General features: G+C 29.5%; 1 protein-coding gene across 9 annotated transcripts; it reads left to right on the top strand.

Moving 5' to 3' along the window:
- The first annotated feature begins 19,128 nt into the window (after positions 1 to 19,128).
- Positions 19,129 to 118,447, top strand: LOC107445231 (nucleolysin TIAR). Of its 9 annotated transcripts, XM_043039964.2 has the most exons (15): positions 19,151 to 19,456; positions 19,535 to 19,569; positions 19,672 to 19,768; positions 26,592 to 26,687; positions 77,192 to 77,249; positions 98,890 to 98,977; positions 99,069 to 99,144; positions 106,897 to 107,005; positions 107,114 to 107,209; positions 107,297 to 107,381; positions 109,081 to 109,207; positions 109,952 to 110,109; positions 111,144 to 111,227; positions 113,433 to 113,492; positions 118,005 to 118,447. In XM_043039964.2, exons 1-14 carry the CDS (start codon positions 19,394 to 19,396, stop codon positions 113,473 to 113,475), a joined length of 1,215 nt encoding a protein of 404 aa, XP_042895898.1. In that variant the 5' UTR covers positions 19,151 to 19,393; the 3' UTR covers positions 113,476 to 113,492; positions 118,005 to 118,447. The 9 variants fall into 9 exon arrangements, with proteins under 9 accessions (XP_071042539.1, XP_071042541.1, XP_042895898.1 ...); XM_071186438.1 differs by lacking the exon at positions 113,433 to 113,492 and having other exon boundaries at positions 19,129 to 19,456; XM_071186439.1 differs by lacking the exon at positions 111,144 to 111,227 and having other exon boundaries at positions 19,161 to 19,456.
- The last annotated feature ends 21,982 nt before the right edge of the window (positions 118,448 to 140,429 follow it).

The following is a 140,429-nucleotide window of genomic DNA, read 5'->3' as shown; positions in this document are numbered from 1 at the left end:
TGATTAAATATCAATTAATATATATATTGAAATTCATCCTCTGTCAGAAAATCTATATTGTAAAGAATTTCCAAAATAATTCTTTGATGTGTTTCTGAATAAGGTACGCAAATAGAATAATTGATTTCATGATTTAGAAGATTATCTCTCAGATGGCTGATATTAAGTTCGTTTGTAAGACAAGCATGGACACGTAAAGGTTTCCTCAGAACGTTCTCAGAACAAGACTTATTAAAGGAGAGAAACGAAGAAATTCTAATCATTTTCAATATTTAATTAGAAAATTTCTAGAACTGATGCTGGCTTGTTTTGCGCTAAAGGAATTAGGATTATTCAAATTTCTTTAATTATTTCATGCAATATTTCTTAATTTATTATTTTTAAATATATTTCTCAGTGTCATAGTTAATATTAATTACAATGCGTAGGAAATTCAAATCTTAAAACATATTTACTAAATTATTTTTGGAAGAATTAAAGCCGTAAAGTTATAATAATATGATTCGTTTATTTTTAAAAGTAGAAATTTATTCGCGCATTAAATATTATGATTGGTTATGGCTATACCGCAGTGTAATTGTTTACATTGTAATCAATGTGCAATCGCGGTGCAATGTGTAGGAAAGCAAATCTCAAGACATATTAACTCAATTATTTTTTGAAGAATTAACGATGTAAAGTTATAATAGTATAATTAGTTTATTTTCAAACGTCAGACGTTAAATATTATGATTGATTATGTCTATTTCGTGGTGTAATAGTTTATATTAATTGCAATGTGTTAGAAAGAAAATCTCTAGACATAATAACTAAATTATTTTTGCGAGAATTAATGACGTACAGTTATAATAGTATGATTACTTCATTTTTAAAAGTAGTAGTTTAATCAAACGTTAAATATTATGAATGATTGGGGCTCTTGGTTATGGATTATAAACAAATATTGGCATTAAATATTATGATTGACTACGGCTCTTCACACATTAAATAATATGATTGGTTATGGCTATTCCACTGTGTAATAGTTTATATTAACTGCAATGTATAATAAAGCAAAACTTAAGACATTTTGCTTAAGCAATTTAGAATAAATTATTTTTTGAAAAATTAAAGATGTAAATTTATAATTATATGATTAATTGTTTTCTACATGTAAGCATAAATTCACACGTTAAATATTTTTATTGGTTATAGCTATTTCGCAGTGTAATAGTTTATAATAATTGCAATTGCACTGAGTAAGTATGATCAAAACTACCAGAATATGGTATAATTTACCGTGTTTCTGGCTCTATGGAAACACCAAAGTTACCGACGTGCTTTAGTGATGATTTTAGTATGATTAGTAATGAAATATGGTTTCATGAGTGCAAAAAATGTGGTAAATATGGTGAAATTTGATAATTTTATCATGAGACTTCAGAGCAAAGCATAAAAACCCATTTATTCCGTAAAATTTGCTTTTCATTTTTGAATTTTTTTCTAAGTGTGTGGTTATAAGAACTATAATTTTGAAAATCAGAATTTCCGGAAAAACCGTTACCGTATGGAGGGGAAAAAATACCAAATGAATGGTTTAAATGCAGTATATTTTTGTTTCAGTAATCCAAAATTAAGTTTCTTTTTTTTTAAAACCAGAAATGTCATTACTATGCAGTACGGTAATCTTACAAGAGCTATTTCCGCTATGTTGGAAAGACATAAAAATTAAAACGTTTAAACTAAATTATTTATAACAAATTATTTTTTGAAACATTAATAATGTAAAGTTAAAATAATATGACTAGTTTATTTCTTAAAAATAAGCAGTAATTTAGGCATTCAATACATGACTGAATTGGACTATTTAATTCCCTAAATAGTTCTTAAAACAAATGTTTGCAATGAATATAAATAAAAAATCGTTTGTTAAAATGAATATTTGTAAATTCCAAAGGGAATAATAATATACAATTCTGCTTTGGTATTATTTGCTATGCCTAGGAGTTTATGTTAAATTATTTTTAAATAAAAAAAATAGTACTCTTTATTATTATATTTACCCATAAACACTGATCAGTTCAAAGTACATTCTAAACAAATATTTGTAATTTTCAAACAAACAAAATCCTTCTTTACAAATATTTACATTGCCTGAGATTTAGGAGTTGTTAATGATAAATTATTAGCAAATAAAAAAGCTAATAATTCTTTTATTTTTATCTGTCAAAGTTTTTTTATATGATAAGAGAAACCATTGTGTCAAATACCGCGACTATCGTGAAAAACAGAGCTTCTTTCTAAAATATAGAGATATTTGTTTCGTTGAAAAAAAATTTGCATTTTACAAGATTTCTAAAGCAGTTATATTTCCAGAATTTTCTCACTTTTAAAATGCTCCAAGGATTCAAGTTGTAAATTTTTTTTCTTATGCATTTTTATTTTGTTCGATTCGCAACATAATAAAAATTTCCAAATACATTTCTATACGACAGTTTGTTTTTAAGAACTATTGTTTCCAACAATTTTTATGTCTTCCAAACTGAAACACCATCAAACCATTTGTTTTGAAACAATTTCAAAACTAATAGAATAACTTTAATATTTTTATTGATATCAAAATTCTGTATCACCGAATATTCCTTTCGGACTTTTAAAAAAAATATAATCGCACTGTTAGAATTTCCATATTAAAATTACGGTGAAATAACCGGTAGCGGTATGTTCATCCAATTAACCGTACAGTATACGGCAAAAAAATATTTTTTAACCTTTACGGTTTTGAGACTGTTTACAACAAGTGTGGTTTAAAAGATACTATGAATACGAAACTATACAGTTTTTTTTAACCATTTACAACTAGCATGGTTTTAAAACCGCAAAAAATAAATTTTAATTAGATAATGGAGCTAGACTTTTCGTTGGGTAATCGACACTGGAATTGATTGTGGTTTTAAAAAATGAAGCATGGTATGTGGTTTAATTAGTTTAACTGGTTGTTTAACCTATTGTAAGAGAAGGGAAATGCTATACATTTTTGTTAAGAAGCTTCATGGTGCTGCCATCTATACGTGAATGAGAGCATCGTAATCTAAACGTGAGGGTCATAAATTGAGAAGTGCAGGATACTGGAAACTCTTCGCGCGTTGAAGGGAATGGAAGAAATATAGTAGTGTCAACGCTGGAACTTGAACTCCCATTCCATCGGTCATAACATTGGCAGATTAGCCCTCTCGGCTATATTATGTACTCAGCTGCAAGGAACTAAGTGGCTGCAATAGGTGGGCCTAGTAGGCCTAACATAGGGAGAGAAAAATTTTTCCTGGTGCAAGAGAATTTATAACTGATCTTGGATATCATCCAGTGCTATCGGTTTCTCTCTTCAAACTACAGTTATTTTTACATGACATTTTTGGTCTAATTTTTATCGAAATATGCAAGTTTAAAAGCTTTATATATAGCAGGAGGTCTCGTAAATGTTGCGACATACTTTTCGGGAAGTTAGGGCTCATAGGAACATAAAAATAAATTGCATAGGAACCCATGGCCGCCAATATCGTTATGAGGCACTAGATGGGCCTCCGTGTTGTGAACTGTTTCCTCGTGCTCTTCTGAGTGGATCCTAATAGGGTAAGTGTCTCTAATCGCGTATAATGACATTCATCATTCCAAACACCAGATGGTTTGATACAGTTAAGAAAACATTACATGAACAACCGTAAGCTGTCGTAGCGGATAGTTCACCGATGTAAGAAAACTTTTTTAGACTGACTTGGACTGCAACAGGCTGTAGAGCCACAGAAGAAGAAGAAAGCAAATATATTTGAACAAATAAATGATAAAATAGAGAAACCACTTAATTTAATTTAGGTCGCATAATTTTATCATGATTTATATGCTTTTTTATAGAATAGAAAAGAAATTAAAGAATTGAATATATTCAATATATTAACAGTTGCTTGTAATTTTTGACGAATATTTTTCATACTTTTAATTTTCTTTTTACAAAAAGACATCTTAAAAAGGTTATAATATTTCATTTCAAGCATTTAAAAGTTGCCATGAAAACCAATTAAATTTTAATTATTTCATCCAATTTGACCCTGACTCATCTGCCTTCGTATATAATTGAAAACATGATATAAACCCATAAAAATCTAACAGTTGCACGCTTTTTCTTCTTGGTAAATTACTTCACAATTTTTATTTTCCCTTCAACAAAAAAAAGGTGAATTAATTTACTTTATTTCACAATAAGAATTTCATATAAGCAACAAATAAACTCTTTTGAACTGATTAGAGCCTTCAATCTTTATTCAAATGCACAAAAGAATTACGTTTCCGTTTCCTGAGTTAATCCGGAAGTAATATCCGTTCTTACAATGTACAAAAAAGAGGAATTAAGTGCGATAATAAACTCTCTTATTTGCGGAGTTATTAGAAATCGAGTGACGTTGCCATCTGAAGTAACTATACTCCACTGATTTTCTTGTTAAAATAAAAGATAGAATTGATGTTCGTAATGGAGGACAATTTTCTAATAATTGTATAAGGAGGGGAATTCTTACGACATTTTAACAAAACTTAGAAATTCTCTAACTTATTTTATTGTTGAGAAATGAAAAGAATTAACTTGAAATGACTTAAAAAAAATAGTAAACGGAGGAATCCGAAGACTTCACTCTTGCTGGGTAATAAATTTAAATATATATATTGTTAGTAGGGGAAAGTGAGGTCAATTGTAACATTTTTTACTTAACTATTTTTAACTAACGAAAAATCCAATATATTATTAGTATTAATTGACAGACGAGTAAAGTAGACTATCCTCTATACTAGAAAAAAATATAAATACCTTATTTTAAATGTTATTATATTAGTTATTAACAATTTTTGACAGTCGTGCACTTGTTACAATTGTCCCCACTTACGGGGTCAATTGTAACAGTTCATAAATTCAACTAAAACATAGTTAATTATACATATTATCATAGTTGTGATATATTTTTTTATTGATCAAAATAGTAGTGATATTTTAGGAGTAAAAATAATAATGAGCAGAGACCTAAAGGGTTAAACTTTTAACTTTAAGGGGTTAAAAATTTTAATTTATGCTGTGAAAGGTGACAAATAAAATAATGCACATGCAACATAATATAAATGATATAGGAAACTATTGGTGGCTCTTAAAGAGTTAAGTAATGTTTTGTAATCATAAGATTATTTATTTTCAGCTGTTACAATCGTCCCTTTACTTATTGTTACAATCGTCCCCAAGACGCCATTTCAGCTTCATTTAATAAAAACAATGCTAGTTAATTCACAAAACTAATTTTTTTTTAAAAATGTTAATTAAGGTTTCCACTTACATATTCGGTTAATAATTTTTATTTGTTTAAACAAAATTACTTTGTTACAATATAATATTCTAATACCAAAAAAAGTACTTACATGGCGTGAAAATATCTTTTGTGATGTGACTCTTTCAAAAGTTCATAAAAATGGTTGCCAGCAGGGGTGTACATGTAGATTTATTAAATACACCTTGTGCGCCACCTAGGAACCAAATCTAGAACCCGATACTCGAAATGTTTGCTCTGTTACAATCGTACCCTGTTACAATTGACCCCCCTCTCCCCTATTCAAAATACTAATTAGAGTATTAATTAGAATTAATATACTACTGACCATTAGTTATTATTAATTAGTAACCTAATTTCATTAAAATACCTCAATTGATTAAAAAAAACGGAAAAATGTCTTAATTTTGCACGTATTAAATTTATTCAGATCTTTATGAATTTCAAACTTCATGCTAAGTAAATGTCAAAGATACATTGATTAATGACGACGATTAATTGATTCGGAAAATAAGAAACATAAACTAACTATCTCTGAATTATAAAATAAGTAATTTTTTATGTAAAAATTAAAATTTAAAAAAAAAATTCAATGGAATTGTAGCCTAGAATTAAAAAAAAGAAACGATGGAAACGATCAAATAATTGTATAGGGAGGGGAATTATTACAACATTTTTACAAAACTCTGAAGTTTTTCAACGTATTTTACAGTAGAGAAATAAAAGGAATTCAATCGAATAAGTGACTGGAAAAATAGCATCCAAACGAAATTCCAAGACTTTGACTTTGCTCGGTAATAAGTTTCAATATAAATTATTCGTAGGTACTCAAAATATTAATTAGAGTATTAATTAATATATACTTCCAGCCGCTAGTTAAAATTATTAGTTAAATTAACCTATTTTTATCATAGAACTTCAATTGGGTACTGGCACTTCAAGAAGAAAAAGACCACCCATAGTCCCTATACAGGGTTATTCACATATATGGCAGTACTTTTACTTTCGTTACTTGTACCGCCGGTACAAGTAAAAAGTACGTACTTTTACTTGTACTTCGTTACTTTTTAAATTTAGTACTTTTACTTGTACTTTCGTTACTTTTTTAGGNTTTCCTTTGTTTTTATTTATTTATTTTTTTCAGCTGAGCCGTTTTTTTCAGCCTGAGCCAATCATCCATTTCGGAGCAGAAGCTTTTCCAGCAATAATGAGGAGCTGCAAGATTTGGCAACTTATCGCTACAAACGACGTTAACCTCAACTAGGATAATCTGTAAATAAAAGCGTGAATCGATGTACATTGTTTATCGGAATATTTTTTTTATTTTTTATACTTATACAATTTCACTGCAAATTTTATCACCAGTTGAAAGTCTTAAATTAAAAAAAAATTGTGTATGCTACATGCCAATAACAGCAATTTAAAAAAAAAAAGATTTCAAATTAAATTTGACACTACATTTTACCATCTTACCTATTTATTTCTAGTTGAGATTCTCCAACATGATGCTCCATAATGTTGGATAGTTCAGCTCTCATAGTATAGGAGACTTACCCATAACCACACATATCACCTATGACGTCAGCGCTAGCTAATCTTTATCAGCAAAATGGCGTATCAAAGTTGAGCTAAGTTACTCAACATAAGTTTGAATATTAATTAACAATAAGTTATTTAAATGCAGAGCCGCATCCCACATCGAATTGGTTGAAATATAATTATTTTTCGTCTTCTTCTTTTACTTAACTTAGATTTATTATTTGTTTATGTATTTTATTGTAGCTGTGATATATTTTTGTTCTGTGTACCTGGCAACTTTGAAGCATAATTAGTTTGTTTATGTTCCACATGGCTTCGTGTCAAGTCTCTGTGTTAATGTATAGTGAAAGAAATAAAATCTTTGAGAAAGAATCTTTGTGAAAGAATTTAGATTGTATCACTTAAAAGAATTGATACTTGACGGACTTGGATTACTCGAAATAGAATGGAAGGAACATTTGCCAACGTAAACAAATGCCACGCTTCAACAACCAATCAGGGTCGAGATCCATTCACTACGTCACTTGCAGGTATTCCACTGACAAAAAAATATGTCTCAACTTTCATGTATTAAGTTTATGCGGATTTTCACGCGCAAAATTTAAAGTTCAAACTTTAAGTAAACGCCTAAGATTTATTAATTCATAAGCGACAGCGATTAATTGATTCAAGAAATAAAAACATTGACTTGCTATCGCTGAATTATAAAAGAAGTAGTTTTTTTTATGTAAATTAAGAAAAATGTTAGTATAATTACTTTCCAGAATTGAAGATTAAAAAATAAAACTCAACAACAATGAAAAATTAAAAAGATATAAAAAAAATGCAAAAATAAAATCCTGTAAAGAATGTACACAATGATATGATGCGTTAAAACATTCACTATTCTGCTGCAAAGCTTAATAGAAATTTACGGAGATATTCCGCATTATATTTGAAACATACACGGTGAGAAAAATTCTGGTTAAATTACCGTACTGTTTGGTGATGACACTTCTGGTAAAAGAATAAAATAAAAAAATAAAAACTTGCTGTACGATATTTCAACCATTTATTTGGGATTTTTTTTCTCTCGCTCGTATGGTAAAAGTTTACCGAAAATTCTGGTTTTCAAAATTCCAGTTCTGGATCTTCCTCAAGGTCAGTGGCGGATCCAGCGGGGAGGGGATCATGACCCCCCCCCCCCCCAAATGAAAAAAAATTTTTTTTTAATAGTTTACAAAAGAAATAAAATATTTTTAAAATTATTTAAGGGAGCATATACACCTAGGTAGGTCGGAAAAATCGATTTCTTCCTCCATCTAATTATGTTCTTCACTGTTTCAAGAATCATAATTCAAAAGATTAAAACGAAATTCGTCATATTTTCATTGTAAACATTAATAATGTTGATCTGTAATGTTGTAATCTTTCCAAGATTATTAATGCCTATGACATCGATTTGCACCCATCAATCAATTTGTTGTTGAGAATTTTAATAACTCTGCCAGTTAGTGCAGCAACAGCAGAACGCTCCTTTTCAACTCTTCGACGTCTCAAAACTTGGCTTAGAGCAACTCACAATCAAGAACGATTAAATGGACTCGCGTTATTAAACATTCATCGAGAAATTGATTTGTATGTTGAAAAAATCTTCGACAGATTTGCCAAAGTTTCTAAAAATCGCATTACATTTATTATTTAAAGATTTTGAATACTTAAATTATTTATGTATTGTTCTATTGCTCATTTTGAAGAAAATAAATGAGAAAACTAGCATTAAAAACCCCATTTTTTTTTCAAAAGAAATATTTAAAAAAAAAAATTTATAAGAAAAAATTAATTGTGGGGGGGATCTGAGTCTATGACCCCCCCCCCCTCAGGAAAAATTTCCAGATTCGCCCCTGCTGAAGACCAACCACAGTAGAAATAGATTAAAACGGGAAAATAATAACTTACATACTTCAGTTTATTTATTTTCAGCCCTGTGTTTTCGATTAATTTTTTAGAAGAAGAAAAAAAAAATCAATATCATTCAATTTGATTCGAATTCAGTGACATTTATTACTCTTCCAACAGGCGGCACCACCTGTACGATACATGCCACACATTTAGTAATAATTACAAAACAGAAAAGTAAATATAACCGAATAAAAAGTTTTTATCCCATGCTCAAAGGCTGCAGAATTCTAAGGTTTCTTTGATGGTCACTGGAGTTCCGAGAGATTAAATTTTTTAAATCAGTAACGATTTTTGAAACTTGTAATTGCATTTATATCAAAACAATAATATCTTCGATAGTTTGGTTATTTTTATGAAATTATTCAAGTAAAATGTCATTAAAAAAAATAAAAAAAATGGCAAAATTTATAAAAATTTGAATTTGTATTTCTCATCGAACTGTTCAATTCGAAATAAAATTATTGCATTCACGAATAACGAATTATGTTTTGCTGATAATTATTCTCAACGTTTAAATTAGTTCCAACCATCGAATTAATTCTCATCGAACTGTTCAATTCAAAATAAAATTATTACATTCACGAATAACGAATTATGTTTCGCTGATAATTATTCTCAACGTTTAAATTAGTTCCAACCATCGAATTAATTCTCATGGAACTGTTCAATTCAAAATAAAATTATTACATTCACGAATAACGAATTATGTCTCGCTGATAATTATTCTCAACGTTTAAATTAGTTCCAACCATCGAATTAATTCTCATCGAGCTGTTCAATTCAAAATAAAATTATTACATTCACGAATAGCGAATTATGTTTCACTGATAATTATTCTCAACGTTTAAATTAGTTCCAACCATTACCAAAGCGTTTTGGTAAAAATAACTGAGATTTTGGTGTTCCCATTACAGTACAGATACTGGCTCTACTGGTGTTCCCTGTAGAGCCAGAAGTGTGGGTTTAAACCTAATAATAATCCTTTCCAAAAAAGATTTTTTTAAATTTGAAAACCAATTAAACATATAAAATAATTTGTAAATAGAAATACTTTTTCAAATATTTTCATTAATTAATTTGAATCGATTAATCGACATTATTCAACGTAAACCTTACTTAGTGAGTGAAAGAAATTCCAACCATTTACTTAAAAATTATTCAGGGGATCCATTTTGAATTTTGTGCACTGTACACTTACTCAAGCAAAATAATCTTGATTAAATAGTTGGCACAAGTTAAACGAATAACGTCCAAATAATTCTGTCGAATAAGAGGTATACAAAAAAATTTATCATACGGAAGTCTCTACCTTAGTTAGTTTAAATTTTGTTATTTTGTATTATAATTCATGGGCATATTTTTGCTTTATTATTAAGCGTTAACTTACACAAAAAGTTATCTTGCAATTTATTTAAGTTTACATTTACTCTTATTTCGAGGGTCTCATATTAGCTTCAGTTAGTCCTATATGGTTGCCATTAAATGGATTTTTTTTTAACGTTTTATAAGGAAATATTTTAATTTCATTATAAAAATTCTGAAATAGTTCATTGAACGTTAATTATTTTTTAACATTCTAGTTCTGTGTAAACAAATATATGTGTTCAAAATAATATTTTTTTAATCATAGGTAATAAGCAGAACGATAAACATTACCGTGGGGCAAATAAACAGCTAAACAAACATATTCACAATCATCTTTCACGTCATTAATAAAAAAAAATAATATCTTTTTCGAAAGTGCTAAAGTGCTATCAAAATAAAACAGAAATGTCAATGGAAAAAATTTTATTCAATATTTTAATGGTTTTTTTACAATTTACGATAACTTTGACGATTGATATATAAATTGATTCTTTCTATATTTCATTACTCCTAGATATAAATAGATTATTAAAAAAAAATTGACGATAATATGATTTCACCCGTCATAATAACGCTAAAATTACTTTAGGCGACATTAAAAAATAATAATCTCGTTTTCGAAAATGTTATATATTTTCAAAATAATATATAAATATGGAAAAATTTCTATTCAACATAACAACGGTTTACTTTTCAACTAAAGATAACTTTGATGCTAACGATAACTGAAAGATAACTAAATTGATTATTTATATTTTTTATCTGCAAATAATGCTAATTTATTTCAAACGATATTGCAAAAAATAATCTCGTTTCCTAAAGGGTTAGAAATTTTCTACACGTTTTATGATAACGCCGAATTGTAGTCATGCAAATCTCAGACGCACTCATTGAGTAAATAGACTGGAATAATAACGTCTGAAGTTGGAATATTTTTTTTCTTTCTCACAAAAGCTCTATTATCTATTTCTACTTCTAAAGAACTTTCTACGTGCTTCTGAAAACTAACTGCCTTCTGCATGTAACCACTAGCAATTTCAGAGCGACAGTCACGGAAATCTGCACTTGGAAAAAACGTCGAGTACTTTTTTTATGGAAACTGTTCTGGCCTTCGTTACTGTAAGTTCTATTATGGGGCAAAAATTCAAATCTTAGAATTTCGAAAGAAACTGGATTCATTGAAGTATAATACTTTAAAAAATATGTATAAAAAGATATCTACTACTGTACAAAATGTCAAAAAAAAAGTATCAATAACCATATTTATTTGCTATGCAATGTAAACAGCATAGCAATATGAAAGAGAAGTGTTTAGTTTCACAATCATTCAATTCACAAAAAAGGAATAAACAAGACGAAATAAGAATAAAGTAGAAATAAAAAAAGTGTATAAAGTATTGTATGTAAAATTTATTTGAGGAAATTTATTCTACGTATGCCCCGCATAGTATTTGTTTGCAAGTATATTACTTTTTATAGATATCTCATTGAAAAAAATGAAAACCCAACCAATTATATTTTTTACTATAAGTCATGTTTGCACATCTTTATTTTTGCATTTTTAAATACGTGTTCAAGTAAAATGTTTTTCGTGAATTTAACTGGTTTTAAAACATGACATATTAAGTAAGCGTAGTAAATTGTGTAAAAGAAAATAAATAAGTAAGGCTATTTCTATTTCTAAAGAAATTCTAAAGAACTTCCAACGTGCTTTTGAAAACTAACTGCCCTGTGCATGTACAACGAAATCCGAATAAAAAGAGAATAAAAAAAAGAGTATAATGAAATATAATATAGAAAATTTATTTCGGAGAATAATTTAGGAAGTTTATTTTACGTATTTTGTGCTTAGTTTTTATTTGTAAGTGCGAAATTTAAATCTCATTGGAAAAAAAAAAACAAGCAATTATGTTTTTTATTTGCTTGTCTTTTCCTAATGTAAAGGTATGTTTGCATACTTGTATTTAGAGTGTGTCGTCGCACCTAGAAAGTCATGGAAAGTCATGAATTTTGGTCTTGAACAAAATTTGTCATGAAATTTCATGATTTTAACTATTCTTTTTAAAAAATCATAGAAAGTCACGGATTTAGGTCTCCGAAGAATCTAATTTTTTAAATGAAATTCCCCACTCACAATCATATTTTATTAAAATGCAAAATGTTTTTATCGTGTTCTTTAAAAATTACGGTGGTTCTTTCAAAAAAGGAAGAAAAAAAAACATGATTTCTAGAGCGAATTTTAAACTTCTGTGATTTCAGAATTTTGATTATTATTCTTTTTAGTTTATCAGTTTAAAATTCTAGCTGAAGCAAGACAGTCATTGGCGATTTTTTTTAAATTCCGAAATGAGAACAGAAAACTCAGGAGTATTTCTTTTCTTTCCGGTGAACAAGAAAAGTATCCTTAGAATATAATTCTGCAGAAAAAAATAAAAAAAATATTTGTTTTTGTATTTTTTTCAGCTATTTCATTGCTTCAACTCTTTCTTTACTCTGATTTTTAAATTTAAAATCTATAAATATGAAGATGCACAGTATAACAGTTTTTGCCATACCTATCATTTTAATTAATGTTATAATAATGCTTTTTTAAATTTATTGTGATTTTTTGTAGGAGGAAATAGTAACTTCGTTAAATCATGAAAAATTCTTGGAAATAGTCATGAAAAGTCATGGATTTTAAAATATAAAATGTAGCAGATACCTTGTATTTATTTTTGAATTTTTAAGTGTGTGGTCAAGTTCAATGTACTGGTTTTGAAACTAAACGTATCAGTTTAATATCGTAAATTGTGTTACCATTTAACAAAAAAAACAACAACAAAAAAAACGTCGGATACTTTTTTATGGAAATTGCTCTGGCCTTCGTTGCTGTAAATTCTGTTATGGACCCAAAATTTTAGTCTTAGAATTTCGAACGTAATTATTGTAGTACTGAACAAAATTTTAAAAAACTGAAAAAGCTAATAGTTATTTATTTTCAAATGCATTTGCATCGCAATACAAAAGAGAAATGTTTAATTTCCCAATCAGAACACTTCAAGCAAATAAGTAAATAAATATGTAAATAAATAAACATACAAAACTAAGAATAATAGGAATAAGAGAATAACGAAAAGTGGAATATGATACATAAAATTTATTTTAAAAAATTTATTCGCTGTGTATCCCGCATAGCTTTTTTTTGTAAGAGAAAACTTCTTATAGATATAAATGTCCTTAGAAAAAGAGAGAAAGAAAGTTAAAAAAAAAAACGCAACCAATTATACTTTTTACTTTTTTTTCTTATGTTAAGGCACTTTATAAGCCTTATTGCTAGCATGTATAAATGCGCGTTAAAGTGTTTTTCGTGAATTTAACTGCTTTTAAAATGAAACGTATTGAATTAACATACTTAAATTGTATTACCATTTAACAAAAGAAAAAATAGAATAGCTTTTAGAAAAGCTAAATAAATTTTGATCATGTAAATGATAGGCTGGAGGGGAAAAAACATAATCGTACACGAAAATAATAATGATAAAATGAGATAATAATATTATTAATAAAAGTTTCAGTTAAACCTGTTCATTAAGTCGCTATAATAAAAAAAAAAATTCGGTCAAGTACTTAATATTCATGTTAACTTTTTGCCCCCTTTTTCTACAATGTTAAATTGACCCCTTAAAAAAATTTTTTTCAACTTTTTCCAGTTTAAAAAGTTTTCTTCGAATGTAGGTTTCCTTTATAAATGACCAGAAAATAAATTCTTCTGAAATGAACATCATTGTGGCAAAAATCTGTATTCTTGGTAAAAGTTCTAAGTGGTCAAAATTACGGTCACTCTTTTTTTTCTTAATTTTTTTTATTTTTTTTTATTTATTATTTTTGTTTACCCTTTATACCTGTTTTAGAAAAACTTGGAAAGGTTAAAAATATGAAAGTCACTGAAAAAATTGCAATAAGAAAGCGAGGGGATTTTGGTCTAATAATAAAGTTGCATTTCAATAAAACGCAAAATTACGTAAATAAAATCTTCCGCATATATCTCTTTATAATACACATTCATAAGTTTTAAAAAACAATTTTAACTGAACTGCTGGGGCCGTAATTCCCTGGTTGGCAGGGAGCTGGACTCTCGTTTGTAAAAAAGGGAGTTGGAGTCCAGCAGGCCAAAGACTTCTCGTGTAGTAAATGGTGGGTGGTGCACATTAAATCTATCAGCTTACGACGTGCTTCATATTCCTAGAACAAATTATACCTCGGGGGGGGGGGACTGAATTAGAGATTGATCGTTCCTGGTTCAGGTTAAAATTACCATCTGTGGGTGAATGGATGCATGAATGGGCAAGCCCTATAAATGGGTGTGACGTATGGATGAGACAGAAGTTAAATTCTTGCCCATAGATGGCGCCACAGGAAAACACGAACAATCGCGCCACTTATCTTAATGGCCTACGACAACAGCAACAATCACAGAACTGCTTAAAAACTTTTACTGTTCAGGACGTTTTTCTTTCTTTCCCGTGGAAAACTTCTCAAGCGGGTTTTATTTTATTATTTCCTTAGGACTGAATCAGTAAAAACATTTCCTTACCTGTTAAGTTTTCAAACAACTTCGCTACTTAACAAAAACAAGTTTTAGTTAATGCATTCGAACACCATTATCTTTCCAAAATGTGGGGAAGAAAATAATGCGCTAACAATTATTCTCCATTTAATCTAAATTACTTTTTATTATATTCTTAATCCTTATTCCTAATTATACTAAAGTCTAAGAGAATAGTTAATTTGATGTTCTGTAGTTTTTATAATTTTTGTTCAAGCGCCATTGAAGCTATGCTTTCATTTAAAGGATAGAATAATAATCTAATCCGAAAGCAATTTCTTTTCGACTTTATGATAATTCTAGAATACCATTATTCTTCAAAGTACTTTTTTTTAATAAAATAAGTTGTATAGTGTGGGGAAAAACAACTCCATTCTAAATTACTTTTGATCTAATGATCGGATCTTCACGTTCTAGAACTCAATCTTAAAGGTTCCAAGGGGTGACCTCAAATATGGTAATTAATAAGTACAAATGATATTTTAAGTAAAGAAATGAGCCTCAAAAACGTACTTTTTTCTAAATAAATATACCTTTTTTTGACGAATTCGACCGTCAAAACATAAGGAGTAGCCACAATCTCGTAAAATATGGTCCCAGTAGTTTGGTCAGGAGTGTAGGCGGAATTGTAAGATTTAAAATTTTTTACATCATTTTAAAGAGTGTAATTTCACACGAAAAAATACAAAATCTAACTGAAATCGGTCGAATAGTTCTTGAGAAAAGGACTTTTCTATCTGAATTTTTAAAACTTAATTTCTCAGGAACCATTCGACCGATTTCGGTCAAATTTTGTACTTTGCAAAAAAAAAAAAAAAAAAAAANAAAAAAAAACTCTTTTAAATGATTTTAAAAATTGAACATGTTTCAATTTAAAATTTTTCGACTGTAAATAAATAAAATACTAAAAAATATAAATGTTTACTAAATTTTATTTTTTGCATGGAATTATAGTTGGATAAACGAATATTATAATAGTGTGCAAAAATTTTCTAATTCGCTTGAAATCGTTTTTTTTTTATTTTTCCTCGCAGTGTAAAAAGTTAAATTTAATTTTAGTTCGAACTAAAATAACTCTGACTAGTAGTTTAAATACAAAAAGAACAAGAAAGCAAGTATTGCTTTTAGTAAAACAAAAGAAAAAACAAAAATTCATCAAATACTGAATTTTGAGTTTCACTGAACAAATTCAAGAATTATTGACAAAAATATTAACCAAAGAAATCGAAGAATAATGTCAGACCTTTCGGAGAAAAGCATATATTAATGGCTCAGATAAATAATAACAAAAAGGCAGGGATATTTTGGTTCTTTTATTCTTTTATAACATGGAATAGAACGCGCAAAATGAAGAAGAATTATGCATATTCTTTCGGGAGAAAAATCATAAAGTTAAAGGTGTTTTATATTGCTTTTCTTTAATATTGATGCGTGTGTCGAATATTACTATGTTGAAGGTTAGAAGAATTTACGTTCACGCTCAATAAAAATGATTTACACTTCATATTACAGTAGCAATATTTTCAGATATATTGTCTTAAAAGAATGCTAAAATGCAGCAGTATTTCAAACAGAGCTTTTTGGTCAAATAAGTTTTCATTTTGTCGCATTATTGCGTCCACCATTTAAGAGATAAAATTAGGTGTGTATACTTTAACATTAAGAATTCTGTTATTTAACATTGAAGTGTCAGGGAAAGGAACACAGTCCTTACACTTTTCTTTTATTGGTCAAACATTGCAAGTTTCAGAGCATCTTGAAACATTTTATCACACATAGAGGTTAGAATTAAAGTACCAAATTAAGTCCAGTATAGATTACATTCTAGTTGACGATTGTGGAAAAAAATTTAGTGCGATGGTTACATGAGCCAAACCGGAAAGAAAACTACAAAAAAAATTATTTAAATTTCTACCTTAATGATATGTAATGAATAGAATAATGTAATGTAAAAATAAAGGCTTTTGATTGGCCAACTTTGTCTACCGTAATTGTGAAAATTTAGCTGAATTCCACCCTAGAAAGCCATGGATTTACGAAGTGTACATTATGTTCATACGATCGATAGATTAATGAAGCTCACGTAAAACTGACAGATTTTACACTGTACTGATATTTTGTTTAAAAAAGGTTCATTAGAGAAGGAAACGTAAAATAAACTTTCTATTCGATTTGGAGCCCCCCTTTAATGTGGGGGGCGGGGCCAATTATCCCGTATGCCCCTGCCTTAGTCAGGCTCTGACAAGGTGAAAACTATCACCATCTGCTTTCTGGTGCAACTTGTGGTCAGTGCCGTTCCTGGGGTGGCGAACGCCTGCGTGCAAGAATAATTTTGTGCGCCTCTATATACTATCCCAGAAAGCATGTAACCTTACGACAACGTTGTGTTTTAACTTTATTTTCATTGTCACGAAAAGGTTTGGAGTAAAAACCTTTTTTCAATAAAGCAAAAATATTGCAATTTCCAACCTTTTTTCCTAAAAGGAAAACTAAATGATTTTTAAAGCTTTTTTAAAAAACATNGTTCGGTACAGTTCAGATAACAGATCATCGAACGTTGAATTATGATAGATGTCAACCTCTTCTCATAAAAAATTAGATAAATTGCTAACATACATCAATGTCTTCGCTGAATCATGTGTCTGGAGACTCGTTCAATGATTAAATTATTTAACACTATGCAAATTATTAACAGGATTACTAATACGATTTGCAAATAGATAAGTGGGACCCAACTCTAAGTGTTTTGAAAATCAGCAAGGTTTTTGAAATTGTTTTTCGCTTGGAATTTATTTTTTACCTTATAACCGTCGTTGACCAGCTGACCTCATTTTGAGTTTGCGACTACCAGTGTTCAACCCCGTAGTCTTATAATTTCGAACCCACTCCGGAAGATATGAGAAGGGAACTCCTGAATCAAGTATTTTTAGGAAAATTTACCTAAGGGATGTACTTTTTGATGGAACTAACCCGCATTTGCAATACATGGAGAAGGAAACCTCGAAGACCTCTCACACTTAGAATAAAGATTTTGATATGTTACTTTTCATTGAAGATACCGTTTAAGCTCAAAACGGATTATTGAAGATATCTTTTCAGTAATACAAGAAATTTAATATAACTAAATAAAATACAAAATGTTAAAAAGCACGAGCGCAACATCTCTGTACAAGCACAATCTATGCACTCTGATACTAAAAAGTCTAAATAGAAGAAACAGTTCTTATTTATTTTTCCCACTCGAAGGAAGGGTCTAATCGTTCTCCCTGTCACGAGTATTACTTTTCTCTTTTTATTGCTTCGAATCTCACTGTTAGTCTGAGAACAAGGGGACACTAACCTATGATCCGTCTACAACTGAATATATTTTACATCAGCAATTTGGTCTGTATGAGCCGGGTGCGGAATTCGTATCAACAAAAATCACCGAGCCACTCGGAATTTTTTTTCTTCTTAAAATTCGTTTGCAATTTTCAACAATCGCGTAAAAAATAGCACCTTTTCTTGTCCCAAAGCTTGTCTTGTCTGATGCTTCGATTGAGCCCTTTAAAAATTTGAATTTCGGTAAAACAACCTCATTGTCTGAAATAATGAAAAATTCTAAAGTGTTATACACCAGTTCTATTTTTCTAAGTACTAATATACCGTTACTGAACTTTTTCTGTCATTTTCCTTTTAGAAGTAATTTATAAATATTTAAAAACCTATATTAAACTACATTAACTAAAATGTTTAAAAACTGCTAAAATACTGAAAATATTCCTTAACTAAGTATTTATAGTTAAAATTTTAAGATAATTTAAATGAGAAAAGGAATTCAATTTTTTTTCGAATATCTTCCATTTTATATATGATTGACTTTTTTTACTTTATATGTTTCTTTAAGGAATCTACCACTTTTCTTTTTAAATATTTACGTATTTAAATAAAATTTTTTAAAAAAGTTATTATTCAAGGAAATGGGAAATTTTAAAATAATCGTAAAATTGTAAGATTAAATATTTTTAAAAATCTAAATATTTTAATAAAATTGATTTTATTGCTATGTTTTTACATTAGTATTTATTGTTTGCTTTCATTTAAAAAAATAAAAAAAAACTTTTTGATTAAAATTTTTAAAATTCTAATCTGTTGATATATAAACATTCACACGTATATCAATAAAATAAATATTTTGAATCAAACTAAGTAACATGAATATAAACATTACAAAAAAAAAAGGTATGGCATGAAGCAAACAAACCGAAAAAAAAAATGAGCGTACAGAATGTAAACTTGAAATTTGAGCCTTTTATCACATTTAACAAGCAAAAATTGGCGAAGCAACCTACCACGCGGCCACCGAGGCTTCACATTTAATTTGAGTGAGGCGTGAACTGCAAACAACTAAACTCATAGGTTCTTTTTGAAGAAAAAAATTCGCAGTCCGATATTGTATTGTATCTGTTGTTATTTGTGTAATGTGTTTGACAAATTTAACTTGTGTATTTTAAACATTGTACCGGTTTTAGTGCTTGTCAACTAAAACGACATTAAAATCGCAAGATTAATTTCTTAATTCTTTATTTCAAGTGATTATTTAACGTCAAAACTGGCGGGAACAGTCGGATATTACCCTACGATGCAAGGGTATGCGCATGCGTCGGCTTCGTTTGTAAAATACGATTCCGCCATGTCTAACAAGGTAATGTTATTTAACAATAAAATAATTATTATCTTACAAATTCTAAACTGTACTTACAATGAATCTTTCATTTTTTAGCAAGAACAAAGCAATGAGAGTCATCCTAGAACGCTGTAAGTGTACTTTATTTGTTTACGGCGAATACAATTACGCCGGTTGTTAACTATGCTCGTAAATGATAATCATTATTAATAATGAACTACTTTACATTTTAGCTACGTTGGTAATCTTGATCCTTCAGTGACAGAGGAATTGATTTTAGCACTCTTTGGACAAATAGGCCCTGTTAAAGGATGTAAAATAATACAAGAGGTAAGTTGTTAACACAAAATTGTTCTAAATTGAGATTCTAATTTAAGTTTGAAATTAGAGGTTTCTTTCGAGTGATTTGTATAATTACGACTAAAGGAGTTAATTTACTTAATCTTAAAATGTCATCCTCTCTTCCGCACACCTGCCAACAATGAAAACTAAAAGTAATTACTATTTGTAATTCGTTAGGCTTAGTAGTGTGCTTGTTTATTTACCCCTGATTTTATCTACGAATTTTGTTCTTTTGATTAAAGACACTTGAAACAGAAATTAATGTGTAATTTCTCAATGCTGTTATGTTATTAATTCAAAGCATTTACCTGTAATACTACTCATTAAATGGTTGTAAAGTGAGACAATCAAGATGTATTTCTGTGAGGGATAAACATTGTTTCTAATATATAATGGAATCTTATAATGCTTCTATATTACAGTAGCATTTTCCGTATATATTTAAAGTAATTTAAGTTAAGATTTGAACAATAAAAATGTATACATTATTTAAATTTTATCCAGTTTTGTACTTCAAGTAAAAAATGCTGTGAAATTTATTTCACGGATTGTTTTTATAAGCTTGTTATTTATGCTGTATTGGCATAGATTTTTTAAAAATCAAAACATGTTTATATTCAACACTGCATAGTCAAAATTTTCAATATGTATTATAATGTTCTGATATTTAAACTGAGTCTCTTAGCTTCAACTTAGTATAATGGATTGTTTTGGAAAGTTGTCCTTGCAGTGTTTTTTCTTGATTATCATGTAAAGTAATGCAGTGCAGCGGAGCCTCAATATTTGCTCGATTTAACAGAATTCTTGTAAAAAGTAGGGTTCTGTAAAAGTCATTAGTTCATACATACTTAGTAATTTAAAATTCTATTTAATTTCTTGTGCAAAAAAAGTTATATATGGCATGAGAATTTTTGTTGAGTTGCACAAATTACAAAGTTCTTATTCTGATAGAAATATTCTGACACATTAAAGGTTGTTTGCTAAAAAGTACCGTTTTTTATTATTTTAAAACATATATTTTAATAAATGACTGTTTAAAATTTAAATTTGCAAAAGAATTATTTGGTCTATAGATTATATCCATCCTTACCTTTTTTTTTCTTTGTTACATTCAAATCGTTTTAATTTATTATTAGGACTTGGAAATTTCGAATCCCGCTTTTAATTAATCAAAATTCGTGCGACGGTCTTGCTTCTATCTCTTTTTTTGCAGTTATTGCTGTTGATTTCTCAAGATTCAAATTTTAAATCCCTTATGTTTTCACCTAACCCAATCACGAATTAAGCATCTGAGTTATAATTTTTTGATATGGTTGATTTGCACTTAACTAATGCGGTTGTTTCAATGTTTTGCGCAGTTATATTGATTTCCATATGATTTTTTAAAAAAAAATCTTGATATATTTCACGCAGTATTATGATACTAGATTTTTGAATTGCAGATCGAAAAGTTTACTATTTAGAGCAATGATTCTATCTTTTTGCAATTGATTATTAGGGATTTTAGCTACTGATTTTCAATTTCTTTATAAATGCCTGATATGTTAATATTTATTGCAACATGCAAATTTTATATTTGGTATTTGATTATCTCCCTATTTAAGCATCTGATTTGTCTAAGTTTATCAAATCTATGTGATTTTTTTCTTCAATCTTTTTTTATGCATTAATTGCTGAGCACTTACTTTATTTTCCTTGTCCAAATATAAATAAAAAAAAATAGGTTTTAATGATGAACTACCTCATAAGAAAGAGTTGTTTTGTTTGAAAATGAAACTAATTAATTTAGTATCAAAAATCTTCTAGATCACTTCTTTTTGCAGCAATCACGTGTCTAAGTGAAATAGTTTCCTTTGAACCTACTTATTGTCACTTTGTGTTATTGACAGTCGTTCAAACTTCCACTTTTGAAAAAAATGTATATGTTTGTAGGATTTGATTCATCATTAGTTTTCTAAACATTATCATAGCTGCCAACTGTTCCTATTAAATTGTATTTGTTCCGAATTTTTGGCTTTGTTCCAAAAATACGATTTTAGATAAAAATGCTCCGATTATTTGATATTCTAGCACCTTTTCACTTAAGCCAATTTTCTTTCAACCCAGGAAAGGTCTAAAGCCTAGAAGCAGGTCATGTGATTTTTCCGCGAATATCGCAGATTTCCGCTTATCTCAAGACCATTGGTTAGCGGACTTCCATGAATCAAAAATTTATAATCCGACGAAATTTTGAAACTTTTGCTAAATCACGCTAACGAGCCATTTATGATTCGTACAAAATTTGATTCTTTTGATTTGGCTGATTTTCGCCATTTCAAATATTAGGAACTCAGTCAAAATCTGCTAATATCGCAATTTTTATTTTTAAATATTAGGAACTCAGTCAAATACTGCTAATGTCGCAATTTTTATTCACACTATTTTAATATCAATCATCGATTTTGGTACTTAGCTGATATAAAAGTTACGTGATTTAAAAATTCAATATCGCAACTCGTATTTTCTTGTTTTTAAAATCCATTATAGCGATACCTATTCTTGCGATTTTAAAATCCAATATCGCTATTCTTGTAAGAAGTTTTTTTTTAATTGGTTACTATAAAGTTGTGATATTTTTTATTAATAAGTAATTTAATTGAAACTGTTAACTCAAAAACTATGTTATATGATACGTATATGGTTTATAAATTGATAATTTGCTACTGATATTATGATTTTTGATATTTTCTTTTACTCTTTGTGTCATTATTTCCCCTGATTGTCTTATCATGCTTTGTGTTCCTATTTTTCTTTTTAACAAGTTGGCAGCTATGCATTATGAGTTTTTCCAGGAGGGAATTAGCTGAGCTTGATAGGTGGAAGTTTATGGAAATTTTAAGTATCCCAAAATTATTGCTTGCTAAAACTAGAATTTGCACTTTTATGAACGGTGCTTCAATAGGCTTAACATTATACCAACCAAGTATTTTTGTTTCCCTTATTAAATTAGGATTTGTTATGAGTGAGTTTAACTGTATCTGTAAAATTCAGCATTTCATATTGAGAGCTAGTTTAATTTGCCTCTGGATTAGTGTTAATTTGCGTATTGAGTTAGTTTTTTTTTATGCATAATAGCCATCGGTTTACAGCTTGTCTCGAGCCAAGATTACTGTATAAGGGATTTGTAGAAGAATTATTTTCATTTTGGCTGAGTCACTGCTTGTGTTATCTTTACATATTTCGTCATGCGTCATAATGCAATGCTTGCAATACTAATACTATCTTAGTTGTCCTTTAGAATATTTTACAAGGAAATTAAGTCTTTGTTAATAGTGAGAGTTGAATAAAAAAGAAATTAGCAATTATTAAAAATGTTTATTATAATGAAATAATTATCACCACATTGTAAAGTATTGGATTTGTTTAGCATTTAATGTCTTTTTGATGTGCATGATATGTGTGTGTTCTATATTTTTAATTCTAATAGTAGTAATTTTTATGACAAGGGAACTATTAACTAAATAGTTTCACTGTGATGTGATCAATAATTTACACACTTTAAAGCTTGTAATGTCTCTGATCTCTTCATATTCAGAAGATTTTTCTGTTCGAGTTAGTTATTTTATTAAAATAATTTTTGTGTTTTGTATTACTGTGGTGTGATCATGGGATCACCACAATATTTACTTTTCCTACTGGGCTGTCTCCAACAGGAGCGCCCTCTTCATTGCCTTTGCAGGATCTCTAGGGCTCGACTCATAGCTCGTCTTTAGAGATTCTTGCAACCGCTAGGGAGGGGACGCTATCTTTTGGAGATAGACCAGTATTCCCCGTGGATCTCGAATAGTTGGTTGCTTTCTTAAGCAGCAGGATAATTTTTTTTTTTTTTCCCCCTGTGTGCTCTAGAGTTTAATCATTGATTTTTACCATAATAAGTTTTTCCTTATCTCCTAATTATTTGATGCATCAGGTAAATTCAGCAAGAAAACAATTATTATTCAAATGACTTAAATTAAATTACTATCTACTCCCTGGAGCACACAGGGAGGATCCAGCATGCACGTGGTGCAGTTAGGCTCTTGTGCATGGATGAGCCGCTTACTGAAATGAACATGTTTCTCAAAAACTGAAATGAAATGGAAATGTTAAATAAAATGCCTTAGTCTACAAAAATCTGTATTTTTCATTTGAATGGAGACATACAACTTCCAGCACAAGCAGATGGCGAATGATCTTCACCACATGGCCCTTCCATCAACCACATCCCCCGACCTATCATAGTAATTACTGTTAGTTTTATAAATAGAATAAAATTAGGAAATTTTTTAAAATTTCTTTTAAATGGCTTAAAAAGTTAAGTTAGTTTTATAAGTTAATATTTTGACCAAACTGTTGAAAACTAGTTAGATTTTATTAATTTTTGTTTATTGCTAATAAATAATAAATCTTTAAGACTTGTTTATTAGAAAATTATGTTATCAGCTCGATATAAAATATTTAAGTTCAATGACCTTTTTCTTATAGTTAATTACTTTAGTTATGTTTACCCGGAATATTTAATATTTTGTTAATATTCTCTTTTGTAAATTTTTGTAAGTAATTATTTAAATAGATGATATTGTTCTTAGTTTCTTACAACTAATAATCATTTGAATTCTTAAAAAGTATAAAATATCTAGGTATTCTTGTCTGTTTGGCTTAATAGTATTTTATATTTTATGTTTTATTCAAAGTTAGAGATAGTATACATTTAAATTTTCATAGCTGTTTATCATTAAATTTTGACTTAGTACTCATATTAAGTAGTTGGAAATAATCAGAATGAAAGAAGAAAAAAAATTAAAAATACACTGCTTGCACGGTTTTGTAGATTAACTTTATGTCCAAATTACAATTGCTTTGATTTGTAATTTTGGTTGAACACCCATATTCTGCATGCAGTTTGGTGTGTTTCGATTTTGTTTTGTAATAATTTTAATTGTAATATACATAATGAATTAGAGCTAAACTATTCATAAATTTTGTATTAAGATTGTTCTTAAAAATTTTAAATTTCAGTCTTTATAAGTTGTTGAACTATAAATCTAGATTTTAATCATTTTCAAAGATTTTTAATATCTCACATCAAATCTATTGAGTGTGAAATCTTATGTTAGTTGCTTTTACTTTAATTACAATGTTCAGGGAGGGGTGCACGTTTTTTGGAATTCACTTTGTTTTCAAAAAATAAAATAAAAACTAAATTTAATCTTAATATTTTATTTGCCTGATATTCACATAGTTGTGTCATAGGTATATCGTTAAAATTTAAGGCTCCTTTCTAAGGGTCAAATGGAGTAGTTGAAGGGCAGCTGGTAGCATTTTATAAAATATTACAGCTTCTCACTCATTTTCGTTCATAAATGGTCAGTTTTAACTCAGTGTAATGACCATTGAACAGAAGTGCACAAGTTATTTTTCAGAATTTTTAGCACTCTAAAATATTTAGTTAAGATTTTTTTTTATCAAACATGTAAGCAATTTCCACATTTGCTAAAATTTTTTGTTGTTATGCAGGTAATGAGCATTATCTGTGCTGATAAAGAATGTTCTTACTATACAGAAATATTAAAAGAATTATAATACAGGACTAAACTAAGATTAGAAGTTGCAAAAGAATTAGTAACCATTTCTTTACTAATCAATTAAAGTGCAAAAGATTTTTTTAAAATTTCCTATGAGCTGTGCAATTAGTCTTGCCGATGAACAGACGTAGTGCGTTCTCCTGAAGTGGTAACCACTCTTTCAGGACCACCACATTAGGTGAGATACTGTTGGCCATTTTAGTTAGGACGTCTAGTTTATGCCACACTAGGTAGCGGCACCAAGACTCTATTTGGATGCTAAAGTGCACTAGGAATTTAATTTTACTAAGAGCCAATAGGGCACTCCAGGGATCTTTTACATGCCGCATAATCGTACAACATGGCAGCTGAGGATTTTCTGCATCCCGAAAATCCGATGTCTGGACCAGGGATCTAATCCGCATACTTGGGCTCAGAAGACCAACTGTGCCATCCAGCCACAAAGTACGAAAGCAATATTGCAGCAACATGCTCATGAAAGCCTTAGGCTATTTTTGTTTAATGAAGAATTTTCAGCTAAAAGACAGTCTGGGCTTGTATGAGGAGTACACTAGTAGCTTTAAAAAATAAAAAAAAAGAGCTCATTTGACTTCCATTATAGGTAAAATGTCAACTATAAGCAAACTTTTCTAGACACTAATAAGATCTTGGATACCAATAATGAAGCCACTGAATATGAACTAGTTCAATGAAGATGATTATAGTTTTCAACATTTCAAGAAGTATATAGAACAAAATTTCAAGAAGTATTATAGTTATCAACATTTCATGCAAAAACCACTCAGTTTTTAAATGAGAATGTGCCAGACTGCGTTGGAAACAAAAATTGCCCTTCCCACAGTCTGAATTTAAATCTTTGATTATTATGGTCAGTTTTCGACGCAAAAGTGGCAAAATTAGGTTCTTAAAAAGTCATAATCATTATTTAAGAAGGCAGCAACAGACATTCCTTTTTGGAAGTATTGTCAGCCTTGTTTGGCCAAATAAAATTTAATCTTGAATTCAAAAGTAATAAATTTGAATAAAAGGTAATTACATGTTTATTTCGGTTTTTTAATTTGTTATATCAGGACTTATGGCACGACTTGGTAAATGTTAAGTTTTTAAATGCAGATGCTTTAAATCTTGATAGCTCTGATGTCATAAATATAGTTATTGTCATAAATATAGTTATTGTATACGATCTTACTTTCTTTTCTATTTTTTAGCCTGGAAATGACCCTTACTGCTTTGTGGAATTTACAGATCATCAGGCAGCTGCAGCTGCTCTTTTAGCAATGAACAAAAGATTATGTTTAGGAAAAGTGAGTTTTTATGCTTTTATCATATAATTAAAAAATTCTTAGTGTAATATAAAAAGTTTTAGCCACCTATTTCCATATTGAAAATCAAAGGACTGCAAAGGTTTACTATTTAAATTTAAAGTGAACATAATTCATTTAATCAGATAGTTTTTTTTTTAAACTGTTAAAATTTTTTGAAATAGATTCGATTAAATATATAATTAACTGTCTGGTTTTAGGCATTTTATTTGCAATTTTTATGATTAGCTTATTATTAACATTTTAAACACTTTTTAAAAGTGATGGTAAAATTTATAATTGTAATTAGTTAAGGCTTAATCTTTATTGGGATATTATTTTTTAATTGGGATATTCTTGAACATTATATGCAGAATTTTAAATTAAATATCATGAATTGATTCACTTGTATAGCATTGCTGCTAACTTGTAGATTTTCTTATAGAATATAACAGATTTTTATTTGAATTTCTTGTTAAGTTTAGATTGTACAATTTAATGACAAAAAGAGTTAAAGATTGAAGAGAAATTTTGAAAATTTTATTCCTGAAATAATTCTATGTCTCAAAAATGTATTCTACCCACTTTTAAACTGGAATTTTTGCAACAAAGTTATTTTCTTGCTTTATAAAATTTAGTTTAATGGTTTATTAGTTATACTTATTCTGTGCGAAGTATACCTTTGAAACTGGTATTGGTCACTTTGATGGTGTTGCTGAACTTTTGAAAGCTTCTCCTAAATATATTTAATATATTAAAAAGTGTAATGATCTGTTTTGACTCCTGCATTTTCCCAACCTGATTGGATTAATTTTTTGCAACAAATCAGAAGCATACTCCTTTTAATGTTTTTAGCAGGGTTTAGAGAAATTTTCCCAGATTTATACCACTTGAAGGGTAACTGGATTTTTCTATTTTTTTTGGGTTTAATTCAAATGAAATAGCATTTTGTACCTTCTGTCGTATATTGTTGAAATTACAATCACTTTAAACCTAATGGTTTCAAAGAAAGTTATATTAGAGACATAAACTGTTTCAGACTGAACAAAAGATTTTTGCTCGGATTTAGTGTTTTGGTATTGTTTTAAAATTTTGATAAAGTAGTGAATAAAATCTGATTTCTGTAATACTAGTGAGGTTTATTTTAATGCTAATGAATTTTTATACCCTAGAATTAAAGCAACAGATATAACTTTTCTTGAACTTTTAATTCTGTAAGTTGCAAAAAACAGCTATCTTACATTTTTTCTTTAACTGTTACTTTTTCAGTAATAATGCAAAACAGTGGTGTAAATTATGAACTTATTTTTTATATTAAAAATAGTTTTCTGAGGTAGAAATTAGTGACATAAGTTGTTAGCCTGGAGGACCATTATAATTTAATTGTGGTGTGAGTCAAATTTCTGTAGCATTGGACCAACAGACTAATGTTAATTTTGAGCACTGGTTCTAAATTAGTGTAAAATACAAAAATTTTTTAAATTTTTTTTTTATTATAACCTTTTGGAATATTTGTTCAGTGTAGTGGAATAGAATTCCCTTTACATTAGAACGAATTTAAATACAAAAAAGTAATCAATTTTGGGGAATACAATATTGTTGTTAGTATTATGAATCTTGCCTTGCCTAAAAGGTTTAGAATACAATTTCTCTAGTGAGTGAAGTTTATAGTCTAACAGTGTTATAATCTGAAAAATAAGTTTGTGAATGAAGTTCCTATTGTAACTAAGCAAGAAAGATTTGGGATTTATCTCCAAAAAATTGGGTATTAAACTTTTGGTGCCAATACCAGTGTTTTATTGTTACAATATAACATTTCAAGCTATTTTTAATCCAATAATTTAAATTTTTTTGAAGCAACCATGGAAGTTGTGGCTGGGCACCTTATGTAATATGACAAAAAAAAAATGGTGTGGGCAAAAATTATGAGTATTTTTTTAATACTAAGATTTTCTTTGTCTACATTGAGAATGTTTTTTTTTTAAATATTTAAGAAAAAAAATTAAACTAGATTTTTTTTTTATTTACCGATCAAAGATCTGATGAAATATTAATTTATTCATAGTATTATTTAAGGCTGGCATTTTAATTAAAGTAATTAATATTTTATTCTAAACCTTAAAAACTAAACTTGAATAAAATTCTAGTTGCTTTTATTCAATCTCAACACCCTCATGAATTTGTAAAGACAAAGATCCAATTAGTGAGATATCGAATGATTTATTTAGATCAAAGATAATTTTTCTAATTACTCTTGTTAAAATGTCTTTTTTTACATTCCCTGGCCAATTTATTAGACGATAATCAATTACGATTCGTCGATTAATTATCAGGTGATAGGTACAATGCAGCTTTGTTTTTACGTCACTAAAATCAGTTTGCATTTGTTTACGTTCGTGTATCAATTGGTTAAATTAGAGAACATATCATATAAATTCAGCTATTGGATAAATTAGAGGATATATTATATAAATATAGAATATTCATTTTATTAGGTATTTAGTATATTATAATAATTAGGCCAAACAAAATTAAATTGACGTAATTGCGATCTGTTTATTAAACCGCAAATTATTTTTCATACATTTGATGGAGTGATATAATTTAAAAATTTGTTGTTACTTTCCCTCTATTTTGTCTCTTTTTTTTTCTTCTATTTTTTTCTTTCTATTTTTAATTTATTTTAACCATCAAATATTGATATTACATATATTACCCCTTCTCATTCTTTTTCTGTAGTAATATTTTCTACTGAAATTAATGTTTTATGCTTTTAAAAATAAAGTAATTTTCATCAAAATTTAATCACTATTTAAGAGTTTTGCAACCTTGTTAAAATCTGCCAGCTATGAAAGGTTTATTTTGTTTAAAAAAAATAATTTTTAATGCATAAACTGACCTTAATTTTGATCACATTAATTTTATCCAGATGTTTTTGCAATGGATATATACTTAAACATTTTAGAAAATTATTATTTTTTATTTATTTAAAACAATAGGAGACATTGGTAATAAAACTGAATTCTTTTTCTCAATTCTACTAATATTTCAATCATCTGGAAGTACTGTCAAACCTTGATATTACCGACTTAAGGAAGACAACTAATATTTTGTGATATCAAAACTTCGGTATATTAAAAGTAGCGTATGGAATAATTTTTAAAATTTCAGCTAAAATAATTGTACTGGCATTTTAATATAGTTCTTCCGTCTCATAATCTTCCTTTCTTGATATCTTCCAATGCCTTTTTAATTTTTCCGATTCTTTTCAATCTATGCTGAAACATTGTCCACAGTAAGTACTTCAGAAGAATGAATTTCTGGATTCATTTAAATAACGATATTTGTCCTATATTGTGAGCAGATATTCTTATCGATACGCTGCCCTTTTGTGTTGATTTAAGGATTAGATTATTCATGTAGTTCTGTTTCATAATTCAATTCTTTAGAAGTCATGAAAAAATTTTAAAGCCTAGAAATGTTTCATTGCATTGAGGGTCATCAAGAAGTAAATGGGGAAATTTTTTTTTATCAAACTTGTATAGGGTTCAGATTTATGTTCTTTGATATCCCAAAATTGTGTTATTGAAGTTTGTGATATTAAGGTTTGATTGCATTTATGCAATTAAGATAGTTTGTTTCAAACCTTGACTTATACCATGAGTAAAACCGTCTCAACCTAATTTTATTTAAATCCAAAAATAATTTTTTTTTTACTGAGTTGCAAATTAATAGGAATTGCAGTCTGAGTTGCAATCGAATCTTGTCGAACTTGTCTTGGATTTCTTGTCATAAATGTTTTGCATGTTGTATAAATTTTAATCCTAAATCTCTGTCTATAAAGTTTTTTTTCTTAAATCAGAAGTACTTTAAACTAAATGATACACTTTGTTCATTATTTCCGTACGATTTCTCTAATTTTATTTTTAAAGCAAAATTGTTATGTTACAAAAAAAAAGAAAAAACTAAATCACTTTTAATATAACAACTTAATTTTTTATCACAGTGGAAAAGTACCACCACACAGGAAGAGGTTAATTATTATGCATAAAGTATTTTTGAAATTTTTTTTCCCTGTTATTTTATTCATTCAATAATTTTCCAGAGCATAACTTGTTGCAAATATTCATTTAAAATTGGAGTTTAATTTTAAGGATGTGATTAAACTTTTTAATAAAATCAATTTACTCGCTTTTTAAAAACCTTGTGAATTTGATGCTTATGAGCTTCGGAAAATTACACAGTGAATTATACTGTTATCGTTAAGGCAAAGAACTTCAAAGTTTATTAATCTATAAAACGTGACAGGCTTAAAATAAACTAGCACTTATGTCTCTTCTGTAAAAGTAAATGCTCTAATTATTATTCAGTCTCATGAATTTTTATGTCATATAATTAATAAGCTAATTTATGGATGTTTAAAATTTGTATTGTTGAAATTGTCTATGTATGCTATGAAGCTTTAATATTTTTTAAAAGGGAATCGAGTAATTTTTTTTCTTCACAGATTGTACATTTGCCTTAGTGGTTAATTTGTTTTAATTGTTCATACAGTAGGCACTCTTACCATCTCAGTTGAAACGCTATTTTAGTACCTTAGAAACATGAGCATAAAAAATATTTGTTATTTATTTTACATCAATTACATGCTCAGTAAACATCTTTCTTAGTATCGATTTAATTAGATTTAGTCAGTTTCTTTTTGTCTTCCGGTTTCATCTGACCATCTTTTCGTTTTTGTTCATCGGAAGTTAATCAATTAAAAAAGTTCCCGAACAATTCTCTTTATATATATAATTCCATGATATGGCACTATAAACACTGGTATTTATCTATCTATTGACAATGATATACCTATTATTCATTTTGTTCGGTTATCTTAGTCTAATAATCGCATTAAAAATTAACTAAGTCTAATAATAGTTTAAATAGCATTAAAAAGTTAGCTATCTCTTATGTAAAAAAAAAATGGAAAAAAAATCTATAAAAATATAACTGGTTGAGGATAATTCTGACAAAGTAAATATTTGTAATAGTAATCAAAATTAAACTTATATATGCGGCTAATTTTCCCACTGTGTAAATATTATTTACAATCATTTTTGGCAGTCAATTTTACTATCAATTTTGCCAATATGTAAAGATTATTTACCTATAAGTAATATTATTTATAGGGATCAAAGGGCAGATAGAACGGGTAACCATTCTAAAAATGCTTAGAAGGGTTACCCGTTCTATCTGCCTTGGTAAGACGCAAAAGTTTGATGTAAATTTTGGTACTCTGAAAATTCTTACTGAGGACACTGTATTTAATAGTTTCTACACAAAAATGTGAGTTTTTGACAGTAATTGTCGAAACAAAAGGAGAGTTTAATGTTAAAATAATTTATTGATCGTTAGTAATTTTATGTGTTCATTTATAAATACTTCATATTTATAATATTCAATAATTATCCTTACACCTAAATTTTGGGTTTTGGACAATTGCCAAAAGGTTTTTAACAGGGTGGTTAAAACCGTCAATTGTCAAAAACTTTCCAAACATGGTGAACAAATGAGAATTTTGAAAGGTGACCGAACTTGTCATATACAAATACGCTATTTATTCATTTTATTACTTGAAGTATTTTAGTGAGTAATTAAATGTTCTAAAAAATTCTGACTAACATGATCTTAAAAATCAAATTTTAATATTATAAAGTACAGAATACAATATATCAAACATATTTTTATTTTTTAAAAAAGAGGCAACCCTTATAAGATAACTTTTTGAAAATTTTTTAATTGTCTAGTTTGGCTTATCCCTGATTTATTTAAAGAAAGAAGCTAAGATTTAATGATCAAATATACTATTATCAGTTCTTGTTGCTCGCATCTTCACAAACTCGTTCCCAACTTCCTACAAACCAGGTCTTCCTGGCCCACTATTATTAATTAATATGAAAGTGTACTTCATTGATAGTAATAATTTAGAATTTTTCTTTACAAAGTTAACATCTTTTATATGCGGCTGTATATTTTTCTCAAAAATCTAGTTTATAATTTCAAATATTTTAATCTAAGTATTTATTAAGTAAGAAAATGTAAACAGAATTGAAGTAAAGTGAAGAAATGTAAACCAAATTGAAGTGTAAATAGGAAAAGAAAATTGGATGTGTAATTTTTTTTTAAATTTAGATTTTTTTTATTTATTTAATATTTGTTGTGAACTTTCTATTTTCTGTTTTAAAAATACTATTTTATTTGTAATCTATATGTTTATCAAGGATAAGTTAGGGAAATGCTAACAAAATGGAGAAGAAATAGATGCATTTATGTTAATACCAAAAAATATCTCTTGTTTAAAGTAAAAGCTAAGCCTTTATCAGGGTTGGCAGGTTTTTGACATGTGACAGTTTTTGACAGTTTAAACCATGGTTTAAACCGTCACGTCAAAAACCTCACTGTCAAAAATGTCGAAAANCTATAAGCCTTTATTAATTCAATGTTTTTCAGATTTGTTTCTTTTAATAATATTCTTCCTAGGCCAATAATCCCTTTTTGACTAGTGTCAAGGACCCAAAATTTTGGTGTAAGGATAATTATTAGCCATTATAAATAAGTATTTATAAATAAACATCATATAAAATTACAAGTGTTCAATCAATTATGTTCTTTAATTATTTTGACTCTAAAACTCTTTGTTTTGACAATTACTGTCGAAAACAAGCATTCTGGTGTAGAAAATATTAATTAATTATAGCTAAAAATATCTAAAATTGCAATTTGTCCAATCCAGTATTAGTTAAATTATTGGGGAAAAACTATTGTTTTAATGGAGAAAAAAAACTGGATTTATAAAAACATTTAGACTAGACATTTATTCATTATATGTAAAATCAATTTTCATTTCATCCTATTTAACTCCTTCTTTTCCTGGAGCATGCCTTTTGTACTCCATGCTCATTTTTCAATTTTATGTGAATTAGAACTAAGTTCAAAACTATTCTTTCAATTGGTGCTGTGCTGAATAGACTAGAATATATACGTACTAAAACTGTTATAACAATAAAATAACATGTAACTCAGAAATTTATTCTAATGACTGTACTAAATAACAGTAATTTAACTACACCCTTGAATTGATTGAAAATATTATATACTCATTTAAACAAACATTTCTATTTGTAAATTATAAGTAGTTAACTAATCAGGAGATATAAAGATTTACTGAATATATTCATGTACATATAAGCAAGAATGCAGGAAATTCTCCGCACCTAATATTGATGAACAAAGTTTCTTTTTGGGTCAAATATTATAGATTTTTTTAAAACGCAATAACTTTTTCAAAATATTTTTTGAAAATAGTTTATATAAGAAAAATTCATTTGAATTTACACGATTCTTGAATAAACAGGCATTTGTGTTATAAAATATATATTGAAATAATCATAACCAAAAATATATAGAAATTTATCAGATTAAATTATAATCCCACTTATAATCTTAAGGAATTCAAACTAATAAATACACAAATTGATGTTTTTTTTTTTTTATCAAGAAAAACTTCTGAATAGTGACATATTTTTTAACAAAAAATTTTGTGAGCATTTTTTTAGACCAAAATTTTATCTGTGGTTGCCTGAATTTTTTTCTGTAGCCTCTTTCACATGGTCCAACATATTCTGCTCAACTGATTACAACTAATAGCAATACATATCACAAATCAATTATAAGAAATTATAAGTCTAGATCAATCAATTATTGGGGAACACTTTATTTTATTTAGTAAAAAATATCTGGCTAAATTGCAATATAAAATAATTGAAACCAATATTTAGATTGATTACTAACTACTCATAGTTATTACCAGTAATGTAAACTAAATAGTTATAATATGGGTTTTAAAGTATTAAGTGTATCATTAGAAAAACAAATAGTTTCAATAATTTTGGCTACTTTTTTTATATGTGATAAATTAAATATTAGTCATAATTATTGTAGTATATAATGCAAATATATTGTCAATGTTTTAGTATCTAATAAAGTATCTCCAATATCATTAAATTAACTTGACCCAGGTTTTTGAAGGATTTCCACTCTTTTCAACTGGTTTTTGCTGCATCATGCCAAAAACCCAAACATGGTATATACACATACATTAATAAGTTTTAAAATAAGCAAACTGCAATCTTCTTTATAAATTTATTTATGTTTTACAAACTAAGTCAATATTAAAGTTCTTACTGTTCAGTTTTCTTTTATTTAATGCTAAAATAAGCTCTTTTTTTTTTTAAATGTTTTCACTGATAACAAAAGTATTTTAAGTGTTGTAGCCAATTTATTTTATAGCCATGCAATTTTAAATATTTTTTAAAACAAAAATATAAAAATATTTTTGTAAACAAGATAAGCAGCAATGCTAATTTCTTGTTAAAATGTCTACTTGGACTGAGATTGTTAGGGGTGCCTTCTGTACCTTTATACAAAATTTTTTTGTTTCCAAGTTTTTTAGAAAAATATGAAATTCTGTGCACAAATGGCCCAGCATAGGGCACATTACATCTTAGTAAACGTGAACACTTGTGCTGGAATTCCGTATAATATCTGTAGACTTTGCATTGCAGTAAAAAAAAAAAGTTGAACAGCATAGAATAAAAATGATGTGCTAATTGGGCTAATTAAGTGCTTGGCTTTAAAATCAACATGTATAAGAACTAATAATGGCCATTTCTTGCTAGTTTTTTCATGTTGAGGAAAATTAAATATGGAACACAAACAACCTATATAAGAAATTGATATTCTTTGTAAACAATTGTTTGCGTAGTTTGTCTGGTGGTTTTATTTGTATTTAAAGTTTATTACAAATTATTTAGTTTTGCTAAGTCCACCTATTTCATTTAATATATCTCTGAAGAGCATGTTTTGCAAGAAATAAGGAAAGTATAAGTAAATAATGAAGCCAATATAAGTTTTAGTGCTTTCTGAAGTCATGGAGAGGAATATTTCAAAACCAATTTGGAATCGCTAGAAAATAAAATTTAAAAAATTGATTTAGCAGAGCAGAAATGTTTTCGGGGGAAAAAATGATTTAAATTTATCATAATGTCAAGTTTTTTCTTTTCTTCAGTGTCTACATACTTTTGTTTCTTACAATTTTTATTTTAAAGTTATTGTTTTAGTTACGACTTGATTTGGCTTGTGGCAAGTTTACAGTTTAATTACTTAATTGGTTTTTGACCTGGACGAAGAATATACACATTTTTGTTATCTATTTATATTTTTTTATTGTGACCTATTGAACCAAGAACTAAAATTAACATGAGGACTAAACTATGTCAGTTTTGATGCAGTTTCTTTTCTTTCCCTTTCTTTGCTGAATTTATAATGGTATGAGATGATTATATTGTTAGATGTATTATATTGTTGATCATGAGCTTGAAGTTACTAGGTTATTAAAAAATGATAGGCGTGATATAAATCAGGTCAACCCTGCTCACTACATGGTGTTAAGTAGGAAATGGAAACAAAACATCTTGGGTGCTTGTTTTATGTCAATTGAGCGGAAGTGATTAAAGAATGATTTTTCATTGGAGTAATGCATTTTAAGTTGGATAATTTTATGAAGGGATCAAGAATTTAGGCATTTAATTCCAATTAAAATAGTAAAGTTTCCCATATTATAAAATCTGCTTCTTAACCATACACTTATAGAATAGCTATTATTAATTTAGATTTTACCTCGATCAAAAGAATTTTTTTTGATTTATGCTCAGAAGGTGCGTTCTACATTACTTCAAAATGTTTTTAATTCCACTTTTCTTTTTAAAGGAAAAAAAATTCTGTCTCCCTCACTAATAACAAATGTAATATTTTTTAAAAAAAGAGTCATTACAATTTGCCTTCTCATGCTCGAGGTGCAACCAAAAAATTAACTACTAGCATCTACATTGCTCAAAGCTGAATTAGAAATTTAAGTTTCAGTTAGCCTTTTACTGCAGCGCCTCTAATTAATGCGGGATAGTGTAATTCATCTCCGGGTTGTTGCCAATACTATCACCAATTTCCTACATATATATATCTGAGTGTCCTCTTATCTACTTTCAGTTTATACTTTAAGCTTATAAAAATGGATTTCTACTGCTGGTTATTTTAAGTGTCTCAGATTTCTCATTGGAATTCCTTTCCTGTGTATGCTTTTATTCTCTCGTAGAAAGTTCTAATCAGTAATGTTTCTTGTAGAAAGTTCTGATTTATAGTCCCTAAGCACAGATTTGCCAGGGCCCCCTGATAGTTATTTTAAACCAAATTTACATGTTTAATAATGAGGTGTTTTTGAATTATTTTATTACATAAGTAAATTACAATATATTAGTAAATTTCAGTTAATATTTATTTTAATTTTCGTTAACTAATAATTCTACTAGACAATTTTTAAGAATAAATAGGAAAAATTATTTGAAACATTTAGGGGTCGTCAAGACTTAGACCTCTCAAGTCTCATGGTAAGTCTGACACTGATTACATTCAGATTAATTCCGAAATTCTAATACTTGATAGAAGAAAGTTCTATCCAATGCGTATCTAGTCGCACGTTACTTTGTACACTTCTATGTGTTTTTTTTTTCCTTCTTTTTTTAACTTAACCTGTATTTAGACGTTAGTTGACTGCTAGGAAAGTTCGGAAGTTGGGGAAAGTAGTGGTCGTCTTATTTTTAATCTGATTTTAAATATAGTTTTGTAATTATGTATTAGAAACTTGGTTGCAGATTTTTCAGTAAGTATCCATTACCGAAGTTTATATTTGTCTATCTTTTTACCATCATTTTTTTTTATTCGTAACTTTTCATTGGGGGTAGGAAGGAAGCTTATCAGCGCCTCATAAATCATACGAAGAAAAGTGCGTTAGATCTTGAATCCCAGGAGGTGATGAGGTTCTGTGGAGCGCTGCTGCATAGGTGAGAAAGTATATCTGGGAGCTTCATCGACTCCAGGTGTGAATGGCGAGTTTGCTATTGGTTGCCATTCGGGCCTCATCAATTTGCGGCCCAAAGTACATTAAGTTAAGGAGAGAATCTGGGTATGGTGGCGCAGGATGTCAAAAAAATAGTTTTCTTGCGTCTTCCACCCCCGTTTCATGGAATCCAATCGAATGAGGTGGGTTAGAGATGAAAACTATCGAACTGCCGCAATCGATTTCCGTTCAGTTGCCGAATTCCGGCAGATTCTTTTGGTTCCCGCTACCCTGCATCCCACCTTTTTTATCGACTCCCACAACCGTCTATTTCTCTCGCACCTTTCATCTTTCCGTTTTCTTGTTTCTGATGTTTTTCTATTTGGGGAGGGGGAGGGAGAGATCTCGACTTAGCAGAGAAAGTGAGTAGATTAGTTTCGTGCCGATAACAGAATCTGATCTTTAATAAGCCCTCTTTCATAGGAGTATTATCCCAAAGTAGATTAGAAATTACTCTCATTATTACTCCCTTCATCTTAATAATTAAATGAAATTTGATAAGACTCTAATCAGCTAGAAATCAACTGATAATCAACAACGATGTTAAGTAAGTCAGCGTAGTGAGAAACGAATTATCCTACACAATTTTTAATGTAATCAATTTTTAGGTATTAACGAGTAAACAAAAGAAGGGGAAATTTCACCTTTGACAAATCTGTTTCGTGACTGCTAAGTCGATCCAGGAAAATTGTATTATCTAAATTTTCTAGGTTTCCGTAACAACAGAGTAGAATATCCAAATTTTACTTAAATTTACCCTGGCCTTCTTTCGAGAATTCGGTCTCCAGTTGAATTGGTTAAAAAGTTTCTGAAAGAATAAGAATTCAAAAATATAACTTTTTTGAGTTTTATGTCCCAGGAACTACTGAGTCGATTTGTTCTAAATTTAAGATTCGTTTCAAATTAGATGACTTGAGACTAACATTTTTATACCTAATTTTAAGTCCAGTGTTTTCACTACAGCGCGAGAAAGCGAGAATCTCGCATATTTTTTTCTGTTCTCGCATTAAAAAATGATTACCGCGAGAAATTCGCGCATTCTATAAATTAATTTCAAAATTCGCGAATTTCTCGCATTTTGGAAAAGGCTTCGAATTACGCCATTTAGAATAAAATCCGTTTTACTTTTCTTCCTGGATCTTTCATTATTTTCAACATCTGCCTCGTTATCTAGCTTCCCTATTTACCAGTATTGTTCAGAAACTTTTCCAACAACAGAACACAACCCCTTTCAGAACACATTTCTCTGCAACCACGTGCTTACCGTAAGGTTTCTTCATGTAAGACGTTCAAATTTTTAATGCACTAATGTAAGATGGAAAATACCTTGTAAAGGCAAAATCTTTTATGATGATGCAGCAAAAATATTCAATGCTTTAAAAAATAGAAGACGTTAAAAATGTGTTATAATAAAAAAAATGATTTTTTTTCTAGAGTTTTTGTGTTTTTTTAATTTTTAGAAATCTCACTTAACTTTTTGAAATCTCACCCTGTTTCTGAGAAAGGGTGAGAAATTCTCACCCATTTTTTTTCTATGATGAAAACACTGAAGTCTCTAAGAATAATGACCAATAAGACATTTTTTTTTCTAATTTGGATATTTTTCCCCTGTTTCCTTGCTTAAAACCGCCTCATATGTTCTCGTGATTTTTCGGTTTTTACCAAATATTTGTTATGGTTAAGAAAAGAATTTATGTTAAGGAACGTCATGGCTATTGAAATTGATATTTGCAGTTATATATGTTTAAACATATATGCAATTTTGAACCCCAATATGTTATAATGATTTTTCTCTTGAATTTCTACCAACTTGCAGTTGAAGCGTAAAATGGTTGTTTAAGGAAGAAAAAAAAAATGTTTATGAATGGAATGGAAACTCGAATATAAATATATTTCTCGTTTTTTATGGTTTGTCCTTAGTTGCTAGTTTTTCTTTTTCATTACTACTAGAGAATCTTAATGAAAATTGAATAAATTATATTTATGTCGTTACTTTTTTTTATCTCAGCCTTTTTCTAACTAAACTAAAGAAAGTTCTTAAAGTATATCTTGTTTCAATTTCAGCATCACGATCATTAAAAAGTTTTTTTCTCGATCTTATATGTTTTTCTTGGTGCTCTTAAAATAACGAATCCAATACTCAGTGCAGTTTTTTATATAATGTTATTTCGTAAGAAGCTATTTAATTACTGGCTTTTATAATCTGATTTTGGCTCTTTCAATTTCTAACTTATTTAAAAGTTAAATCGTTAAACTCGTTGTTTTTGGAATAAAAAGAAACTTATAATGTTTAAGTTTCCCCTGATGTTAGGTGCATTTCAATCTCAATTTAAAGTAGGTAAATATTACCGCAGTTGCCAAAATCCTGGAGAACCACTTGAAAAAAAAAATTGCAACTACCTGATACAACGTTCCAGGATTGGCTGATCAAATAAACCTCTCGTAAAGCGTTTTGATATTTTATTTTGAAAACTCTTCACTGTGTTTACTCAATTAACTTAAGTTTGAAAAATCATGGTATCAGTTATTTCTTTTTTGCCGTGATTTGTTTCGTTGTGCAAAGCCTTCCTCTAGATTGAGTGGAAACTTCAGTTAAAACAGCTATTTTTGGAACTAATCTTTTTTGAGTAGCTTGCTTTTAAAATCGATTTTTCTCTTCTGCCATTGATGTTACATACTCAGAGAAATTTTCCTTCCCCTCTAAAATTTAGTAAAGAGTCTTGTATTGAAGGACACGGAGACATGAAAATAATCTCCTTATTCAAAATTCTGTTGAGCTCTTTTCTTCCGTCTTCATTAAAGCTTTTTTTTTTTTTTTTTTTACATTTTGTATTCAACCGATGGCAAATCAAATAGTGATATCAATCAAATTATTATCAAGTGTGTAATATCTGCATTAAAAGTTAAATAGAGCTCTTGAAGATTAATGCTCAGGCTTGCTCCATTAAAGGAATAATTAGCATATCCGATTAAAATGCAAATTGCTTTACATTACTGGCTATCGTTAATTTTATTTTTTATTTTGAGATGATTTAAATTATCTGTGTTGATTATATTTGGGGACTTTTTTTTTCCATAGCACTTCGGCGGCTTTTTTTCACACATGTTCATATGAGTAATTTCTGTTTTAGTTAGAACTAATACAACTGCAGCTTATTTCCGCTACCAAATAGGCAAAATAGCAGGCAGATTTGCATAATATGCACAAACATCGTTCGCAGAATTTTTGTTATTATCACAGAAATTTTTTTAGTTTTACTACTAATTTAAATAAATAAAAAAAAATTGTAGCTGACTTTCAGGCATCGAAAATTGAATAGAGTGCTGATTTTTATAAAAATATTAAATGTTTCTAAAATAAAAATATTGAGAAAGCCAAGTATAAGGTAAAACGTGGTAAGTCAACTAGTTTTATATCGTCAAAAAACTGCTAAATTTATAGAAATATATGCTTGTATGTACAATAATCAGTACAGGGTTTTAAATTTAAAAAAAAAAAAAAAGAGAAAACAGAAACACTTAATTGGTTGTTTTCAAACATGTTTCATCAAAATTAGCTGGCGTTGAAAGGGTTAAAATTAGTTACAAGAGGCAATACATTGCTTTAAGATAATTTTTTAATTGTAATTTTGTGTTCGCAGGTAGTTTTTAATTATATCTAAGTCTGACAGGAGGCATTCCAAATCAGAAAGATAGGGAAAATAATTCATTTACTAGACTATGCAGCTCAAAATAAGCTAAGCTGGAGTTAAACCGCTATTGAAATAACTTTCGTTTATTATTCCTGTGTTAGTTTTTCTTGCAAAAATGCTGTTCGGAAGTATAACTTTTCTGCAAATGTATTGACAACATCATGATGCTATTTTCGGATTTTTTTTCTTCCAATTTGGCCACTTGTTTAATTACTGAAGGAAGTTCAGCATATTCCTTCTAATATCTTTGGTAAAAATAATTCTATCTTCCTGGCTGCTAGCTCATAGATCTTACTTCCATCATATATCGCTGAAAGAAATTGATTTTTCTTTCTAATTTATCTGGTTAAAAGCATCCGATCTTCCTGTCTGGTAGTTTATAAAACATATTTCTATCAGCATATATTGCTAAAAGAAATTTGGTAGTAGCACGAAAAGGGGGAGAATCTTAAGGTTGTGACCATTGCTTTCGTCATGGTTACGTGCTGGAAGCAGATCCAAAAAATGAAAGTTTCAGTAAGTATAGGACGAAAAAAAGAAATGAAGTGCTCGATGGCGGAAAAGAAAAGTTTAGTTCCTTTCATTTCCGCCTTTCCTAGGCTCTCCGGAAATTCAAGCTGCTTCTGAGAAAGCCGGAAATTCCCGTTTCTTGCTCCTGGAGGATAGGGACATGTGCATCGGGGGGATGTCCATCAAGGCAATTACCATTCCTAAATGAAAATAAGACTTTTTCACCCAGCTCGAAGAAATTCGGCGCTTCTGCTTTCATAATTACAAATCACTCGGCTGCAAACAAACAAACTTGGTAATGCCATTTGAATGATAGTTTTGATCGAAGAAGAATCATTTGTAGTTTGACCTTCCTGTTTAAATTTTAATACGCATACAATAATTTAAGATTTCCGTTATTAAACCAACTGCATATTTTGAAGATTATTGTTTGGAAGGAATGTTAACTTATTGAATGTTTGTTATCTACTCGTGTCTTTTTAATCTGACTTAAATGCCTGGGAAAAAGTACTCCATTACTTATGGATAATTGCTGGAAAATAGTTCTGCTACACTGAAAACACTTTTTTTGTTACAAAATTACTGAAAAGTAAAGCGGAAGGGGTGAGAACAGTTTAACAATATGAATTCAACTGATCGATACCAAATTTGTTCCTTTAAAATAATCCGATTTTTAAACGTTTTTACTTATAATGAATATCATGGACTGGAGTCGATGAATAAATAAAAAAATCCCATTAAAAGAAGTGTGAAATCGGAAACAGTTACCCTTGTACGACATGTGATTGTTATATTGAATTTTATTGTTTTCTTTGCTTGCAGCTCTGGATAACAAATTAAATAACGCCACTTGTTCGAAAAAGCATAGAAACTCTTAAAACTTTTGCGGGATAGTAAATTACTCATCACTACGTTGAATTATTAATAGTTAGAACGTACAACCTATGAAAAAGTCTTCAGGTAAATATGTTATAATAATTATTGAAAGACATGGCAATCATAGTGATATTTTTTATTTCTAAATACTCAAAGATGATGAGAGTCATGGGATGCACCTAAATGTCGTGTCGGACCTCGTCTAGCTCTGCGAAGTATTGCAACTCGACGTGGTATGAACTCAAGAAGCAGTCTGGTGTCTCTTGCAGGAATATTCAGCCAGGCTGCCTCAATAATGTCCATTATTGCAACTGAGCTCTCGATTAATGAATGACTGCAAATGGTCTCCAAATAGCTGAGCATAACCATTTCTATCCAATGATCGGACCATAGGATCCAGTCCAAGAAAGAAAAAGCAGCTCACTCCATTATGGAGCCACCACCGGATCGCTCCATTGTTGAAAATTTGGGTCCATGGCTGCGCGGTGTCTGCTCTACACTAGAACTTATCTAACTAAGGCACATTTTACCAACCTTACGAGCTCAGGAGGTGCGCTGGACGTCATGTCGTGTTCTTAATAAATGCGTTAGAATCAGTCTTCTGCTGTTATATTCCATTACAGCCAAATTTCACCCTACTGTCCTAACGGACACGCTCATTTTATGTCCACATTGATGATTGCAGTTATTTCACGCTACGCTACTTGTTTGTCAACAGCAACACTGACAATTCTACGCACACGTTCGCGTTCTCGATCATTAGGTGCAGACGGTTGGCCAATACGTTGTCCATCTATGGTGAGCGATAATGTCTGAAATTGAATATTCTTGGCAAACTCTTGACAATTCAAAGAAGATAAATTTTGGTCAAGGTTCTGAATGTCTGACAATGAGGCCTATAAGAATTTCCTTCAGATAAAATTATCGAAACGAGAATGTTTTTGATTTTGCTGTTTTTAAAACACTCTTGACACTGTAGATCGCGGAATGTTGAATTCCCTCACAATTTCCGATATGGAATGTCCCATGCGTCTTGTTCCAACTACCATTCCGTGTTCGAAATCTCCTCATTTATATTCTGTCTTAATTGTATCCGAAACATTCTCAGCTGAATAGCTTGAACACAATGCAATAGTCCTGCCAGTGCTCCACCCATTTATACGTTTTGTACGCGATACTAGAGCCGTCTGTATATTTGAGGTGACCATAACTTTTGTCACCTCAGTGAAGTGTTACACTACCAGTTCTATTTTCAGAGAAAGCAACGACTCTGATTATCATCATACTGGGTAATTAATACTATGAAATTATAAAATTTTTTACTTACATCTGATGATAATCATATGATGATCTTAGATTAATTTAATTAACTTTTCCTGTCTTTTATTTTTTTCTGTGTCTAAATAATAATAATTATTGTCATTAGACATTTATAACTTTCTTTGTGTTAAAACCGTCATTTAGTTGTTTCGTGTAAAATTCGTTCTAATGATTTATTTGAAAAGTGACTGGACAATTTTTTTATCCGTATTATTTGGCGTTGGATATAAATTGGAAGTGTTATGGCGAAGGAAACTCGCTATCTATAAAAATTTAAAGGGGCGTAAGTATATGGAAGATTTCATTTTGTCGGAATGTCGGCTGCCGTTCTTTGATATATTATGGTAACTTCTTTATATTTTTGACTCTTCACCGATTATGGATGGAGGGGGGAGATGGCCAGTGCCGTTTAACTTTTTCGTGTGTTGTCTTTTTTTTTCCCTTTTATGCTGCAAAAGTTTTTATTTAGGTTTTTTCTTCCGGTTGGCGGATGGGAAACGCCGAACCAAAAAGGAAACTAACAAAAACGGTGAAATATTTGGCGGTGGCCTACTTCTAAGGAGCGCTCGTCAAGACGTCAGTCGTCGCTTGCAGACTGAGTCCATTTCATATCGATTTGTGGCTTGGATGTGTTACGAAGCCCCCATCCCTTCGTCCTCCCCACATTTCCAGATTTTATATATATTTCTACTTCGATCGCGTTTATTCCGGTAGGTAGGGTAGGCAGTGGGCAACGAAAATAAAAGCGTGTCTTAAGATTTTGTTTTTCTTTTCTTTTTTTGTTAAGTCCGAGCCATCCAATTGGAATTCTGGTAATATGACCTTACTGTCATTCCTTCGCTTCTGATTGACCCTTATAGCTTCTTACCCGAAAATAAAAATTTCTGAAGCAACTTTCTTTTTGAACCTTTGGTGGTTCAGTATGGTCTAAAGTTTCTCTCTTGTTATGCTGACCCTCTTGTTTTGTTTGTTTTTTACTTTTTCCGAAGAGCTTTGGTTTGTTTGCCGCCTATTGTTAAATCTTAAACTCATGGAGTAGCAACTGAATGCAATTTTTTTCTTGTATTGTTATATTTATGTAGTTCTGTTTAGGGGAATATATAGAAAATTATTTCGGTTGGATATAAAAGAAGATGCTGCTTTAAGCACTTAGAAGATAGAGCTTTTCTTTAATCCTTAACAATATTTATAATTAAAGTAAATGGATACTGGTTGAAGTAAACAGTTGTATAACCATGCTTTATTACTCGGCCATTGTAAACCGGTGTTGCTTATTAGTATTCATTTGCAATATTTATCAATCTCAACAATTACCAATTTTGGGGCTGTCGTATCATAAAACGCCTATCCCTAACATTGCTAGAATATTGTTCTGATAATATTGTGCTTGATTTAGAACAAATTAATGCCAGGGAAAAAAAAATGAATCCCCACTCTCAACTGTTTTTAATCTAAGGAATCAGAATTTCCAATTCTCTGCAATTGCCTGTCGTTGCAAAATTGATGTTCGTATAATGAAAGCTTAGCATTTAGAAATGGTGATACGTTTGTGCCTGACTTACAGTAGGCGGAAAATTTGTAAAAAGTTAGGTTCGTTTTTTGGAGGGGAACATATTCAAGTAAAAGTAATTTTTTATGATTTAAGAAAAAAGAGAAGAAATTGGTGTTGTTTAAAGCGCAGTCGAGCGTTGAACTTATATTCGTTTTACTAGATTTGGCAATGGTAGTATTGGAAGAAAAATTCTATTGATATTTAAATTAAACTTTTTTGAAGGAAACATCAGCTAAGGAATACATTGAAAGTTATGTACATTTTTTACGGTTTCTGATGTCGTTTGGAAACATTTGGGAGACTATAAAATATATTTAGAGTAAATAAATTGAAAATGATGTTAAAGTGAGGCAATAAATTTTAAAGTCCTATTTTTTAATTTTTTTTTATTTCCGTCACGAATTAGTCCATGAGTGACGAGAATCTAAACATCAATGTATGTATCGGCAATACCCGAAGGAAGCAGAAAAATGATTGTGAGCTAGTTTTCCTCTCATTCTAAAATAAGCTCTCAGCAATTTTATTTTTTAGACACTTCGCTCTTCCGCATTTATATCATAGCTATGATGCACATAAACTTGAAAATTTAAATTTTCAGTTGGTAGCCGATATACTAATAATTTATTAGGCACTTTTTATTCAAACCTAGTGTGACCTAGTCGATAGGTCCTTTTTATTCAATAGCTTCCTTTTGCAAACTTTTTTTTGTCGCTTGGATTAAATTTTATAGATATANTTGATCTGTCGTACTGACTTATATATATAATCATATTAGAAAAGATCTACGACTATAAAAAGTTGTTTCAGCTATAAAAAATAACAATATAAATATGTGATGAAATTTAGTTAAACATTCCGACTTTAAAGAACTTAACTTAAAAATATTTGGGGTGGCAAAATGTATTTAATATATTCATTACGACTTAGAAACGTGAATTGTTAAAGGCCTCTCCTTTCACATTAATCTTTCCATCACAAATTGATGGATCAAAATTTTGAATGAATATCCTGGACATTTTATGAAAATTTTGTTTTCTAGAGTCTTTCTGTATTGACCATTCAAAGATTTTTTTTTAAAAAGAAGAAAAAAAAATGCCGGGTACAAGTGACTAGTTGTTTACTTAAGTCTCCACTTTTTTTTTGTTAACTCGCCACTCGCCATAGTTATTTTCAAGTCTAGACACACATGAGGAGGCAAAATCATAACGAAAAACGCAACTTCAGGATGTCGAGTCCTTTTTATTGATACCTGATCTGGTAGTGGTATTGGTTATTGATAATATTCATCTGGTAAATACTGGTTCCTTGAATGAACTTCATTTTTCATACCTCCAACTTTATTGCGCTATGTCTTCAGCGTAATAAAATCATTGTATTTATAAATTCCGAGTTCAATTCAATCCATTCCTTTTTAACGTGACGATCATATAACTAATTTCTGCGTTTTTAGTTTTTCTTGTTCAGTACTGACAGCGTTTAAAAATCATTCGATTTTTATTCCTGACCCAGAATAGCCTACCTATAAAGTCAGTATCAATTTAAAAATTATCTTTTATACGGCGTTGTTGGTTAATCGATGATCAATCTTATTAAAGGGATCAGCGATATCTTGTATTGGCACTCACTACCATGTCTTCAATGAGGGATGAAAGAGCTTAACACACTTCCATAGATTTGTATCGCACGAACGGCTGTCCTTAGACTTTCTTCTGATAAGCCTTAATCGCTTCAATCGAGCCTTCATCCACTATTGTTCTCGGTTCAGTCACTGCTTCTATCTTCAGTCTTTTCTTTGCGAAGCCCCTGTCTTCTCTTAGCCCCATCTCATGTTTGGGGCTGAGGGCTTTTATTCTCCCTTCATATGTAGCGCCCTTTGTGTTAGTGGCAAAAATCAATTTACCATTTTTAAGCTTTGTTTCTCCCTACTTTATACCTGAAGGCTATTGCATCGTGTCAGCTGCCGACATTGATTTATTTGATGTAGTAGGTGAAGAAAAGATTGGTGTTTATTTTTTCCTCCTCTTATTTACCTTTTAGAAAGTCAAACTTTGTGGTATCAAGCTTCTCTTGTTGTGGAACGTGTCTAAAAGCAACTCATGTTATGGCGTCGTAAATGAAGTTAGTCGCCTTCCCTGTAGGGTGGATTGGCCGTGTATTTTCGGCATGCAAAACAATTTGATGACTAGATGATGATGGGTTGGAGCAGTGGATTTTGGTTTACATTTTGTGGTTTGCTGCTAGTTTATCGATTTCCTTTTGTTTCTCTTCCCTTTTGTTCTTCATCGACTTTGTTTTCACGAGCTTTACATAAAATTGAAATATTTGTGTTGAATATTGCACTGAATTTGGAAGCAGTGTGGAAATATGAGTTAAATAAATAGTGAATTTAGATTCTTCGAAAATTTTGTTTTAATGAGCTTGGATCCCCCCCCCTCCTCCCAGCTTCTCGTAGCAAGAATCAGGCAAAATTGACATTTAAAGCTATTTGAAGTTATGTTTTCTGTTCGGTTTCGAGTATAAGACGAAATTAACGATGCCGTAGACAGCAGTTTTTTCTGTTATGGAACCCTAAATGATCGAACTTCTTATGCCGGAACTTTGAACCATTAAAAGGAGTTATGAACCATTAAAAGGAGTTTCAAAACTTTACTAAGAAGAATGCAATTTTTTTCAGCCTTTCATCATTAAATTAGATTTTAAGCCTGATAACTGATTTCGTAGTTATGGAGCTGAATCTATTTCAGTTATTTGTTTTTTGTGTTACCTAACTAAACCTAATTATATTATTCTTTGAAATGAAACTTGTTTTTTTTAATTATTTTTTTTAACGAATTTAGTTATTTCCTTTTGATTTCAAAAGCGCGATGAGAAATATTGCAATTTTTTAAGATCAGTTTGTCATTAGAAAAATTATGTATTTTTTAAAATTTCTTTAATTGGCTTTTTTTAAGCTCTCAATGGCACCCGGAATGTGAAGTAAATGATTGAATATTGATTGGATCTAAATATATAGACAGATAACCAAAAAAATAAATAAAATAAAACTGTTAAAGAAAAGTTTTAACTTGGACTCTTTTACGGAACCTTTGGATTCCGCAGAACGCCATTTGGAAACCGCTGACTTACACAACTATTGTTTATCACCTCCCAAAGTTTTACGTTCGATACAAAAATGCATTACGTTTCCGTGGTTGACTCGTAAAATCCGCTGAAAACTTAACTAACGTTTGAGAAATTAGTGCTTTAAAAATAAGGCTTGGGCTGAGTAGATAATGTGTAAAATTAGGTCTCTTTTGCCAAAAGCATAGATTTAGTACCGTGCAATTAGTTAGTTTCCTGACAGATATCTTAATCATTAAATATCTTCCAAACAAAGCCGCTTTTACTAACTGTCTGGGACCATAGTGAACAAATACATGTAAATTTATTGTTTTAGTATATTTTGCAAAAGTATTATAAATGAACTATTTTTTTATCTTTTATATTTTAATCATTTGAAACTATCCTCCAGATTTTGATAGGTTTGTAATTTCTGAGTACGATTATAGCTGCTGTGAGTATTTTTTTCTTAAAGAATTTTTATTGTACGATTTGGTTGGCTATATTTAATTCTCTAGGTTAGGTGGGAGAGGGATTGGATTCCTCTCATCTTGTTTGTTATGTATAATTTCACAACACTACTTTGACTTCAAAGAGCTTCATGATTTTCGTAAACTTTAAATAAATGAAATCGTGCTAAAATTTATTTAATTTTCTAATGTATACTTGTTGGAAATTCGCATATTAAGCAGTAATTTTGAAAAAATATCGTTAACATGTCATTCATTCCATTTAATTTACTCTTTTAACTTTATTTTTAAAAAAGATGGTTGAAGTTTTCTTTTTAAATTGAACCTTTGGAGCAGTACTCATATCCCTTTCATATTAAAATAAATGGAATCGACAGTGGTAAATCATATATTTATTACAATATTTTAATTTTTTCTTCCTTGCCTTATGATTGGTTAAAGTATTGATTGTTCTTCAAAAGAGTATGTAAAGAACAACACACCGTGCAATGGCGATATTTGTTAAAAATCGCAAGATAATGTTTACGGGTGATCGTGAATAGCAAGTTTGATTGTGGAATATCAGCTATACAGTTATGTCACGATAATTATCGACAAAAGTAAATATTGAATATGATCTCAAATATCATTGATGATAATCTTTGAATACAGAAATATCGTGATCAATTTTGGCAGCAGTATGGATGAAAAATTAGCTCTAACCGTAAAATATAGTAACTAAAAAACACAATTTATAGGGAAACTTAGATAATTCTTGATCTGTCGTACTGACTTATGTAAGTTGCACTTTAAATTAAGCTGAAAACTGCACATTTTTCTGATTTTTGCTGCTGGGGTTTTTCTGAGTTTATCAAGACAAAATTGTATTTCATGATCTTTACCCTTTTGGGTCACATCGTATAATTCCCCTTATAGGAAAATTTTATTCTAATTTTAATGAAACGACGAGGAAAAATGCTATATAATTGCCGTGTTAAAATTATTATTGCTTTTTAATGTGTACATTAATCATTAACCTATATTACATGCATAGTTCAATCATATATTGCTTTCTAACTAAAGCACATAAATTATTTCTGAACCAAAATGCGTTTTATGGTTATATGGTTCGTTCAAATCATTCTACTTAAGAATTTCATTCGGTTATAAAATGCACCCAACTTCCTCCTTTAGGCAACGTTCTCTTTGTATCTGTTTCATTTATGGCCGATTTATGATCCCGGATTGAGTATGAATTATATCAGTCCAAAAAATATCCACTACATAGCCATCTCATTGATTCCAAATTCAGTCGCGGAGCCTTTAATAAGGAAGTTCCATCTGAACCCAATAATTTTGCGGGTTAAAAGTTCTAACTAATGGATACTTATATTCAAAAATACTCTCGGAAAGCACTCACCCTTTCCTATTCAGAGGGAGGAAAAAAACCCACCCTTTCCGTGGAGTAGAACTCTCTTTTTCGATATGGGCAGTTTTTCGCTATCAACGGGTAATAAATAGCCACTAGGTATTGGTACTCGAATCGCTGCTATTGATCACGAAGAGTAATAAAACTGAGCTATGCCCCTTTATAACGTCTTTTCCTGGCGCGTCCCCTTCTTATCCCCTATCCCTCCAGGAACTGTATTCATTCCGGAAAACTCTCCTTGCTGTTGGAAGGAATAAATTTCGTAGTGGAAGTACTCGCCTGCCCGCCCCCAACCTTATGGGTGTTAAGGTGTCACTTTAAAACGTTCCCCTTCAATTGCTAAATTGAATGAAAAAGTGGTTTAACTCAAAATTTCTTGGTTGTATTTGTGGGTTATGCTCCTGCTGTCAGTTTGTCTAAAAATTTGCAAGAGATAGTGGTTTATCGGTCTCTTAAGTCGAAAGCAGAGTTTGAAACTGTTTGGTTAGGCTTTAGTTATGGGAATAAAATTTTAATACATTATTTGTATTTTATATTTCTTGACCTAATGATAATATTCTTTGACAGATCAAATACATATTTCATGTTTTGGAAAGTCAGCAGGCATTTGTTACAAATTGTTTGTTTTTCCCTACGAATATGTTATAAAACATACGTGCAGATGTTTACAAATCGCAGTCTTTGTATAAGTGTTGTATATCGTATAAGTGTTGTACGTCGTATCTGCATTCCAGAAATTTTGATTTTTTTGTAGACCCTTTAAAATTGGTGAAATATGCCTTGATGATTTTGCGGGTTGATCTATTGCGTTTTTTTTCCTCTTTTCTTTATTTTCGCTAAAGATTGGTAACTGAGCAGCCACCTAGCCTCAAATGATTGAAATCTATCTTTAAAACAATACCACTGCTGAATGGTTTTATCCATTGACTTCCTATGGAATTACACAAAGTTTTTATTTCCTAAAAGTAGACAATTTGAAACTCAATAAGCGCTGGTGCTTGCGCTTGAAGAGTTAATATCATCAATCTGTCACTAAACGACTAAAATGTTCCACATATTAATGACAGAACATAAAATGTTCCACATATATATTTTATACTCAGTCATTAGCTTTCTACAATTTTGATCAACGGATGTTTTCGAACCTTATGCGTTTTTGAGTGACTTCTAATCTAGTTCATACACCCGTAGCCGTTATTTTTCTTGCTTGGAGTCTTTAAATAACGAGTTCAATATTGTTTTTGAATTAAATAAACAATTTTAATTTACATCTAAACTGAAACTAATTATCACTTTACTCATTTAGAGAAGTTAATATCCTCACTTAGTGACGACCATTAATGGCATGACTGGCCTCCGATGCATTTTTAACTTGTTGCAAATTGGCATTTGATTAAGTTCGCCAAGTTAAAAATAAAGCTATTATGAAGTGATCAAACAGTGAAACGAGTGCTTTGTTTAATCAGCTGGATTTTTCCTCTTTATCAAACAGATACTACACCACTTTTTCCTCTGTTCGAAGAAATTTCTTTTGGCGTCGCTTAAAGCTCCTGGTAATGTCGTCCATCGACCTGGTGTTTGGGTTTTTTAAAAAAAAAGGGCGTGTCGATATTTTGCCATATAAATTTGAGTACAAGATTTTTCAAATATTTTCTTTGCTGAAGGTGATTTATGTTTTTATAGAAAATCATACCTTGTTTATTATCTTCTTTACAGTCTCTATAAATCACGGTCGGCCTGGTTTGCCTTTGTGTTATGTATTCAGATTTGTTGCTTGTCTTTGTGTTTATTGATCTTTTAAAGCAGATGGTGAAATAAACCTATTTTACTTCCAAGTGAATACCTTGGGTATCAAAATGTTTAAGGGTCTGGTTTGATGAAGGTCACTTATTATTTCATATGTTTTTTTTTTCTTTTTTAATATTTTTGAAATTTTTACGACTAGTTTTATCTACGCTTTATCATTTATGCAACTAAATTTTTTTTAATAAATATCTACCATCGCGCTAGTTATAAAACTTAATTGATTTTTCAGGCTTGTATGTGTGAAACCAATTAAATTACGTTTGCACGCCGACTTCATTGATTATAGCGGCAACTACTAACTTAACATATGTTTACAAATCTGTATAAATTTTTTTAAAAAGTAATATTCTTTATTAGTATTTGTTTACGTATATCCAATATTCATGTTTCGTAGCAATTTATTTATGAATGTTTATTTTGTTACTTCTGTAGTTACAACAATTTTATAAGTATCGATCTTTCTTTTTAAATCGATTCGCGTACTGGATGTAAAATGTTAAAAATGTTTGAAGAAAGATTTAAATTATTTGTATTTGTTTTTGTGGTATTTCCCGTGTTTTATTAGATATAGAATCCCTTCCCGACCATTGTGTACTGATGTTTTTTCTTTTTTTCCATTATTTGTATTTTGTCTTATGGAATGAATTTCCTTTAATACGTAAGTGACGCTATTTTTTTATATTTTTTTAATTTAAAGAGTGCATTTTTAATACATAAATAACGCTTGTTTAAAAAAAAAAATTGACATTTTTTAAATTTAAGTAGTGCATTTTTTACCAATATAACTTAACTGAAATTTTGATTTACAATATCTTCTCCCCTTAATAATAATTTAAGTTATTTTCGTTACATTTTGTCATACTAATTACTCTGAAATTCAAAAATACAGAAATCTTTTTAAAAATACAGAAAGTGCTCTTTCCTTTTCTTATTTTTGTTGCTGGTTTTGTTTTCGTATTTCTAAACAATAGGTACTTACAGCTAATCGTGGTTGCGCATAGCAGTGTTAACGTTACTGCTTTAGGGTTTTGTTTGATTATCATGCTGAATCAATTTTCGGATCGTTTTTAATGCTTGACGTCACTTGCAAATATCCGTCTAAGGGTGATTTTTTTAAAAATTATTGCAGAAGTCAGACACTTAATTTTTATTTTATTTTTATATCCAAAGTTGAACAGTCGACCCAATTTTTTGGGTGTACGACGACTAAAGTTGAACTCTGTAGCCTTGTAATTTTGACCCAATCAACCAGACAAGGAAACTCCTGGATCAGTAGTACCCCCAGAGATAGGAGAGGTATTGATTTGTTATAGGAACATGGAGGACTTTGCGGCATGACAGATTTAACGTGCACCAATCACCGCTTATTAAAATTCGTTCCGAGGGCACTTTGCAGCTGATTTTAAAAACAGCCATGTACGTCATTTTAACGAAAGAAAAAAGCCCCCGAAATCAATTTTACATGCTACATTTACTTAATATTTCGTTTTGACGTTTTGGTTAAATATGAGCCATATTTTTTTTATTATTTACATTTGCTGTAGGGTCTTAAAACTTAGGTCAATAGCATTTTTTCACATTTGATTATATTATTTATTCCATAGCACTCTTTTTTAATTAAAAAAATGTAATGAAAAAGCTAGGATAAAGTTTTTCAACTTGTAATATTGACATATTTGTTACTACACTTGTTAGTTAATTTAGTAATCCCACGTCAAAGTTACATGTTATGCAGTGAAATATTTGTTATTAATATGAAATACATGCGGGAAGTGAGCACTGTTCATACCATCACTCCATCAACATCAATGTCTATCATCCCCTCATCAGTAGCTCTCTATCTTTCCGATTTTAAGGGCTGGTAGGGGGGGGGGTAGGAGAAAAGGCTAAGTGGTGGGTAGGCGGAACGGGGTAGAGGGTTCGGCAGCAGAAATCCTTTTCTTTTACCCTTTCATGTAAATTGCCGTCTCATTTTCTCCTCTTGCATATTCAAGCGGAGAGCAATTTTATTGATTGCGTTGCTTGTGCCTTTGCTTCTCTATTCTAACCTCCGTGCCTCGTTCAGCACTGCCTGTTTGTGAAGGTAACCTTGGCAACGCTTTTGTGCGTGTGTATGCGCGCTTGTGCCCTATTCCAGATACTGCGGAGAAAGTAAAACGGGGGTAAGGGGGCATAAAAAATAAACAAGGGGGTGACGCGAAAGCTCCTTTGTGTTCCCTCTCCTTTTTGGCGCCAGATGCGTTGCTGTTAAAGCAAATAAAGTATTGTTTTCGTCATAAAGGGAAAAAATACTTTAGCAGGAAGCGCGTGCACGCGCTATCGTTTTCGAAAAGAATTGTGACTCTCCTCCGCTCTTTGTAATCCGTATATATAGCTTATTTGGTTGTATTTTTTAACCCCCGTTCCCCTTTAGTTTGAATCTATTGCGATATGAAAGATCGTCCCTTTTGAGTTCTGAAGTTTTAGTTTTTCGATGCGCGAAAATGCCATGTTTTAGGGGAATGCATATTCTCAGAGAGACCAATTATTTGAGGCATGATAGTTTTTCTCCCTTGTCTTTTTCTATCATAGCGAGCTCTTGATCTTTTGTTAGAATAGGAAAAAAAAAGGGGGGTGTTATTTCGTATCGAAATTTTCTGTTCATAATTCATGTTGATTTAAAAATTCACTACAGTTCAATTTTAAATGTCTTTTATATCTTTTGTTTTGTGATATTTTCGGGGGGATTCGAATAATTTTTAAAGTGTAGAGTTAGTGCCGAATTCTGCTTAAGTATTTGTTTCTTCCATTCTGAATTATCCTTCGTTTCAGGATTTTTAATTTACTTTCTTATCACGCTTGCTGTCTCTGTGTATATTTAATATTTGAAATCTCAATGGTTAAAGAGAAAAATGAAATTTTTTTAATAACTTTATCATAGATTCATTAAAACAAATTTAGTTCGCTTTTATTTCTCAAATCTAAAGACATCCTAACATAGATGTTTAGATGTTAAATTTTCTTGATTATTGCCAGTAAAATAATATATTATACACATAATTGCCATAAATGTGTTAATCACAGTATGAATTCTCCATATCCTAGTATCAAAAGTTTTTAGAATTAGGACCAATAGAAGCTAATTTGCCATTTGACTTTGTTTATAAAGTAATTTTAACGGGCCTTCCACTGGTCACGGGGGGGAAAGGCATGGAATTGTTATGGCATTTTTTTATTACAAAGATCTGGAAAATTCCGATATCACTAAAAATAATCAGTCTTAAAATTGTCGGTAATAGTAATCGGTTGTTAAGATTCGATTCAAATAATTCTTTCTATCAAATAATTTATTGATATTATTTGATATAAAAATTTCACATTTTAGTGAAACTATTCCACGTTTTCATCCTCATTCAATATTTTTTTGCTCGCAAAATCTAATATTTGACATTAAAAAAAATATATTTGACAACAAAACAAATATTTAGCATAAAAAAAGTTTTCTGATGAAAAATTGTGTGATATAGATAAAATATGATCTATATTAACATTAAAATTTTCTTTAAAGTACCTAAAAAAGTCGGATTTTTTAAATTTTTTTTTGAAGGGATTAAGGGGGAATCCTTCCCAAGTCTTATGAAATAGCAATGTACACGTGAAAATCAAGTGCTTGTAATATTTAGCTCTGTGTAAAAGTTAAAATTTAACTCTAATACATTCGCCTGCTGTGTTGTTTCGTAGTCTTACATATTACTAACCCCATGATAATAATAAAAGAAAAATTCTCTAACTTTGACAAATGCGCCTTAACACTAATTTAAATACACAGATGCTGTAAACCATTCGTTACTGGAATAAATTAGACAACTCCCTAACTCACGGCGGTAATAAAAAGGAATAAAGTAAAGAATCCTTTCTTATATTTCATTTGTTTACACTTTCTCCAGACAAGTGTAGTGGTCATTTATGTTCCACCCAACTGTACTTCCTCTCCATCTCAGAGGAACAACCCGCCCTCCACGGAATCTCGTCATTGCTTAATCATGACGAATGCGCGGTTTCCTGTATAACGGACCAAATCTCTCATCCAGTCTTTCTCTTTTATTTTGCCCTGTGTAATTCTTGAGCTCTCTGGGGAAAAAGGAATTTGCTGGGACTAATGCCGAGGAAAGACGAATGTCCTCAAAACAATGATCGCATTCGTGGGGGTGTTCCAGTTTGTTCAGGTGTTCTCTTTTTTTTTTCTCTCCCTTTATTCTAGTCTGTGACGACATTATCTGTTTTTATGGAGCGCTGTTTTCATTTATTACGTTTCCTCCCTTGGGACTGATCTGGTGTATATCGCCCCTGAGTGCTAAGAGGAGATGTAGCGTCTGTAATTGAGTTTTGGTGTCTGGTTGTAGATGGGGTTTGGGGAATTTTGTTAAGTTTCTGAATTGTTACTTATGTGGAACTTATTTTGTAAAGCGATTATTATGGGTAGTCTTTACAAGTAGGTATTTTTTGATAAACTGAAAGAAAAGGGACATAATAAATTTTAGTATATGTTCCTAGTTCAATAATAACAGGAACTTAAAGCGCTGTGAGTTTTTTTTTCTTCCATTGATTTTTCGCCCGATTCGTTTTGTAACACCTTAACAGAAAAGTACCAACAATTACGATTTATCCGTAATTAATATAATTTCGTAGTCAGGATTTCAGTCCTATAGTTGAGTAATTGTGGTCCAAATTACGGTTTTTGGAGATTATCGTGATAATCTATGTAAAATAAGTATTTATTTCCTTAACTACTCAGTTATTAACTTTATTTGTGGGACATATTCGGAGAAAAAGATTAATTTAATTTTTTTTATTTAGCAAATTTATGCATTGTTATTATTTGATATTGAATATAGTGAATTCATGTATAATCATTATTATTGGGTATATGCCAATATTTAAGTTGTTAAAACATATTGAAATCGCGCTAATTTTAATTTTGTTAGCGTTATGTGTTATTGTACTTCTGATTAATGATAACTAGTTCGGAAAGTTGGATCTCAGCTTTAATTTAGTTGAGTTCGTAATGTCGTTTGTGTTTGCAGAATATTTAGTGCGGCTATTAAACTACGTCCGATGCGTCTACACCAACCCAAACACATACTGAACTTTTAATGTTGATCTTTATAATGAAGTTAATTGCACTATTTACTTTTAATTTTGCATGGAACTGTCCAGATATAAAAAAAAAATACTTGTTAAAATTGCAATGAGAAATTCAACCAATAAATGTTCAATTTTTGGTTGGAAATGAACCATAATGAAGTTACGTTTTTAACTAAATCGTTTTAAGATTCAATAAACATTTTAAAAGATTAATTTAGGATTCACTAAATGAAATAACATCCCAACATTTCCTGAAATTACATGCTTACAATCTTTAGAAAATTCAGTCAATTTTTGTTTAAATTACTAAGAGGGAAAGACTTGTTTATGCAGTTATTATACTTAATTTTTTTTTTTTGTAGGAGAGGTGTATTTCGTTTTTGATGTTCGCCATTTTTATTTAATTTTTTTAAGAATTTGATTTTATTGTTAAGTCTTACTTGAGCTATACTAACCGAATATTGATGGTGATTTTGGATTCGCTCTTTATTAGATTCCTAAGTTTTTACGTAACTTTCATAAAAGCTTATTTTAATTTTAACTATCATAAAAAAAGCTGAAAACTAAAAATGAATAGTGTTTTTAATTTGTTTTTAACTTCACTGATATAAAAATAAATGTTGGAAAATTTTAATTAGTTTTTTCTAATTTGTGACCAAATATGTGGACGAATCACTTTTTGAAATAAGTAATTCTTTTATTTCTATTTATCTGTATTTATATACTTTTCAGTTCCTATTTAACAATGTATTAGGAGGTTAAACTATTATGCTAAACAAATTGAATGAGCCAGTTATAAATATTTGTTGTATGATGAGTATCGGAATTCGTCGGAATATTGGATTCCAGAACAAAGGACGACCGCGGCGTGTGTAAAGGACAGCTGCTATGTCCAACGATTGGAGGAGCAGCGAGAACCCCTTTGTTTGTTATTAGTTAGTCCGCTGATTCACTCTGCAATTCCATATTGATTGTGGGGTAGAAAGGAACGCCCGATTGCCATTCTCTCCGGCCGTTTGCGAATTAGCTATTTTGTAGCGTTTGGGACGGCGCGATGGGGCTGAGGAGGGCATGCGCGGGCGGCACAGCGTCTGCGCCAGTCAAGGGCGCTGTTCTCACTTATTCCGGAGTTCTTCGGATGGACAGACGGCCGGGGCGCTCCTCTGTGCTTGCTCACATCATTCACCGGTGCGCTTCGTTCGAAAAGTGGACCGGACTGCGGCCTCAACGAGGGAGGAAGCCCTGGCTGTGCTTTGTGCCCCGTACACTCGTTGCGCCACTTTAGGGGGCACTTCCATGTTGATTGAACCGTACACGACGGCCGTCCGACCGCATCCGCAGCTGGTGTCCGGAGCCGCCCTCTGTCCGGACCCAGCTTCCTCTGCCGACGCCCTGACTCTCTTCACCCCGTGGATCGGCGGGGCGGCCACCGCTGCCGCTGGAAGCCCTTACGCGGCAGCTGCCGTGCCCGCAGTTGTACCACAACAGCCGCAACAGCAGACTACAGCTCTATTCCGAGCTGCTACGGTGCCCCTGCACACTCTGCGGACCGCCCTACTTCAACAGCAGATGATGACCAAGGTGGACTTGCCGCCTCAGACACCACTAGTAAGTAGGAATGGATTTTATGTGTATTTCTCCAACGTAATGTGTGTGTGTTGTTCCGGTTTATAACCTTTGGACTCATTTTAATACGCGATGTGGTTGTTTAGCTTCATACTCGTGTGGTAATTTTTCATATCCTCCTTCTATGTTTATTTTTCAAACAGAGAACTGTGGATTGTTGTAGCAGCTATTAGTATTTTTGAAACAACTGCCTAAATTTGAAGTGGTTAAATACTTGTTTGCTAAATATTTCAATTATAGCAAATTTGGAGTTATTTTATCTATTTAACCATGGGATAATTACATTACTGTGCTGGCTATTGATGATAAAGAATAATCTCTTTTCAGCAAGAGAATGACATGAATCATTCCNTATTAAATCTATAAGTAAGGCATCCTTCCAATTAAAACATTACCTGACCATATTCCATTCAATTTTCAGTGTGCTTCAGCTTCCTGATTTTGTTTATTATGTTATTCATTGAAGGTTTTTCGTTGCATTTTTAAATTTTTTTGTTCATTAAAAATTAATAGCTTTTAATATCTGAAAATGGTTTTTAGAATTTTAGGCTGGTTGCAATTTGAAAACGATAACTATCAGTTTAATGTGACAATCTTGAACCTTTTGCGATCGTTATTCATTATTTTGAATCAAATAAAATTTAAATTTTAAAAAATAACAATATAAAGCGAAACATAATATTTTTCTCGATAAAAGAGCCTCGTTAACGTCTTAATATGTTTAAAATGATTTTACATCACATTTCAGAATAATTAAATAAGAAGGTTGGCAGATGCTGACTATTTTTTTTATCCTACATTTAAAACCTCTTTCATTTTATTTTTTTTTTAAAAAAGAAAGAGAAATAAATCTAGTTTCATTATTAAAGTATAAAAGAAAGGATTGTGGTAGTAAAATATTTCCCCCACTTTCAGATCGTAGTAAGCATTTAGTTAAAATGTTTCTATATGATGAAAAGAAATTAAATAAATGTTTGAATATGAAAAGTAATTTTATTCTAATTGTCTTGTGTTATTGGTTATAATACTGATAAGATTCTGAATCAAATTGATTTATTGACTTTTCTTCAGAAATTATCGATAGTTAGCTCATTTCGCCTTGTATTAGTCATAAATCTATTCAACGATCATTACCTCATTTATCAACCTAGTTTTACTTCTGTCAGAAGCTGTTAGAGATGAGTTCCTTTGTCTTCTTACTGATCAGATGTTAAGGGTGTATATAAGTAAAGGAATGGGCACATAAATTAAAAACAGCTTAGCTTTACATAAATTGTAGATTATGAGGCTGTTCTTCATTGGATTTCAAGACAGTCTGCAAGTCTAGATGACGAACTACAGCAGCGCAAAATAAATGAACGTATATTGTTTCAGTTTTGTACCCTCTTTTAATGGTATGGCTGGCAGTGGACTGTCTCAATTTTTAAACTGTTTTACCAAAAAAAAAGTAAAGAAAGCATGAAATTAGTCCATTTTTTGAAGTGAAAACACCATAGAAAATAGTCCGCGTCTGTGCCAGGTGCAATCCTGGAGACATTTTTATGGAGTATTTATGAAATTACATGCATTATTATTTTTTAAGTTTTATGTAGATAGTTACGTCACCCGTGACTCAAATTACTCCACTTATCTTCAACTATTTTTGTTCTCTACGGACCAGAATCAACACCGTTTGATCACCTAACTTAAAAAACTTGTTTACGTTTTGTGTAGTATAATCTTTTTTTAGCTCATGTCTACATTACAAATTGATTTTTGGAAGTCCAAGCACAAAATTAATAGGTCATTTTGAACCTAAATGACCGATGGCTTAAATGTTCTGAAGGTTAAAAGATATAAGGTGAAATTGTTTGGCACATCACAGAATTTTATGCGTCTGTTTAGCTTTGAAGGAAGTTTAAAAACCTTCGATAACTGTCAATGAACCTCTCCTAGTGTATGACTTCGAAAGTGTATGACTTCATACACTATCTTACTGTTTTATAAAAAATAATAGGTATTAAATCTGTAAGTAAATAGTCTCGATAATATATCTCATTTGACTTTTTTTTTCTTCTCGCAAGTTTTAGCTTTATATCTACGAATTGTGGCGTTAATCTGCCATATTGAATCGCAGATTCAACTCTGGTACAAAATAATCCTTTAAGTATTCGGGATCTGACAGTAAAAAGTAGGCCCTAACTTATCTCTAGTATTCGCGCATCAATCCTTTAGTTATTGTGCAACGAATACCTATTTAAATAATAGATTTTTTTTCCTTTTTTTTCTTTTTCAATTTGAATTTTTAGTTCACTTTTTCAAAAGGGGATTTTCTTCTTTTTTATAAGTTATTAAATTACGCCTAATTTTCTGCCCTATGTTACTGCTTATTTAATTTGTTTTAATTTTTCTTAAGTAAGCTTATAATTTCTTATATGAAGTACTTTTTTTAAGTATAAGAACTTCTAAAAATTTAAATGATAAATCCCATATTTATTGAAAACACTTTCAGAAAATTTTTACGTAGGGTGTATTTGTTTATAAAATTAAAATTGACAAGCTTCAACTCCTTTGTACGCATAACTAATGCTAAATAATGAGAAAAACTAATCCAGTGATATTTATTTTTCTTTTAAAGAGTTATTTCAATAAATAATTTTAGTTACAAATTTTGATTTCTCCATTTTCTTTTTCAAGAGTCTCTTTAAAATTTCTTAAAATATTAAGATAGTAACCTTATTTAAAAATCAGATTTAGTCAGAATTTTAAAATAAATAAGAAAGAAAATTAAGATTTTTATTTAATATCGAGGAGGTACAGGACAATGCTTAAATTTAATTTAAAAAAATTAAAATTTTCATTCTGAAAAAAAATCTGCTTTTATCATAAATTTTTAATGATAAAAGCATGTAATTTATAGAAGTGTTTTTAAAATTTTTTGAGAATTTGGTGTTGCCTGGGCAAGTAGAGTATTCAAACTATCGAATAAATAGAAATTTTATTGTATAGCTATTTTTTAAAGAGAAAATTTGCAGTTGTTCAAGATTCTGTTAAAATACTAATATCGATAAATTCTAATTACTTAGATTGCTTTAAATTATAGATGTATGACTGGTAGCAATAACTCTCTAGCACGGCAACGGACATAGCAGATTTTTTTAGGAAAAAAAAAATATGCTTTATTTTTTAAAAAGAACTAACGGGGGAAAGTTGCTGACAATGAGACCTTAAAAAATTGGGGGGGGGGGAAACTCTAACTTTCTTACAAAGCTTTCTCTCTCTAACTTTCTTACAAAAATTTAAAAGCAGAGTCGAGAAAACTCCTCAAAGAACAAAAACTTTTTTTTTCTTTGTTACTTAATTACAACTTAACTCTTTAGGGAACTCAATTCTATTAACATGATTGTATAAAATTCAATTTAAATATAAACTACATGAAGTTTTTATGTATAATTTTAAGGATGCTTGCAAATTTTGCATGTATGTTATATTAGGTTGGATTTTAACAGCTATCTGTCTGACCGTGAACATAGTCATACAGATACCCTACGTAAATTTTATCGAGGTTATATGGTATATAAAATAACAAAAAAAAAATAATAATAAGGAAATTAACTAAAAATGATTTCAAAGCATTTAGTTTCTATCTTTGTCATTAAAATTAAATTGACTGGGGTCTTACAGCTTTTGAAATTCACGGAACAGAAATTTTTTTTAAACAAAAAAAAATCACCTTTTGTTACACATCTGATATATATTTCATCAAAATTTGGAACTCATCTTACATCTATGTGGTAAACTTACCTAATCATATCACAAATCGCCCTCCTATTTATAGACCAACTGAAGAAATTACAAGAAAGAATTTGCTGGAATTTGCTTTATTTTCACGAAGATGGATTTTAAGCATAAAGCCGAAGGATGCAAATATTTGCTTACTGTTTGCATGGAGATAAACTCAAATTCAAAATCGATGTTAACTTTAAAAAAAAAAAAAAAGTATAAGTGCTTCCTTGTGAGTAGTGGGTTAAATTAAGGAGGTAGAAAAGGAAAACGTATTATGAACATCTCAATTAGGCAAGTTCACAAAATTTTATAGCCTCAAAAAAGCATAAACGCGTGATAAATTTTATTGTTTTAGACAGGCTATGTGATTAAAAAAAGTTTTGCTGCAAAAAGTCAATCCTTCAATATAATACCGGAAATAAAAATAAATTTTGTTTTTATGTTCAGTAATATGTTCTCTAATAAGCAACGAGCTATTCTTATAAAATCTTTCAGACATGGATTTCATAAAAAACCTACAAATACTAAATTGCCATAAATTTATCACAATTCTATGATATTAGGATTTCCTTTTCCCGAACCTAATTTTTAAGTTGTATCTTAAATTTGGAATATAATGAAGTAACAAGTGAACACTTAGATTCGGGTTTAAATCGGTTCGGGTTTAAAGTGTTTTGTGCGTTGTGTATCGAAACTCTCATTTATGTTTCTTAGCCTAATCTTAAAAATCCTAATCTTTTTATTATCTTTTTTATATTTGTTAATTAGTTTTCATTATTTCATTCCTTATTATACATTTTGGATAACCACGATTTTCTTTTATCTGTAGGGAAAAGAAAGTAAAATAATAGCTTTTAATGTGGTAAAATTTCCCAATTTTTTTTTCTCCCCTCCTAAATTTTGTGAATGAGTGGCAGTAATGTTCTGTTTCACCACCAAACTTGGTCCTTATTCAATAAATCTATCTCCAAAACTTGTATATTTTTTGTTTTTTGGTTTGTCTGAGAGCTTTGTAAAAATTAAGTAGAATTTTCGTCTTAGTCTGGTTAATATTTTTTTCCTTTCTGAAAAGAATGTGATTGTGAAAAAAGAATGTTAAAGGGGGGGGGGATGTTAAGGCCAAGAAGGACTATCGATTTACTTCTGGAAGTTCTAGAAAGAAAATAGGGTGTGAGGGGTGCTGCTGAAAGTAGGAGAGGGGAGCTTGCGCAGTTCAGTAGTGAATTTGGGTGGAGGAATGCGTAGGGGTTCTTGTCACTAAAACAGACGTCCCTGACGCGAATAATTTGTTTTCATATGACAAGAGGTTGGTGAAAAAAAAAGTTCTGTCCCTCCCTTGTGATGTCCGTTCCTGTCTTTGTTGGCTGTCTTTGTCCCGAGGGTGTTGCTGTCTTTTATTTTAGAATTTGAATCTGAGAGAAATGGGTAGTGGGAGTCTTCCCAACCCTGTTATCATTTCTGTATGTTTGAATTAGAGGGATATTGTTGATTCAACGTCGACAAGACTTTAATTATAATTTTTTCCCTCCCTATTTCTGAAAAAGAGTGAAGTTCTAATTTACATTTGGCAGTTCTACCAGTTGATGTTAAATTTTAAAAACAAATGAAAGAAGTATCTATGCATAGCTACGGTTTCGATTGCTTTGTTTTAAATTTGGTTATCTTATTTTGTTTTTTATTACTTGATTTGTTTTTTTGCTTTCTCTTTTACGTCAGTTTGGCAGGATATTGTTCCTGTCTTCGAATTTCTCAACTTTCCCTTTTCCTATTTTTCTATACCTAATCTTCCCCAATTTATAATCTTTGAAATTATTTACTATTCGAACTAATACTAAATTTTCAGTTTAAATTTATAATTTTTTTTTAATATTTAAGAAATTTTAATAAACTACATTATAAATGTATAAAATTTTTTTAAATGTACCGTATAATTTCTCCTTTATAATGTAACTTGAGAAGTATAATCGCTCCAGTAGTTTTGCAATCAGACAAGTTGGTATTGAAATTTCTCTTCAATGCACAAGTTTCTTGTTCAGTTTGAAAACTTTTTTGGGGATAGGCTCACAAATTTCAGAAAGTAGGGATATATTTTGATAAATGTTTTTAGTTTCGCTCCAGTATATCTTAAAATATAGTCGTCACAATCTTAAATTTAAGAGGCAAAGATCTTATAAACAGCAGTATTTGTGCGTTATTGAATAGTCGTAGTTAAAATATTTTTGAGCCCAAACTAAGTAAACAAACCCTTTTTATTTTGGATGTACTAGATATTCAATGAAAATGTTGTTAGGGTTTGATTAACAACATAAAAAGAATAGCTAATATTTAATTACAATTGTTTCGATCTCGCAATGTTAACTTAAAGGGTATTATTTAATGCTTCTATAAAGCCTTACGTTTATTTAATTAAATATAATTTTTATTAACGAGCCTCACTCGATTAGAACTATATCATAAACTTATTTTATTATGTTTTAATTTGCTTCCGTATCTGTAAGGACATCTTGCAATCGAAGTCCCAAAAGCTTTTCGACTAGCTAGATCATTAAAGACTATTGGAGCTACAGGCCATATAACATTGAAAATATCAGTAGTTTTTTTCTTTTACAACATATAGAATTCATTGTCATTTTTTGGTTAAATAATAAGCATTCTTGCCAGTTTCCAACTATTAAGGGTGCTCAAAATTTAAGGGAATCTCTGTCTGGTGCCAGTACATTTTAAGAACAGGAAAAGTCAGAGAATTTCAAAAATCCGGGAAAAATCGGAGATATTTCTGGGAAATAAAATATAATACTTAAAAAGTCTGAGGATATTAATTTGAGGTTGAGGCTCCTTAAAATCCGATATTTTTAGTAAAAAAAATTGGTCTTGTTGTAATTTTTTAAAAAAAAAGTTTGTTTCAACTCTAATGGTTAGTATAAGTGTCTACTTACCATTAGAGTTGAAAGTAAACTCTAGGGTAAGTTGAGATTCCCTTAAGATTGTATTGTTTTAAGATTTATGTATAACTGAAAATTTATGCATTCGGTTTAAAGGAAAAAAAAAAAAAAAAAAAAAGGAATTCTATAAAATCAGTTAGGGAATTCTATAAAATCAGTTAGGAATGTTTTTCCAGCCACTGTGATATTAATTTTATTAAATGGGGCAAGCTAAATCTTTTTTTTTTACTGCCAATGAAGGTTTCTACTCCTTTTCAACCTTAAAAAATAATTAGGAACCTTTTTGTAAATAATTTAAAACTTCTTTTTTTAATAAACAACATAGTTTTTTTTGTCACACCCAAAACTAAAAACTTAAATTGCGTAACTCTTTTGTAATAAACGTGATTAACTGCTGTCTCAAAAGTACTGTGCCCAGCGTTTTTTATAGGTCTGACGCATATATATATATACACACACTAATTGTTTTTTAATGAAAATGAGTTTTAAAAAATTCCTTGTATGGCTACTTTTTTTTCGTTGCAACTAAAGTATAGAATTTTTTGTTTCTTTTACTACATAATGTTATGTGGTAAAATTGCAAGACATTTTCGTTTACCCTCACTACACTGTTTCGTATATCTTAAGTCATTTAAAGTGTATTTAATGTAATGATTATTCCTCATATATTTCCGAGTCTCGAATTTACTTCAATCATTCGTCGAAATTATAAAAACATAATGTTAAAATCATAGAGTTTGAATTGAAGATTTATCGTGATTCTCTATGGCAATATTTTGTTGAAATTTTTTTCTTGACTATCTTCTGATTTATTTACAAAGAACATGGGACGATACTTTTAGAATGCTAAAGATAGTGTTTTCCTGTTTAATATCCATGTTAAAGGAAGCACGTTTCCGAATTGCTTTTTTGCGATTATCTTGAAATTCTTATGTCGTTGTTCACCAAGAGTCTTCTGGTGCCCAACACCAAAAAATAGCAGGTTTTGAGATCCAGATTGTTAAACTTCCATGTCATGAGCCATTTCTGTATGTTGCACTCACTAGGGGCCGATTTTCCACATTCCTTATCTTAAAATCTCTAATTTTTTAACAACAGTGCCCCATGATAATTTTAATCAGGAGAATTTAAATTACAACATCAAAATTTCAGCCATGTCGACTGGGATCCAATAAAATGTGCGAGGGTTCCTTTATCGCTTGTAACATGCCAATCTTAGAAACAAGGCCAAGTAATCGAAAGACTTCAGTTTTTCGAAATTGCAATCTTGTAATACACGTTGTCGTGATTTCGTCAATATAATCCAAACATTTTTAATATTTTATTTGAACCTTGAAATTTAGCTTTAAAGATAAAATCTAATAATAATTCGTATAAAATCTAATGATTCGTATAAAAATGTTTGCCAGTACATAGTATCACATGAGGAATCTCTCAAAGAATTTGCTTCTTTATTTTCCGGAGAATTCTAGCTAGAAATTCGCCTTTCCAATTTTCTCTCTGAAAATTGTAATTTTTGACAAGATAGGCAGAATCAAACCATATTGAACCTCTTAAGGCCTCACATACCTTTTAATGCTTCAAAAAATCGATTTTTTTAATAAAATTTTATTCTATTCTATGGATCTTTCTGAAAATTTGGAAAAAAAAAACATAAAAAAATTCACATTAGATCAAAAGTTATCGAAAAAATAAGTCATACATTTTCTTTAATAAAATATGTCCTGTTTTGTGTTTAAACTCATTTATCTCAAAATGCTATTTTTACACCTTGCGCGCACAATATCTCGAAAACTATTGATTAGAATTGCACAAAATTTTTACAGCAGGTCTCAAATACCTGTTTCTATAAATTAACGAAGCCATTTGAAGGTGGGATTAATGTATTGACATTTAAAAAAATGAAATAGCAATTTTTTTTGTTAAAATTTTTTAATAAATTTTAAAAAAAATTTTGCATGGAGAAAAAAGTAAAATTATTTGTTCATTCTTCGTCATTTCAGTTTTACCATATATTTCTATACTCACAAAAAAAATCAAGCAAATATTATGTAAACTTTTTCCAGAAGCTTGCGCGCAAATAAAAACAGAAAAATTTTATTGAATTAAAATTTCAATTAATTAAGAAATTTCTTAATTTTTGAAAAAAATTTTTGCATTGTTTTCAAAATGTAGACTATGTATAGTGTCATATTTCAAAATTTGGTATTTTTAGAATAATTATTATAAAATTGGCAGATGATTGAAAATTGCTCGTTTTCTCTCATTTTTTACCTATTAAAAGGTATGTGAGGCCTTAAGTTGTTAAAAACATTTTCCCATTGTTTAGGAGTCAGTTTCCTTTATTCATAAATTGAAATCTTGCACTAATGTTAAATCTTGAATCAAGAAAATTGAAAAATTATGAATATAAAAATTGTAAGAGGTTATTCTTTTTTGCTATCTTTCCTTTGAATTGGAGAGAGTGCTACAGAGGTTGTGGCTGGCATCTTGGGACGATGCTTTTTGAACTCTGAAACTGCTTTTTCCCGTCAAATATTCTTCAGGTAAGAGAGCTGGTTAACTTACAATTCTCTTCGCCTTCTCAATTCTCTAAAGAGAAAAGGCTATTGGAAATAAGATAGTGGATTTCTGCCGAACTACTTTCTCTTTTATATCTTGGTGAAAAGAAACTCCCATATTTTATGCTTATCTTATTACCAGAAGCGATAATATCTATGATATCGAAAAGCTTCAATTTTAGAAATGGCTGTTTTGTAGTGTGTGTTTTCATGATAGTGTAGTTAAAACTTTATCATTAAACATTCTTTTCATTAAAACGAACCGTTAAGTTGCAATCTTTTAATTTGCAATATATGTAAAAATTTGTAATTTGGTCCCAGTATTCAGAGATACTAGAAATTCTCTTGTTAGCTTTAGATAATATTTTAGTGTACGGATAGTATATAGATTATATTCAAATTATTTCTCTAGCTTTTATTTCCCTTGAATTTTTTATAATTTTGCAATAATCTAAAAACTAGAATAAGCTTTGTTTTAAAGCATTATCGTTATTGCCAACTTTAATATTTGGTGAAAATTGTAAAAAGTTATATCTCCCGACTATCTTTCTTCTGAATTGGCGAGAGTGCTCCAAAAGTTAGCATCTTGGGACGATACTCTTTTGAGCGTCGAGGAATGCGTTTTTCCGTCAAATATTCCTCAGGTGAGAGAGCTGGTTCACTTGCAATTCTATCAGCTTTCTCAATTCCCTGAAGAGAAGGACTGTTGGAAATAAGGCAGTGGATTTCTGCAGAACTGCTTTCTCCTTTCCTCTGAAAAAGTACTTGACCGTATCAAAAATTTACAACACCATCGGGAGTTGGGTAAACTTATCTACTGTAACTTAATGCCAATCTTATGACCGCGGCCTGGAGAAATACTCTGCCCTGCATCTCTCTACCCCTCTAGGGTATCGAGAGACATTTGATGCCCGGTTTTCTGAAATGGCAATCTGCGCGGAGAAATTTCATCGTCGAAAGACCCTTGAGTATTGCCCATCGATGAAATGGGAGAAGAACTTGATTAGTTTTTTTTTTTCTTCCCTTCCCTTTTCTTGCATTGGGTTCAGCAAGTCGAATTTCTAAACTCTATTTGGTTTGACGAGTGTTTGTTGTTGGATATTTGTCTTTATAAGTGTCAATTAAAATTGGGGGTTTGATCTTATTTATTTATGTGTACTTTCGAGCTCTGTCGTCGGATGAGAATGAATATTTAAATCCATGCTTTGTTTCGATGTCTGAAAACAGAGAAAATGGTTTGCTAGTTTTTCTTCGTTCTTCCGAACTTAGTTTTAGTATCATTTTCAAAGAATTGGGACAGAAATGTAAGCTAGTTAAATAGAATACAGGGCAAAGAATTCCAATAAAGCTTAGTTATATGAATGCGTTAGTAGAAGATGTGGATGAATTATGTATATTCACGGATATATGTTGAATTAAACTATTATAATCTTAAGTACAATAAGCATTTGCACACGTCAGGAATTTTCAAATATTTTTTCCGTTATGGTCTCAAATGTTTTAAGTTTCCTATTTTCTTCTTAAATTTTAAGGAAGACACAATGGTTTTTGCACTAAGCTTTATCAGATTTTTTTGACAAGTGAAGGTGGCCGGTGCGCAATGCCTACCACATTGTAACCATCATGCTTTTAGTCCCTAAATTGTGAATATTTTACCTCTCATGACTCCCTTGGCCAACAGCTGGCTGTAGCAGGATAGTTTTGCTTTAAATTATTGAAATGTTAAGCCGTTGATCCAACTTATAAACCAAATACAGTTTGCATATATTTTCTGTTTTCTCAAAAGAGAGGGCAGGGCAAATTTACTTTAAATTGTCAGAAGCATATACTAATATAAATTACCTCACAATTTTATGTTTAAAAACATCTAATTTTATTTTGAGAAGAAGAAAAAATCACATTCTTCTATTTTGCATGTTCTTTCCGAATTAAGCAATTCAATTGACCTTACGTATTTAAAAAACAATTTAAGCTTTTTGATTATAATTTTTTTATTGTCATTCTAAGATTATATTTAACTTCATATATTCCTAGTTACAAATTTTTCTTCTTTAGTTGTTACCTAATCATTATAACCTTAAATTTGATAGCAACCCCAACCAATACCTACCAACAATGCTTATTATCACTAGCTAGTTGTAAAACTTCTTGAGGTTAGATTTAAGTAAAATTTCATTACCTACCACCTTTGTTGAATTCAGATAAATATTGCATTCAATTTCAACGAAGATGTACATGTTCAAACTCAGATAATCAAAATATTGTTCAAATCGATAAATAATTATTCACTACCAAATTACATATGAACATGGCAAAATTAACCTAAAGATAATTCTGCTATTGTATATATGCTTAATTTATTACTGATGGGCTGTAATGAATGACGTTTTTATATCAATTTCATTGCTATTTAACTATTCCTTAGTATAAGATCCTTAGTATAATATCAATTTTTCTCAAAAATTAGAATGACAAAATAAATGAATAAAATTTTTTTAATTATAAACTATTGTTAGTTTTTCACACTATGGTCTTTATAGAGTTAAAATTTATTTTTGGTTTTTTTCTTCGAATTTAATATTTTACTACTATTAAATTACATATTTAACCTTTAAATAAATCCTTAAGCTACATTGTTTTGAGCCTGCTTTGGTGTAAGAAAATTTTCTTTAAAAAGTAACTAAACTATCGAAAAATTTAAAGATTTCGGGTTTTAATGGAATTCTGTATCTGCATTTTAGTATTTTGATGCCATAATTTCGATGTTTAAAATTTATTGAAGTTAAAAAAAATTTTAAAAAATGCCTTATTCTAGCTACGTAGTTTGTTAGTGTGCCGTAAACTGACCATTTAAAGACCCCATGGACTTTTTTAAAAATTTAACAAATTTCGAATTCCTTTTGACCAAGAAGCGACTGAAATTACGAAGCGAACGTGGTAAACAAGAAGTACCTCTTGTTTATATGCACATTTTCTTAATTACAGAGCAAAATATTTAACTGTGTTCTTTCATCTCGTCTAGAAATAAATACGACCAAACTATAATTTTATTAACGGAAGAATAATCATTTTATCTAAAGCTTGGGATAAAAAAATAAAAAAACTCTCCCTCTTTTGGGAGCAAGTCATCGCTTAATCCGAAAGTAGTGTCTTGCTCTCAAATGATAAAGTTTGTTTTTGTCTTCCCATACCTTGTTCCATAACCTCGTAATTGTTGTCGTAATCAGATAAGAGCGTGCCTGTAGCTAACTGGCAAGAAAATTGAACTGTCACTGGCATCGGAGGCCTGAGCAAACCGAGCGTAATCGAAGCAATTAGCTGTCGTTGAAAGGGAAGCTCTTTTTGGGGATGTTCGAATGGATGACACTGTTCGACGTACCTAACGTCATTGTGCTTGCAGTTTTATTTGTCTTTTTATTTTCATATAGCCTTTCTTTTCATCGGTAAACTTTTAACTGTTGTATTAATGCTGGTATTTTTTTCATACACCTGGTTTTTGAAAAGTTTCTCTTTTGTGTGACGAATTTTGCTTTTGCTGATTTTGGGGTTCTTTTATTTCGGAAGAACTTGCGCGTGATTGCACTAATTGAGAGTTTCGTGAATCTTCGCTGCAGGTGATTTGGAGTTGTTTTGATAAGCTGTAGATTTTTTTTCCCCCTGTGAAGTTTCTGCTGTAAAGTAACATTTATGTGAACACAGTTAAATAAATTAACAACGTGCTTTGTTTTGATTTTGTAGTGCTATGTTGGTGATTAGCTTTTTATCGTGATAATTAACTCTGAAAAATTCATAAGGTTTTTTATTATTACGTTGTGTTGTGTTTTTATATGGCATGGTTTGTTGTACTATTAGTAACTTTTATTTCTTTAGATAGTTTTTCTTATCATAGATTTTTAACAAATATAAACAATAAATTAATTGGTCGTATTCAAATTTGCCTTTTTATTTTTGGTTAGTAAATTGTAAGGAAAAGCTGTTTAAATTGTTTCTGTTTGGTACTAGCTCGGTGCGGTATTAATGGAATTAAAGAATAATTACTTCTACTGATTTATCTTCGAAATGCAGTATTACGAAATGAAATTTCCACTTGTTTAAGGTTTTCCATCTTTTTAAGGACCCAATGTATCCTCTCACATTTGCAAACAGTTCCTCAATTTTTTGATTATTCCCCCTTTTGAAAGTACTTGGCTATGAATTCAAAATAATATTCTGGAATCTAAGTACGAAATGAGTTTGTATGTTTTATGACAGTTTTAAAACGTGATTTCTCTTTCCGGGGGTGTGTGGATCTTCTGTTGCAATTATATTTTATTATTAAATTATTAATTATATTTTATTTTTGAATATATTTAACCCTTTCGTGTCGACTGTCACGTATACGTTCCAGCATGAAACATTCCCATTTCTTGGCTGACACGTCAGCTTACCAGAGCGCTTTCTCGTTTATCCCCGGCCGTCACATATTTGTGATTGCTTTCTGCAACGTTTTCAGGGTTGCCACTGCACAGGGCAAATCTGGAAAATGCAGGAAATTTATTAAACAACAGGGAGAATTATTTCTTATTTTCGTTTTTTAGAAAATGGTGACCACTTAAAGCGCATTCTATGGGATATTTAAGGATGGTATTTCTTCACTGTAGCCTGCTATGTATACTGTTTTAAGTATCTTAAGCTGTTAAGTTTTTCCGGCAATTAAAACTAGTATAGTTACCCTAATATAGCTTAGGCAAGAGCACAATGATTGTTTCCTCTTTTGTGTATAATATGTACAGGGAAAACAAGGGGAATTTTTTTCCCCTCCAGAATTGAGCGGCAACCCCTGTTTTAAAAACTATAATTGTTTTTCACAAGATTGCTTTGTGTCAGTAGGATTTGAGATGCGTGTAGGTTTGACCTTTTGGAAATTACTCACATGTACATGGTATTAGTTAAAGCAAATTGGGAGAGCTTATTTTCACTAGAGCGTTGTGAATTAGGGTTGCAGGCTCTGTTAGTTGAAATCTTGAAGACATGAGTTTTTATAGTTAAAATGTCAAAGCATCAAAAATGTTTAACTTAACTTGAAATCGAAGAAATGATGCGAAACATTTCAGATACTGATTCTAAAACAGTTCGATATAGATACTGTAATATATTCTGATTGTTCTGATCCTAAAGCATCTTTGATCAAACATGCAATGTGCACGGCTGGCGACACTGAAACGAAAGGGTTAAGTAACATATTTTGGCGCCAAAAACATTGTAGTATATATAATGTCAATGTCATTAGTGATAAATAAATACTGAGACAATTAAGTAAAAATGCATTTAAAAACGGAAAAGCTCAAGTAACAAATTATGTAAATAAATGTATACAGTATATGTCATTTAACTATTTTAAAATACATTGAAAAAAAAAAAAACATCTCTTTCATATTTCGGTAGTTTCATGGATTTAGGCTTACATAAAAAAAAAAACCCGGCACTTGACAGACGTTCGCGAGACCCCGATCTCAGCGATACGCGAGCTTTGCAACTCGAAGCGCGAAAGGGTTATTTATGTCCCACCCTTTCCAATGCTTAATCAATGCTATAATCCCAATCTAATGTTTAATGTATTGTTGTTATTATTATTTAAGTGATCATTTGTGTGAGTGCAAGTGATGCACTTTTAAATCGTAACTTTTATCGTAAGCTTTAAAAATGCAGATGCATAATATCATACCGAAAGAACAAGTTTTGCATTAATAATAATATAGATTTATAAAATAGAATTTAATAAAACATTCATTTCTCGCTAAGCTCCTTGTTTCTTATTGTACGAAGTATCTGATCTCAGTTATTATGATAAGGATTACATATGATTATTAATTGAATATTTTGGAAAGTACTTAACTAATCAGGTCTTTGCTATTAGTAAAATAATACTTAACTGATAAATACTGAGAAGGAAATTTGTTCCACACTATTATTTAGGTCTGTTTTAAATCAAACCAATAATTTTGATTGTTGTAAATGACATTAATGAACAACAAAACGAACCAGTATCTATTTAGAATAAGGAATCACCGCTAACATAAAGAAGGGCAAATTGAAAAATAAATAATAATGAAAACAAAAAGCAACTCAAGTTTAAAATTCTGACAATAATTGTTAATTTAAAACTGACTTAAGGCAAATTTTTGTTTTTCAAACTAGTGCTTATCAAGAAAAGGTATGAGTTCACATATGTGATTATTATAACTATTAGCTGAACTGGTTGGTCCCTTTCAAAACCAAGTTAAGTTCCGCTATAACTTTAGTGATTTTGGTCCTTAGCTTTAAGATTTTTATTTTTTTTATTTTGTTAAATTAGTATTTAATATTTGATAGTTTTATATTCTATTCTTTTGAAGAAAAAACTTGTAGAAAAAGCTAAATTAAGGTGGACGTGTTTTTGGGCGCAATGTTCCCTATCCAAGCCTTTATCTACTGCTAAGACTTCTGTTCGAAAACCCTTACTGCCAGCTATCCATTACTCCTCTTAGCTAGAAAATAAATAAATTAACCAACTTATTAAACATTATCTGTGGAAAGTAGTTATATTTTTTCATTCAGTGAACAATGATAATCTGTCATGGCTACCACGGGTCAGGGAGAAATGGGAAACCCTGTAATTGTCAGGAAATTCTATGACTCAAAAAAGAAGGAAATAGTCGGGAAAAGTTAGTTGCATTTTTCTACAAAAATCTTTGGAAAATTCTTAACTCATACCAGGAAAATAACCAGTCTTGGAATTGTCAGTAACAGTCATCAGTTATTGAGTTTCGAGTTAAATAACTACAACTTCTATTACAATTATTTGTTGTAAAAAATCCACTTTTTAATGAAACTTTTCCATGATTCCATCCTCATTAAGTCAGAAAATCAGTGTTAAAAATTGGCATGCATGGTCTACATTTAAATTTACATTGAAATTTTCCTAGTAGCTTAAATGTCAGTGATTTTTTTCTTTTCTTTTTTACTTTAAAATTTTCCTTGTCTGGGAAGTTTTTATTTTTAAGAAATTAAAGGGGAAACCCCGTCTGAACTTTTTTTGAAAAATTACTTTTAGTGGCTCATGACGATCCAGAAGAAATATGAAGAAAATATAATCAATCCCCATGACTTCCAAATTTAATAAATATGAGAAATAGTAATTATAAAAATAAAGCTTCTTCCAAATGTCTGTTGTTTCATTTTAATCGTGACTTAAGGGAGATGCAGCAGTTAATATTCAAAAATGTGTTTTTCCAAATTCTTTCTAAAATTTCATCTTACCTTTGTTAAATTTTTGGTCTTTGGGATACAGTTGCAATTTCAAATAAGCTTCATAATTTGAATTGCGTTCAATGTTTAGGTGCAGATTCGGCATTGGGGAATAATTATAATTTACTTTCTGGCCATTAACTTAATTAGCTCAGTTTAGCACATGATTTTTTATCGTTTATGTATTTAAAATATGTTATGTAAAGGTGACGTGTTGGTTGGGTCAAGCATGTGTATTAATATCAATGACACACATAGAATATCGGTATTTTATTCCCTCATAATTGAAAGTAAGCATGTGTCATTAACTATTAGGGTGATTATGCTGCTTAAAGGCTATGGTAAGTAGGGGCCTCCATGTCTTCTATTTCATTTGTTTTGGACTAGTATGAGTAGAAAATGAGACTTAAAACTGACTAATGGTTTAACCTCTTCCTTTCAGGAAGAAATACGATGGACACACTTCCATTTATGGGGGATTAACAAGTTTGTAGATTACAAAACGTAAGGTTTAAATGCATCCTTTTCACAAACTTTTTACTACTCATCCTTTTCTTTTTTACTTTTATTAATTAACAAAATAATTTGAGAAAAATAAACTTTTTTTAAGAAAACAAAAATTCAAATTAAAAGCCATTTGCTATTTTTGCTACCATTTATTTTTAAAGTAGCTTTTGCTGTTTTTTTTTTTTTAGATAACTTTTTTTACTAAATTTACATCGGTTTGTTGTTAAAATTTAATTATTTCTTTCTTTGCATTAATTTATTGGGAAAGCATTTTATTGCATATTTTGATCAAAAATTGTATCTAGCTTCAGTTATGTTGTCAGTATATTTCAGCATTCTGTTGCTGTCTGCCGCCATCGGCCAAGTTCTGAAAGCTTTTGCAACTGATACAGGTTTGGTTTCTTTTTTTAAATTCATTTTTTGGCGCTATTTCCCCCATTTTTCCTTTGTTTCTTTATTTTTTTTATTACTTTTGAATTTGAGATAGTCAGGTTGGGGGTATATTATTCTACACGATCAAAATAGTTTAATAACGACGAGATTCCAAATTTGGTTTAGTTTAAAAGTTATCAGGTAAGTTGGTCAAAGAAAAAAAAATGGAGAAGTTAATAGATCGTTCATCTCGGAGTGATATTCTCGATTTATTCTTCAAAATATGTAAAGCTATTCTGATCTCTAGCTACATATTAAAAAATGTAGAATTACTAGCAGAATAAATTAGCGAACTGTGCTCTGAGATGTAACAGGTTTACATGTTTTTTTTTCTTTTTTTTTGCGGATGAGAAAGCGATAGTGAATAGTTAGTTAAAATTGATCTTACAAAAATATACGTTTAATGCGTTTAGTGTCTGGTAAGTATTTTATAATGTGTTAAAATGTTTGTACTAATTTTTCTAAGGATACATATTTATCTTTTCTTTTTTAGTTATCGTTTTAAATAGTTTTACTTGGAAACTATATTTTTCTAATATTTATGCTTCTCTTTAGGAAATGAAAGTCAATTGGGCAACTTCGCCCAGTAACACACCAAAACAAGATACAAGTAGTAAGTATCATTTTTGTTTATTTTTAATAGCTTAAGGGATAATGCCACTATTGCTTCACTTAATTCGCTTGTCCTTTCACTTTAATTGTCCATCAAGGCATGTAAACGTACGTACAAAGCTTAAAAAAAAAATGCAACTTAAGCGTCTGAAAATTCTCCATTATCTCCAATAATTATGAGGAACCCTTTAAACTTATTATTTGCCATAGCTTTTCAAGAATGCAACTTTGTTAATCTAACTATGTTGTAAAATCCTGCTAATTAAGACCCAAATTGTAAATTAAATTTTAAATAGGGATTTACAGATATAGTTAATTTTGTTGGATCATAAGAGTTCAAGGACTCTCTCCTTCGATATTTTTCGATAAAATTACTATCGCGAAATTCAGTTTCCATACCTTGAGAACTATCTCTTCTATTTTTTTTATATGCAGTATGCATCAGGCTCGACAAATTTTTTAAGTTTTACATGCCTAAACATCTTTTGCAGATGCTAATTAACTGTAATTTGTGCATATATATATATATATTTTAATGTAAGACGTATTCTTAAATTCAGGAATAATAAACACTTTAAAAAAAATTTCTTAACATACATTAAAATCTATTTATGCTAAATTCAAATCTGATGACTTTATAATAAATGATTTTATAATAAATCACAATTACAGTTAGACGTACTTTCAAATATGCAAAAATAAACATTAATGATAAAAATGAGATAGATAACCTATAATTTACTCTGGAAAATAATAGTTTAATATAAATTTTGCAAAAATGAATGATTTAAAGTTAAGTTTAATAATATTCATCAGAACATTCATCAAGCTCTGCGTTCCATCAAAAATTCACAGAAAATAGAGCAGCAGATGAGTCCACGTGCGTCTCCATGCATATTAAGCCTTGCACAGAAGTATTGATACCAATCTTAGAAGTATCACATTAATTAGAGCTAAAAATTGATAACACATAGTTAACGTTAATTGAAACAAGAAAGATGGGTGTAAACGAGTTAAGTTTTGTCTTCGGCAGACGCATCTTCCATTATTCGTCCGAAACGAATATTCTGTGTTCAGCAGTATAAGCTGAATACCAAATATTTGTATGTTGCATCTCTAATTTAGAAGCAGCAATTGCTGTTTATTTTTGAAAATTAATTTTTTTTTAATTATAATTTTACATTGCTGAGCATAATCTTGTATCTATGTGCAATTTAAAAACTCATTGAAAAGGTATTTTGCAATAACCGGACTCTATTTACACAAATTCATAAAAGCAGGACCCTGGTTGAAAGAATATGACTTAACGTTTATTTTACATTCACAAATTACGAGTAATTTTTTCACAATTTTACAAAAACAGGACCTTTCACAAAATGTCTGGACAGACCCCTGTCTTTCCAACCTTTGCACTCTGTGTCATCACCTTCGCTCTGTGTCAGTATTAAGCACGAATGAGTATAAATACAATGAAGGCAGAACATTTAATAAAGAAGTACTAATATCAGAATTATAACGTTTTTATTGGCTGGTGAGTGACATTCAGCTCTTCATATTGCTTAAAAATTATGTCACTCTCGCGTTTACTTACACATTGCAATATTAACTGATATATCAATAGTATTTTCAGCCCTACTGGTTAACTTTTTGTTCATAAAACTAAGCATGACTTTGGAATTTAGAAATAAGCAAATTTTGTTTTGCGCATTTTAATTTTTATAATTCAATAACATTTAGTTCTTATCAAATATAATTAAGATTTTTCCCCCTTGAAACTGTGTATGTAAACCGCAAATGTTTTCTGTACTCCCCCCCCCCCAAGTTTCCGTTTAACTGCCTCATTGGCAACTTTTCAGTGATTTTCGTCAAAAATTACGGCGCTTAAATCGGTATTAACGACAGAATGTCTTATTTTATATTACGCAAAATTATTTTGACTGCGAATTGTGACGCTAAGCTCTACAGTCTTTTATAGGAAGTTTGGTAACGTTCCGTTGCGGTTTGCTAGTCCTTAAAATACGCTTAACTACTTGAAAAACTAAAAATTAGCTTACGCGATTTCAAGGAAACTTGCAAAGATTGATGAAAATAATAATTAAAAATTTGTTACATTTTTGATTCTAACGGAATTACAAAATTCCACCGAATTTAAATATTATCTTTAAGGGTATTTCTGTTTTAAATTATATAAACCAAAAAACATTTTATAAATTAAGGTAATTCTAGTGCTATTAAGAAAAATTGCAAAAACACAATTTCTGTGTTAAAATATATCTTAAAGGCTTGTGATTACAGGTTTTAAATTGTTTGTGTGTAAAGTAGATTACGAGTCAAAGTACGTGTTATTTCTTTTTCACTATTTGGCTCTCGCCATGATTAATAGCTTNCTAATAGCTAGTGGCAATATCCCTTAATTCTTACTCATTTGTTTTGCTTTCTTCAAATTTAATTTTTACCATTCATAAAACTATTTTTGAAGAGTAATTTCGAATTATTAATATAAATTCTTCGTTTGATATCTAGCTGTCGCATTGGGTATTTCTCTTTACAAATTAGAGATTTTTAACTAACTTAGTATGAGGCATAACGCAGATCTGAATTTTAAACTTTGGTAACAATCAAGTTTCGTTAAATTTTCTGTAATAGTTTTTAGTGGAAGTTTAGTAATTCTGCCCTTTACCTGGAGATTAATAATGACAAAATAAATTATGGTAAATAGTAAATTTTGACAAAAGTTTTTTGTAAAAAAAGAACGAAAAAAAAATTCTGACTAAAATGGCCATTTTGGAGATATAAGCTTCGAATCATGCAATGTTACATGCACACAATTTTTATTTTATTTATTTTTATTTTAAAGAGTTTTTAAATTTTTTTTAAAAAGCTAATTTCAGGTGGGTCTTTTAAAGGTATAGTTCGTTTTTTCTTTTTTCGGTTCTATTTTTTTGTTTTGTTTTGACTCACGGCTAATTTAAGAATCAAAACTGCTCTTCTATTTTAACTGCAAATAGATTAAAGTATTTTAAATTTGGTTTTCCTATCTACCCTTAAAATAATTTATTAAATATCAAGTATTTTCTTATGTTTTTTTATGAAATATTTTTGTAACAAAATGCCAATTAATCCCAGTCTCGTAATGATTACAATGTTGACTATTTTTCCGATAAATTTTTTGTTTTCACAGTTAACTTATAGTTATCGATAATAAATCAGATGTCCTAAAATTCTATGAAAAATATTTTTTTTTCTAACTGGAAAGATATTTAGTATATGTAGTGAATATTTAATGCGTATAGTGAAATGTGAAGTTGCTATAATGTATGAATAAAATTCAAAATCTGTTGTAGTTTACAACTGGTGCAGAATATGTCCCATCACGTGATCGAAGCTCAAGAGAAAATTCTAGCAATTTTGGGGATATTTTTTTTCCAATTCTCTATTGAAAGATATATATATATTAAATGTGCCGTTTAATTAAATTATAAAATATTCTTCCTATAACTTATTCTTCTTATAAAATATATATATTTTGAAGTCTTATTTTTTAATACACCTGTTAATTTATTCATTGTGTAAAATCATTAAAAAAAAGCGCAAATTAAAAAAAAATTCAAACCTATAAAAAACTAACTAAAAAAACCTTCCTATTTAAAAAAAAGTGTTCTTGAGAACATAGTTTTTTTTTTTAAGATGGGGATTATTAGGCTCTTAGAATTTTCTGCACTCCTGTAGTTAACAATCGTTTCCAGATTTTGAGAACAGAAGTGCCTGCTAGTACATTGCTTAAAAATTTATTTTCTGTTAGATACTTAGACAGCATTCACAAATCTTAAAAAACGATATAGTTTTATCGTTTCCTTATTGCTTGTTAAGCAAACAAATATTGCGATTGTTATCCATGCTGTCTAAACTTCCTTATTTACTCAATATCTAGGATATTCGCTTCAAATGTTCTTATTTTTGTTTTAGTGATTTAAAACCAACGGTTATGATTCAATATCTAAACTTTAAACGCTTTAGGGCATTGTCTCTCCATTATTAAAATCTCCGAAATAATATTTTCGATTAGAAATATATTAAAATGAGCTTTTAAATTTTGTTCAGTCTCCAAGGAGTTTCTGTATTGAGAATAATAAGTTATACAAAAGTTGAAATTCAAACTTTGATTAAAAAGTTGTTTGTTCCTATGGTAAAAAAAAAAGCACTCTGTTTTTCCGCGCAGGTACTTATCTTTTTTCTGAATTACACTATCTCATATTGTGATTCGTATTCGAACAATTTACGAATCACGCATCTTGATTAATTCTATCGCAATGAGGGAATTTATTTCGCCATCCTTACTAACGCGATTTATGCATTTTTAAATCACATGCGATTTGAAATAACGCTATCATTAGCTATTGCAGCACAATTATGTAACTGGATTTATAACAAACGTATCGCGATTCGTACTTATGTAACCGAATTACCAATCGTGAATCTAAGTTAAGTCTTGATGATTCATACATCCACATTTCGTGATTCATATAAACGTAATTTAATTACCAATTCACGAGTCTCAGTTAAGTCTGATTCACGCATCAGTAAGTGTAATTAATGTAATTGAATTACAAATCATGAATCTCTTAAATTTATTTATGATTCACGCATCACTATTTGTATTCACGAGTAGGAATCAAATCACTATTTATACTAAACAGGTGTACAAATTTTTATTGTAACACCGCCGTTTGTATTCAGCCGATACAGTGTTACGAACGGAGTATGTCCCGTCACAAAATCCAGTACATGTCTTGAACTCACAAGTATTACTTAAATATTGGTGTGAGCAAATATTAACTGATTATTGTTTTAATGGAAGTTTCTTCCAAAATGGAGAAAAAATAAACTTTTTCAAAAGAAATAAAAGTATTAAATATTGAAATTTTTTTTTAAACAGCTTAAATAATAGTTAGTATTTATTCGGAAGCTGTTAATTGCATCATTTCTAAATAAGCGAAAACAAAAAAGAAGCGATTGGAAAGAAAAATATATAGATTTTAAAATTCTGTATGATGGAAAATAAGAAATAATGGATGTGAAAAAAATTAACTTTCTGACATGTTAAATTTGTTTAAATTTTAACTATTTACGTTTTATTTATTACTTAAACAATTGTATTTGTCATTTTTGATCTTCCTCCCTGTCCCCTCCCCAGTTTCTTCTAGTGTCCTGAAACAAAAGGTTTATTCCATAAGAAATCTCAACCCTGAGTAGAACAAATGATTTATTTTTGGTTTGTCGTTTGCTTTTTAAAAAAGTAGTCTACAATAAGCATAATCTGATTTTTTTTAAATGTGTTATTTAACATATCCTGATTTTTCTTTGACAAAACGAGGTCTGGTTAACATTATTTTTAAATACTGTCCTTAAAAGACAACCTACTTTTACAACCGTTACCCTGGCGAAGCAACGAGTAAGCAGTTTTGAATAAGAAGTTTTGAGCAATGAAAGCATGTGTTTGCTTAGCTTAGTTATCGTATTTTTAAAAGTTTCGTATAAAATCATTTAGCTAATAGAATCAAATAAATGGAACTATTATCTAAAAACCTATCTGGATTTACTTTACTCAATTTTGTTTGTTCACACTTATTTCTTTCTTGACTGTAGCTGCGTCTTTACTCTAAAAAACTGTAAAGCTTGGATTGAAAAAAAAGCTTCTTCAACAAAAAAGTTATACATAAAATTTATAATTTCAAAAAAGTTGATGCGTTGCTCCTCTTTGGAATTCCTTCTCGTATAGGAAAGGTAGAATTTATATAATCAATAAGCTTAATCATTGTAAAATTACACCTAAATTAAGTTAAAAAATTTCATAATGTATTCAGTCGAAACCTGGTAATTTTCCTAGACGAATTCTGCGGCATTGCAGTCTTACGAGTACTTTATGTAAGTATCCAAATTCAATCTAATCTGTTGTAGATTTTAATTAAATATACACTAAGGCCATCGACTAAAACAAGGCTAGGCAAAATTACTGCTGACGTTCGCGCTTTTAAGAAAAAGTTATATGACGTATTCACGATCACGATAAGCGAGAAATTTTTCATGGAGTGTGAGGAGTTGACTGAGTATATATATATATCATATATTATTTAAACCAGTTCACCCCTAAGTGTTTTTAGAAGTGTGGCCCACCCTGCTTGAACTTGCACAGAGGTAAATGCACCCTCCCTACCCTTTTTGTTAAAATGTTCCCCCTTTTTTATTCAGAATAAAATGCTCTTTTTTTACTTTACGGAAAGAGATTGCTGTAGCAAAACCAGGAACTTCAGATTACCGTAACTATTGTAAATTATTCCGCGACTAAGTTTGATTATTTATTTGAGTGTTTTTACCGTTTTTAAAGGCACTAATCTAGATAGATAAATTATCAAGATTAGTGCTCTTCACAACAGACGGTGCCATTGTTTTTGAAAGAGCACCCTGACCCTATTTATTTTTAGGGAAATCTCTTTAAATATTTATTATCGCTTTAAAAATTATCTCTAATCTACTTAGCTAACGTGATTATTTCGCCGACTTCGTACATCGCCGAGTGTTCTTCGGTGATATAATTGTTACAGTTCCAACTTATTTACACAGTATTTTAAAGACTTCCTTTTATTTAAGTCTGTCATTTCTCAATATTTATGACCGGCGCAAAAGACAATTGTTATCTTATTACAAATTTATTCCAATCTGTCGATATTTTACGTGATAAACATTTCTTTTCCTCGCTCAGCTCCCTAACCCCAACAGTTTCAGAGTCATTTTTTATTTGTTTCAGATAAACAAGATAAAAGATTGCAAATAAAAAGTATGCAATTGCAAGATCTCAATGTTTTACCATATTCAGGGGTCTGTTTAGAAGAATGATTTTTCTTTTAATCGGACCCTTCACAAATTTGTTTATCTTCATTATTGTTTTGTTAATCGAGCAAACCCTTCCAAGGGGGAAAAGCAAGAAAGATGAATGTAAACGAATTAAGTTTTGTCTTCGGTAGACGCTTCTTCCATTATTCGTTCGAAATGAATATTCTGCCTTCAGCAGTATAGGCTAAATACCAAATATGTTGCATCTAATTTAGAAGGCCCATTGCTGTTTATTTTTGAAAATTTAATTGTTATTATTATAATTTTACAGTGCTGAGCATAATCTTGCATCTATTTACAATTTAAAAACTACTTGAAAAAGTTTTTTGCAACAACCGGACCCTATTTGCACACATTCATAAAAGCAGGACCCTGATTAAAAGAAATGTGACTTAACGTTTATGTTATGTTCTCAAATTACGAGTAATTTTTTCACAATTTTACAAAAATCGTACCTTTCACAAAATGTCTGGACAGACCCCTGATGTTAACACAGAGTTGGTATCGCGTATTATTTTCCAATTCTATTTGTGTAAAATTTAAGCAGCCAATTAGCTAGTTAATTTCTAATAATGCTCTACTATTTTGTCCATTATTTTGTGTGTTGTGAATATTCGACTGGTTTTTAAGTTAAGCTTGAAATTAAAACAAATATAACTTATTTAGTGTTTAAAAATTGTCGGTAAATGTGAAAGGTCACTGTCGGCAGAACATTCTACTCTCAACCATTCAGGCAGGATGTGGAAAGCCTTGCTTTCTCACTCATAGATTTAATATTAAGCATTGAATCTTTTATTCAAAAGACGGCATCTTTAATTTTTAATTGCTCACTGCTCTGCTTAATCAAAAATGAGTTTCACTGAAAGTTGATTGGATACCTGCAAGTGACGTCATGCGTGGGTAAATCGTAGGATTTGTTTACTCTAGGTTTCGATGAGCAATCTGGTTCGACACACTGTTTTCTCGTTGCTTGCCGTTTTTCAATTTAATCTGTTTCGGAAATTGATTCAACGTGACAAGTAAGCGGATTCGGATTGTTCTAAAAATAGGTAANTATAGTAAATTGTATAAAAAATATCAAATATTTATTGATACATGTAATTATTATGTGTACAATGATAACACCTATAGAATTTTTTACCTTTTACCAAAGTTCAAGGTTTTGGACGGCTTTACCCAGTTTAGGACAGTTTTATCCAGTTTAGGACAGTTTAATACAGTAAAACCCACGTGTCGTGTCCAAAACCAGTTTAGGACGTCCAAAACCCCAACCCTGGTTAGGACAGTTTCCACAATTTCAAATATATTAAAAGACCTATTTTCTTCCGGCTGAACTCAACCCAACTCAACCGGGAAAGATTTTTAGCTGTTTAGTTTTCACAAATGTTGAATATTTTCGTTTTCGAATAAGATCTAGAATTTTAATGACGTTCCTAACAAATTTTGTCTGTATTTATATTTTTTGATAAATATCTTAGTTTTTGCGTAATTTGTTAGGATTTTCCAGCATTTTTCAAATTTCTTTAAATCAATTTAAACTAGATTTAAGTGAATTTTTTTAGAAAATATATTAAAACAGGCTAACGTACACTATTTTATTACCTATCCGAAATTACCATTTGCCTGATTTTATTGCTTTACATGGTTGAGAAAATATCGTTAGGAATTTAAGCAGTTTTTCTTGTCCACTAACACCTTAATTTCACTCTCTCTCTCTTTTTCAAATATATATCTATTTTGAAAAAAAGAGTTCTATCGAATGATGCTTTATTACAAAGATTCCCAAAATGTGTTCCAAAGAACTCTAGGGTTCCTTGGAATAGTTAGAAAAAAAAAAAAGGATTCCGATAATAAGATTTTTTTTTTAAAAGCAATTTTGAAACCTGCAATTGTATTCGGATCAATCAATGATCTATTTACTAAATGCGGTTGTCTTCACGAAATTATTTAAAGCAAAATGAAAGGGGGGAATGACATTATTTTAAATTTTTACTTTCAACATTGTATTGAATAAATTATGAAAAGGACATGCATTTATATATTAAAAAAAATGCATTAGTATTTCTCATCGTGCTGTTCAAATCAAAATAATTAAATTCGTAAAGAAATATTTCCCTGATGACCATTTTCAACACAGCAGTTCTTTGTGATATTTCTTTTAAGTTTTTATTTCAACGAAAACCATAATTCGCCATATTTTTATTCATTTTCAGCTTATGCAAGGACCTCAAACACATTCAATACTAGACTATAAACTCCAAGAATGTGAATTCAATTGTCGGACATAAAATCTAATTGAAGATTATTAGTGAAAAAAATATGAAAACATTTCATTCCTCTTACTAAATATTTTGAAAATAAAGCAGTCTTTTATTTATTAATAATAATTCCAAAAGTTGTCTTTATATATTTTATAAAATAAATAAGGGTTCCGCCGAAAAAAGATCATTAGGCCGAAAAAAATTGGAAACCGCTGCTCTATCAAATAAAAACTTTTATTTACAACAGAAAACTCTTGGAACTGGAATTCGAAAATCCAAGATGGCAACATTTTGTGTGGTTGTTAATGCAGCACTAGAGCTACAGTAATGGTCTCTTGGCGTTTGTTTGGTATATGATCCGAAAGCAATACTGGTGTGCGCTTTCTACCTTACCACAATTTAGATTAGATGACAGATGGAAGTAGTAATCACATCTGAGCTTCTCACCACGATTTCCAACGTCCCTAATGTGTGTGAACTTATCCAGTTTTGAAACCAACGGGGACGTTCCCGAACTACTAAAATATATATGTTTATTTTTGGCAGTATTAAACTCTATCTTCCTTTGTCAACAAGAATAAGTAAATTACCATTCCAAGCTTACATTAGAACCCATCTATAATAATCTAAATTAAAGAATTTTAGATTTAAATTCATACAATCGATGTAATTTTGCATAAAACAATTTACGTTCAAAAATCTATTTTCTAACTTAACTTTTTTTCCTTTTTTTTCATGTTGGAAAATTTTGCGTGCTCTATTTTTTATTAATTTATTTTGCATTAAAAAAAATGGAAATATGGGAACTTTTGCCATTCGTCATCACTGCTCATACCCGTCGTCCCTCTTGTCAGCGAAAATAAGCAAATCAGACCTTTTCTCCCCTTTAGGTGCGTACGTAATATTTGTACGATTCTAGGATATATTTTTAGAAAAAAAATGGAATCCCGTCACACGGGGCCTAAGTCGTAGTCTAGGTCTCTCACGAAACCCCGGCCTAAGTCGCAATAGGCTATAACTAAACCCACCACATCAACGTGATGGTCAGGATGGGCGAAAGAAAAGTCTTTTTAAAACAAAATTGAATATTTTTCCAAATTATATGTTTTTCAACATTAATTGTGAAGCAACGAGAGTGAATTTGCTGGTAGAATTTCGTTTCACTCTTGACTAATAATTTCAAGCTGTTTCCCGAAATATTTTTGCGAATTACCTACATGTTTCTCAACATCAATTGTGAAGCAACGAGAGTGGATTTGCTGGTAGAACTTAGTTTCAATCTTGACTAATAATTTCCAGCAGTTTCTCAAATATTTCTGCTAATTACTATGTTTTTCAACATCAATTGTGAAGGAACGAGAATGTATTTGCTGGTAGAATTTAGTTTCACTCTTGACTAATAATTTCAAGCAGTTTCTTAAATATTTCTACGAATTACTTTTTTTTTTTTTAAACATTAATTGTGAAGCAAAGAGTATGGCTCAGTAGGCAAAAATTTAGTTTCACTCTTCACTATAATTTCAATCAGTTTTTCAAAGTTCTAAAATGAATACGCCCAATCAGTTAGCTTCATCTATGCTTTAATTTATTTTTTTTTTCCTTCGTAATTTCTTACACTTGTGAACTGTTGTTTTTCTACCATCAATTTAGGAAAGGTTCTGTTAGAATGAGAATGTACTGACAGATGAGATAAGAGCAGCACAAATCTGAATTTTAAGAAACTTATAAAAATGCCGTTGCAGTTTCATTCGTCTCATTAATATTTTTATTCTCTCCTTTTTTTCGTTTTCTTCTGAGAATTATGTTGGCCCTCATAATTTTTTTCTTTTGTTTTTTGGCCAGCTCCCAAAGAAGTTTGTCCTTCACTGGACTAGAATAAAAACGAATGGAATATTGATGATTACATTAAATCTATATTTTGCTCGTCAACTTTAACTTGGCAGAGTTAAAGTTGGAGAGAGAGAGAGTACGTAATATTGTTCTAAGTTTCTTTGATTTTTTTGGCAATTGAGATCAATAATGTTTATTGCAGAAATTGTAGGTTAAATTTCAAATTTGTGAGCAATAACTTAAGTATTTTATATCATTATTACCTGTTATAAGATATAAAATATATTTTATTTTGCGAAATGTTAGATGATCCTAAATGAAATAGTTAAAAGTTGAAAATGATTATAGGTTACTCATTAGGTTTATATATTACTATATACTTTTCAAACCTCCAAATTTTACGAAAGACTCTACACTGATAATAAAGTCGGACATTCGTTGATCCTGAAATATCGATGCATAATAGCCTATAAATCACTCTGTCAGGAGTGATTGTATTTCGGGATTTTCGTATGATTTTATCAGGTCTAAAAAGTGTGATTTTTCCGTGAATTTCACAGATTTTCGCTTTACCATAAGTAAGACCATTGATCTACTGACTTCGGCGAATCAAAACTTATAATCCGACGAAATTTTAAGAGTTCCGCCATCTAAATTTGAAATTTTGAAACATTCGCTAAATCGCTTTAACGTGAAGTTCGCATACAAGTGATTCTTCTGCCAATTTGATTTTTTTATTTTATTTTGTTTATCGGATTTTTGTCGTTTTCTGTATTTGAAACAACTTCGGAACCCACCATATTCATGCAATTTTAATATCAGGCATCGATTTTCGTATCTACCTGATTTAAAAGTTTCACATTGTGAATCGTATTCACGTTGCTTAAAAATCCAATATCGCTATTCGTATTTACTCGAGTTTAACCACTTGCACTATTTTCTCGAGTCTAGCTCGTAATTTACATTTCGGGCCAAACATAAATATCACGAGCCGGACTCGTGGATCTTAATCCTGGGCAGAACAAGAACGTCTGAATGGGCTCTTATCTCTTTATAAGAATAAATATTTTATATCTCGTCTTCTGATCTCTTATCCTCTGTCTCCTTCTCTCGTCTTCGGCACTTTTCGCGAACATTCGGGTGACAAGAATGAGATTTTCCCGTTTTTTTAACGGATTTCCACTTTTTTCGCTTTTGTCTCTGGAGTTTCAGCCTTTTTATCAAAAACTCCGATTCTTAGTCTAGTTTTTTTTTTTTTAAATAAATATTCAGTTTTTTTCTGAAAATTCAGCCGTTGAAATAAAATAACATTTATTTCCGATTATTAAAGATAAACAGAAAATTCAAACTAAGTAGCTGCCAATCCTTCTGCATTTTTAATTATTTTAGCTATTTTCTCTGCTTTTACATGCAGAAAATAAGATTTTCCGCATTTTTACCTGCCCTCCAGATAGTTCGCATTTTCGTAATTCAGACATCTCTGCATTTTAATATCAAACATCGATTTTCATATTTACATGATGTAAAAGTTGTGCATTGCGATTCTTATTCATGTGATTTCAGTATCGTACATTGCAATTCTTATTTACGAAGTTTAAAAATCCAATATCGCGATTTGTATTTACGCGTTTTTAAAATCTATGTAGCTATTCGTATTTTCGCGTTTTTTAAATCCTTTGTAGCAATTCGTATTCGCTCGAATTTAAAATCCAATGTCGTGATTCGTTTATGCCGTTGTAATATCTAACATCAATTTTCGTAGTTACTCGTGATTTAAAAATTAGGCTTTGGATTCGTATTCACGCGATTTAGAAATTATGGCAGTAAGAATAATTGTGGCAGTTCTTCTATTGACGATTATTGGTATATATAGGCATTACAACATCAGCAAAACTGGATCAGGATCAAAATATGTTACTGATATTTTAGCTATAAATCACGTAATAGTATTTATTTTTAAAAAAAATGGAATGTTAATGTATGTTCTCAGTTGTTTAACGTGCTAAACTAGGCACATTCTCATGTAATAATTGACTACTCTGTGACTGAAGAAAAGCATAATTTCTAGCTTTATTTTTTCAATTTGTAATTTTACTTTTCACTAAATGTTAAGTGTCGATGTAATTATTCATATATTAATAAATTAGTACACAATTAATTTAAATCGACACATAGTTATTTATTTTCTTAAATTGTCTGGGATTTATTATTAAACGATTGCTCGCACATAAAACACTCGCGTGACAATTCAGCTTTTTTGCCTTATGGCCAATCTCTCCTTGGGGTGAATAAGTTAGGCAGGACCAGTTCTGAATTTCAGTGTAGTGCAAGGGATTAAAATCCAACATCGCTATTCTTATAAGAACTAAGTCTTTTCTTACTGTGAAGGTGTGATATTCTTCATTTATAGGAAATTTAACTTTAAATCTTAGTTCAAAAAACTATATTAAACATGTATAGTATATTTATCTAGTTAGCGAGGTTTTGATCATAAAATTTTCAGGATTTTTCCCCCTGCTCTCTATCAATTTACTTTTCGCAAAATAACGTTTTCAAAAACTATTTTTAATATGTCATATGCAATGAATTTTGCATTTTCTCTCATTTTCTTTACAAGTAAATATTATATTTTCGAAATAATATATTATGTTCAGAAAAAATTATATTTCGAACCTAAAAATGAAGCGGAGAACATTTTAAACAATAAAATTTAAATTGAAAATGTTTTTGACTTTTAAATCCTGGATTTTCTTAATATTATCTATTTGCGTCATTTCTATTATTAGCATTGCGAACAGAACTTAACACAACAGTTAATTTCCAACTTTAAGAACGATTGCTTTTATAAATGATATCTACACATATTCAATACAGACGTATCAGAAACCTATTTTCCATTGCCACCCTTATAACTTTATCAAGTAAAGCTGATCCGAATAAGTACAGTATTTGTATTGAATGTTATACAAAATTCATTAAATTGCAAAAGTGTTGGTGCTTCAAATCATCTGATCTTTTAAAAAATCTGTTGCTCAAAAGTATGCTTTTTTCTGATTTGGAATAATCTAGAATTTCTTATTATCTACTTGCTTCATTTTTATTATCAGCATGTGAGACAAAACTTAATGCAACAGTTTCTAAAGTATTATTCCCTATAAAAGCTTTATTATAAATGATGAAATAACATTTAAAGAACGATTGCTTTTACAGATGAGAATATATATATATATATATATATATATATTTTTTTTTTTTTTTTTTTTTTTTNTATATATATATATATCTCAATGAATCAGACCTATCAGCAACCTATTTTCCATTCCCAAACCTATTACTTTCCCAAATAACCCGTTACCAACTATTACCTATTTTTTATTTTCCTTGTTATAAACGATTTAAATCGTCTAATCTAAAATAAAATCTGCAGTTTCGAAGTATGCTTTTTAATTTTCTTTTTAATAATCTGAGTTTTCTTAATATTATCTACTTGCACCATTCTTTCTTAATATTATCTACTTGCATGTTAGACGTAATACAACAGTTTTTCCAACATATTATCCCTTAAAAAAGCGTTATTTCAAATCACAAAAAAACCGAACTATAAAATATCGTGCGCCGCATGATTCATTTAGATTAAGCCCAGGATATTACATGTTTTAAAAGATGTTATCGAATAAAGTAAATAATTATAACACATCGAAATTATATACTACCCGTAAAGATGATTAAATATAAACACATTACATCACGGCGATCGTGACGCATGTTGGAAATGAAATCTAATATTCCTAAGTAGTTAACAGCTGAAGTTATAAAACATTTTTTTATATAACTGGAATTGAGGTGAATATCTTAAGATAAAGAAGTCGTAAATTAAAGATTTTATGTTTCCAAATTTTATTTGAATTGTAATACCTTGATTCTATAATGAAAATAACCAGGATCGCGCATCTATAAAATGTATGTTTCCTTTTTAATTTAATATTTCTTTTTAACATTTGAAATTATAAATTTGTACAAGAAATAAATGACGACTTAGTGCTGTAGGAACGTTCATTCTACAAATTAGGTTATAAATTCGAGGGCTTGGCAACATAATAAGCCACATTTTCATAGTATTTATGACAGCGTTTCGGATGAAAAACATCACTACTTCCATGCTAACAATATGTTTCGTGTGTTGTCCAGGCATTATCAAGTAGATAATTGGAAGACTTTAAGAATACTAAAGATTAGTTTGATGTTAAACTGTTACCTTTGGAAAAAACGTGGCTTATTTCTCTATATTGCTCTCAAACCCTTCAAATTTCTTTTTACATAAGGAATCGTTAAAATGTAACACAAGCACTTGGTTGTCTAATTTTGGTTGACAAAAGGGCAGAGCTTTATGAACTGTACTTTATATTACACTAAAATCTCTCTTACGAAAATAATATATCGAAAAATTCTTCTCAATCAGGTGGATAGTGTGGTTCTTGGCAAGTTGCTATGTGACTTGATGGTGGATTTCTAAATAACCAAAAAAAAACATTTTCCCGTGATATACGGTCAACAATGAACGGTTCAGCTATGTTTAGCGCTATAACATATTTTAACTTTTTTAAAAAAAGTATATATAAATATTTAAAAGAGAAAAAAAGATGTATATATGATTGATATACGAATGATTACAAATTAAATTTTTCTGATATTCATTAACAAGTTTTAAGCACATCCGATGTAATTATTAATAAAATTCTGTTTCATGTCATGAAGTAGCTAGTGATGGAATTATGTTACCTCGAAATATAAAAAAAAAAAATTACGCAGCTTTTAATTATTTTCCCTCTCGTTTCTTTCTTTTTTTTCTTTTTTTTAAAAATTAATGTGTTTTAAAATATTTTTCCTTTTTTTTTCAATTTGAAAATAGTACTTTAAGATGCCTTTTTCTAATTGATTTATTATTAGAACTAATTTACTTAACATGATATGCACTACAGCAGGGCTTCCCAAATGGTGTTCCGTGGAACCCTAGGATTCCGTTTAACCTCTAATTAAATATTTAAAAGTAATTTTTTATAGGTTGTAACGTTCAGAATTATCTTTATAAACTTTATAAAGTCGGTGTTCCATTGAAAAAAAAAAAGTATTATTTAGGGAAAGATTATTTAGCGGAAAAAAATTGGGAACCGCTGTTTTCGCAGTATTTTTGATGTTATATGTGTTTATTATATTTTTATAACATACTCCCTCTAGTAATTGTTTATTATTCCTATATAATTTTAGTACTGTACGTACACCCATATTTACTTGCTCACTATCGCCAGTTGCAGTATATGTGTACTATAATGCACTCCTAAATTTATTGTGATCAATTGCAGAGTGAAATGATTTTAAAAGAGTAACATTTAATTTCATAATAAAAATATAACTAAACTTGTTTAGCGAGAACTCATAGTGGAAGTAAACATAAAAATTTGCTGTTTATCACCAATGTTATCTATTTCTGATGATTCCACCCTGAATCCGTAATTCTTTTTTACTCAAATTAACAATGATGGTCATACCCTTCCTGTTAATCATCCAAAATTTATGCCAAGATGTAAGGTGGCTTTATTTTCGCCAATAGTTCTCGCCGAACAGATAAAAGTAGTTAGAATTTTTGTTGTGAAATTAAAATTATTTCTCGCTGCAATAGATCAAAAAAATATCGGATTACATGTTCATGTAGTAGACATACATATATTGTAGTTAGAATAATTTCTATTTAAGATTTATATTCACATTTTCAATAAAATGAATATATAAAGAGTTAAGGGGTCACAGTACCCAAAAAATGACCAAAATATCGATATTTTTTTATTGCTTATAATAAAATTTCAAACTATTTCAAATGCACTGAAAAAAAAATCATCTATCTACATTTTTAAAGAAGTTATGATTTTAGACTGCCCTAAAACCGAAATTTGATCAGCAGACAAACTTAAAAGTGCTTCTTCTCATAGATGATAACTTTGTGTTTTAATCTTAATTAAATCCGTAAGGAATTTTTTCTATTTAAGATAAAGCTTTAAAGCAAACTTTTTTTATCTTAAGTATAATACTTTTATTTAAACTGTGCATGGAATAAGCATTTTATGAGGTATTAAAATTTTTGCAGCATGTTATATATGCCTAACAGAAAATTTTTACCTTTTTTTCTACTTTTTTTTTCAAAATAATCTATAAAAGAACGTTCTAATTGATATATCGACAAATGAATGTGCAAAATTGTTAAGATGAATATTGTAAGCACTGAGAAGAAGAAGAAAAAAATTGAAAATATATTGAAATAAAAATCTTAAAATTTAAAAATTTTGAATTTTTTCAATTTTTTTAAAAAATTTATAAAAAATTGAACAGTTTAACTGTTTTTTGAAGATAAATTATTGATTATAAGTTAAATCAGCATATAAAGCATCCATAAAAGGAATGATTGTACCTTTATTTAATGCAAGAGTAATATGACCCCTTAAACACTTACTCAGATTAGACTTGTCTCCTCTTCTAAAAATGCTTCAGAAGTAACTCAACATGAATCCATTCATCGCGTCTTGGAATTATTTTTAGTGGCGTTGACTACATTTGTCTACACAACATAATTAATGAAGCTAAAATAATTTCATTAACTTATTTATCATTTGCGCTTAAAATAGCTTACGTTATAAGATTAAGCAAAACAGGTTTTTAGTAGTTCATCCCATCAAAATAAAAATTAACTCTATTCAGTATCGTTTGACAAGATGCTATTGCTCATTGTGGTAAACTCATAATTGTCAGAATTTACTACAATTAAACAATTTTCTCCTGTACTTAGCCATTGGGAGGGCCATAAAAATAGCCTGTTCTACGGTATTTTTTATTTAAACTGCACAATATTGGTGAAGCTTTAATTGGTATCAAATATATTAATATAAATTTTACCCATATTTAATGTCTATTAACTTATATTTGGTATCCATTTAAATTGTACCAATTATGATACCAGGTGCCTATTTTCAAAATTAATTAAGCATCAATGGCGTCACTAACAAAATGTAGATTTTTTTTAAGCTTCTGTACGAATTACATGCAGATAGTGGTAAATTTGTGATGTTAATATTGGCGATTTATGTATGTTTTGGCAAGTTATATTTTTTAATAGGGCTATTATATTTTATAATAGGGCTATTAAATGGCAGCTTTTTGCTGTAAATAAAATCGAATTTCTGATTAAAATTAAGGTATTGATTTCAGATATGATATTCTTGTTATACAGTGTAAATATCAAAAATCACCTTAGATCGATTAGTGAGAAAGGCATCCAAAAATTTTCCTTATGGAAAAAATCTACCTAGCACTTCACATAGCTAAGCCACAGTTCGGTAAAGTAAAGTAAAATGAATGTGGAAAAATTGTTTTACTAAGCATCAGTATCAAATTGGGGTAATAACACTGGGGAAACCAAAAAATAAAAATGATTCAGGCTGAAAAGTTGAAAAAAATGTTTATTAAAAAAAAAAATGACTGCATTATTTAAAAATTATTGGAAAGCCTTGATGTGTATTAAAATTAAATCTAAGTGTGATATGCCAACATTACACTCATTAAATAACAAAATTCTTCTGAAATAAGAAGATTAACTGAAATTAACTTTTTCGTTACGATCGCCGTAATTTGCCGGCATACACGCGGTGCCCTTGGTGTATGAGCGCCGTTTTCAACCGGCGCTCATACACACGGGGCAGAAGTTAGTCTACCTAGTTTTAAAATTCATTATACTGAATTAAATTTCTAAGAATTTTTTTGCAGTACACTAAATAGCATTTTAATTTATAATTCTTGGAAAATCTCCGAATATATACTTGTAAGAAAATCTGAAGATCAGCTGACCGACATGCAATAGCCACGGTTCACAGCACGGGTACAGTGGCGTCACTTCAATGGAAGAATTACTGTTAAATCTTCGCTCCTCCCTCCTCTAAACATTTTATGAAAGCTATTTAAAAGTAAGCTATGTAGGCCGGAGAAACTTAATCACTTATTTCATCACTTTTATTATTTCTTAACAAAACTAAAAATCTGGAATAATAATAAATGTCAATTTTCTATTTTTATTATTCATTTAATGTTTTATTATTTCGTTATAAAAAATTGAGTGTTTCAATTCATTTCATGTATCCATTAAAACACTCGGATTGCTTTGGTTCTTATTTTAAGCGACCTAACGATTTTCAACAATGTCAATTTTAGCGGGGAAAAATTAGCTTCGATAGCGGACTGCGTGTCAACTTATGCCGCTTGCCTAACATGTTTCGGGGGTTGATGGAAAGTTAATTTTTGTCTACACGGTTTTCTACAAACTTTCCCATACTTCATATTTTTGCACTAACGGGGACTTAATGATGTTAAACCACAAAACCTAAGATTTTTCTTTCTTTTAAAATAGATTTATTTTAAGAGATAGCGTGAAACATCGCGAATCCACTTTCACAATTACCATTAATGGCCCCAAATTTTTATTAATTTATTATTATCCCGCAATGAATGAACAATTATAGTACCATAAAAGAAATAATAATGGATGATAAAATTCCAACTCAATAAGTTAGGGAAAATTAATTAGTTTGAGATACCGTATTTTTTCTTAAAATATTGTTCTTGTAAATACATTTTAAAAATTTTGTTTTTTTTTCCAACTCTTATTTCAAGTATTCGTGTACTGTTATACATTTTTACAGTAAAAGGAATAACTGAAAAAAATTATGTTACACGTTAGAAAAATCAAATAAATGCCACCACAAGCAATTTTGTTGTAATTGTCAACACAAAACACTGTTATTGTTGTAACATTTTTCTGTAATATGGCAATCGCAGCTGATCGTACATGTATAACGAAAGGCACGTTTTATGTTATTCAGTAAAAAATAAAAAAATAAAACTCCTATTTTTCCCACACGGACATCCACTCACACGTTTTTATTTCTTTTAAAAAATTTGAACTTGAATATTCGCCTATTTTATACTCTATGTTGGCGATTTCCAATTTTTATCAGTTCTGGAACCTTGCAGGAGTAGTCTTCCTACGGCAGAACCATAATGAAGATTGCGAAAGTATTAACCAATGAAACTAGTTTATTTTAAAAGTATTTAATACGAGGAATTATATATATATATATATTTTTTTTTATCATCAAAGGTTTTAAATCTGATATTTAAAATCGCAGTCTTGGAGCTGTATATCAAGGTATAGTTTAGTTATGAATTTGTTTTTCGTGTATAAACATGTCTTGTCTAGGGCAGTGTCATAATAACTCTAAAATGCAGCATTTCAGAAAAATCAACTTAAAGAATACTATAAAACTTATTCTGAAATAGATACAGAACTGACACAACTGCCCTCAATTGGATAAATTGCGAGTTAGAGATGTGACACTTTTTGAGCTTGATGGGGGCACTTCATACATATTTTTTATTGACATAACCTCAAAATTGTTGCTTTTTGACTTGTGTCACTTTTCTTACCGGAGTGTGATATGCTGTAAATAAATAAAATAAGTTGAATTCTGGTTTTCATTGAAAAAAAAAAACTCTTATGCACATTAAAAATGGTATTAGGGGAATTTTCTTTTAATAACAAATTTAGTTCTTTTGATTTGGAAAGAGCAATGGAAATACTAATGTACTGTTTTATAAATACACGTTCTTTTCATAATTAATTTACTATAATGTTAGAAATATTTATCTAAAAAAAATATCATAGCCATTTATTGTTAGCATTTTTCTTCATATAAATAATAGTATACTAAATAAATAATAGATTACTGATTTGATATAAATGTAACTTTATTTTATAACTTTCGTTGAATAGGTGACCCAATTTTGAGTTTAATACTCTCAATGTTCAACTTTGTATCCTTGTAATTTTGAACCCAATCCAGAAGAACTCCTGGATCAAGTATAAGTATTGGGAGAAATTTGCCTTCGTGGAGGACTTTTTGATGTAGCTAACTCGCATTTACTTTACATGGAGAGAAAAACTACGGAACTTCCCACGGTTAGCTTGACGAAAAGGGGAATCAAACCCATGATTCGTTTACCACTGAGGATATTTTTCGTCAACACTGTAGTCGGGTGCAGAGTTTAAATCTCAGCCATCGCTGGGTATTTAAACCCGGATCACCTCTTTGGGAGACGAGCGCTCTATCCCCTGAGCCACCACAACTCGTTATAAATCTAATTAAAGATTTCGCAATTCTTTACTGATTTAACAGAAATCAGATTTCTCGGAACCCTTTTAATTCTTCCTCGAAATGCTATTTGGAAACGCTACTCTGTTATCGAATAATAGATTTTTATGATCTAATTTTCTAAAAAGAGACTTAAGCTGTCCTCCTTTACTATAATGGGATTTATTAATATGTAATGTAACATGTCCTCTTTTTTTTTATTTCAAAAGAAAAAAAAACTACGATGGAATAAAACGTCTTAATTGTTAGGTGTGGGGGCAACTGCTTGTAACTTATTGCGAAATCAGATCCAGAATATCTTGGTCATAAATACTGAAAAGATTGATGCTGTGATTAGTATTTTAGCTTACTGCTCTTGCGAAAAGAATTACTTTGATACCTCTAATTAGTTTTTTTTTCCTTCTCTTTACAGAACACCACCATATTTTTGTTGGAGATCTTAGTCCTGAAATAGAAACTGCACAATTACGAGAGGCCTTCGCAGTATTCGGAGAAATATCGTAAGTTTCTTTTTTTTCATGTGAATTTATTTGTCACTTATTTTACTCATGTGTTTTTTTTAAAAATAAATTATCAATTCTTTAATTGCAGCGATTGTAGAGTTGTGCGAGATCCACAGACGCTCAAGTCAAAGGGTTATGGTTTTGTGTCATTTGTGAAAAAAGCGGTAAGTTATTTTGTAAAATACTGTCCCCCCCCCCCTGCATGATTATAATGTTACCCTTAAGAGGCCCTTCCTCTCCCCACCGTACTTAGCGGTTGAAAGGGTCGGGAAACTCCTAATTATGCTTTTAATACTTTTTTATTTGATTTTCATCAGTAAACTGATGTCGGATATTTTCTTCATTCGGCAGTATTTTTCTATACACACTAAGTACAAAGATGCCACCCAATCACAATTTGCGATATAAAGGGTGCGGTATTTTAGATAATCTGTTAATTTTTTGAAACAAAATTATGCCAATGCAATTCTGCACAAAATTTTTGATAGGTAGTTAAATAGTATAATACAGTTGCCTGTGATTAGAGTTCTGATAAGTATCTTCGTTTTTATGCAATTAACGTTAAAATACTTTTTAGCGACAACAAAAACTGTTTTCCTCAGCTTAAAATGTAATAAAATTAGATTTTAACAGGGTGCGTAGCGATTTTAAAAAGTGCTTATTTTCGTTTTTCAAAAGCCCTTAAAGGTGCATTTTTCCTTGGATGTTTTTAAAAAGTGCTTAATTTTCCCTTTTCCGAAATGTGATATTTTTCTTTACCATGTTGATTTTCGCCACAAATTTTACAAAAAGACATTCAACGTTTTCTCAATTAATTCAACCCCAACCTATTTCGGCGTACCGCCGGTCTGTAGTGTATGAAAGCACCATTTATTTTACATGTTTGATGAAATACTTCCGGGTCTCCACTTGCGTATACTGAGTTGGATTCAGTGGTAAAGATTTTTGACTCTCATTTGCAACCCTGCTGCATTTTGCAAGAGATTCTCTACTTCAAGCTTCATTTTCCGCTCTCTGTAATAGAATCGAAAAATCTCTCAAATTTTTACTGATTACGGGGGCCAACTAAATATTGTAAAAATTTTTTTTCTCTATTAGTGATAGAAAATTTCATTTCTCTTGTTAATTTCATCGTTTGTGACTCGCCATCGTCTTCGTCACTGTAAATAAAACCGGATGAAACTTTCAATTATCAAAAACTTGCTAACCCTGTCTAATTTTATTTTTCAAGGTGCTTAAAAATATTTTTTGAGTGCTTAAAAAGTGCTTATTTTTTTGTTGACAAATTTGGCTACGCACCCTGTATGTAGAAATTNATATATATATTAAGAATTCTAAAAACTGTAAAACGTGTAGTTTTAAAATGTTTACTCAAAATTAAAAAATAGCATTTGATGAAAAATTCAAATTTGATGAAATTCTAAAAATTATCCAAGCGCTATTTCTCCTAATCTAATAAAGCGACCCCTTGATCTCAAACTTTTTTGGTCGAGGGCCGAAAATCGAGAGAAAAAAAGTTGGGGCCAAGTCAAAACTTCTAAAATAAAAAAAATAGGATATACAAGTTTTAATTTGGATATTTAATGAGATGATTGAAATTGTGATTTCATTTCCTTATATTGAGGTTCGAAGTGAGATGTGCTTATTTTAAGAAACTAGAGAAAATGCTTGTCTATTAGTCTACTTGTAAAACGATTTAAGATTCATAGTTGAAAACACTTGTTCACATGTATAAGATGAAGCAAAGATAGCACTGATTTTCTGGGCATGAGATAAAATTTTGAAAACTATCTATTGGTAATGATTTGTGAAACTCAAACTTTAGCATGTTTAGAAACAACTGCTCCAGTTGATTGTTAGATTGCAACTCAATTAATTCAAGCTGCAAATCCGACCTCACTGTTTCACAATAACGTTGAAAGGCATGGTAAAAATATTTAATTCTATTTGAATGGCACTTAAATCCTGAAATCTGCTTTCAGAATCAAAATGGAGTTTTTTCAAGCCATTTTCATAATTCCCAAGCTTTTCCTTATTTAGTGAGGGTATTGAATTTAACCTCGAGAAATAAGACAAGTCGTTCTTAGCTAGCTGCCCAGCTAACAGATTAAGCTTCAGTTTAAAAGCTTTAAGGTGGGCGCAGATATCATCTATGAATTGATTTTTCTCTCTGTCCAAGTCCATTCATCATTGAACGCATGACACTCTTAAATCAACTTTGCGTTTTTAGTAGCTTTTTTACCCGTTAAAAAAAGTTAACAAATGAGTCGAAAAAGTACTAGCCATATCATAAATTTAATAATTTCACCATTATTTACAATGACATATGTGTGCAATTTTTCCAGACCCAAAAACTTTTAGAACTCACGCCGGCTGAAAAATCCTCTCGTTGGAGCTTAAAATGCGCAGTCTGCCACATGTGAAGTGCAATTCACCTATAGTAGATTCCCCATACGTCTGCTCCTCGAGAAAGACAAACCTACGTTGGAGCCAATCTACGGCTATTCTATAAAGAACTTCTGCTTGCAACATCTTACCGATTGAAGCTGTCTGTGCTAACTATTTCCATCAATTTATGCTTTGTAGAACAAAAATAGAGAAAGTAAAAAGGTCATCAAAACTGCGTTAAAAAAGAAACAACTGTAAACAAAGTAGGCAAGAAAATGGATGTATAAAGTATATTGTTTATATTCGCCACGGATCGGCGAGTTAAAATTCTATCCGGGGGCCGGAAAAAACCTTCCGGCGAGCCACAGTTAGTCCGCGGGCCGTAGTTTGCCCATCCCTGGTCTAGACTAAAGGGTAAAATACTTAGTATCAAGCACAGGTATTTTTTCTTCTACTCTTCCATGTTTTTATGTAAAATTTACGCACTTGCCATTTGCTTCAATAGACTATTTGAATCTTATTAAATAGAATATTTGAATCTTATTATAATAGACCACTTCAAACAACATCGAAGAAATAATTCTTGTATGAGTAGTTTACACTTAAGAAAAATCTCTTGAAGCGGCATGTAATTGTGTTCATAATAGGGCCTTCAGAAATCTGGCGCGTAATTATATACCTAGGCACATTAAACTTTGAGTGTTAATTAACTCGTTGTTTACAAAAAAAAAAAAAAAAAAAAAAAAAAAAAAAAAACGGTACTATTTGGAGAGGTGAAAACTGTATAAACGAGGAGGGAGTATCATACTTCTAAATTACACTACACTGCTCACTGATTCAAGGAGAGTACTCCACGTTTGTGACAGTCTGGAAAATTTTAGAACATGGGAGAAAAAGTTGGAAAAATATAAAGGTTTTTAACTAATTCCAACGTAGAAAAATAAAGTTTGACTTTAAGTAAACATATGCCGTTTGAGAGCCCGAGTTTTTTTCAACTTAATATTCTTCTTGATGGCGTCAAATAGAGGTTAAAAAAAAAAAACTAAACTTTTAAAAATATTTGTTTCATAAAAATCAAAAATCAGTCCTAATTTTCAGATGCTTGACACGAAAGGGTACAAGTCGTTTACAGTAAAAGAATATTAGCTTCATTCCAAAATATAAAATTTAGTTATTTTGTATGTTTTTTAATATACATTCGAATTTTGCATTTACACTGCACTTTCTAGTGATATTTCTACCATCATTTCTGCAGCCGTAACTGTGTTTTATTCGCCTTGACTATTTTGATTTACTCCATAATTTCTAATTAAATCTTGCACTTTGTATCTGCGTGTTTTAGTCATAGGTCAACCTGGTCTTTCATAATTAATACGTTAAATATATTTCTCGTTTAAAACTTAAGGAGTCTAACAGTTTTCAGAAGGATGGAACACAAACTATATATATAAGTATTTTGAATTGCGCTTTCTAACCCAAATAAAAATGACAGCAACCACTCTTAGACTTAGACCGTCGTATGGAACACCGATAAGCGTTTACATAAAAAATTTCAAAAACCAATATATGAGACAAGAGTCACGTTTCATATATTTCGTTCTTACAAAGAAATATTTCAGGTATTATTAAATTTAAATGTTAACTTTTTATTATATGTGTAACATGATACGTTGTTTAAGATGCTTTATTTTATGACAGTTTCATTAAAATATTTTAATATTTTCAGAGATACTTTCCTTTTCTCAATTTTAGTGATAAAAAAACAAAAATTTAAAATACTTTATAATTTTTGTGAAATTATGAAATATTTTCTCAATTCTCACTATCTTTAATGTTACAGTTTGCTGTAAAATATTTTTTATTTGTAAATAAATGATTTTTTTTAAAAAAAAATTTCCAAAACATTGCAAAAAATTTTTAAAATTTACTTCTTTTAAAAACAAAGTAAAATTGATGAAAAAAATTTCTGTATATATAATTTAGAAAAGTAAATTTTTATTTTAATTAGTAAATATGCAAGAATACATGTTGAAATGAGTTATTGAGATGAAATGTTGTAACACTAAAACACTTACCCTTTCATGCCTACCTTCCCAAAATAAGGACAATATCTAAACTCTCGAAAACAACTATAGAGGGGAAAAACACTTATTTAATAATAATGTTTTATCTAATAAATAACATTATTTATAGAATGATAAAAATTTATACCTTTTTTTTATCACCATTATAATTTTGAAAATGTGCTCCCACCTATAGATATATGTTAAGAACGAATACTCAGGGTGTGTATTGTCAAATTTTGATGAGTTCTATGTTGTTCCCTTACGAAAATTTTAGAGGAAGCGTCCCAAACGTACGGCAGGCACAAATGCTTTAAATGTTACAACTCAAGGTGAAATCCTAAAAGCAAAGTGAATTTACTAACCCTAAAATCCCACCCCTACAGCGATTACCGCATGTTTTAACTAAAATAAACCGGGACTGACATTTTACAAAAAGAGTGAGTATAATTTTAAAACAAGGAAGATATGGTTGATACCTTTATTGTATCCTTTGAAAAGAAATTTACACAGTATATGATTGTCCATAAACAGGGGTCTGTCCAGGCTGGATTTACTACCGTTGAGCGGTACCTTCACAAATTCAACTTGAGGAAAAACGGTAGTTTCACAAAATACTTTTTCTTGAAATTTTAATTTTGTATTCCTTAAGAAACGATAAATCAATATTTTTGTGTTGATTTTTTTAATATAATTTTTAATTTTTCACGAATTATGTCTAAATTTTCACAAAATAGGTATCTCTCAGAAAAACCTAGACAGGCCCCTTTAAATTAGGATTAGAATTCATGTTTACTTTTGATTTATTCAAAGCGATTCAAGATGTTTATTGTGTAGTAACATCAAATCAAATCATGCTTTAAATAATTAGAAACTTTTTCGAAATGTAATGAATAAATTTTGGTTGCTATATTGGAATGAACGGTTCAGTGCGGACGTTCTAATGACTTTAAAGTAACATTGCAATTATGAAACAGCAAACGGGACTTCATGTGTGGGTCATTATAATGGGGGTCATACTAAACAGCGTATGTATACTGTAGAACTTCGAAAAGTGCTAATGTTAAAACTATTCGTTAAAGGCCTTGTCGTTCTGTAATAAAAAATTTTTAGTGATCTATGCTATTAAATCTATGCTATGCTATTAAATCTATGCTATTTCTATAACTGTTTTGAATTCATTACAATTATCGTTGTTAGTTTCGTCCATTTTTTATCTAGCTTTTATTGTGCTATTTCTGAAAATGGCATAAAATGTTTTAATGTGTTTTATGCAGTTTGTAAATATATGCATCATCACATATAGTGTTTTAAAAGCTAAATGCAAATTGTGTTTAAGTCGACTTTACATACGCCCGAAATTTTACGAAAACCAAGGACTTATTCACCGGTAATATAGTAGGGCATTCGTTGATTGGAAATATCGATGAAGCATAAACAATGAGATACATATGAATAACCCTGTATCAATTTACCGCTTTCAAAAACTATTTTAATATATATATACAATTAGCTTATAGTAATAGTCATTTATAATATTTATACAAGAAATTTTATTTGAGGAAGCATCGCATTTTTGAAGACAAATATATCATCTAGAAGAGGGGTATCCAACTTACATGAGGCCGTGGGCCGCAATTAAAAACACAGTCAAATGGCAGGCCGCAACTTTATCTAAATTTTATATAGGACTCTTTTAATGTTTCAAGGAACATTAAACATTACTGTCAGATTTTTATCAAGTTGTATAAAACAAAAGTATTGAATTACAAATAATAATAATAAATATTTTCTTAGATGCAAAACCTGAGAAAAAAAATTTTTTTTGCACCTTTGGTATGTTCAATTTCACAGAAACAAAGAAATTGGATTTTTTTAACAAAAGAAAAATATTTTAAACTCATAGATTTTTTACGAAAATTGCCCGCAAAAAATGACAGCCAATATGTTTTAGTTCACAGGCCACAAAAAAAGGTTTCGCTGGCCGAATGTGACCCTCGGACCGCCAGTTGGAAACCACTGATCTAGAAAGAACAATGTGCAATGTTTTGAATTTAGAAATTTTTTAGCTCGACTCATATGTTGAGTTTACACCAACTGTGACTTCATTTTCGTCGTAAGAACGAACTACGTAAACATAAGCAGGTGTCTACCCTTATGTGGTTGTAAGAGTGATAATTTATGGCACTATTTTTCGCAATTAATTACATTATTTTCGTTATAAGTTCGAAGTTTATGTCACAAGATCGTTTGCTATCTTAAATTTGTACTTTGTTAAAGTTGTTTACGATGCTATTTGATTATTTACTTCCATTGTAAATATTAAAAGATCGTCTTTCTTTAATTTGTGCAGCTTTCGATTTGTTTTTAATATATTTGTGACTTACTATTTTGATTTTTAAACTAATTTTCGTCCATGAAAAGTTTTTTTTTAAAGTTCTTTTTTTTAATTATTTTTTTCTAACGATCGGTTAAGATGTTTCTAGTCGGGTGGGAGGATCCGTAAATGAACAGAAGAAACCGTTAGGAAAGAAAAAGGGTTAGTTTCGTTTCAAGTTACAGGCATCAATTATCTTTGGATTTGTTTTGAGCAAGTTTAAGAAGGGCAGTTACTTTTACAAAGTTCTTTTGATGTTTTTAAGATAAGTACTTTTAACATTTTAATTTAGTATTCTCTTATTTTAAAAACTAACCGTCTCAGAATTATACCAATTTTGACCTTTTCCCGTTTTTGGTACAGATTAATGCATGGTTTATATTTCATGGCACAGAGGAAAAAGGTGAAAACTTCGCCAAAAGTCTAAACGTTTTTCCTTAGTTTAAATTTATTATAAATTTGTGTTGTGTTTATATAATAACTTTATAACAATTTGAATAAAAGATAAAAGTTAAATTTAATGTTAATGAAAAAGTACAGTAACTTATGCAGTAATGGAGCATTTTTGCAAGGATGCTCCATTACTGAATGGTCTAAATGCAGAAAGTAAAAATTAATCATTAGCTTTTTCACCCAGGTGAAAAAAAAATTTCCTAAATTATGAAATGTAAATTGTTGATCAGAATATTTGTTTATAAATATTTAAAAATAGTAGCTTGGAATCTCCAAGGGAGGAAAAAATTAAAAGAAAATTCTATGTTAAAAGTCTATTTTTTCTTAATATTTCTACTTCATTGATTTTTTTATTTAGTATTTATTTTTTATACAGTATTTATATTTTAAGCTTTACAGTTAGTTTCACTGTCAATGTGCACATATAGCAGGGAGGGGGGGAATAAGTATATAAATAATGTTTATGTAAAATATGCTTTCTTTTTGTTCAAGATAGTTTGACATGCTTTTCTATTTAATTTTTTTAATTTTTGTTGTAAGGTATTTTTTACTTCCTATTTCCACCACCATTTTGATTTTTAAGTAACATTTAACTTTTGAGCTATTTTTAATTAAAATGTTTATATTTTTTGCAGGATGCTGAAAATGCAATTAATGTTATGAATGGTCAATGGTTAGGAAGTAGGGCTATTCGAACAAATTGGGCAACGAGAAAACCGCCTGCAAATAGATCACAAAGTGATTGTAAGTTATGTTGCTTTTTCACCCTTTTTCTAAAATTATTTTAAATTTACTTTTCCACAATTATTTAATTTGCCATGTATTTTAATTTCTTGTTCTCTTTTCCTTCAGCTATTGCCAAACTCCTTACATTTGATGAAGTTTATAATCAGTCAAGCCCAACAAATTGTACTGTATATTGCGGGGGAATAGCTCAAGGACTTACTGGTAAGTTTTTTTCATTGAAAAATAAAAAAATTTTTAAAAAACAACTTGCTTAATTTGAATTTTATGTATTCTTTTTCCCTTTTTCAGATGAGTTAATGCAAAAAACTTTTAGTGCTTTTGGACAAATACAAGAAGTTAGAGTTTTTAAAGACAAAGGCTATGCTTTTATTCGGTAAGATATTTTAAAAAAAAGTTATTTGTTTAGATGTATGTAGGTCTTTTTTGCAAAAATAAAGCTAAGGAGTAATTCAAATATAATATTTGTTCCAGAGTTTTTCACATTTAGTTGTTTTGTGTATCCTTCAAAAATTCGTAACTAACGAATCTTAAGTGCGGTGATGGCAGATAGTTTTGTTTGGGTAAACACATATTGAAGTAAAATGGAGCAAATTTGTTTGAAAAACAAATTGATGGGGAAGTATTTCTACCTAGGTTGTGTAAATTATCAAAAATGAAACATCTTTTTCTCTCTGTTTATATTGCAGCAATATTTTTATGCTTAAAATGTATTATTAGCGCGATGCTAATATTATTTAGTTATTTAGATTCCATGCCATACTGATTTTTTAAAGGTATACCAATTCATAATATGGTGCCTTTTTGAGACATCCTTGATTTTATTTTGCCGTTTCCCTCTACATCGTAACTCCACTATAGCAACCCTTGTGAACAAATGAAGGGTTTTAATATAAAAAAGGGGATAAAGAAATTGAATGAGGAACAGTTAAAGTTACTACTTATTATTTTTAGTTTATATTTTTTCACTTATATTTTATTTCCTATTCAACAAAGGCCAAATATGTTTTTTTTTTTTTTTTTTTTTTTTTTTTTTTTTTTTTTTTTTTTTTTTTTTTTTNCCCCCCCCCGGATGGGCGAATTCATAGTATATCGTAAAGATAATGAAATAATTTTATTATTAAATCTATAACAGCATACAGTAATAATAGAAGATATATTAAAAATAAAATTTACTTTAAAAAGCTATTAAACAAATTGAATCATTAAACACTTCATATATTTTGTTATTAGATTGGCACTAGCCAAAATTTTTTTTTCTCTATTTTAATGAATTAAATTTTATGCTTATGACAGTGACTTTCACTTTAGCAAAAATGTCTAGCATTTTTAGTCTGAGAAAAATCCCAGTTATATCTCTGGCTACTTTCATTTATGTCTTTCAAATAATAGTGTTAATATTTGATTTAATTTCATCTTTACTATTTCACAATTACCTTCCTTGTTCTGTCGTCGTCTCTCAACAATTTCATCCGGAACTATTGCTAAACCTTATTGGAAGTATTCAAATTTTTTTTTTTTTTTTTTTTTTTTTTTTTTTTTTTTTTTTTTTTTTTTGCTGCACTTCAAGGAATTGCAGATATATTATTGCATTATTGTGAGGTCTTTAATGGTTTAGAAATTTTTTTATAAAATAGATAAAAAAAATCTCTTATCTTTTAAAACAACTGTGCTAAACTAAAATATTACTGATATTTACCACATTGTAATAAATTGAATGATTTTCTTTTGGGACTTTTAACAGGTCACTATTCTTTACCTCCACATTTGCAGAAGCAAAATAAGCATCATCAAAAAAATATCTTTTGCAATTTTTTTTAGATTCAATTTAAAAAGTGCACGCAACATATATGTTACTACACATAACAACATATAGAAAATTAAAATTCAACTTTTTGGTAAATATTTTACTTCAATATTTTAGTTTTTCATAAAAATTTGGAATGTGCTAAAATGCTTCATGAAAATAAGAATTAAAATGCCGACCCTTGTAGTAATCCTTGTTAACTTAATAAGAAAAGAAAAATATTGCTCTTCAATTCCTGATCGTATCGTTCTTGCCTTATTATTTTCAGATTTGGTACAAAAGAATCTGCTACCCATGCCATAGTATCAACCCACAACACAGAAATTAATGGTCAGACAGTTAAATGCTCTTGGGGTAAAGAAGCTGGAGATCCAAATAACCAACAGCAGCAACAGGTAAATAAAACCTAATATAAATTTTTCTTTTGTTTCAAATCAAAATCCAGTTAGAATTAAATGAACTTCATAAGGAATAATAGCACGTACTATCTTAGGAAATTATGACACATCTAAAGTTTATGAAAGTATCTTAAAATTAAATGTGATTATTATCAGAGTTACTTGTGACTTTAAAGTACTGACAGCTGTTTGTTTTTCTGAAACATTTAGTTTATGTTGCAAAGCGCAAGAATTTCTAATCCTATTTAGAACAATGATATAGAATTTTATGATTTTTAAAGTTTGTGTTTTAATAAATCAGTTTAAAATAAACTGTCATAACATTCTAAAACTATGCAAGGCTTAATTTTATTAAAGAGTTTTTTGTTTGTATTATTAGTAGATAATATTGTTTTTTTTTTTTGTTGCTATTTTTCCTTTTATCTATTTCTTTTTACTGTATTGACAAGCAAATTGCGTGTATTTTGAATGTGGTTAGTGAACAGCATTTTTTTTTGTAAAAAGTAATTTGTTTAAACATATATAGCTGAAAAGGAAATTTTGAAAATATTCCACTGCTATTTACCTTATTTTTTACATTAATTGTTAGATGCGGTTAATTTATAGATTTAGTCAGAAATTATTCTCTTATTTACAAATCTTTTAATTTTAAATAGATTAACGGTACACTATTTTAAAGAAAATAATTTTTCCTCTTATTAAACATTAGTTTATATTTTTGGTGGATGTATTTGTTTTTAGGACAATCATGAGGCTTTCCAAAGCATAGCTGCACAATATACTTACCCTTACCAACAAATGGGTTATTGGTATCCCCAAGGTTATCCCCAAATGCAAGCTGGCCAGTTTATGCAAGGCATGCAGTATCCCTATGGTCAATACTATGGACAGGGTTTTGGGTAAGTGTCCAGAATTCTTTATTGTTATTCTAATTTATATTACTTTGCATGTAAAATTTAAGTAATGCATGTAATTATGTGTTACCTTGTCCCTTTTTTCCTAGTAGAAGTATTTAAAATTATCAAGAATTTTAGTAGATATAGATTCGTTACTTTTTTTTTTAATTCCTTAAGATCTTTATTTATAGCTGTGATTAGCCTGCAAGTTTTTATGCATTTCATTTATATATTAGAAAAATCTTTTTATTTTTATAATTTGCATGGTTTAGATGTTTCCATCCTCGCATGAGTATAAATGTTATCTTCATTTTAAAGTGCTTTTAGACATTAAAAGGGGTTACATACATGGGAATGAGTAATGTTGGAGAATAGTTGAGAAAACTGCATTAAGAGTAATTTAGTCTGAGAAGAAATTTTTTTTTCCTAAAAAATTTGGTTTGGAGGAGTAATTATCTTTTTACTTGCAGTATATTCACAGCTAATTAATTATTATTTTTTTTGGTAGTTTATCTCTTGCCCATTAAAAGTGCAAGTCGCTTTTTTTCTGAGCTATTGTGGCATAATAACATAAATTTTTTTACTACTGTAAAACCTTGAAATTTTAACAAATAGGACAAAGTAGTACGAGTAGCCTTTATATTTTATATCCAGTAAAACTTGATCATCCTCCCACCGGTATTAACCTTGCTTGCATTTTACACTGATCTGAAATCTAAATTGTTTAAAATTTGTTTTCTTTTGTGTTTGCGTGCTAAAGGTTTGAATGAGTGTTTTCATTGCTAAAACAATATTGATATTTCTGCAGAAGTGAGCGATCAAGTTTGACTGTGGTATTAAAACTAAAGGCTGCAAAATATATATATTTTTTTTTGTTTAAATTTTAAAATAAGCCAACTAATCATGTATTAACATTATTTAATTCAAAAGTAATTTTAAAGTGTTATCTAAGAGTTGTTTTTAATAATTTGGTTTAAGGAAAAATATTTTTGAACCCTACTTTTTGGTTTTTGACACAAAATTTTCTTGCCACATAGCCCAATAAGAAGACGCGATGAGCAACCTAAACAGGCTGCCACAGCTCCCTATGCTAGAGGAGATTTGACTACAGCGAATAACAGGTAAATTCGGACTTCAAGCGCATGATGTAACAATTTGCTGTGCGTTTCACAGTAACCCCTCCTGATAGACAATAACAAGGTTTTACTGTAGTTAAAACATTTATTTTAAGAAAAAGGCAAATTATCTGGCTTAAAATGGTAAAAGCTTGGCTATGCTTAAAAGTAAAACTCCAATGTTGAGTTATGCAAACTTGAATCAAATGGATTTTTTTTTCTCATTTTCTGTTTTATTTTTATAAAACAAATCTTATTTATATGATTTCTTCCATCGCAATTTTGGAACTGCAGTGCTTTTTCAGTTTATTAAAAATTTTTGAATGACTGCTGGTGGTTGTCGTTCTCAGTTCAGAAGTGACTGTTTAAGGCTAACTGCAGTAGGGATAGTTAGCAAGAAAATTAAGTGGTTTAACTGAGTTGAATCACTCTCATAGATAAATTTCAAGTCTGTATTTCAATTGCAAGTTAAAATGTTCAAACAACAAACGCCTGTTAATGGGCCTTTCAGTTGGTATTCATGCAAACTGTCCTCGACTACAGCGTTACTATTGATCGAAATATGTAAGATGCTGAAGCAAAAATGGTTTTCGTTCTTTATTCTTCTATTTTATCTCTTAAATGTTTTATTACTTTTTAATTCATGTGAAATAAAATGGTTACATTTTCTGGATTATTTTCCTTGTGCCATTAAGAACATCACTTTGAGATGGTAATGTATATTTTACTTTTTTACATGTTCTAAATTCTTTTTTTACGGTTATGCTATTTTGATGTTAAATGTTGCTAAGTTCATAGAATGTGTACTAAGCTTTTATTTAAGCTGCTCGCTTATTGCTTGGTAAGTTAGCGTAATAAAATATTAGTAATTAAGCTAAAAAGAATTTTGCATAGTTGAGCTTTTACTGTTGAAAATGAATGTTTTTGTCTTTTAAAGTCAATTAAAAGTGAAAGTATCCATTGCGAGTGAGCACATACAAATTGCTTTTGCTGTTTAAAATTCGGCTCTATTTTAATTGCTTTCATGTTATGTATCACCGGCTGCAATGGCTCCTTGCACTTATTTCCATAATTCCCCCTTACCTTTTAAACTTTCTGCCTGTAGTTCTCAAATTATTATATCCTGTGCTTGAAGTTTTTTTCTTTTTTTTCATTTCTTCTTTTTTTTTTTTTTAATTTCTTTATGTGATTTATACTTTTATAGCATGCATTTTGTGTATTTAAATGTTTTGTAATTACTGTCTATTTTAATAGGTGTTTTTATTCATTGTTTTTTTTTTTTTAAATTCAATATCACATACAAATAAACATTGGATAAATATCATCAGTTTATGATCGTTATCCAACTAGTTTCAGAACGTGAAATTACCAAGTTTCTCAAAAATGATCAAAGATTTTTATCAATCAAAGAAATTTAGATGGAGAGAAAAGTGTGTTTTCTACATTTCGTTAAGGAAACCAGAGCTATATTAGCTAAACTTGTTTCAAAATTTGTCAACAGATAACTTTGCCAATTGAGGAAACTTATAAACAATGGTTTTAAAAAGATTTATATTTACAGCAACAATGTTCCACGGTCTATACGCAGAAATACACGCAAAGGTGACAATGTTTTCAGATGCTTTGCCTTATTCTTTCAGCATTAATAGCCATGATGATGATATATCACATTTTTTCATGATCCAATTTTTTTCTTTTTCCTGAGGAAAATTAGTTGCTGATTTAGAAATAGTTTAGAAATGCTAACTGTCTACTCTCCAATTTTTTGAAATTTTTTTTTTCATTATTATTTTGGCCAAATTTAATTTACAGCTCTGTTTGGGACAGGAACTTAACCTAAATTATGTTTCACAGTTATTGGCAGCTAATTCCTGTTTTTGCACTATTTTAAACTTCAATGAATTCTGCTTGACATTAAAGTAAGCTAATGTGTCTATGGTCTGTGATTAAAATAAACCATTCCTGCGACGAGTTTCTATTAAGGATTTATGGTTTCAATACAGAAATTGTTCATAATTAAAATTTTTTCAAAAATGCATATTTTAATAATAAAAAAAAATGCAGGAGATATTGCTTTCTACCCTTAATTTGTTATTTGCTCAACTAATCTGTTTTTTATTTTATTTTTTTTATTTTTTATTATTTATTCTTCAAAATATTATTATAATTAAAAATTGAGCATAATAATTAATTTTTGAAATGTTCCAATAGCTCAGAGAAAACCAGCGATTCTCAGGAAATTTTATTTCCTTAGGGGAGAAAAAAAGTCAAGTAAATTTCCACTTTATTACTTTTTTTTAAATTTACTTTTAGGATTTATATCTCTGTGAGCTTTTCTTCGAAAACCTAAAATATTCAAGGAATTTTCTTCTTCTAACGTTAGGTTTCCCATACATTTTATCCATTCCATTAATACCAAATACAGGGAAAAAATGTGAACTATATAAAAAGGCACATTTCTGGGGTCCTCGACTTGGTGCTGACTAGAAAGGGGCACCCTATAAAGTTGCTCCTAGTGAGTCCTCTTGATCCAAAATATTTTGAAAATATTGTGCCTGGAAATGCTGTATTTTGGTCTTTTTTAAGAGCTGCAGTTAAACTGACGCTACTTTTTTAAACATCTATATATTCAAGTTAAAAATATTGAGAAAACATGGAAAATAATAAAAATTTATAAAAAGAGAAGAAAAATAATGAAAATAAAATATTTTTTTAAAAAAATTAAAAAATATATATATTAATAAGTTGGAAAACAAAAAGATATATCTTCCTCAGCCCACACAATCATTGCCAAAGCAAAATATAAGTACAATAATTTGAGGAGCTCTAAAAAAATTGAAACGAAAATAGCAAACGGATAGCAAATTCAAATGAACTTACACACACCGCAATCATTCAAGAATATTTAAAATAATTTCGTAAGAAGATTGCCAGGTTACAAAATATGAAAACAGAAGCTCAAACTGAGTTAGAAACGTAAATAGAGGGATTTTTTACATCTCGTTCTTACTGCAGTACTGAAGCACGTTTGATTAGTTAGCTACCAAGGATTGACCCAAAAATGGATCTGCGGAAGGTAATATTATACTGGGTAATTTGAAGAAATTAATAAGGTTTATATTTAATTATACAATTTGAATGATTTTAGAAAATTAACATAGAGAAAGAGAAACATTATTTACTCATTTTGCTCAGATTTTTATCCATGGATTTGCACTGTAAGCAAATGGATTGCACTATCAAGTTCAACATGAAGGAAAATTTAAAATAACGTGTGTTTTAAAATTCAAATCTGAAAGATTTCTATTGAAAGTTAATAGTATCACTAAAGTATAGTGGAAAAATATTGTCAGATGTCAAAGAAAGGAAACAGAGTGTCAAACCCATAGGAAGAATTTAACCAAAACTAAATATTTAATTTTGTATTTGTCAACTAATTTGAAATTTTAAAAAGAGATAAATTTTTTGGTCTTGGGTGTACATATATAATTCTGCTGCTAATAGTTTTTGCAAAACTGAAATAAATTGTCCGAAATTAATTACCACATTACTTCTGGAATTGTACGAAATTGCATTGTTTTATTTAATAGTTTTTGAGTTAAGTCAGAACGAAGTAACTTCAAAGTGCCAGATTTTCCATTTAAGTTTAATGAGAGAAATGTAAATAGTTATAAAGGAATTTAAAACTGCAAAATCTTTTTTACCATAATATTTAAAAAAAATTTCTTCACTTTTGGAGCTCCAAGGGAATGTCTGTAATTGCAAAATATCTGGCTTGGTCTGTCCAGATTTATATATAAGTATGGCAGATGAAAATAAGTTACAATATTTTTTCACGACCTATTAAAATTTTTATTGGAATACTACATGAATTATAAGATTATTAATAAATTCAAACAGAAATAGAGATATATTGTAATTTCAACTCACGAAAGCAATTGATTAAATCCTTGAGATAAAACATGACATCGAGAAAGTGATTCTTTATTTCTGATTTAAATGAGATAATGAAAAAATGAAATGTCAATCAGTTTGAGGATAAAAAAATTTTAAAACCTGCATTTTTTAGGAGGCCAATTGCTATTACGTTTTTTGATATGGATAATGATTTAGGTAGTAGTAGATAATGTGAGATAGTAGTATTCACTACAATAAATAGATAATGGTGGCAAATTACAATAGTGAGAAGTTAAACAAAATTAATATATAAAAAAAAATTTAACTTTTAAAATTAATAATTCGTTGCATAATTTTAAAAATGTTAAATATATATATTTTTTTGTTGCTACATATCTGCAAATCCAGAGTATTTTTTCTTTTCTCTGTCATCTTAAAAGTATTCAGAATTAGAGCCATCTGTAATAAATAAAAATTAAAACATGTTAAAAGATTAGTTAACTGAACTGTTATGTTTACTTTAAAGAACTTTATATTTACTTTAAAAGGGAGATACAAAAAAAAATTGTTTTAGTTTCAAGTTGGCATTAAAACATTTATGAAGAAATGTTTTACAATATGAAATTAATAGATGAGAATATTTCCTGTATCTTGCATTGATTTAAAAAAAAAAAAAAAAAAAAAAAAAAAAAATCAAATTATGAAACGTTTTTTCCCTGTAAAACAAGTTTTCTGTTAGATGATGAATTTTTAATTAATGCACACAAAATATCTGGCTATTTAAGTATTCATGCAGCTGTTCTTCAGTTCCCATATTTTGAGAAATTTTTGATTTTTAGCAAGGCAGCTGCAAATTAACTTAGCTTCCAGTCTGTTAATTTTTTTTTCTCACTCAGGTGAATTCAGATTATACTTATCTTTGTAAAAAGTATTTTATTTCAGAAAAATTGGCAATGTTGCATTTCTTCATACAGTATTCTGTCTAATTTAAGATAGCTATGAAGCTTTGAATGAGTAGTGCATTATTTTTAAAATTAATAGAGAATAATTACTGATTGTGAAAAATTTATCTTTCAGCTAAAATTCTTTTTTTTTATTTTTAATTTTGAATAGTGTTTTTCAGTTCTGTGCAATGGAAGTTAAATCAAGTTGGGTACCAGAGTTCTGCCATTTTTTAGCTTAAAATTATAATTTTAAAAAAATAATAAATTAGGTTTTCTTATATACACATGACTTGTTTTTCAATCATAAATAGCAAAATTGTCCAAAGATGTTAGTTTTTTAACAAATTAGAAAATGTTAGGAATTTGAAATATTTTTTGAACAACTTGACACTAGTGAAGCTCCTAAGGTTCTGAAATTCTTCGAAATTATTTCCACTTTTTGAAATAAGAAAATTATTTTAATTATTATTCTGTTACAAAAGATTTTTGATAAAAAAAAAATAGCTAGTAATAACTATTTCTAAATTCTTTTACAGTATATCAAATTATTAATAATTCTTAGGTGTAATATGATTGTAAAGCTCCTTTCGATGCATGTTAGCTTAGTTGTTTTTAGTATTTAGTTTAGTAGTAAAATGGTTAATTATAAAACTGTAAATATTTAGTAGGAAATATATTTTAGGGAAAAGGGTTGTATTTTTATTAAAGTAAATTAAATTCTTAATAAATCCCTCTCCTGTAAGTTCCTGATCGAGGCAGACTCACATCTAACTGGTTAAAATGTGTGAAAGAAATTCAATTTTTGAAGATGCAATATTTTCAAAAGGAAAAGGTGTGCATTTGACTTATTTCTTGTGTAAAACAGCTGAAAATGATCTTAAGATTTCTTATGAGAAGTTGTGTAAACAAATTTTTTATTGCTGAAAATGTATATTAACGACATTCCCATAGTTAGTATATAAAGTTGGGTTGATTTCATCCTATGCAAAATAAAAAGTAAATTGAATACAGATTTTGTTTTTTATCATGTTTGCAGACTTGGATAAAGTGAACTTTCGGCAAGCAAGATTTAATAAGTGTAATAAAGCTCTATATTTGATTATTATATTTATCAGAATTTATTTCTTGATAGTTAGGAGCTTTTTGAAGATATAAAACTAGTTATTGACTTATCTTTGTCTATTTGAATTCTAAGCCACATAGAACATTCCAATGATAATATTTGATAAATATTTTTATTGCAATTAATTTTCAATTTAATTTTTTGAAACTTAAATAATTCGCTCTATTCATTTTACAATCGATAATAATACAAAAAATTATTGTTTTTGTTAAATTTTAAGTTTTTGTTCATGAGCATACCAAAAACTTTTAACGGAGTTCATGTGTTTGTATACATTATGTATATCCGCCTATACGAAAAGTATATCCAAAGTTGTTTATACATATTTTTTTGAAGAAACTATGCATGTAATAATCTTAAAATATTATCATACCCTCCCAACATTTGAGGTTTGGTCTAAATACTTTTTTTATGGAATGAAAGGAGAAATTTTGAAACAAATCTAATTTTTTCAAAACATTTATCCGAGTTTCTTAATCTGAGCTTTAGTTCATCTGACTTTTTTATATAACTGTTTAAATAATTTATATGTATTGGTAACCAAAATTTTTTAAAAGCTAATTTATTAAAACATTAATTCAACATCTTAGCTACCATTAGGAAATACATTTTTAAACTACTGAAATTCGATCGTTGTTGGAGTGAAGAAATAATTTCTCACTCAAAGATGTTAAATTGCCTTTACTATAATAAGCTCAAGTGAAATAATCAGCGGATTTTTTTAGTATGGATTAAAAAATACTGCTAGTTTAATTTTATAGTGTTAAATATGTTAGTATGTTTACAAACAACTTAATTCATTATATCTTTCTTTTTTAGGTGATTTGAAGAAACTGCCAACATTATATGATGTAGATTGACTTTTTTGAAATAGCATTTACCTTTGCCGAGGCATTCGACATCCCCGACACCGAACGTGTTTCTTACAACTTTTGATTTATATTCAGATATATATAAGCGTTCATGAAAAAAAAAATATTAATGTGTATATTTGTTACTGTCAACTCCTGTGAGAGAAAAAGGACTGAAAAGGAATATAATAAAAATAAAAAGCAAGCTACATCATATAATAAATATTATAAAGAGTGGAATCATATGCTCCATATCGCAGAAGAAAAAAAAATAAAAAGTTGGAGAAACTAAGATATTTTAATTTTAATGTAAGAAAAAAAATTTTTTCATTGGTTTAAAATGTAAAGCAAATGTAGTTATCTCATACATCAATTCTGGCTCCTAGATATGAATAAAATTAATGTATCTGATTTGTACTTTTGTGTTTATTTTTAACTAGCTCTCTCTTGCTGTTACATTTGTAGTTGTAATAAACTACTCGTATACATTTTGTAACTTGTTTGATCTCATTTTTTTAATCAATTTTAATATTAATTTGACACACCGTTTTATTTAGTATAAAGAAAGATGCAAATGCACTCTACATTAAACTAATGATCTGTAGTTTTAAATCTAATTTTTTCTTTTAATAATGAACAACTTATGAATCCTGGCTAAACATATGGTTAAACATATAATAACCTGGCTAAACATAATAATAAACATAAAAACCTGGCTAAACATATGCCAAACTGTATGACATATGTAAACATATGCCAAACTGCCTGGCAAACATATGCCTGGCTAAACATATGCCTGGCCAAACTCAATGTTATCACTGAGTTCTTGGAACTTGAAAAAAATTTTTTTTTCTTGGTGACAAATTTTTTTTAGAAGATTCCTGAAAAATGAATAGATTTGCATTTTATTAATTATTCATTTCAAGACTTCTCACATCCAAAAACAATTTTTTTTTTTTTAAAAAAAAAGGGAGGAAATTTTTTAATTGCTTTTTTAAATAAATTGAGCTGCACTTTAATAGCTCCAAAATCAGGGCTGTAGTGTCTATAGGCAGAAAAAGGGCAATCACTCCTGCTCCTTTATATATATTTGCAATCATCTATATGCATGTGTTACAGCTTATTTTGTTTTTAAGATTAAAAAAAGTTATAGATGCTACAAAAAAAAAAAAATGCCATAGCAGATTTCTGTTAGTTGTACTGGAAAAACTGGTATCAGTAATTTCTAATCAACTGTATAGCTTCAGCAAGATCTTTGATAGCGATATACATTTTTTCATAGCTAAAAATAGTCTTTCCCCACTGACTTGTGTAGGTGGAAGAGCTGTTGCTGTTAGGGGTACTTTTAACATTCCAGGATTTGTATAAATTCTAAAAGAGGTATCTGAAAGAACTCATTTCTTCTTGTTTTGAATTATTATGCAATAATGCCATCTATGAGCTGACGAAGTAACTAAATAAATCAATTTAAAGAATAATGGCAACAATCACATCCATCCTCCCAAATATTTATTAATATGTCAATAAAATAGAAAATGACTACATATAGTTCATAAATAAAAATAACTCGAGTCATTAAATTTATTTCAATGAAACAAAACTTGAGTCTGTATCGAAGTGTTTGTCCACTCCAGACTTCTTTTACCCAAAAATCAGTCTTAACTTTATTCTGACCTGTCCATAATATAGTCTGATATTTTACAATAATCGAAGTTTCCTTTTGTGGATTCTTCCATGATCATTCCCTTCACGCAAGAATTAGAATCCTTGTTGAAGTCAAGAAAGTATGTATATTTGGAGTCTGAAATCAATATTAAAATAAAATTAGAAACGTATAAATTTGATTGTCTAAAGAAAAATGAAGGTTTAAAGTTTCCTCTCACCTCTCTTTTCTTGAATAAACAGGCAGCTTTTTTTTTTATTTGCTTATTTATTTTACTCACCTTTCAGGTAATCTGTTCAGATCAAATTTTAGTGACTTTTCTCTTGCTTTAAGCATGCTACGTTCCCCTATGTGTATCTTTAACACTTTTTTTATGACCAAGATTCTGTAAGTATATGATAACGGTAATGATTGGGAAACCTCCGTAGGAGTAGTTCATAATTGAAGTGGGTAAAATAATTAACTGCAAAGTTCGGTGTTGGTTATTGTTCCAGAATAAAGATTTTCCGCATTTCTTAGTCCTCCCTAGATTCGTCTTTATTTTCAAAAATTATGATTTTTTCACAAAAATTTAGATTTTTTAATAAATTTATACATTTTTTTAAAACCATATTTCAGGCTTTTGAAATGAAATATTTGGGTTTTCAAAGATAAGTTGAAAATGCGGAAAGTATTAAAAGTTAACGCTAATTCGTCGAGCGGAAGTCTGGTTGTCCAGGTATACGATTGCTGAAAAGCTTGCATTGGTGACAATTACTTAGAAACTTAAGTGACTGACTTCGAAAATGTATCTGTTGACCTCTCAGAACAAAATAGCGTCAAGATTTCACTTGCAGTAGCGTGTAAGAAAATCGCTCCCAAGTTTCAGCTGTTAAAAAAAAAAAACTTTAAGACTTTTAGAAAATTATTTCTTAACATTTCATATGCGCGTATTTATTATAATTTTTAACGCTATAGCAACAAAGAAAAAGAAATCAGAGAAGACTACTCTCGCCAACCTGATTTTTCACGCATCTCCCCCCGCTCCCCCGATTTTTTAATAACTCGTTCAATGTTTTTATTTTTGGTTGATAAATCATGTTCAACTACTATTGCTCATTAGAAAACAAAAGTATATGTAAATTAAAGTTTAAATTCGGTCTGTTTTTTAAGATTTTTTTTAAAATCCAAATACCTGTTTTTATTAAGTTACAATTTAAAAAATGAATTGAATGCCGTCATATCATCCTCGATTGTCAATTTAAACATAGTACATAACTTTTAAAAGTCACTTTCTTTTCTAATAAAAATTATTAATTTATTGTTCGTTATTGAATTAAGGGATTGTTAATAGTTCTTTTTTTTTATTTAGACTAATGTTCAAGATATTTGTATACTACTAAGCTTTGCTTTATAGAAATTTTCTTTTTTCCCATTATTTACTTTTTTTTTAAACGAAAATATGACAATGTTGAGACCATGTGAAATTCGATAAGTCAAACTAAGGTATTGTCCGCCAATAGTATAAAATATTTCTGGTACTTAAAACTATGAACTAGATTTTTGGTCTAACTAATCATAAAAAAGAAACAAGTTGTCCCTTACCTAGAAAATACTTAAAATCCCATTTAGCCAATGATATTTCTCGAATTCCAAGTAGCTGCTCTAAAATGGGTGTTTTTACAGGAAAAATTCGCTCCAAATCGAATCTACTTCATTATAGCTTTGATTCAAAATGATCATTTTTCAAGTAACTTTTCCAAAAGTAGTCCTAACAGGCATTTTTTCAAGGAATGGCTCTAAACTAACTTCTAAATTGAGTTTTTAGTTTAAGAGTAGGGGAACGTTAGTGATTTTAGCTTACTTAGTGTTATTTGCTGAAACTAAAATACATTAAAACTTAAAACTAGAATGATAAAACGAATTGAACTTAAATGAAAAAGATTCCTAGCAGAATTTTGGAGAATTTGTGTTATTTCATTCTTACTTCACTGAATCTCTGTTAGTAATTTATTTTCGAAAATATAAAGCTCATAATTTTAGGTATTTAGTGATTTTGCCTAAAAGATGAAATTTGCTGCAGTTCACGCTAGTTGAAACTAATTGTTTGATTGGGAGAAGTTTTCCGATATAATGATCTGAATTTTTCTGTACTATTTGCATGTTACAGGGTTGCCACAGGCAATTAAAATGCGACTATTTGCAACTAATTTCTGCTAGAAAAGCCACTATTTTCAGGAAAAAGAGACTAATGGGAAACTTTTCTGTACTAGCGATGTTTTTAGCGTAAATTGGGTTGACAACCTGCTGCCTGCAAGAGCTTTTGGACAGAATAGATTTTTTTCCCTAAAAAATAAAAAACCCAGATAAGGTTTTTTTTTTTTTAACGAATTCTAGTAATTAAAAGTCATTAATTTTCTGAAAATATACTAATTTTTTTGAATTAAAAATTTAGTGCTAGAACACTAATAAAAATTATCATATTTGTTACCAACTTGACTAAATGGATCATGGTATATGACAATTAAGTCATTTAATTAAACTTAGTCATATTATTGAAAAAAAAATTATTCTTATTTAGGCAACTATTTTCATGCTTTAGACTAAAAGCTAGTATTTTGTTGCTTTTTTTTCTGTGGAAACCCGTTATACAAAGTTAACACATAATATACATTACGCTCCCGACTATCCGGTATAATGTGGCAGAAGGGAATACCGGATACTAAAATAGGACGAATTTTTACTCCCTAACCCCTCTCCCATGTCATTAACAAATGTTACACAATTTTAGATAAATGATTAATACAAAAATGCTCAGCGACTAATGAAGTACACAAATGTGAAAAGAAAAATGTATGATTAGGAAGAATACAAAATGTACTGCTTTAGCACTCTTAGTTTCACTTCTCACGATGTGTTTCTCAATGCTCTTTTTTAAGTAGGCCGGATAGTACTGTACCTTAATTTATTAGTGTTAACCATTCATATCAAATCGGGTACAAAAACCGATTTTCAAGGAGAATAAACAAGCTTTTTTTTAATCTTGCGTGTTTTGTTTTTTCTTCCAATGTGAGATCGAGAAACATTTTTAAGAATTCTGCTTTTTGTTGAAAAATAATAATAAGGATTATTCCTAACATTTATAACTTTTCTAAATAGCGAAATGCATAATTCTCAATGCTCTTAGATATTATGGAAATAAGGATTATTTCTCGCCCAGAACTTTCCAAGTAGAAATCCATTATTCTCGACTCTCGCGTAAATTGTTTGCCGTCTTGGCGCTTTCATATGCTGCCAAATAAAAGTTCTTTTTGTTGTTTTTTGCCAAATGCACTTAGAACTCAAAGCCTGACACTAAGAGTCTCATCCACTGAGATCTCCGAAATTTCAAGTCTTGACAAAATAAATTAATGTCTTATTATTAAATAAGATATGTATCTCCCTGCGAGAAACTTCAAGTTTTTTCAAACATTCAAGGCATGAGGATTATCCTGGTTTTTATTTCTCGCCTAGAACCTTTCAAGTAGCGAAATCCTTTCTTCTCAACCCTCCTGTAAATAGCTCACCGTCTTTGCATCTTCATATACTAAAAAAAAAAAGTCTTTCTAAAGTCATCATCAACTCTTTTTGCCAACATTTAGAGTCTTATTCCTCACAGAGACGGACACTAAATGTCTCATACGCTGAGAAATCCGAAATTTTAAGTCTTTGCAAAATATATTAACATCGTATAATTAAATAAGATTTGTATCTTTCTGCGAATAACCGATTTCTGCAAACATTCAAAAGGATTATTCCACGTTTTCATTTCTCTCCCAGAACCTTCCAAGTAGTAAAATCCATTGTTCGTAACGTTTATGTAAATTGTTCGCCATCTTGGCATCTTCATATGCTGTCAAATAAAAGTCAGCATCCGCTGTTTTTACCAAATACATTCAGAACTTCATACTTCTCAGAGATTGGCACTTAATGTTTCATCCACTGATATCTTCGAAATTTTAAGTCGTGGCATAAAATGTTAATATCATAAAATTAAAAATTTATACTTTTCTGTGAGAAGCCTCAATTTTTTCAAACATGTCGTTTAGAACTTTCTTCCACCACTTAGCCTCAATTATGGACTTTTCCGTAATCAATAATTACCAACCACGTCACAGAATTGAACTTATCTCTGATTTTTATTGGCAAAGATAAATTCATTAAAATTTTTACAGTGAAGTAAAGCATTCGCGCATCTGCTCGCTTCTGTCGGCCAGGATGATCATGATTACGGCAATGCTGTCAATTACTTCATACAAATCGCTTTTTTTTTCCATCCCAGACGAGCTGGAACTCATGGATATGAACCTAGTTGGGCTTCAAGCCGCCACTGGGGATTACTTTTAAGCTTTTATCGATTAACATCAATAAACAAAAGTAGTGTTCTTAATCTTAATTACGATATTGAAATACTAATTATCTTAAATTTTTGAATTTTTATATATTTTAGGCAAAAGTGTCGGAACTTGGGAATCTTAAAAATTTTCAGAACACTTATTTTCTTAAATTTAAACTTTGCTTAACTTAAATGATTCAAATTTGAGTTTTATTGCTTTAGAAATGTTCCTTAGGAAGAATTAGAATTTCTATGTTCTTCCATGAAATTTCTAATAATTTATAATAGAAATTACGAAAATTTAGGTACTTGTCTGAAGGAATAGCAACTAAAAGATATGATACTAGTTCGTGCACATTTTCGCTTGTCCATTTACTTGTCTTTGTTAGATTTCTTCAATGGAAAGTTAATTTAAAGGAAAAATTACAGTACGAAGAATGTGTAAATGTCATAATTATGATGTAATAATTAAAACATCATGATATAAAAATACCAGTGACAAAAACCCTGATCAAAACTAAACCGAAGATCAAAAAACCAAAATACATATCCTCCCTTTACATCAATTACTGGTCCGAGAGACCATTGATAATTATATTCTCCTAGTTCGAATCAAATTTTAAAATTAATATTTGTGTCCACCAGTAAATTTCAAGCTCTGAATTAACTGATTTTTTGCATCGCTAATTGAGATCACACAATCATCTTAAAAAAACTTTTTTTTAAATCTTGCTAAAATCAATTTATTCTTTTTTTTTATTACTTATTATTGTTTTGTATTGCTGAGGATAAAATGTTCGCCCAATCTCATCTTCTGTGTTTAAAATCAATTTCTTCTCTTTTTTTTTTTTATTTATGATTGTTTTATATTGTTGAGGATAAAATGTTCGCCTAATCTCATCTTCTGTGTTTAAAATCTAAGAACTTTTTTCTTCCAAAATCAGCTTCAAGTGAAAAATTGAGGATAAAATGTTCGCCCAATCTCATCTTCAATGTTTAAAATGAATTTCTTCTTCTTTTTTTTATTTATAATTGTTTCATATTGTTGAGGATAAAATGTTCGCTTAATCTCATCTTCTGTGTTTATAATCTAAGAACTTTTTTCTTTCAAAATCAGCTTCAAGTGAAAAATTATTTTTTTAAAAATGTATAAAAAAGGTTCAGTTATGATTAAAATAATTCCCGATTCCAAGTTCATTAACGTTTTTTTTTCCCTTCCATATTTATGGTTTAAACTAGCGAAAAAAGAAAAAAATTAGACGAGGAGACATCTTGATGAACAGCAGGGATATAGTTCCCTAGTGAGTCCCTAAGTATTGACATAAATTTTAGGCTTCAAACAAGATAGTGTGAATTTCCTCCAGAAAGTTTACAAATTTTTTATTAATCTGTTAGCTAACTTCGCTTTGAATCTTTCCCATCTTATCTTGTGTACTTGAAGTATACAAGATGGAATGTATACTTGAAGTATACTTTTTATTTACGCCTAATTACAGTTATCATTAGGTAAATTACTTTAAGTTGTGTTTCGCATTGAAAATTACAAATTTTGGTTATTATTATAGAAGTAAAACTTGCTTTATTTATGGACACATAAAGACATGTAATTATAAAACTCTTCCAACAATAAAAACCAGGTGTAATTTGATTTGTTCGATAGAGTCACTTTTTTATGTATATATGTGTGGAGATTACTCTTAAAGGCAATTTTGCCAGATAAATAAATAAATAAAAGAAGGAAGAAATTGGTTGGCTCCTTGACAAATTGTCGAACCAAATAATAAAGGGATTAATGATTTTACTAAACGTAAAAGACTTAATTGATTTCCTTGCCGCTGTTTCTGTTCGTGGTTTAAATAAAAATGGTGTAAAAACAACTGGGAGGAGTAGTGTTCTTTATGGAATCATTGAAATGAAAAATCAAGTGTTACCGTTGAAAAGCTCTAGAATGAATTGAGTAGTGATTGGGAAGTAAGAGGGTATTTTGGAAAAGTCCTTATTTACGCTGGTTTTGGTCTTTATTTGAAGATCAAATTCCTTCTTTTATTAGTAGTAGATTGTTCTAAGTGATATTTTAGAGAATTTCGAAATTAAGTGCGAGAACGTATAGCAATATACAGAAGCTGTTTATAAAACTCATTTCCCATATAATTTATCTAAAGTAAGAACTCATCTTCGTCTGGGAGGTCACGGGTCAGACATTCGTCTGGACTCGTGGCGGTGACTATGGTAACGAGGTATAACTATTTTAAGTAGGGGTGTGGGGTCTCTGTCGTTTTTAAATTATTATAACTTGACAACTCTTTGTCATTTACATCACTATGTATATATTTTTCTTTATTGTATATAAGGATTTTATTATTATTGTTTTTATTACATCATTGTATTTTTCTTTTTTGAAAATAAGCGTGTTGTTTATAAGTTTTTAAGTCATTATAACTTAAAAGATTAATTTTTCGTCATTACATTATTGTATTTTTTGTCATTACATTACTGTATTTTTTTGTTGAAATAAGGGTGTTGTTTATTATAGTTTTTAAGTTATTATAACTTAAAAGATAAATTCTTTGTCATTACATCATTGTATTTTTTTCTTCTTTTTTAGAGATCAAGGGGGTTGTTTATTATAGTTTTTAAATTATTATAATTTAAACGGCAAGTTCATGTTCACTGTGATTTATTCATCATCGTTGTATTTTATTTATTTACTAATTTTGTTTTGGAAATTGAAGGTTTCGTTAATTATATTTTTAAGTTATTACAACTTACGAGGCAAATTTTTAATCATAACACTGTATTCGATTTATTATTATTTCATTTTATTATATATATTTTTTTTTGGAAAATGAAGTTGCTGTTAATAATCATTTTTAAATTATTATTGCTTAAAAGACAAATTCATGGTCATTACATCATTTCTTTTTTGGGGGAGGGGATTGGAAGTGTCATTAATCATAATTTTCAAGTTATTATAACTCAAAAGACAAATTTATGCTTATTATACAGTATTGTATTCCATTTTTTTTGAAAAATTACATGTTATTAAGCGTAGTCTTCCATATACAAAAGATATCGAGGAAAAAAAACTTCAACAAAAATTCTTTCTGAAGAATTCGATTGGTATAGACAGATGTCGTCGATCGAAATGTATCTGACGCACAAATTCTTTTGCTTCCCCCAAAACACTGAATGGCAACTTGAACCTTTGTCGAAATCACTGCAACCTGATCACGTTACTTTCCATTACCAGGTAATTGGAAAGTAATGCGAACTCGCTTATGTTTAATACGATTTGCTGGAGACTGATAACATCGATGGGTTTGGAGTTTTATCGACAGAATTGGTAAGAATGATAAGAAGATAGGTTTTATGTTTCTATTTTGAGCCGATTGCTGTCGCTACGTCTTATTACTCTCTGGGATTTTTCAAATGCTATATCTTTATTACTCCACTCCAATTGAACATCAAATATGATCGGAAATTATAGTGACCTGGATCTCTTTGGTTTTTTTTGAAAATATAGTTCTGGTTAATGTAAAAGATCGCGACATTATTAAATATTGATTGCATTTACAAAGTAGTTAGTATATATAGTAATGTATATAAAGTAATTTTAGAACATTAAGAAGTCTATAATAAGATATAAGTTGTACAAATGATGAAAATTCCTATTGGAATACTAAGATTTTTTTTTTTCTTCTAATGTATTTAATCTTTTTTTCTTTTCCTTTTAAGGCTTTTCTCCGAAAATTTTGTTATCATATGAAAGAATTCTTTTTAGAAAACAGTAGGCTATGTCCATAGCTATCATGAGTTTGCAACAGTTATGTATGGCTGTTAGGTAAAATAAGTTTTGTTGCTTTTTAGCCATACGTCCTCTATGCTAATTATGAAAATGGCGTAAAATGAAGAAAAGCCTCAGTTTTGCGAAAATAAAAAGCATTTATAATCCAATTTTTGAATAAAAGAAAAATTGTTGCCACGCTGCATTGCTTGAGCTCATAAGAACGTGCAAAAAATTGACATTTATTCAAAGCCCTCTGTATACCGCGATAATGAAAATGGCTTAAAATGTCTATGTGAAGTAAAGCTACACTTTTTTTTTGTTGTTTTTGAAATCAAAAATATATGTAGTTTAAAATGAAAGATTTGCTCTAAGTTCAATCTCTCTATTTTTTTTTATTTTTTTTTTTTTACACCCGTTTTCAAAATGGGTCTTGTTTTGAGTTTGATGGCGTGCGCATCTTATTTGGACGTCATCACACTTTTCAACTGTGTTCAAGAGTAATAGTAAACAGTGCACATGCGTCGTCATTGCATGCGTTGCTATGGTGACCGCCGCTGTTTGATAATTTTTTTAGAATTCTTTTTTTCTTTTTATTTCATTTATTAAATGTATTTACATACATCAATCATTTTTAATGTATTTACATACTAATAATTTAAAGTATTTTTATATTCTTTTTATTAATAACTTATAATTACTGTATTGACGGTGATTTTAATATAAATATGAATACTGAAGAAGGAAAAGTATTTTGTGACGTCTTGAAACACGTATATAGCCAGGATTTGAAAGCCAATCCGACGACAAACATTAATTGAGACAGTTTCTGCAACTCATGATTTGAAATGTTGTGGCTTTTATCGGAGTCAAACCAGAAAAAAAATTATTTGACCAATGGGTAACAAGCGATTGTAATACAGCGATCACAATTTTTTTCTTCCTTTTTTTAATTTATTTTAGTTTTTTTTAGTTTCAAAGTACTTCGAATTCACAACTGCAGTCCTACATTTTGTAGAGAGCTCATGTTTGTTTGTTTTTTCAATTTATTTTCCTATATGATAGATGTTCCAGAAACGAAATGATTAAGGGTTTATTAGAAGAACGATTTAAAGTTGTTCTTAGAAGGCTTATTATTCATATAAAATAGCGCTTTTTGGTGATTAATATTCTGTTTTAGCTGTTGTAAATTTGTAACAGTTCTTATAACTGTTAAGTTAAAGTTAAGGCTAACTCTCTAGAACCTTCTATATACAACAATAATGAAAATGGCGTAAAATGTTTATGTGAGGAAAAGCCACTCTTTTTTTAAAAAAAATTATAATATATATGTAGTTTAAAATGAAAGATTTGCTCTGAGTTTAAGCTTTCAAACTGTGTTTCTCTCTCTTTTTTTTTTTTTAAAAAAAAACATTATTTTCCTGGGCAATAAATATTCCAAAAAACGAAATGATTATAGGTTTACTGGCAGAACGATTTAAAGCTGTTCTTTCAAGGCTTATCATTTTTACAAAATAGCTCTTTTTGGTGATTAATATTCTATTTTTACTATTGTTGTAAATTTGAGACAATTTTAAAAACTGTTAAAAATAAGTCTAACTCTTTCCAGCCCTCTATACTCTGGTTATGAAAATGGCGCAAAATGTCTACGTAAAGTGAAGCCACACTCTTTTGAAAAAAAAAAAAACTTTGTGATCTAATTTTTGAATATTTGAAAGATTACTTTAAAGTTGCATTATTAGTGCTAGATTCTTTATAAATCTAGTGCTCTCAGCTAGGTTTGCAGAAAAGCTACGTTTCGCGTGATGGAATGCGAATTTTTGAAACGCTTTTCCTTGAAATTGCGTTCTTCAAAGAAAGCAGTAATTACAATTTTGATTTCTTACACGGATTATAATTTTCTTCTTCATTCAAAATTTGGCGAAAACAAAAGACATAAAAATCTGCCTTAAAAATTAGGTAATTGTGGTGGAATTTCCCGTCTAAAATTTTCTATTCTCAAGTTTTTTTTCCATCCATTTCCCATTTAACGCAGTAATTTTTTACTGTGTCTATTGAGAAATATGTGATTAAAAAGGTCGAAAAACTATCTCTCTCATTTACTAAATGTAAGCATTTACTGGGATTTCAAGTTAAGTTAGTGGATCACTTAAGACTTAGATCTTATAGAAAATGATGGAAAATACATAATTGAAGAATAAATGAAAAAGTGCTGCATTTCATTTAGTTTTAAATTCATTTAGTTCGTCGAGTTAGTTAAGTCCATTCAGTTAGCTCATTCTTTTTTCATTTAGTTCCGCGAAGCTTCGCATTCATCTTATAAACAGGATATACCGCAATTATGATCCTTAAAATAATTTTTAGAATCCTTGTCGAAAATGAATTAAAAAAAATAGATATTTTGGGAATCAGAAATTAATGTAAAATCTAATAAAAAACATAAACGCTATTTAAATCTGACAAATAAACTAATGAGGAAAAAAAATGGATACTTGCAACAAGATTAGAAGTGAGTGATTATGCCTAACAATGGGATTTAAATCAAATTTAATTGGATATTTGTCAGCGACGTCACATGTGTGTGTCGGACCTGATTGGCTCAGGAATCGACAAATGCTACTAGTCGTCATTACCCGTATTTATAACCCGTATATAGACATGTATCCCGCAGTTAATAGTTAATATTTTTAATAATTTTTGAATTTTTATGAGTTGCATTTACTTTGACCATAGCTTACTTGCAAAATATTATATATATTTTTAATAAATAAAAAAGTCTATTAATCTTAAATTAATTTTTTATCTGTCATAATTCTAAAGTTGTACTGACTTAAATCATGTCTGTTTAAATTCAACGAAGTAGTTGGAAGTTCTAAGCATATTACTAATGTAATATTATTTAGTAGAAGAAATCTTAAGTAATACATTTGAATACTTTTAATGGTAATTAGGAAAGACAAAATTAAAAAGATAATTCTCGAATATCAATTTAAATTTAGATAATTTTGAAAATATTATTTAAAAAAATTTGATGGTCTTAATTAACTTAAGAGGAAGCTTTAAAATGTAAATTAGAATAAAAAGTACTTCATTTCAGAAGCTGAATATTAGTTTCTTTCAAGTTGCGCTTATCTATTTACTCTTGTGTATCGAGAGAGATTACGAACTAAGAAAAAAAAATACACTTTTGATGAAATTACTTTTTTTAATTGATTAGTTCTTAAAATGATTTAATCATCATACTTATTTCGAAACACTCAGTGTTTTTTTCTTCTCATTTTAGAAAGTTAATGAAATTGCCTTTAATAAATGTATTTTAGTTTAAGAATTTTCTTATTCAATTTTTTTTTTAACTTTAAAAAGCATGTTTGAAATAAGAAAATCGATTTTCGTTTTAAGATTTGTAATTTTAGTTTTAAGGATCTATAAAACGAGCAGTTTGTAAACAAAATGTAGATTCATGCCATTTTCTTAAATTTAATGAAATAGAAATTATTTTTTTAAATAACTGATAAAGAAGAATTATAAATTTTTATTTTGCTTTACGAAATTATGAAATTGGTCAAATAGTTATTGAAAGATTGAAAATTAAAAATACAATTTCATTTTTCAGAAACAATTATACAAAGTTTGGTTCAGATTTTGCATTTTGTCATCTATAATTACAAATAACTTAAAATTTTTGCGATGTGCAATTAAAATTTTTTTTGGCAGTTATTCAATAAAATAATAATAAATAACCGTTGATTTTAAGGATGAAACCTACATTGATATAGATGATCAAATTAGAAAAAAAATTAACGTGGTATATTTGCAAAAGTTTATCAACAAATTTTTTTGTAAAAGAATTCATTGAATAATTTTCTTGTTTTTTAAGTAAGAAGAAAAAAAAATAGCGTTAATACGTTTTCTAAATACAGTTACGAAAAATAATTACAGTTACGTTTAATAAAAACTTTCTGATTTTATTAATATAAACTTAGCAAAAATTTCAAATCCATAAATCCATAATAATTTAAATATAATTTGATTTATGGGAACAATACTAAATAAAACTATTTCTATGGTTAGATATTTCCCTGTTGTACGAATTTTTCTGCCAATGAAACTAACAGAATTGAAATGATGTGATGATCACATCATTTCAATGGCCCAATTAGAAAAAGAAAACTATAGTAAAATAAGACAAGAAGTAAAAGGAAAAAAAAAAGGATTTTTTAAAAAAAACTTGTACGAAATGCAAAAATGAATCGAATAAAAATATTTTAAAAGCTTTTAATAATGAATTAGCCTGTACCTTAACTAAAAAGAAAAAAACTATGTTAATATTTTTTTTTGAAACACAGTTACAAACAATCGCATCAGTTTTATTAAAATAAATTTTGTGAGAATTTAAAGTCCCTAAAATTTCTTCACGAATCGATAGTAGTGCAAAGCTTGTTCTGAGATTTATGCTAACAATATTAAATAAACTTTATTTGTATAATTATATTTTTCCTTGTTGTATGAAATTTTTCACTGATGAAACTAACAGAATTGTAGAATTGAAATGATGAGATGATCACATCATTTCAATCTCCGAATTAGAAAAAGGAAACTATAACAAAATATGACAAAAAGTAAAAAAAAATTAATCTTGTTGTACAAACTGTGAAAATAAATCGAATGAAATTCTTTTAAAAAACAACAATGAAGAATTATCCTGTACTTTAACTATAAAAAAAAAGCTACTTTAATATATTTTTTAACATAATTACACACAATCGTATCAGTTTTAATAAAATTTACCATTTTTATTATAACAAACTTTGTAAGAATTTATTGTCTCTAAAGTTTCTTTACATATCGATGATAGTACGAAGCTTGTTTTGAGGTTTATGGTAACAATACTAAATAACTTTTTATTTCTATAATTATATATTTCTTAGTTGCATTAAATTTTTCGCTGATGAAATCTTCAGTGTAGATGATCGCATCATCTCAATCACCGAATTAAAAAATGATAACAACAAAGCAATACTAAAATTTAAAAAATTAAAACTTATGCAAAGTTTGAAAGTTTATCAAATAATCCTATAGAAGAAAAAAAAATGCTTTATGTTTTTTTAAGCACAGTTTAGAACTATCATACCAGATCTAATAAAAACTTTCTGATTTTATTAATATAAATTTGGCATTAATTTAAAAATCCTATAACTCTTTCTCAATCGATGGTAGCTACAGGCAAAGTTCAGTTTTGAAAGTTTTTTTTGTGATTTACGGGAATAATACTAAATAACTTCATTTCTATGGTTATATATTTCCTCGTTGTATAAAATTTTTCGTTGATGAAACTTTCAGTGACATAGATGATCGTATCACTTCAATCGCCGAATCAAAAATGAGATCAATAAATTTTTTTTCAGGTATTATTTCTTCTAATAAAAAGAATGAACATTGAAGAAAACATCTCTTCCATATCCCACGCATTCTCTTCGAACATTCTCATTCTTCCACAAACCAAATTTATGACTCATAATTGACAATCCCAGAAACTTTTCTGGAAGCACGAAAACTCGCTCAGTTGTTCCTTACCCCCACCCCCTTATTTTTCATATTATATATTATTTTCTTTTATTTATGTCATTCTTTTCTTTCTTCTTTTTTTTCATTTTCCCCTCGCGGCAAAAAATACTCACAACAAAATCGCAAACGATCGATTTTTATTTTCGGCAGACGACTTTTCGCTCGTATATGGATATATTCTGTTGCGGCGCAGTGGCAACACAAACACACAAAGGAAGCCGAAGAAAAATGTCAGTCATCCATTTTATGCATGAAAACAGCTCCAGGGTTTTCATTCAACTGACGTTTTTAAACAGTTTCAGCCACCATAGAGAAGCCTCCAGCCAGATAGCCGTTAAAAATTGTCCGAAGTTCTTTTTTCTTTCTTTTTTTAAAACCCTTTTTTATTATTTTTTTCGCGTATTTAGTTCCTTTTCTTCCAACTGAGGTAGTTTTTTTATGAGTTCCAAGGAAGAGACTCTGGATGAGAAAAAGAGATAAAAAGAGGTAGAATGTTTTTGGCAGGTTCTGAATATGGCGTTGCGAATGGACACATTTTTATGCCTCCCTCATATTCCAAAGAGAATGTTTTTTTTTTATTTATTTCGGTCACCGAATTTTTTTTTCTATTCTTTTAATCCTACAAATGACTTCGGGCATTTGCGTTTAGTTGAATCATTTAACTTGTATCAGCATTAACCGTGAACGAATACTGTTTAACGATCCATTTTAAATATGTTTTGGTTTTGAAATAAAAAATCATAGCAGTTTTTTGAAAGGAAAGAAATCTAAAGATAAAATTCTTTTGGAAATAAAAAGTGCTTAAATTTAACAAAGTACCTTTTTACGAAGAAGATGTTTGATTCATTGGGGAAAAAGAGTTTTCGGTGCACATTTAGATCTAAACGATAGAAATATATCTTTTTCGTAGTTGCACACATAAAAACTAGCATTAAATTTTCTTTTGAACCAATTATATAAATTAAAAAAATTCTAATTTAGATGATAATTAAGGAAACAATGAATTAAAATGTACTTTATTTTTAAAGCTCGGAGCTATGGAGGATGGGCTAGGGATCCCAGCAATTGTCATCTGTTTTGAAGTATATATCATGTTCATATAAAATCTAATACCTACTGTCAGACCGACTAATATACAAGTATCTGTAATCTGTATTTATAAAATACAGAAAAATCATATGATTGGAAAACTACTTGCAGATTTATACAATTCTGATATAAATTAAATAAAATAAATTAAAATAACGAAACTTCCTAAAATATCAATCCTTATCACACACCCTCTCATTGGCATAACATAAGCGGAGGGATACGTCATAAGTTTTCATAATTCCACTCCTGTTTTAGAATCTTATTATTGTTTAACACCTTGTTGAGTACAGAATACTTGATAATACGAAAACGGAAGGATACGCCATAAGTTTTCATTAATTCCACTCCTGTTTTAGAATCTTATTATTGTTTAACACCTTGTTGATTAATAATACAGAAAATACAGAAATACTTGATAATACAGAAAAATCATATGATTGGAAAAACTACGTGCAAATTTATACAATTCTGAATAACGAAACTTCCTAAAATATCAATCCTTATCACACACCCTCTCATTGGCATAACATAAACGGAGGGATACGCCATAAGTTTTCATAATTCCATTCCTGTTTTAGAATCTTATTATTGTTTAACACCTTGTTTAGTACAGAATACTTGATAATACAAAAGCGGAGGGATACGCCATAAGTTTTCATAATTCCACTCCTGTTTTAGAATCTTATTATTGTTTAACACCTTGTTTAGCACAGAATACTTGATAATACGAAAACGGAAGGATACGCCATAAGTTTTCATTAATTCCACTCCTGTTTTAGAATCTTATTATTGTTTAACACCTTGTTGATTAATAATACAGAAAATACAGAAATACTTGATAATACAGAAAAATCATATGATTGGAAAAACTACGTGCAAATTTATACAATTCTGAATAGCGAAACTTCCTAAAATATCAATCCTTATCACACACCCTCTCATTGGCATAACATAAACGGAGGGATACGCCATAAGTTTTCATAATTCCATTCCTGTTTTAGAATCTTATTATTGTTTAACACCTTGTTTAGTACAGAATACTTGATAATACAAAAGCGGAGGGATACGCCATAAGTTTTCATAATTCCACTCCTGTTTTAGAATCTTATTATTGTTTAACACCTTGTTGATTAATAATATAGAAAATACAGAAATACTTCATAATACAGAAAAATCATATGATTGAAAAAACTACGTGCAAATTTATACAATTCTGAATAACGAAACTTCCTGGAATATCAAGCCTTATCACACATCCTTTAATTGGCCTAACATAAGCGAAGGGTACGCCATAAGTTTTCATAATTCCACTCCTGTTTTAGAATATTATTATTGTTTAACACCTTGTTGATTAATGACTAGTTAACTCTTCATTACATTTGCAATGTGTAGTTAACTTGTCATCGGTCAACAGCATTTGGGCATGAAATTAACATTTAGAATGTTTTACTTCACTTCTATATTTGATAACAATAGCTGGTGACATGACATAGTTTCTGGGTAAAATCACAATTTAAAAAATTGTTAATTTAGATTCAGTTAATTGTTAATTAACACATCGTTTCTATATTTTAACGTATTTTTCCATACATTGTTTGCCCCTATTTTCATAGTTGACATAGGCTAAACATCTAACTGTCTTGACAACTACAAGCTCACCGATAGTTGTCAAAATTGCAAATTATTTGCTAATAAGCATTATTTCACATCCTTCAAAGTACAGATTTAAAGAAAGACTCGATCTGATACATTTAATTCATTTTAATTGTGTGATTAAACAAAATACTTATCATTAACTAACAGGAGTATTTTTCGAACATACTAAAAAAAATCTTCAGTGATAAATTGCATTAATAGGATGTCTGTCATGCATCAAAACTTCTTGACATATATTTCTTAAAAAATGTTATTTTAACAAAAATTGTTCTTAAATTTTTTTTATCACCTGATCAGAAAATAGTTTGCAATAGAGTGTTTTTATATTAGTTGTTATCGTTAATGAGGCCAGTGAATTAGACGTGAACTTTTCAGAGCAAACCAAGTTCTATATTCATAGATTATGTAACTCATTTTGTATAACTGTATCAGTTAAATTATTTTACATTCTCACTTGATAAACATAATAACAAATTAAAATACCCAAAAAATCACAAAATCAATTGCTGATACCAAATAAATACGAGAATCAATTTTTGAAAATACACTAAAGAGAATAAAGCTTCTAGAAACTAAAATAAAATTACTTTTAAGCATATTTGGCTAAAATATTTGTGATAAGTTTTATTATTTTTTTTTCTATAAAAGTATTGATCCTTTTTTTTTACTTGTTGTAAAAATAAGCTTCTTAAAAAGGCGTGTTCATTTTAGCTACACAACCATTACTTTTATCTTTTCCAATCGCAAATTATAAAATGAAATACTGATTAAAATCTCTGATTCAATAAAACGCTGATTAAAATTGATTAAGCTTTTTAAAATGTCTCATTCTAACTATTAAATGGAATATTTGATATGATATCGTTTAGTGATATATTGGTACTTTCTGATGTATTGTTGGCTACACGGTTATGATTTTCATCATTTTCGTTTTTCGATCGTAAAATATAAAGTCAAATGTTGATTAAAATCTCTGATTTATTAAGACGCTGGCTAAAATTGTTGATTAAAATCGATTAAGCATTTTAAAATAGCTTGCTTATTTTAACTATTAAATGGAAAATTTATTTTTTTCCGCATCGTTTAGTGAAGCTGTATTGCTACTTTCTGATACATTTTTGGCTACACGGGCACGTCTTTTTTTTAATTAACTTTTCCGATCTCAATATAGAAGTGCATTTTATTTTTTATTAGTGAGACTTTCAGCTTATAAAAAAAACACACACTAGTTTAATACTTTTTAATGTTCAAAATCTAATAAATGACAATGAAGCAAAATTTTCTTTTATTCTTTTCTTCGTCGCACGGACATATTAGAAATTTAAACGCCAATCTATTTTCTGTTCCTCGAAAGACATTAAAGGAAAAGAAATTCAAAATCACCTTTTCTGTTTTTTAAAAGCATTACTCGTTAATAAGCTTCAGAGTTTACAAAAATGCAAATATACAGCTTTCACTCTCTCACCTTACATCAACTGGAAAATTTAATATGGTTCTGTGTGTCACTTTCCTGTGTTAAAACCGGCTGTTGCCAAAAACTGAAATAGAAAAATAGTGCAGCAAGGCACAAAAATAAATGGCGAACTCATTTGTTGCATTTTATTCCTTCGATAACTCTTTTATTTTTTTTTCTAACGTGATTTATCGTCTGAAGAGTTTAATATTCTTCATTTATTTGATGACGGTAGCAAACGATTCCTCTTTTTGGGTAACAACAAATTAGGGAAAAGAAGAAAGAACATATATAGGAAGAGAGAGAACCTTTAACAGATAAATTTTGACATCATTCGCTGTTACGGCCACCAGGGACTTTAGTCCGGATATTTTACTTCAAATCAATGACTAAATGAGTTTTTTTTTTCATCCTCTTTCTTATTCGCTTTCAGATATTTTTTTATTTGTTGGGTTTTGTTTTTCAATTTTATTTTTTATTATCGTTTTCATCGGAAGCCCGCGAAATCACGACTATAATAAGTTAACTGTTTCTGTAACCTTCGTCGGCCCGTTTTAGATTGGCTCCATTTTGGCATCGAGTTTAATGTAGCTAATTTTACACACCGATGAAAAGGCTGAGTTTTAGAATATTTTTTCTCTTGAAAAATGGCTTTTCTTTTAAAAATACAGAATCAGTGTTTTTAAGAGGGGTGGTTAGAAAATTGCTTTAGTGGCATAATCGATAAGACTTCAGTTTAAGATTTGTATCTTTCTGATATTCGAGTTCAATGAAGGCCCTTTTTTTGAAAATTCATAATTGATTTTTAATTTTTTTTCTGAGTTAATTAAGAAAACTTTTACGTATCAATGATTTCATTCCAATGAAATCAACATAACTTGTTTTACGTTATGTGCTTTTCTCAAAAACATTTTCATGTTTCAAACATTTAAAATACAAATCATGGATTTTTTAACATTAATATTCATTTCAGCGAAAACTCGTTATCGATGTCTGTGCACGACTGCCTAGAGAGTAAATGGTATACTTCTGTGAATGACAATGAATAATTTATAGATCTATGGTTAATGATGATAATATAGGGTATGAAAAAACGATAATTCATTATTATTGATGAATATATTAAAGGTATATTTCATTCTATATCAGCAATGTATCATTATATTGTTACAATTTATTTCAACCATTTGGGGAAAATATGCAATGAATACTAAATTGTAATAAAAATATACTTAGTGTGCAAGAATCCAATAATTAGGGCGACACGATGAGCATTAAGATGAAAAAAACTTCAGTAACTGCAAGCTGCAAACTGATATATTTCTTTTCTTATGAAGCGTAATTAGTAATATCTTAGTTGCTTTATTACTTATTCATTTGTTACATAAATTTATGATTAATTTTGCTGTTTGAATACTTGGATTGGAAATTCTGAACTTTTGCATTAGAATTTTTACAGTAACCTCGTCGCATTGAAAGTAAGGGGGGGGGGTAATTGTCGTGACGTATTGGACAACAAGATGACGTCAAGAATTAATCTTGTGGTAGAAATAGAAAAGCATGTTTTTCTAGTTCTGTTGCTCTTTCTAAGCTTTTGCACAAAGGAGTTGAATTAAAAGTAATTCCCAATACTAATCCTCAATTAGATCAAGCTGTCATGTGTATTGAGACAAGTAGATTACGATTTTTAAATAACCTAAGAACTTACTAACTTAAATAACCTTTGAAATAATCTAGTAACTGTGATCTAGTTAGACTAAACTAAAGTATCGTAATTCGGAGGCAGCGTTTTCCAAGCAACTGAAAAGGAAAATAACGTCCAAGACAAATTATTTAAAACTTATAATAAATGTTAGACTTTTATACTTATATAATAAATATATAGATAACCACGATTATGAGTAGACCACGGTTATGAAAAAAACCTAAAAAAATTACATCTATTAACTGATTACACTAAACACGGCATTACTCAATTCTTCAAGTTCGAAGTCCGTTTTGATGAATAACGGGGATGAGAGGTTGCTCAAGGTAACCAGAATTCTAGCATTGGTACTCGTTCGTTCACTCCCTTGATTTTTGGCGATGACGATTAACGAAGGTAGCCAAAATTTATTTTTTATTTTAAGTAAAAATGAACCATTTTTTCTTTTAACTGTGGAAATTTAATAAAAAGCATTACTGAAAAAATAGTTTGTTTCTTTATTAAAACGATTTGATTTTTTGAAACAATATTTTAAGAAAACAATCAACTTCATCGACATTAATGCTAAACACAATAGCTAGGCCTAAATTAGGTTGAGTTCAGGTTGCCCGTGCAAAGAATATGCATACTCCTTTCTATATTCTTTGTCCCGTATTAGCAATCCAGTAGTGACCTACTGGTTTTGTGGCGAATGAAATTATCGCCAGCCGTCATTTAAAAATAATGTAATCGTAAAACAGAACGACCAGATGATTAGAACATCTTTTTTTGGAGTGGCGATGTAAGCGCAAAAATGAAAATAATGTTTAAAATAATTGTTTGCATGAAAAAAGGTGTAATTTATGAAGGAGCAAAATGTTCATGATTTATTTTAATCCTTGAAAGACAATCTAATATGGATTGCGATTTAATAATCAGTAGTTTCTTCTGCTGTTCTTTCTAGACTTTTACATAAAGAAGTTGAAGTGTAAGTAAATCCAAAAGAATCCCCAATCAGACTAAGGCGTTATACATTTTAAGACATATAGACTGCTGTTATGAAGCAATCTATAAAACATATCTAGTAATTATAATCTAAAACTATACTTATAGATGTATCGGAATTACGAGACAACGGTAAA

The sequence above is a fragment of the Parasteatoda tepidariorum genome, chromosome 10 (genome assembly GCF_043381705.1).
Source record: "Parasteatoda tepidariorum isolate YZ-2023 chromosome 10, CAS_Ptep_4.0, whole genome shotgun sequence".
NCBI classification, from domain to species: domain Eukaryota; kingdom Metazoa; phylum Arthropoda; class Arachnida; order Araneae; family Theridiidae; genus Parasteatoda; species Parasteatoda tepidariorum.
The sequence above is the reverse complement of the archived record's forward strand: the minus strand, read 5'-3'. Positions and strand labels throughout refer to the sequence as shown.

What these genes read in the sequence shown, in the direction of transcription:
- LOC107445231 (XM_043039763.1), top strand. Translation starts at nt 58,609, where the DNA reads ATGCGCGGGCGGCACAGCGTCTGCGCCAGTCAAGGGCGCTGTTCTCAC. An exon ending in AAAGGCTATGCTTTTATTCG is followed by an intron (nt 107,382 to 109,080) that starts GTAAGATATTTT and finishes TATTATTTTCAG; the next exon opens with ATTTGGTACAAAAGAATCTG. An exon ending in TTGACTACAGCGAATAACAG is followed by an intron (nt 111,228 to 113,432) that starts GTAAATTCGGAC and finishes ATGTTCCAATAG; the next exon opens with CTCAGAGAAAACCAGCGATT.